A 136,611-nucleotide genomic window follows, 5' to 3' on the forward strand; every position below is an offset into this window, starting at 1 on the left:
TCATCATTTTATTGTGTATTTTACACTTCAATTGGAAGTTTGATGGTGTAGTAGAGTTTCGTCATACTTTAAAATATTTTTTTAGCAAATTTGCCCCACTTTTTAAGGGGAAAAAATATCAAAAAAGACTAAAAGAAATAGATCAAAATATTTGGCAAGAGAACCATACGATTTAAGTGAAAATGAGTGAAAGTGAAGTAGTCAAAATATGGAAGAAGTCGATATCCCTGTAGACTCCCACCTTAGGAAAACCCGGGTTTGTAATCATTTACACGTCAACTATATATTGACTCTCAACTGTATCAATGTTTGATTAACAAAATTGTGAACAATGATTTCTACTCAATTTCCCTAAATTAGTTTATGCACAATTTTTTTTTTCTTTTTGGTTATTCACTGTTGCATTTTTTTTAATTAATTTATTTGAGTATTTCTTGCCCTGTATTTATTTGAATTATATTCATAAAATATATGTAACAACAAATTACAAAAAAGAAATATAAAAAAATTTCTAATTGAAGTTAGATTCAGATTCAGATTTACATAAATAACACTGATTTTCTTAGAAATACCTTACGAAAAAGTGATGACGTATATATAATATACTAGTCCTTTGAACTTTGAATTTAATTTTAAATTTTTTTCTAGTCCTTGAATTTGAATTTGAATTTTTTATTTTTTCAAATAAAATGTTAGAATCTTGTCCTTGGCAATAATTTTAAAAAAGTTTATAATTAATTAAGTTTAACCGTTTATAACTATCAATTTAATTAAATATTAAACTAAGAAGCATAATGAGATTTTACTAAGGAAATATTACTCTTCTTGCTTTCACATCTGAAAAACTCTACCAAATAATGGGTTTGAATTGTTCCTATAAAGCCGTAGTAATATTATATGAAAAAGACGTTTGGCAATTTTTTTAAAGTTAGAAATTAGAAAAAGGAAATAGGAAGAAAAAACAAAGAAAAATTAGTGATATATGTGTTTTTGGAGCCTTTTTTTTTTTGTTTTTTGTTTTTTGTTTTCTTCAAGTCAACCATGGAAAATCAAATAAAAAAAATGTTACTAAACTAATTTAGAAGTACTTCACCCAATTTGAGAGAAAATGTCCAAAGATTAGACTATAACAGGCAAAACAATTCTGGCCATTAAAAAATGTATATTACCAACCCAATTTCTTCCAAAATAAGTAGAATTATTTTTCAAATATTATATATAATTTTTCAAACATTTTGATTTAGAGATAATGATAAAACAATAATGCGTAATTTACCTGAAGCAGCTGTGTTAATTTTTATCTGCTGCGTTAGGAGCTGTCTCTTTCTCTTTCGATTCTTCGCTCAATCCCAATCCCCTGTTTCAAATTTAACCCATTCATATTCAAAGCCAACAAAACTAATGATCTTAATTTTTCTGATTTTGTAATGTAATATAATCTAAAAAACGATGTTTGGGTGGATCATTTTGAGGCAGAGATAACTAATATTACTAAATTCATTTAGTTCTATTAGAATGTAATTAGATTAGAAAGAGAAAGAGAAAGAAAAAGAGGTGTTACGCGGAAATCTTGTCGTAAGCCCAGTTGGACCAGGAGGAAGCCTTGTCCTTAGCATCGGTGTATACTTCAGAAGCCTTAGATTTGACAGCTTCGGCTTTTTCATCAAGCTTTGCATCTTCCGCCATTTGCTTCACATTGTCCTTCATATCTTGTACTGCTTCTTCAAACCCACTGCATTTATCCGCCACCAACACCAGCCATACCACCGCCACCGCCACCAACAACGTCATTGTTTTCCTCCCCATTATTTCTAATTTTCTTCCTTCTTTTTTCTCCGATCCAACTAAAATACAAACTATATATAAAAATTAAAAAAGAAATGGGAATGGAGATTGGGGCAGTGAAATTATGAGTTTATAAGTTTAGGTATTTGAATGTGGGGTTGGGAGGTTTTTGGGAGAGAAGCCGGCGAGGGGAGACGGTTACGTGGCTTGTTTTGTATCAGACGTGGCGGTTATTTACCTCAGTCGTATCTTCGAGGGTTGCGTTGAATAGGACACGTATCCACTTTTCTCCAAGTTTGGTAATTTTAGTTCTTGGTAGTCCGATTTCCACCAAATCAGGTTTACCCATTCCTCATTCAGTCTTTTCTTTTTGCAAATTTATATGCATTACGGTTATTTAGGAGATTAGCAATTACAAAACTCATTGAATATGTGTTTGACAATAACCCATATATTTGTTATAAAGGAAAAAAGAAAACCACATTCTATTATCCAAATCGAGTAAATTTTGGATATATATATATCCATCTACACCCTACAAAAGTGATTATATAGAAATTTAAAAAGAAAACCATACGATATATGCATTACGAATGCGGCCAAGAATTCATCCCCTAAAATTTAAACACTTGGATCACGTTGCCTAGTAATTACAAGTCCCTTCATCTTCAAGGACATCCAACTAAAATTTGGATGACAATGATATATAGGGATTATTTTAAAAAGTAATAAATTTTATAAAATATTTATAACCTACACCAAATTATATCACTTATAATTATTGATATATTATAATAATATAATCTAAAATTTTGCAATATTTAAATTTGTTTTATTATTTTTTAAAATATCTCTAATTTAAAATTATTATAATTAATTATTAAAATTAATTATTTTTACAAGAAACATTTTTAAAAATAAAATATTTAAAAAACTATAGCAAACTTTTGAATTATATCATTAATAGTCTTTTATCATGGTAGCATATCAATCACTATCAGTGACAGAATTTGTCATATGTTATAAATATTTTATAAAATCTATTTTTTTTTTAAAAAATCACCTTTTTTACCGTCACACAAAATATAATTTTTAATAAACATTCACATAATTGAAAGTGACGATTTAATTAAAGTGGATGTTATAAGTGAAGATTTTGAAATTTAAGAATAAAAACAAAAACTCAAACTTCAAACACAAAATTATAGCATATTGAAATTTACAACTAAAAACACTAAAAACTTGATTAAGTTTTTGGAGCATATTCGTATTAATTAAATTAAAATTTTTAATTAATATGAATATTTTATTAATAAATTAATTTAATCAAGTTTTTGTTTTTATTCTTACATTTCAAAATCTTCACTTACAACATCCACTTTAGTTAAATTGTAACTGAATGTTTATTAAAAAATATATTTTTTGTGATGGTAAAAATAATTGATCGAACATTTTCGAAAATAGTAAAATAAATTAAAATATTTACAAACTATAAATTTTTTTGAATTTTATCACGATATCATATCGGTGACTATTCGTGATAGAATTTGCTATAATTGTAAATATTTTTGTAAAATCTACTATTTTTTTAAAAATAATCATAATTAATTTTAATAATTTACTTTTAAATTAGAAATAATTTTAAAATTATAAAATAAATTAAAATATTACAAGCTATAGCAAAATTTTAGATTCTATCATTATAGCATATGAATTAATGAGTTTGAGTTATAGAATTTGTTATAGATTATAAATATTTTTTGTAAAATTTGTTATTTTTTGAAAATTCTCATTATATTTAGTTAATGGAAGTTTAATTATAAAAGGTATCTAATAAAATAAGTGTTGAAAGATGTCAAAAAAAGTTATTGAATTTATAAAGAAGAAACAAGTAAAGAAGTTGGTTGAATATATAAGGATAACCCTTTTTTGTTTTGTGGGAATGGGTAGAAGAAAGTTCTTGTAAAAATGATTTTGGCAAACCGTGTTTACACATAGAAATCACTATTAATAAGTCAACATTCTAGTCAACAAAACTTTAGAATAAACAAACTTTTGTCCCACAAATTTAACTTAGAGATTAAAATAATAAAGCAACGTTTTTCTTAATTATATATATATAAGACTAAGCAAAAACAATGATTTTAATTAGTAAAGTATACCACCCTTTAGAGGTTCATTTCTATCTTGCACTATTTTAAATGGCATTGCCATTATTAATACATAGTACCCAATATATAGTAGTTAGGTGCAATGCATGACTCAGCTTCTTTTTAATAAAGATATTAATAAGCCACATGTTATTAGGATTCTGTTGTTTCAAGTTGATATGATTAGTCTCACATGTCATTCTTTTTAATTATTAACAACCATACTATTTAACCACATACTATAAGGTTGTGATTTATTTCAAGTTGGCATTGATAAGTGTCACAATGCATAGATTATATTAAATGATTTATTTGCTAAATTTAAATTGTTTTCAAATATCTCACCAAACTCATTGTTTTCTATATGGAAATATAATACAACATTTGTTGTAAAATCTAAACTATTATTTGACACCGTAATTGAAAATTCTAGTGGAGTGAGTGAACAGATAGAGAAGAAATAAATTTGTTCAATTTTTCTTTTTTATTTTCAACACCAAAATATTGAAGGTTTTAGCGATGAATTTATTTATACAATATTGACATATTTAGTCTAGATATTCACAGCCTACATATGTTACTCAAATTTCAATAACCTTCCATTGAATTACATGTTGTAATTTCTTGATATCCTTTTTCTTTCTACCAATTTCACTTTTTAAAAACCTAATGATATAAGCAGTTACACAAATATGATAAAATGACCAATAGAAAAGTATTTTATATATTACCTTTAATTTGTTTATAAAAATGGTTATACAATCAATTAAGTCTTATCCCTAACCATGTTATCTAATGGAGTTGCTTCTTAATTTCATCAATGGTAGTGCTGAGATCATGAATGATGATACATCTCTCCAAACTATTAAAAATATAGAAACCCAAATCCAAATCCATCGTCTCGATTGTTTGACTTTGAAGTCTATACCTTCACTGCATATCTTCATGAGCTAATAATTGAACTATTTGTCTTCCATTCATAGAAAGACTATTAAGCACATTCACACACAAAACCCCTTCCCCACATTCACCTTCATAAACCCAAACCAAATATAATCTCTCCACAATTACTCACTCAAATTCAAATCCAAATCCATGGCTTCAAATCTCAAGAAACTTTCATGCCTCCCTTTCTTCTTCCTCATCTTCTTCTTCTTCGTTACCATTTCCTCTGCGGAGCTTTGCAATCCAAATGACAAAAAAGTCCTTCTAAAAATCAAAAAAGCCTTCAACAATCCCTACATTCTCACCTCTTGGGACCCGCAAACAGACTGCTGCCATTGGTACTGTGTCAAATGCAATCGAACTACCCATCGAATCATCTCTCTCACCATCTTCGCCGACGACCGTCTCACCGGCCAAATCCCACCCGAAGTCGGCGACCTTCCATTCCTACAAACCCTTATGCTCCACAAGCTCCCAAATCTCACCGGCCCCATCCAACCCACCATAGCCAAACTACGTAACCTCGTATTCCTCGACCTCAGCTGGAACGGTCTCTCCGGCGAAATCCCAGATTCCTTGAGCACTCTAAAAAATCTCTTCATTCTTACTCTCTCATTCAACAAACTCACCGGAGAAATCCCTAGTTCCCTCTCTGAACTCCCTAACTTGGGCGGTCTCCGGTTGGATCGGAATCAATTAACAGGACAAATCCCTGAATCCTTCGGCTATTTCAGCGGAGAACAAGCCCCGGATTTGATTCTTTCACACAATCAACTTTCTGGCAAAATCCCTTCTTCTTTGTCGAGATTGAATTCCACTTCCATCGATTTGTCCCGTAACAAACTTGAAGGCGATGCGTCCATGTTCTTCGGCGCCAACAAGATGATCCAGATTCTTGATTTGTCGAGGAATTTGTTGGAGTTTAATTTGTCGGAGGTAGTGTTTCCTCAGAGTTTGACTTCGTTGGATCTTAATCATAATAAGGTGTATGGGGGTTTGCCGCCGGTGATGACGGAACTGAAATTGCAATATTTGAACGTTAGTTATAATCGACTTTGTGGTCCGATCCCGGTGGGTGGGGATATGCAGAGTTTTGATTTGTATTCTTATTTCCATAATAAGTGTTTGTGTGGAGCACCGCTTGGTGATTGCAAATGATGATGGAGATTTTGGATAATTACAAGGACTTTTCTGCAATTTCCTAATTTTATGATCTTTGCCTATTTGACTTCTATTTTGTTTCTTTTTGTTTGATCAAATATTGAATTTGAGTGTTGTTAAAAAATATGAGTAATGTTGTTTGACTACTAAAAATTCTTAACTTTATTATATTTTAGTTTAAAGTCATGAATTCGTCATCTCTTCTTAAAAACGATGTATAAAACTATTAAAAATTGAAACAGATAAAATTAGGAGAGAATGTGGTAGGTCAAAAAACTGAAACGATCGATGAAAACCAACCAATGAAGCTTAAATTGTGAAGTTGGTCTATCGGTAGGTAGGAGGAACTGACATAGTCGATTTCGATTTTATTATAAGAAAAACCAACTTGTGGTCGGAAGAGCAAGACTGGACCGATCAAATTCTTTTTTTTTCTTTCCTTTTTTTTAATGTTCATTCAAATATATATAAAAGTAATTTTTTATTTTTATGTCAAGGTGAATTTGCATTTAATCTTATTAATTTTTATTTACTTTTTTCTAAAAAATTAAATTTATTAGTGTTGTTAAATTTATTCGATATGTTTAAAAAATCTGATCGACTAGGTATTATTTATTTATTTATTACCAAAATTTAATGAAAATAATTTTATTTTGATAGTATATCTATGGTCTAATTTTTATATTTTTATTAATAAAAAAAAAAGTGGGAGAGAAAAAGAAAGAGAGTATAAATGAAAGGAAAGTAAAAGAAAATGTAAGCATTAACTTACTTTATGGCACATATAATCAAAAAGCTTTTCTTTTTTTAATCAAATTAAACATATTCTTTTTCTTTTTCTTTTTTTTTCTATTTTACATTTTCTTTTTTTTCTCACACTCACCTTAGTTTCGTGTTAATTGACATATTTATGATCTCGATTCTCTCCTTATTGGGTATTTAGCTAACAATTGTAACATACATGTGTCAGTTGAACTAAACACAATAATTAATTTAATTTTGATAAAATCACTTATTTCAATCTAATTATATTTATAACACTTAACTTTTAAAAAAGTAATATTGTATTATTTATGAATAAACAATAATAGTTTTAAAAAATAGTCGAGAGTTAAAGAATATTAATGATGAACATTGTGTTTTTCGAGTCCATTAACGAGGGTTCGAATTTTGTGCTTCATGGGAAATAAATTTTTCTTTTGGATATTAGATATTATTTTTCGGCCTTGTCCATTCTCTTATCATAAATCCAAAATAATAATAAAAAATTCTTGACCCATATCATTTTTCTTGATGGATCTTACCCATTATCTTTTTTTGGTATTTGTTCATCAAGAAACCCTAAACCCATCAAGAAGTCCAAAACAAATATATTAATTTTTTTCGATGAAGACCATTGCAAATCAAGAAAATTCATCATTTGACAGCCCTCGTTCATCAAGAAAATCTAATTAGCTTAATAAACATTGTATCATTTTTCTTGATGGTCCTTTGCCATTACCATCAATAAATCAAAATTTGTGTGCATCAAGAAAAACCAAATTTATAGTAGTGAGGCTTGGTCCTAACCAATGAAAAACACCCCATTTGGCTTTTGCATCGGCTTCGGTAGTTTCCCTTAACCAACTACTGCCTATGAGTCGCCAGCTTGTTCTTTACCAGGCACGCAAGCACGTAGTCAGAGTTCTAGTCTCCTCCCACTGCTGGAAAGCTTACAGATTTTCAACTTCTATTTCACTACTTGATGGGCGTTCTTTTCACCCTTCCCTTGTGAAATCTACTTCACTCTTGGCACCTAGGAGTATTTAGCCTCAGAAGGTGTTCTCATCCATGGTTTTAGAGGTGAAATTGGATTGGGTTGGGAGACATTCTCAACCCAATCCATATTTTCGGGTAATTTGAGTTAACAACTTAAACAACCTGAATTTAGTTTCTAACCCAACCCAACCTAACAAAACCAGTAAAACATGGGTTGAGTTGTCCGGCTGTATAGTTTTTTTTTTTTTTTTTTCATTTCTAGTTTCCAATGGTTATAAAAGTTCAAAATTGTTACGTTTAAATTTCAAACATACATAATTCAAAATTTCATACAATAAATTCAAAGTTTATAACCATTTTATTATTTTATTAAATAATATATGTTTTATATTAATTCGGGTTGAGTTGGGTTGAACCGAATTTTTCAACCCTCCAACGTGAGACCCAACCCAATTCGAAAAAATAAAATTTTTTTAACCCAATCCAACCCAACTTTTATAATATGAGTTGGATAGTCCGAGTTATTCAGATTCAACCCATATTCTTACACCACTACATGGTTTATATATACTATAAATATAAATATTTGTAAGAAGATTTTGAGGTTTTTGAAGCAATAAGTAGAATTGTAAATTTCAAGAAGTGAAGTATGGCAAGTGGTAAACTCATGACCCTAGTGTTATGAGTAAAAAAATACTTCAAATTGACACATTTTAGTAACGTGGCTCACTAACTTCTTAAGCCAAACAAGAAGTAAAGTTCCTCCTCCTCTCCTTGAACAATCTTCCAATCTTAGTCAAACCTCCTCCTCGCAAAACAAGAAATACAAATTTCTTTAACATTTAAATGTTATAGAGTCAAACTGTCTAATAAAATTGGTCGAGATATTCAAAACTTAACTTAAAATCTAATTATAAAACAGACTCTAAAAATTACAATGTATTTGTATCAATTTTAAAAGAAATGTAAAACTTTGCTCGTGAATGTGGGATAAAACCTCCCAAGGAAAAAGTGCATGTTAAGTACTCTTAAGCTAACCTCCAACCTGAAAGGGAAGGATATCAAATATCAAATATCAACTAATTGTTATAAAGTTGGTCTCATCCAACAACCTTTTCTAACTTTTTAAATAATGAATAGTTTGTTTTGAAATAGATAAAAAAATATATGAAAATTTTGGTAATTAGAAAAGAAAAAAAAAGATAAAGAAGAGATTAATCAATTAATCTACAATGTGACAAATATTTTTAAATAATTTATATGAAGTGTGGGAGGGGGAAACTTTGGTGGCCTTATTCTAATTCCTAATTTCGTCCAATTGAATGGGTTTTGTGGAGACTAGAGGGGATCCATGAGAATTTTTTTGTTTCGTATACTTTTTAATAAGACGAAAGTATAGTGGGATATACTTTTTTATTGTGTATTTATTTATTTTAATTTCCTTTTTCTATTGCATTTATTTTGTTTTAATTAGTAGGGTATGGTATACTTTTAATTAGATGGAATAATTATATTTACTTTTAGTAATTTGACTATATTATTCGGTCACGCATGGAGCCGCCTAAAGTTTTTTGTAATGTCACATCAAAATTTAAGAGCAATAATCTCCTGTATCATGACCCGCCACAGCCTTTTCCGTGATATTAATTTGGAGCCGTTGATTTTGATGAACTCGATTGAGGGTTATCCACAGCGAATATCAATTCTTCCAGATGAACCAACCCATGACGATTTATGGAAGACCCAGCAAGAAATGGAAACCGGGTTGACGATTTCCCTTAGTAAGAATTTTCTAATACTTGAGCTGAGCCTCATCTTTTTGAATAGTAGCTCAATTTGAACTTTCTTCTGAAATTAACTGCAATCATTTGGCTCTTTCATTTCTCTCTGTTCTTTTTATGATGGTTTGTCCATTTTCATGGCGGTTTCCTGATATTTAAAGACCGCTGTGTGTCAAATTAATGGTCTCCTGTTCATATTTTTAATTATGGGGTTTGCTTTTTAATTTGGTTTCCCACGTAATTATCTTTATTTGTACCGAAAAATCCCTTTTTCGCTTTTGCTCCGTGGTGTCAAAGTGCGCACTCACCTTACTGCGAAACTCCCTTGGTGGCGCGTTACTCCTACTTCAAGGGTTTTTTAATGCTCTGCTTTAAAAGGGTTGAAGAAGAAGATATATTGGGTCTACTAGTTTGCTTGTGTGCAATTTTTTTATGAAACATTTGCGAAATCTGGTTTGGAATTGAGGGAGAGATAATTTGGGGTCATGGAAGTTCTTCCAATTTGGGTCTTTTTCACCCCCTTTTTCTCTTGAAGCTGGAAGGAAGCAAAAAAGCTTGGAATTTGTTTGATATTGAGTGATTTTGAAGAAATTCTTGGGTTCTGAGGACTGATTTTGCTCCTTTTTGGAAGATATTTGGTTTCTGTTAATTTTCCATAAGTTCTTCTGGTGGAGTTTTGAAGATTTTTCTCTAGTTGCCTTCTCAGTTAAATCTTCAAGTGATTTTTCCATTTGGGTTCTGATTTCTGTATCTCAGAGTAAACTTCTCTCTCTCTCTCTCTTAAAAAATCTGTACATGTTGAAGTTAGTTCATTATTTGTTTGCCATCTTTTCTTGAAACTTGTCATGTACCACTGAGGACTTGAACCACAACTTTTGTTTTTGCTAATTTTGTTGTTTTGTGTCGTTATTTAAGTCGATGATGATGGTTAATTACATGGTCTAAAATAGCCTCCTTAAGCTGGGTAGTTTGTGTGTTTCCTGTCTTGAGTTGAATGTTTCAAAGTTCTTCCTTCTGTGGCCCTGGCTGAAAATTATGCATTGATTCAGTAAATTGAAGCAAATAAAAATATTCAAGAAGTTTCTGATAAACTATTTGTTTAACAGTTTTCTAAGCCAAGTCAGATTGGCCATCTTTAGAAATTCTATGTTTGAATCTATGTCATCAATTGGTTGGTAACGCTTATTACTAACTAAGATTTTAATTTTTCTCAGAGTTGGTGACTCTTGTGAATGGGAACTGATACTACTGAAAATGTGGAGGCAGTTTCAAATGCCCATTCCTTCAAGGTATATCGATATCTATTATGTCCTTTCCTTCTAGAACATGTGGCTTGTGTATACAAATGTAATGAAGTAGAAAATTTTAGATTTTGGATTATTTTCTACAAGTTATGTTTCTTATATTATAAATGAATATTACTTTTTGAAAGTTTTAGAATTGGGATCATATATCAAATTGTCTCAGTGTCATCCATGTTAATTTAGGTTCATTGTAGAATGTGCACTGAGTTAATGAAATTGGTTGACCGGGTCTCGGAGATATTACCAGAAATTGAAGCAGCTCGGCCTGGAAGTCCGGAAGGAAGACAGGCATTATGCAATTTAAACGAAGGAAAGATGAAAGCTGAGCTACTTCTTCAGTATTGTCGAGACTCTAGTAAACTTTATCTGGTGAGCATATCTGCTTTATAAAAATGGTCTACGTTTTTAGTTTCACAACGATTGGATGGTTTCTATTAAATGACCAAAACTAGTAATTTTTCAAGTTAGAATTTACTTAAATTTAAATCAAAATTCTAGATGTAGTTTTGGTGCAGTGCATACATATACTTTTTTCAATTTCCTTTGGTGGTCCTAATACCTTTGATGGTTGATTCTGGTCTTTAAAGTTTTATGCACTTTTCCTTTTTTCCTTTTACATGTGAAACCTCAATTTTAGCTCTCCAACTTGAATAAAATTCCAAGATTAACTCCTTTGTTGAAAACGTCATTTCTAACTTTTATTTAAATTTAGATTATACAAGCGTTCACTTCCCTGACTCAGGTTTCAGGAATACTTATTTGTTGTCAATCTAGCTTTATGAAACATTCTCCTGAAGGATCTAAGGGATTATTGCCAAAAGTGGTGTCACCTTGATAGAACCGTAGGGCATACCATGCACTAAAATAATACTTGTTGAAGTTTGTGTTCATTTTTTTTTTATCACCGAAGATATGCAAACCCTTCGTTCAGTTCATGATGCTTGTATATTTCTTTCAGGCATTGACAGGAGATAGGATTGTCTCTAGATGTCACAGAGTGAGGACTTTGTTGGAGCATAATTTGCGTAAAATTAAATACATGGTTTCCGTGGCGTTGGCTCGAAAGGTTTCACTTTCGCCATTTTTTTCTTCTTTTTTTTTAAATATCCCCTATTTTGATATCTCGGTGCAAGAATGTGCTCGTTGATGTTGTCAACTTGTATCATTAACCATATTTATCCATAATCCATGCATATTCGTGCGTTTAGTAGTAGGATGACAATGAAATCATTGTTTGCAGATCTCTCAAATAGCAGATGATCTTAGGGTTGCCAAATTTATCCTCGACTCATCTGAAGAAGAGGCTTGGAAGGATATGCGACAATTGCTGAAGCTTGGTGCTTTGCCTCCAGATGAACTGGAAAAATCTGAAATCAAGGCTCTTAAAACTGCTGCTTTGAGGCTTAATATTTTGTCATCCAAGGAATTGCTGTATGAGAGACGATCAATCAGGAAATTATTAGATGATGTTGGTCGTGACGATCCCCCGAAAAAGAAGATTTTGACATACCTCCTATATCTTTTGAAGAAGCATGGGGAGTTGATACTGCAAGAAATCAGAGAAACCCAAGCCGATAGGTCTAGTAGTAATGAATATGGGGAAATTAAAGCTAATGCGCGACACAGAAATTATGCTTCTCAAGCTGATATAATACTCAATCGGGCCATCCCCCCTGAGGAATTTAAGTGCCCCATATCAATGAGATTGATGTATGATCCTGTTGTGATTGCATCTGGAGTGACATATGAGAAGGTGTGGATAGAAAAGTGGTTTCTGGAGGGTCATGATACATGCCCGCAAACCAAAATGAAATTAGCCGATTGTTCAGTGACTCCTAATGTTGATTTGAAGAATTTAATTAATAAATGGTGCATAAAGTTTGGAGTCACTATTCCCGACCCAAGTGTGGAACCAGAGTGCCCTGAGGTTTGGGAGAATTCCATTGCTAGCTTTGGAAGTTCAATGAACGATATACATTTACCCATCGACTTCAGCAATATATCACTTGGAGGTCTTGATAATAGTTACTACCCAGATTTATTGAGGCTCAATGGTGGCAATGAATTGGCTATCAAGTCTGGGCAGAGTAAAGAGGATGATCAGCAAAGGTTTCAATCTGGTTCAAATGCTGAGGAAATAGACTTGGAGTTTCCATCTACCATGAGTGAGCTTTCATGGGAATCAAAATGCAAGGTTATGAAAGATATGAAAGTTTCCATGAACAAAAATGGAGTTGGTCTGACCTTATCTGAAACTGTCTTGGATCAACTTGCCTTATTTTTGAAGGATGCATGTAATCAGCGGGATTCTGAAGCTCAGAAAAATGGATGTGAGCTATTTCTTTCACTTGTGAGAAGAAGCAGGTAAATTTTTTGCAATATTTCGGCATCTTGATATTTGCTTTTAGATCCTCTTTGAATCTTACATCTTTTACAGAGTAGTGCTTGATCGGTTTGACCTTATTGCAGATCCAATAGACTGAGTGTTCCTGAGAAGGTTTTGAAATCGTTGGCTAGTTTACTGAATTCAGAAGTGACTTATGAAGTTCTTGCCATTTTAGAAGCAATATCTGGCCACCGTAAATGCAGCTCTAGTTTTGTCACATCGGGTGCCCTTACTTCATTGGCTAAGTACCTCGACTCAGAGATTGAAGACTTGCAAGAATTTGCCATTAAAACTTTATACAATTTGTCCATGAACAGCGACATCTGCTCTGACATTGTATCATTGGGGTGCATCCCGAAACTAGTTCCTTTGCTAAATTACGGGAATTTCTCAGGCAAATGTATATTTATACTGAAAAATTTGTGCCACACGGAAGAGGCAAGAATTTCTATTGTGGGAACTAATGGCTGCATTAGCTCCATTGCACAACGTCTGGGGATGGGCAGTCTTGAAGACCAGGAGCATGCAGTTACTATCCTTCTTTCCTTATGCTCTCAACGAGTTGAATATTGTGAGTTAGTAATGGAGGAAGGTGTGATCCCTCCTCTTTGCACTATCTCTATGAAGGGAAGTGAGAAAGGAAAAGCAGGTGCCACCGAATTACTCCGACTTCTACGAGATGTACAGGATAATGAGCCTCAAGATTCTTGTGTTTCTGAACCGTCATCCTCTTACGAGCCCCCGTGCAATTCTGAGCAAAGAACGCCAAGCAAAAAGTCGGGATTTCTTGGAATCTTCTCAAAGCGCACTCCCCGGAAAAAGTAGTAACCGTTGTCTCATCTTAAGTAGTGTCTATAATCAATCAAGTATGTAAATATGCTATCTTTAGAGAAGACTTCAGATATTGGTTTCAAGGTTGGTCTTAGCTTATTCATTTGGCAGTGTATTGGAATTTACTGATAAAGTCCCATGGATTTGGACTAAGAGTGTTGTATTGTATATAACTTTATATAACAAACTTGGACACCGGGAAGAAGTATGTTGGGTTTTGAGGGGTCTGTCAAAACTTCGTAAATTACTAATATGCATTGTACTTCGGAGATTTGTGGCCCGGATAATGAAAACCAACTGTCTTATTACATATTCATATTGTATTGAACGATGAACAATTACTCCTTACGATTTTGGATCTTCACTTGTTTTATTGTTCAATGTTATGTGACCTTAAGAGAAGGTTGATTTTCTGTTATCTTCAAAATTGTACATTGGCACAATTAGAGTTTGGTCATTCAGAAAAAAAATATTTGAGTTTGATGGTAGGATAATTCCATGGCTTAGTTAAGGTCACCTGGTAACCCTCCCTTGTGAATACATGATTTTGGCCCCTTTCTTAATATAGATATTTTGAGAAAACAACCCCTTTTCATCCTTGAATTTTTAAGAATTTTTACTAGTTTTTAGTGTTTCAAATTGGCTAATTTTAGTCTTGAATTTTTAAGAATAGGTTTAGAATATCTCTCCATTCACACAAAGTAAATTAAAATAAGAAAATTGGTTTGGTGTATAAGGATGCCTAACCTATTTGAGTCTCTACAAAAAAGAAAAAAAAGTTTAGATATATGTTAAATAAAGAATTAAATTTTTTTAATCTATTAGGGTTTAATCCAAAATAGAACGTCAAATTATCCGCTAGAATTATATTTTAATCCACGGATGTATGAGATATAATGTTGAATATTTATTCGAATCAAATTTCAATATCTTTTTTTCTTTAATTTTAGTTCTCGTACTTGCTCTATTTCACTTTTAATCAAATCAAATTTAGTTTCTTGCCAATCATTGCACATTAATGGAATCCTTGGTATGTTATTGTAATATAGAGGTAAAATATAGGGTAAAAAGTGTGATTGTCCTAAAAAAACGAAATGTAGAGAAATGATCTGGAGAAGAAGACAAAGAGAAGAAATTCTAAAGAAAATGTTTATAAAACCTTTTTTTTACATGTTAAAATCTTGTATTTTGCAACACAAGCTTAGCTTAACTGTGATTTTCTAGTTGAATTAGAGATGTTTATTTAACCTGCGGGACTAGAGCCCTGCAAGGACTCTTTCCGAATGAGGTGAGGAATCCTCGAAATACAAAGGAAACATAAGAGAGGGAGTGAGAATTATTTTTTCTCCGTTAATATTTCGGGCTCGAGGATGAGAAATACATTCCCGACCTCAACCCGTCCAAAAGAAAAAAAAATACTTTTATATATATATAAAGTAGAGATTATTTCTTGGTGGAGAACCCTATTCCCATAGAATAACTAAGAAATCTCGCACCAATTTTTTAGGGATGGGGAATGGGATAGGGGGCGGTGAGCTCTGTTCTTGCTCGGTGAACATCTTTAGGTTCAATTCCTTAGCTTTAGTCGTACTTAATAATATATTTATATATAAAAAAAACCTTATTTTTACAAAATAACCAAATACATCAATTTTTTATTTTTTAAAAAATATATATTTGATTAATATTATTACTAAAAGAAAATGAATAGAGTGAGGGTCATCTCATAAAAGTTGTAATTTAATTGGTATGTTTCAACCCAAAACGCAAGAAAACCTCGCGTTTAGGGTTTTTTCATCCTTTTTTTTTCTTTTTTGAAAAAGAGCAATATGAACCTTAGTTTTTCCACGCGCGAGCCATTTCTCCTGCTCATCTTCTCCTTCGATCTTCTTCTTTATTCTTCGCCACTTCGCCGCCCTCCTCTCCCTTTCCTTCACCTTCACTCTTCTTCTCTCCCGCCGGTAAGTGTTCTCTCTCTTTCTCTCTCCATCTCACTCTCCGTTTCGTTTTACAGCTACTCTTTCTTTCTCTCTTCGTTTAGTTTCACTGTTTCCTCCTACTGAATTTTTTATGCAGTTTCCCCCATTACTTTGTTCTTAAGATATTGCATCTGACTTATATGTTATTTTCTAAGATATTGCATCTCTTCTCTCGCTGTGAATTTTTCTTGAATAGTTTAACCTAGACTTTGGTCTCTCTGGAGCATGATGTTCTTTAGAGTTTAGGGTAACCTTAGGAACATACTGTTTATGAAATTATGCTGGTGCGGTTTTATTTACTGTCATTCTTTCTATGTGCTTATGGTCGTATGTTTGTCATGTAATTGCAGCCTCACTCCAAGGACATTGCCCAGGATCTACTTCCACTTACAACATGAGGTATTGTGTTTTTCGGTATTTGTATACTTTGTTTGTTCGCACATCTTGGTCTTTTTTGTTCTTTTACTAAATTCTTTACATACTAATGGGTTTCGTGTCCTCTTTTTTGTCTTCAATTGCAGCCGACCGATGGAGGAAGATGTAAGTTCCTTCAGTCTGTTATGCTTTCAATTTTAGTACTTTCATCCAATATATGTTGCCTTTGCCTAATTGGTCTAGCCTCTATATTAGCACAAGTGTTAAAGAATCATGACTTGCTCTCGAGTCATTACCAACGCTTTTCATTGTATAATCTCTGCGGCTTCTTTTTCTTTTCGTCTACACAACTCTTTTAAGTTGGAAGAAAATGTTGTCCTTCGTATCGAAAAATCATGATATTTTTTTCCACAACTGTTCGACTAGTCCACATGAAGCAACTATTAGACTCTTTCAATTGAAGTTATTAATTTTTGGGTAAGGTTTTGTCATGTTTTTTTAATTAGTCTATTTATTTTTTAAACCTTTAGTTAAAAAGGTCGGCTTCATGTCAAATTTAAATATAACCAAATTCTACTGGTTGAATGATATTTTTATATATTGAGAGTTGATGCTCATAAACCATTTGACAAGTTCAACTGGCCTTTGTGTTTGGACCAGGAAGGCCAGATATTTTTTATGTCTTCAAAAAGAAATTTTCTTATTTTCTATCATTCACCTGGCTACCGTGAATGATGTTTCTTGAACCTCTAGTAGAGCAATACCAGTTCTATGTTGGGAATTCGTTGGTAGTTGGTCTTTTAAAAGGGTTTAATTATTAGCATTGTAATTTCTTTCTCAATAAAAATCTATTTGTTTCTGTTAAATGTGAAATTTTTGCTATCTTTCAGGTGCTATGATTAGCAAGAAATGATATGATTTCTTGAGACTAGTTTTGTACCTTTTTAAGTGAAACTGATGATCTTTTGATTCAGTTCTGTTTTCTCTTTCAACTTTGTTTCTATAGTTGGTTAATGTATTTTTTTCCCTATCCATTTGATGGTTGTTTACCAACTTCTTACACTTTTGCATTCTACTTATGAAAAAATGTTTAGTTTTTAATTAAAAAAAAATGAACTGTGACTTTTCCATGAAACTCATTTCAATAAGTAAATTACCATAAAGGTTTCATTTTTTCTTTCTTTCTAGTGTTAGCTTAATGTTCTCTCTCTAGAGTTTTTTTTTTTCTTGGTTTAATCTCTCGAGTCACCCTTCCTTAGTTTGTTCCTGTCATACTGCAAAATCCTTGGACTTGTGTTCTATTTTTTTTTTTGACTTCCAACTCTACTGAAGTGTTTCTACAAACACAATTACGAATTACTTGCTTTGAACTCTCTGCAGACTAGCAAGAATGAGGAAGAGGAGTTCAATACTGGTCCACTTTCCGTGCTCATGATGAGTGTTAAAAATAACACTCAGGTATGCATTTGTTTGTGTGTTTAACAGTTCCACTTGTAAATCAAGGCATAACTGTTCAAGTGAAAATGATGTTTATATGTTTTGGACCTTCTTGACAGGTTCTCATAAATTGCCGCAATAATAAGAAGCTTTTGGGACGTGTAAGGGCCTTTGACCGGCATTGTAATATGGTTCTGGAAAACGTTAGAGAGATGTGGACTGAGGTTTGTCTTATTGATGTGTGCTTACTATTTACTCTTTTTCTTGCTTAGACTCAAGTCATGGATCTTATGTTGTATTACTATGACCAGGTACCTAAAACTGGGAAGGGCAAGAAAAAGGCTCAGCCTGTTAACAAGGACAGATTTATCAGCAAGATGTTCCTGAGAGGAGACTCGGTCATTATTGTTCTTAGGAATCCCAAGTAAGAAGAGTTGATCATCTCATCATATGTTCGGTTTGGATTCTCAAGTCAACTCCATTTGTCTACCAATCTTTTTTGCTTGTCATCAAACTTTCATTTGATAGCCTGACGGTCTGCTAAGCTTGGGGCTATCTATATCAGTTTGTAGTTCGTTTTGATTTTTCATTCCCGCAAACCATTTACCAAATATTGTAACTCTAGAAAGTGTATTTGTTTAGGTATGGGAGATTATTAGTAGAAATGCCATATGTTTTTAACGTGTGTATTGAATAGAGTTTATCTTTGCAACTGTTGAGACGTTATCTGTTTTGATCACAAGTGGATATTATCATTCGTAATTACGAGGATCTTTTGGGCATGGTAGATGATGTGCTGTTTCTCTAGTCTTGTTCCTTGTTGCATATGTTCATGTGATACCAAGGAATCAAATTTTCATCGGGATGTCAGTGTTTGTTTGTTGTGTTCATAAATCTTAGGGTTCAGCAATCATCAGTTGCTTTTGCATTTGTGCACACTCAATTACTCTTCAACTTATGGTAATCGACATATGTTAGCTGTATTTCCTTCTTTTAGGACCTTTTCATATTTTTTTTATACGAGAAATTTCTCGTCTTCCCGTAGATTAGAAGGAAGGATATTTTCATGGTGAATTCACATCAACAACTCTTTGCAATGACTTGTGTAGAAGTGTCTAACAGTTGGTTTTTACTAATGGTGATGGTCTGGTTAGTTATATGTACAAATTTCACCTCACAAGTTAATAGTGAGTGTGAGCTTTAGTCTAAAAGTTTGTGTTGTTTCATTGACGTATGAGTATGGTTAACCCCTCTTTTGTGAAACCTTTAGATCAAATAGAGGATTTCCATAAAAGGATGTGAGAGTTGGGATATCACTACAAATTTGAAATGTTAGGTTTGTTAGATTTTCTTTGCTTTGTTAAATTTAATGGTGTTTAGGAAATGCTGTTAGATCTGGCACTATGTCTTTAAAAGTTAGATGAAATTCTAGATATTCGATGCTTGAGATAGAGAAAAGAATTTTGAGTTCAAATTATTGTAAGACCACAACTTTATTAGTTTGAGTTTCTTTTAATACAATCCCAAAATTGAAGTATAAATTAATATTTTTCATAAAATGAAATATGTACTGTTTATTTTTATTATTGTTTGGTTACACGAATTTATTCGAATCTTCTAAATATTTAATTTGTATAAGACTATTTTATTCCGGGGCTTATTGATTTCACATGTTGGTGTTAACTAATTTAATTCCATCAACTTTAGTATTTGTATATAAGACTATTTTCTTTCTCTCACTTCAACTAAACAAGCTTTCATCCAAACATAAAAACTTTTAATTCCAATATATTGACTTTATACTTCAACATCTTAAACTCATTTGTTGTTAAAATGTCTTAAATTAAATTTATTATTATCTCGTATTCATATGTAACTATTTATAAATATTTATGATTGTGATTCCAAGATTGAGAGAAGTGCATTTCCAAGATTGAGAGAAGTGCATTATGTAAACTATCTATTTTATTCACTCGAATAAAATTATGAATGTACCTAACACATCGTTAGTAATCATACGTACATATCTTTTATTTGTCAATTTTGTAACTTTCCTCGTTCAAATGTTTTACTTGTCAATTTTGTAACTTTTCCTCATTCAAATGTGAGTGAATAAAATTAACTCATCAGAAGCTTGAATTTTTCACCACCAAAGGTTCAACCACCTTTAACAACTCCACAATGACTAGAATTCGAACCCACACGACTTTGACTACTGATTCGAGGCAGAAGACAAGGACAAAGGGGGAATCCACCATACAATAGTGTTAAACCATTTCCAATCAGAATGTCTCATCGTACGAGGAAGTAAACACGAAGAAATCTACATAGATAATACAACGCGGATTGACATTTATAATAATGTATGCGCATTAGAGCCAAGGAGATGATACAAAATATAAGTCAAGAGCCAAGGAGATAATACAAAATACAAGTCAAACCTCAGGATTAATAACTCTCAGTGACAATATCAATCGCATAGCCGCCTTCTCAGCTGTCAATAATGCTGCTTGTGCAGTTCTTCCCAACAATTTCAAGCATTTTCGAACCTTCTGATGATGACCGCTATTCATGAAAGGATGTCATTCGCAGGCTGGCTTCGTGTCGAAGCTGCTCAAGCAGATTGCAAAGGCTTGGAATGCAGAAAGGGGGTAATGATAATCCATGGTGAAAATGTCTTTTCCGATTTTTCCAAACTGGAGAATTACCTTCTCTTGCTCTTCTACTGAAACATTGTGAGATTGATCAACAGCTGCAACAAGTTGAAAGTTCTTAACGGATGCAACAGTCACTCGTCCTCTGAAATTTAGGCACCAGCACTGCAGCTGCTCGTGCCATCTCGGTGCCTTGTTTTTAAGTACCAAGGATTCATCCGAGGCCCGAACTGCTGGTTCAGATTGGATCTTTGAGCCAAAGTCCTTGGTTGTTGAATCCTTTCTCATAGAATCGGACATGGAAGAAAGGTGGTCATCAAGAGAGTATGTGAATGATGTAGGTGTTGGGGCAGTGCCTCCCTCCTGAATTGAAGAGACTGGAATCGTTTGCATGATGCACTGCATTCTCCGAGGACCTCTAGTACGAAGAACATTAAGTTCATATGATATTGTACCTACGCTGTAGTTACATGCAGGAACCCTAGGAGAGACTTGCTTAGAGCGAAATCTGCGGCTTGACCGGCTATTTTGTCGAGCTGCAGGGTCACAAGGAGGCTGGCTGTCATAAATCGAGAACTTCGTACCCAGGAAATTAGACCTGACAAATGTTTGTAAAGTAAGTTAGCATGAGAAAAATACAAAGACAAAAAAAATGAAAGTCTATTAACACTCACCTTAATTTACCAACATAGGTACTACTAGCTCGAGAAAAGTCATCAGCTGCTAAGGATATGATGAAGTCAGTACCAGCTGCTCTCCTGACCCTCTTAGCTGCTAACAACAATTTATCCTTTTCATCCTCCGCTGTCAATTCAATTTGTGTCATGAGTCAAAAGAAAATATTCATATTCCATAACTTTCCAAAAGTATATTTGCGTCAAGGCATGAATAAGTGGTCTATCAAGTCAGACTTTTGTTCTAGAAACTAATGACTATAAAGTACGAAGGGACATGGTCAAAAAAATGTCATCCAAAAGAATCCAATCTAATTGAGCATTTTCATCCATCAATAGCTGTTCATCTTAAAAGAGGAAATTCCCAAGTGAAATAAAGAAAAAAGAAATGCTAGTTAGGCTCAATAACAGACAAAAACAGTAGAATTGTTAATGGCAAAAAATGGATTCCCAGAAGCATGACGATAGCAAATTGCCATCTTTACATATAACCTTGGTTATTTAAAAACTGCTGGATAAGTTATTCCGTTCTTTTTTCCTTCAAATTCATCAACGACAATATATTGAACTGTGAACAGAAATGACTTACAAGGAACCAAACCAAAGTAAAGGAGGTAGGTTGAAGTTGCTCTATCTCTTCTGATGAAGCACTGAAATGGAGACTCCCGAGGGCCAGGCTTTAATTGTAAACAGAAAATCAAAACATGAATATGAATATGAACATGAAAATGAAAGGATTTCACCAAAAAGAGGGGGGGAGAAGGATAAACCACAATACCTGCTTTAATGAGATTGGAAATGTGAGCCTTCCACATTGCTCAGGAGTTCTGATAATCTCCTTTGTAATGGTTCTCCAAGACCTACAAACTGAAGCACAAAAAACAACTACAGCTCGTGCAGGCCACGAGGTTTCACTCTCTTCCACTCTTCGGATGATGTCTAAAAGTAATTCGGGGGGAAGATTTGCCCATCGACCTTGCTGAATTAACTCCAATGGAGAAGGTTCTTGATCCGGTGCAATGTGTGACATCGTCCGGTTTCGCCAATGCCTACTCCCTTCTTCTCCTCGCTTAGAAATGCTCCCAATTCCATCTTTCATCTCTCGCAGCTCTCTAACAAAGCTTTTAAGCGACATCTTTCTCCAGCATAAGCAAGCACGCTTTCTGTCAAAATCAAGCCTCCCACCGACCACCCTAATTAAATCAAACATACAAAGGGAGAAAGTTGAACGACAAAGGAAACTAAAGTGGAAAAAGAAACTTAAAAATGTATGTTCTCACGAACAAAGATTACAGCTATTAAATTAAACTAGTGCAGCCATTCATACCACTTAATTAAAGAACTTAACTTTCAACACGAACGCTAGCTCCAATTGAAAGGGTTTTATGATTCCATAGATATGATACAGCTATTTCATCATAAATTTACTCAGAGCACACGATAAAAACAAGGGCAGATTACAATTTCCTCTTTACAACCTCAAAAGTAAAACTTGCTTTACTCATATTTTCGAGGCTAGGTCAAAATTTCCCATCAGGGATCCGGGGAGAACCGTATGGATTCAGTGATCTCACACACAGATTCTCATTGATTCCATAAATAAAAACCTCACAATTACTCAAATGCCGCTAAAAACCTCGAAGAAGAAACCAACCTGTTCAAAGATCAGGCAGATCGAGAACAGAAAACAGCTGAAACCCAGAACTTCCTGTCCACAATGCGTTCTTAAAAGAGATGGAGGAGGTGGTTGGGAAGAAGAAATCCCTCCAGATCAGAAGAAGAACATGGATCGAGACGGAGAAACAGGGGGAGACATGAAATCTTAAACCAAGTATCACCAATTGGACTACATGGAAACCCCAGATCCCGTGGTGGTCGCCGTTGGAAAACCGTGAAGAATCAGCATGGTGAAGTGAAAAAAAATGGAGCGGAGAAGAGGAAGAAGAAGAGGGTGAGGGAGGAACAGCGAAGCAAAGGAGTGCTTGGCCACCACCAGAGGCTGAGAGCTTCAATCACAAGACATGGCCCAGCCTTCTCGACCTTAAACGGATCCAGCCAATTTCTTCTTCAATTCTTTCTTCTTTTTTTTTTCTTCTCATTTTTATTTCTTAATTTCTATTTCTATCTTTATCGGACTTTTCAATATCCATTACTATATTATATCATTGTTATTTATTATTATTTGTTGTTGCATTTTTCTCTTTGATTATAGTTATAGCTCTAAGAATCAAAATATTTATTTTAAATTACAAAAACTCAAAAAAATACAAAATACAAAATACAAAATACAGTAAACATTTAAATTTTGTACATGAATAGAATTTTATCCGTATTATCCGTATTTGTTCCAACTTTTGATAATACGTCAGTTTAATTTTGAAAAATATCTAATACATCTTCTTAACTTTACATTTTATAGTTCAATAAATTCCTAAATTTTTGAACATGCATGCATGATAATCGAACAACTTTGTAAAATTTACTAACTTCTTAAACATTTCTTCTATGTCTATCACATTAATTATCAATTGATTAAGTGGATGTTTTGTCATATTTGAAAACTTAAAAATTTATTACAAACCTAATAAAAACTAAATTTCTATTTTTATTTTAGTTTTAAAAAATTAAATCTATAAATACTCAAATCAATATCACTTTATAATCTACTTTTCCACAATAAATACTAAAACTTAAATAGTTAGAGAGGTGTAAAATTGGAATGAAGTAAGATGGGTTGTAATATTAATTTAAAGGTAGAATTTTGGTTTAGATGATGAGAAAATGGGTGTAATTATTAGTGAATGGCAAGGAAGAAGCGAATCTAGTGGGTGCCTCTGCCTCATCGCTCAGAGTTCACAAAAAAGGCAGACTTTAATGGCACGTGTGAGTGTGCGAATCAACACGTAGTTTATTTATTTATTTAACTATTTAACTATAATCCATAATTTAATATACACAGCTGGCATCCATTCTATCCACATCGGCGAGATTTGAACGTCAAATCAGAACCGTTGAATTATTGTTCGACTATTTTTTTTAACGTGGAGATTGCACTCCACAGCTCCCATCTGATCCCATCACTCATCACTCACCACTCACCTATATCACACCATAAATTAAAGCCCAAAATTAAAATTTAATTCTATATGTTTCCATTCCTCTCTCGTCGTCGTTCACCCCACCATGTACTAGGTTCTGTAGTATCTGCAGGATGATGCTTCGCTGCCGGACATCACCTTCCTCTGGTGGCGCCTATCTGGAAGTGGGTTTTTACCTTTTTCAACTTAAAGAGCATCGCGACGGGGAGGGGTTGGATGATTCTCAATTTCTCCGTGATGAAAATTGTCCTGAATGTCGACTGCGGGTTTGGCCAATTTCACGGCTGATGTTTAATTTATACCCAAAACCTTGACTTTGGAATTGGGTGGGATTAGGGGACTTGCAGAAGATGGGGAAAGCGACATCAATGACGACGGAGAGGAGATTAGCCATTTCCACGGATTGGAAAATGGAAAGTGATGATTCTGAAATTTATGGAGACAATCAGAAGTTATTGGTGGCGTTGATTTTGTAGGAGAGATTCACCGGTGAGGAGACAAACAAGAAAAGAGAAAAAAATCCACCCAATAAGTAAAATTATTTTTAAAAAATCATGTGCTGACTCTGTTCAGATGTGTAGATATTGATTTAATAGTCTTAAATCTATTACCGATAAAAGTTTATCAGATTTTGACACCAATTTTAATTACCCTTAAACGTGTTATAACAAAAATTTACTCAATAATCCTTTTGTTGGTTAATTAACTATTGAATTAACTAAACAACCCATTAGAAATGTTTTTGATACATTCAAGATGAAAACGTTCATTTTAAAATTTCAGTGAACAAAACAAACTATAAGTTCAAACTTTGAAGGTTAAAAATGTATTTTATCCTTCTTTTACACTTTTTATTTAATTTAGAATACGACATCCAAGTTATATTCAAGTTTTGTCTATAGAATCATTGGATCAATTCAATCCAACAAATGATAAAGATAGTTGTAAATATAGCAATTATATTCAAAATAATTATGTACATAACAACGTTTTAAGAAATTTACAAATATAACAAAATCTGTCAGTCTATCAATGATATAAATCCATCACCGATAAACATTGATCTATCGGAGTGGTTTATCATCGAAGTCTATCACGGATGGATTTGGATATATTTGTAATTTTTAAAAATATTATTATTCTTAAAACTGTCACCAACTATAATGATCAAAAATAGAATATTTGAACTCAATTCAACTCAAATAAATTGGTAGGTCAAAGTCATCCCAAACCACACATTGGGTTGGGTTGATGGAGGACTACTCTAAAAGTAACAATGAATAATTTTAATGACGTTATAGTATACATTTTGACAAATAATAAAAAAAAAAAGAAGTTTTTTTTTGCCTCCATTTTTATCAAGAAAAGAAAAAGTATTTTTAGTTGGGATTAATTAATGGTGAAAATCAAAGGGGGCAGTGGTTACCAAGAAGGTTAAGGAAAGAAAGTGAATTAAGCAATGTAAGCATGAATTCAGGAGGAAAGGGCAAAAGAAGCTTTAAAGTAAACTCTCTCTCGCTCTAACTAATTTCCACCCTTTTTCAACCCTTAACTTTGGGTCCAAACATTAAACACTGGGGCCTACCTTAACAATCCCTATCAATTATTATTAATCAATTTTTTAATTAGTTTTTTTTCACAATATATATTATATATAAAAGAAAGTACCCTTTTACTCAAATTCTCCTCCATTGTAATGTAATAATACTATGAATAAGTAATTTGATAAGATTGTCAATGTCAATACTATTTTATTTAGCTATAGTTTTATTTACCAATATGCACATATCTTAAATGTTTCAGAGATATGAGTTCGGTACACTTATTTTTCTTTCACCCTTTTAGTTCTTATCTTTCAAGAAAGAAAAATGGCCCCTCATTTTCACTAAATGTATAACTACGCATTATCTTGTTCTCAAATAAGATAACTGGCTACACATTTTTTAAATAAAAGACAAATGTTGAACATGTTTTTATTTGTTCTTCACGTCCATATAAGCAATCATAACAATAATTCCATTGACATCTCAAAAAACTAGGTATAGGAAAGAATAATCATAAGATAATGATCCTTTTCAATTTATGTAAGAAAATGAGAATGATGAATAGACAATGTTCGTAATCCAATTATGTTTTTCCGAAAAAAAATAACAGAAAAACGTTATCAGATAGGTCCTAAACAACTTTTTTGTGCAACAATGTAACTTTGTAATATATGAATTGAACATAAGTTCAAGTGAACAGCAAGTCTAACTTTCTCTTTCATTTGGAAATCTCAACCTCCAAGTTAGTCAAAAGCAAGGCAAGTAGTCTCTATCAGTATTTTGCTTGCAAGCTTTGGCTATGGAGACCCTTCCACAATTCCTACCAACTTCTTATTAAAAGACCTTCAAAATCAGCGCAGCTTTTTGAATGGTATAAATATTTGGCATTGTTCACATTTGAAATCATTCGTTATCATTCATATTTACATTACCTCAAAAATTATCATTGCCAAAAGAAAATGGCCAGCTTGGTTTGGTTCGTTCATCGTCTGACATTTCTCTTTGTTGCTAGTTGTATAGGATTAATCTCATTTTCTGTAGAAGCTGCAATAAAGAGATATCAGTTTGATGTGAGTTATAAGTTATTTCAATAGCTGTAGAAATAACATATAGACAAGGATATAGAATCTTGAGCGATCAATTTTATTTAACTTTCCTTTCTTATGAGATTTGTTTCTCAGGTTCAAGTGCAGAATATAAGTAGATTGTGTCATGCAAAGCCAATTGTCACTGTAAACGGGAAGTTCCCAGGGCCGACAATATACGTACAGGAAGGAGATCGAGTTCTTGTCAATGTTACGAACCATGCTCAATATAACATGTCAATTCATTGGTAATAATGAGACATGGACCTTAATGACACGAGTGAAAATTGACCCCTCCTCCCCCTCCAAAAAAAAGGTTCTTATCTCAGTCACCTTCTGTATTTTATGCAGGCATGGATTGAAGCAGTATCGAAATGGCTGGGCAGATGGACCTGCTTACATTACGCAATGTCCTATTCAGAGAGGAAACAGCTATACCTATGATTTCAATGTCACAGGACAAAGAGGCACATTATGGTGGCATGCACACATTCTTTGGCTAAGGGCAACAGTTTATGGAGCAATTGTCATATTGCCCAAGCAAGGAACCCCTTATCCATTCCCTCAGCCAAACGGAGAATTTGAAATTCTTCTAGGTTAGTTGAGAAAATTTACTAGAAATTATCTTGTTTGGATCATTGTGTGGAAATGAAAATTATGATGGAATTGATACCTCTGGTGCAGGAGAATGGTGGAATAATGATGTCGAGGCAGTTGTCAACCAAGGATCGCGCATGGGACTGCCACCAAATATGTCTGATGCTCACACAATCAATGGCAAGCCAGGGCCACTCTTCCCTTGTTCAGAAAAACGTAAGAAATACTAATTGGAGAAAGGTTTTGGGTCTTCAAACACCAGGTTCAGTGAACAGAGCACTGATAATGATTTGGTTGTCCTTTGCGATTCATTTTCAGATACTTTTGCCATGGAGGTTGAAGCTGGAAAGACATATCTCTTGAGAATAATAAATGCTGCCCTCAACGACGAGCTTTTCTTTGCCATTGCTGGTCACAGCATGACAGTCGTAGAGGTTGATGCAGTTTACACGAAACCATTCACTACACAAGCTATACTAATTGCACCAGGACAGACCACAAATGTCTTGTTGCAAGCCAACCAAGCACCTAATAGATATTTCATGGCTTCCAGGTCGTTCATGGATGTTCCAATTCCTGTGGACAACAAAACAGCCACCGGTATTCTCCAATACAGAGGAATCCCAAACACAGTCCTCCCAACCCTTCCCCAATTACCAGCCTCAAATGACACGTCATTTGCTTTGAGCTACAACAAGAAGCTGAAAAGCTTAAACTCACCTCAATATCCTGCTAACGTTCCACTCAAAGTTGACCGAAAGCTTTTCTACACGATTGGTTTGGGCCAAAACGAGTGCCCCACGTGTCTAAATGGAACCCAACTCGTTGCTTCATTAAACAACATCTCTTTTGTGATGCCTCAAATTGGTCTTCTTCAATCTCATTACTTCAATATCGGTGGAGTATTTAGAACTGATTTCCCAGACAGACCTCCAACTCCATTCAACTATACTGGAGCACCACTGACCGCTAATCTGAGAACTGCAGTGGGCACGAGGCTTAGCAAGATTGCATTCAATTCTACGGTCGAGCTGGTATTACAGGACACCAATCTTCTTACTGTTGAGTCCCATCCATTCCATCTCCATGGCTACAACTTTTTCGTTGTTGGAACGGGGATCGGGAACTTCGATCCAGCCAAAGATCCTGCAAAGTACAACTTGGTTGATCCTGTCGAGAGAAATACAGTTGGAGTTCCAACTGGAGGATGGACTGCCATCCGATTTAGAGCTGATAACCCAGGTGGATATTGATATTATTGACTTTAAAAAAGGAACAAAATTGAAATATGACTTGTGGAAACTATATATATATAAATACCTCATATCATTTTCATAATGAACTTACAGGAGTCTGGTTCATGCATTGTCATCTTGAAGTCCACACAGGATGGGGTCTAAAAACAGCATTTGTGGTTGAAGACGGACCTGGAAAAGATCAAAGCATTCTTCCACCCCCAAAGGATCTTCCACCATGCTAACCTTTGTACCCAGCAAAACGGAAACAAAAAGAGAGAAGAAAAAGGGGTGTAGAAAACACAGTGTTCTTTTGATTCCTACTCAAGTTGAAGGAAATTTCTTTGCGACTTAAAATTATAATAAGATGCCAAAAATATTCTATATTGTTATCATTCTTTGCCTCTTCGTTCATAATCTAAAGCAATGTTGTGTTTGAGAAACAGGAAACCAAATCGCAAGAAGCCTGGTCTGAGGCTTACTTTTGAAGAAATGTTATGTTGCATAGCCAAGTTGGGGTGAACTAACATTTACTTCAACTATTAAGATGTAGTTGCGGTGAACTAGAGTCTACTCAATAAAAAAGAAAAAGAAAAAGAGGCAATTTCTTTTGTTTAGAAAGGGAAACGAGCCTCTCCATTAAGATGGTGAATAAACAATAACACAAAAAGACCAATTAATTTATAGGAACCAACAGAACACCTTTTTCTTTTGTTCCTGGGTGGAAGAAGGATTCATTGTAAATACATCCAAGGAAGCAATCCAAAGCAAACAAGACTAGATTTCAACCACATCAGTCAACAACCAATACTAGATTGTGATCAAAGCCTGACACAGCTTGCACAACATTACAATTCTCGAGGCTATCCAGAAAAACTGGCTCAGACTCATCACTGGAACTTCCTAACCCAAGTCTACCATCCCTTCCACATCCCCAAACCCACACTTCTCCCTTAGAGCCAAGAGCAATTGAATGTGCACGACCTCCTGACAATGATATAGGTGTTTCCCCTGCTAATCCTTCAATCGCCAATGGGATATTGTTTGGTCCTACTCTTCCAAGTTGAGACGTCTGATTCCATCCCCATGAGATGACACTCGTCGCATCTCTTATGTCTTTGTTTGAAGTATCTTGGCATAATGCCAGAGAATGACCAAGTCCTGCGGCTATAGATTTTACATGGAAACTTGAATCAACTGGTAGCAACCCCAAATCTTGTGTAACTCTTCCCAATTGCCCATAAATGTTGCTTCCACAGCTTAGGAGGGTACCATCGCCTGAGAATTTGATATTGGCATTAAACAAAATAGACAAATGTTTGGGTACTAATATGAAAGTGATTAGCTCCATTGTTACTTACGACAGAGAACCAAGGAATGATCAAGTCCACATGCAATGTCTACCACTTCAACGGCAGTTTCATCTTCCACCAAATGAGGTTCCCATATAATTGGCATATTTTTCTCTTCTTCCATCGATTCCAAAACCAACCTTTCAGCAAGCTCAATGTTGGGTTGTTCTTGGCCAGTTGTAGATCTATATGAACTTGAATCCAAAGGAGACATCTTCATCGTTCTTCCAACATTTCCCAATCTGCCATCAGCATAATAACCCCACCCGAACAGTTTCCCATCCTCACTAAATGCAAGTGCATGTCCCCAACCAAAAGAGACCTGCCAAGAATATCAAGTTATTTTATGTTAAAGATTCCAAAAGGTTTAAATGGCAGTACAAGAGCTTGTGCTTTTTTTTTTCCTTTTGCTATATTTTTGGAATGTCAAATGTGGATGAGAAAACAAGCCAGCCAACCTTAACTATCTTTTCACCTTCAAGTGCTTGAACTCTAGAGGGTATAACAGCCTCTGTGACATCTTCTCCAAGACCAAGCTGTCCACGCTTAGATTTTCCCCAAATCCACAAACTTCCATCATCCCCAAGAGCAGCAGAGACAACACCTGAGGCAAATGCTGAACAAATGTTCACTTGGTCCAGCCCTATCACTCTCTTTGGTACATTCCAAGAATCTCTGTCGAAAATGATATAACCAAAACATCAGCACAGCTTCAAATTCTAAAATGGATAATGGAAGGTTAACATCAAACTATGAGAAATGATATGGTTCCATCAATATATCAGCAAATTTACGATAACTATTTTTACGAACTGAACTAATCATAGCCTAATTTTTATGACATTCTAGTCAACATATGAGCTAGTAACTTTTAGTCGAACACTAGGATGAAGTAAGCATTTCTTGATCTATACCTTCGAATATCATATAGAGAGCTTTTTAACATTGAGTAAAAGAAATCAACTTAAAATAGCGATCACATTTCTTAAAAAGTATAAGAAAACCAGCATAGATTGTGCAAGAACTCTAATCGCGCTTGAGAGAGGGAGAAATAAAGCTACCTAGGGGAAGCAAAGCCCCGGCCCAGCTGCGCTTCATGATCTCTGCCCCAAGCCCAGAGACAGCCCTGCGAATCAAGGGCGAGAGAGTGATAGTGCCCGGCGGCTACAGTTGTAACGTGGGAAGGAAGCCCTGGGACGGTGGTGGGCTCGTAAGCGGAGCCACCAATGCCAGTGAGCGAAGTAGGCAAGCCGATTGCGCCATGGCTACCATCTCCAAAACTCATAACCGCCCTGCTGGATATACATCTTCTTCCGAAGTGGATGATTGAGATTCCCCTTCGCTGTTCCCTCGCCAGAATTCGAATTCCAGCAATCATCTCTCTCCATAATCCAATTTTGTTCATTAAAATTATAATAACCCACAAATCTACAATTTGGCTTCCATAACCGATTCTAAAAAAGACATTGAGTTTAAGCAACGATAATTATTGGTATGTACCCTATATACAAACTTTTTAACTTCACCAATATATTAACTTCATATTTGATAGCTTAACTTTACAGGAGTCGGATGTTAGCTGAGTGCTGGTGCTATCAGCTTTAGTTGTTGTGTGCATTCCGCCAATGATATGACACATTGTTTGGCTTGTGCACACTGAAGATGTGATTAGGGTTACTTGTAGTATTTCGAATTCTCTGTTCATGCTCTTAATGGGAAGGTTTGGGATGGTTGTTTGTTTGATTTATGCAATATTTTAAAAAAATAACTTAACAGTAACGCTTTGTAAGCGAGACTAAACTTACATTTAACCCTCCACCTTTTCATAAATTGAAAATCTAAATCATTACAAGTTGTTAGTTAACATAAGTTAATTTTAATCAAGGTTGAATTACATTTTATGTTATAAAGTTAAATACATAATCTTGTAAAACCATCTAATCTTTCAATTCAAATTGAGTTTATTCAACGTCACCTCGTTGATTTTTTCTTTTAATCAAATAAACAAAAACCTAAAAGTAGATGCACTCAACTCATAGCTTAAACAATACCATGAAATATGGAGAGAAAAAGAGTGGTATATGTTTTGTGGTAGCAGTAATTATGATAATGTAGACCATATGGCAAGAAATAGTGAATAGGAGTGATAAAAATGAATGTACAAATTTGCAAACTTTATTTTCCCAAAAGTCTCTCCACCCGTTAAGATACTGAAACGGACGGTGGAGATGGAATGATTAGAAGTACTCCACTTTTGGGGAAATATCTACTAAATAAATAATATAAATATCTTTCATTTCCAGTTCCATTGTTGAGAGCTCGCGAACTATCTGCTCCACCAATCCAAGTGAAACAAAAACCGAGGGCGGCGTCACCGATCCTCTTCACCGGCTGCCAAAATAGATTCCGATCGCAAGCGCAAGAAATCGGCTCATTCGATCTCCTCTACGGATCGAACTGCGAAGGAAAAGCGTAGTACCAGCAAGAAAAACAAGATGTCCTCTTCGGCGGCCACCGCTCAGGTTAGAGCATCGCATATACTCATAAAGCACCAAGGTTCGCGACGTCCTGCTTCCTGGAAAGATCCGGAAGGCAGAATTATCAAGAATACCACTCGTGAGAGCGCCGTCTCTCAGCTTACTGTCATTCGAAACGACATCATTTCCGGCAAGGCTAAGTTTGAGGATATTGCTACTCGCATCTCTGACTGCAGCTCTGCCAAGCGTGGCGGCGATCTAGGTTAGCTCATTAACCTCTTCTTTTTTTTTTTTTGCTCTTTTTTTTTTCTGATCGTTGCGTACTCGTTACTTTTTATTCTCCATTTCTTGTCTGATTGGTGTAATTTTCAGTCCGGAATTAGGTTGCTTTCACTTTATCATGCATTGAGCCTTGAGCCCTGGACTTAACTGTGAGAAATATTAGGCTCACGTTTGATGAAGTACGATTTTTCTACTTTGGGTTGCTCGCAATTGCTTTTGTTCTTCTCATGGAAACAAACGTTTGAATTCGTAGCCAAATTCCAAAAACAAAAATGAAAACCCGCTTTATTTGGCTTGGATTTTGAGATCGTTTATAAAAAGTAAAATTGAACACAAAAAAAACTTTTTGGGGAAGTTGTGTTTAAGTTTAATTTTCAAAACCCAATAATTTAAAGCACAAATGATTATCGAAGGGCCGTAGTTTTAGGGTTTTGGTTTGTTGAAGATTTAAGATTCAGGGGTTGAACTTTATTGGGGATATGTGTCTATATTTATGTATTTGCTTCATTCAAGTGTGGGATTCATCTCGTTTTGGTTGGACAGAATACCCTTGAGTATGATTATATCCTGCCACTCTCTTATTTGCTTTGTTTGTGTTGAATTGTTATTTCTATGAGTGAGGAACCGTATTATATCTCAGTTTCTAAGTTGAATTTTTTACTTACTTTATGAAAAACCAACTATCATCCTGCATTGACGCTCGAAGAATTACCACATGATTGTGATAGATCTGGTTATCTTCTTACTTTTAGAACCTGGAAGTAGGTTGATACACTGTGATGAATATTGTGTGGACCATTTTACTTGAAAACCAATGAAAGGATGACTTAATCAGTGGTTGATTTTAGTTAAATGGGTTTTGTTTACGTGCTGTCAGTTGGTTAAACTAACGTTCAATAGGAGAATCTATCTTCAGCTTTTCTCATATATTTAGCAACAAGCAAGAACATCAGCACTTTGAAATTCTCTATTTGGAATTCTATGAGATCTATGAACTTAAATGAAAGCTTTGAAAAAAGCTTACTCTCATACGACTTCATTTTCAAAACACGCCAAAAATGCAATTCCTTTTTGTTAAAATTGGATTTTCTTCTTCTTCTTATACTTTACCTTACAAGTAAGAGAGAATTAAAGAGAAAAATTTAGAGTCTTGTTAATATGTTTTGCCTCCGCTCAGTTTTTCTCTCCACCCTTGCTTGTCTGCTAGAAATTTGTAGTTATGTACTCAGCCCTACAAGCCCAGTTGATAAACTCCCGAAGTGTAATTATGTTTGGCGTTCAATAGCAGGTCTTTCGACAATTTCTTGGATCAGAAGGATATGTCGTGATGTGTTATTCATTAATAGCTGATACTTTATCCTAGCAATTGTGTTTGTATGGGTTAGGTTAACATACACAATATAGAACGTATCTAAATGACCAACACAAAAATGTTATTACAGGTCCTTTCGGGCGTGGCCAGATGCAGAAGCCTTTTGAAGAAGCAACATATGCCCTCAAGGTTGGAGAGATAAGCGACATTATTGATACTGACAGTGGAGTTCACATCATCAAGCGCACTGCTTAAACTTCTCTCATGAATCTCATGGCTTTACTTATGAAGCATTTAACCTATTGGGCCTTTGGCCAAATCAAAGTTGTTCAAGTAAGATTTGTTTCTTCTGCTTCACGCCACACGAATTTCGTACTATAATACTCTTGATAATTCATGTTGTGATTTGGTTATAGCTACTTTGTTTCAGTGACTCTGAAGTTCGATGCTTTTTTATGCCATTGAATTTTTGCCTTTGTAAACGCAACAACATTAACATTAAAGCTGGTTGTGGATTTTAAATTTATCGTGCCTATAACTACTCTATATTTGTTTTTTTAGTTTGACGCGGGATGAAAATACGATGTTCTCAAAACATCTGATCTCGTAGTCAAAAGTTTAAAGTTGCATTGTATTCGTTTGGCTTGTTGTTCTGGAAAGTGGAAAGGATAGGAAATGAACTTTTTGGTAACATTTTTTTTCTTCTCTTCCTGAAAAATGAAAAATAGAAATTTACCTGAATTCTTTTGGTAACGGTTTATAAATTAGATGACATTGCAATTCATGTGACTTAGGAACTCTTGAGATAAAGTTAGAAATTTTGATGGAATATTTATTGAGTTTAATTAATAAACAAAAGTCAATTTACCTATTTTCTTATAAAGTGTAAATACTTTTTTCTTTTGTAAGAACTATGGTGGAATGTGAGATTTGATTTTTGCAATTATTTTGAATTTTTAAGAATACTTAATTCTCTCTTTATTAACATTATTTTCAATTCTTGTTCATTTACTTTGGTTGATATTCATTTAACCAAAGATAAGTTTAAATCAATATTCGTGTTTTTAGGAGATTTGATTTATTTTCTTTTATATTGTTTGATATACAAGACGGTGGATTGTTCGATGACATGTTCATGTACTTGTTGAATATATTTAGTTTTATTTCTAAAAGAATTCAAATCTATATCAAACTTGTTGTGTTGTATATTTTAAATATTCCTTTTCTTTTCCTTTAAATCTTTTTGTTGATTCTTGCTTTTTTTCAGGAACTATTTTGGAATTTTTGAAAAAAGCTGTGTTGGTCATGGTTTTCAAAATAAACTCTTTTAGAAAGTTAATGATAAGGGGAACCATTTCTTGCAATAAATATTTTTTTTATAATAAATGTTATTTTAAATAAAAAAACTTTGAAAAGTATCTACAAATATGATAAGATATCGTCGAACTTAGTTCAACTGGCACCGATTCAAATTTCCACTTCAACATTTATTACAATGCCTTTGCAAAAAAAATTGGTAAGATATCATAACTTATCATAGACTATTACAATTGATTAAGATAGACTATTATTTGTATCTTTATGGTATAAGATAAATCTAGTAGTTTGTCTATATCTATCGTCTATATCTTTCGTCGTTTTTTTGTAGATACAACGGTTATTGAGCTGATCTTTTCTTCTTGCATAATAATTACTATTTATTATTTGATCTTTTCTTCTTGCATAATAATTACTATTTATTATTTAGTCAATTTCAATCCAATTTAACTTTTAGTGATTTAAGTTTGAGAGAGACTAAATGTAAGATTGATTTAAAGTATAAATACTTAGAATTAAATTTGAAAGTCTCATTAAATTCTTTTGAAACAAGTAGTCACGGTTTGAATCCAAAATTAATGGTAAGATATTTTGACTTTTCTCTTAAATTTAAGAGTATTGTTAGAACTTTTAAAATGAGATTTTTAAAAAGGAATTTCATACTTCATAGATATTTTTCATTATTAGGCTAAGTTAAATTTATATAATTTTAAAAAGAAAAATTATTTTAGATAATAATGCTTTAAAAATATATAAATACAGTAAAATATCATAGTTCATATATGATAGATTGCAATCGTTTACTTGTTATGATTATTTATGTTAGGATGGATACAATATTACTTTTTATGATTATCTATGTTATGATGGATACAAATAATATTATATCGCAAACCTATGGAATGTGATATTCTACTATTTTGTTCATTTTACTACATTTGAAACTAAATTTTACATTTTCTTTTTAACTCAAATTAGTTTGTCGGTTTCATTTGGACATCTTGCTTACATGCTTAAATCTTCCTCTTACTTATATTGTAAGTCATGTGTATTGGATCTTGCATCAACTTTTACTAAAATCAAAATTCTATGGAACCAAACACAAATAAATGTATAAGTTTTGCAATTGACTATTGACCATGCAATCTAAGACTTCTATCACAAATACATTAAACACTACAAAGGGGTTTAAGCACCATCACAATAATTAATATGTTAAAACTCCATTTTGATCCTTATACTTTAAAATTTATTCTATTTTAGTCGTAGACCTTAAATTTAATCCCTTGAAATGAACTTTTATTGAAACTGATTATATACTCGCAGACATTTTTATGCAAGGAATCACCATATGTGAATTTGTATTTATACAATATATGAAATGTAAAAAAAAAAAACATAATAAAGATTTATTGAGAGTCTAGGGACTAAATTTACGATTTATTGAGAGTCTAGAGACTAAAATTAGACGTTTGAAAGTACAGACACTAAAGTTGAACAAACTCTAAAGTATAAAAACCAAAATGATATTTTAACTTATCTAATACTATTTTCCTCGCATGAATACATATTTAGATAGAAACAACATATGAACCAAAAACACAAGAACTAAAAGTCATAATCAACATTTGCCAAACAAATCTACAACAAAACTTTCACACGATCAAATTGATCAAATTTGAGTTAGACTTTTTGGTTTCTTTCATCTTAAAGCAGCAAGAAGAAAGCCCTTAACTAAACCCACATGTAAACATGAAATGCATTTACAAGTAAACCAAAATGAAAGCATAATTATGAAAAACTCAATAGTAATTGCATCAATATTGAAGTCTATGGAAATAGAGTGTTGACCATAAGGATGATTAAAATAAAAATGGGAAGAATATAATATACCCTTCATAGATGTGAGGTGGCACGTTTTGATTGGGTAACCCAGGTGTTGTATAGAAAGAAGTTGGGTGTCCACTCGCTCACACTGGATTCAAACCCCTTCTCCTTTACGCGGCTACTATAATTAGAGCTTTCACCCTTCTCTTTCTTCTTCACATTTCTCTCTTTCTCTTCTCATTTCTTCCAGATCCGATTCATCCATCAATGGCTTCCATCGCCGACGGTACCAGATCTACCTCCGATACCAATGGCAAGGCCGCTGAACCGGCGGAGAAGCGACGGACGGCCTTAATTACTGGCATTACTGGTCAGGATGGTTCCTACCTTACTGAGTTCCTTCTCGATAAGGGCTATGAAGTCCATGGATTGATTCGGAGATCTTCCAACTTCAATACTCAACGAATCAACCACATCTATATCGATCCTCACAATGCTAATAAGGCACGAATGAAGCTTCACTATGCTGACCTTACTGACGCCTCCTCTCTCCGTCGATGGCTTGATATTATTCTTCCTGATGAGGTTTATAACCTCGCAGCTCAATCTCATGTTGCTGTTTCTTTCGAAATTCCGGATTATACTGCTGATGTTGTTGCCACTGGTGCTCTACGTTTGCTTGAGGCTGTTCGATCTCATATCGCTGCTACTGGTCGTAGCCACATTCGATATTACCAAGCGGGATCGTCTGAAATGTTTGGGTCTACGCCGCCTCCTCAGTCGGAGACGACTCCATTTCATCCTCGATCTCCTTATGCTGCAGCGAAATGCGCTGCGCATTGGTATACTGTTAATTACCGTGAGGCCTACGGGATTTTCGCTTGTAATGGGATACTATTCAACCATGAATCGCCTCGCAGGGGAGAGAATTTCGTGACGAGGAAGATCACACGAGCTGTAGGTCGGATCAAGATTGGACTGCAGAGCAAGCTGTTCTTGGGGAATCTGCAGGCGTCGAGGGATTGGGGTTTTGCAGGGGATTATGTGGAAGCGATGTGGATGATGCTGCAGCAAGATCAACCTGATGATTACGTGGTTGCGACGGAGGAATCTCATACGGTGAAGGAGTTTTTGGAGGTGGCATTTGGGTATGTTGGATTGAATTGGAAAGATCATGTAGTGATCGACAAGAGATACTTCCGGCCGGCGGAGGTTGATAATCTGAAGGGTGATGCAAGCAAGGTGAAAAGGGTATTGGGATGGAAACCAAAAGTTGGATTTGAGAAGCTGGTGAAGATGATGGTGGATGAAGACGTTGAAATAGCCAAGCGAGAGAAGGTATTGGTTGACGCTGGCTATATGGATGCACAGCAACAGCCTTGATTGCTTCAGATCAGATAGAACCAACCAACCAACAACCACTGTACGCTGCAAATTCCCCGATCCTAATGTTCTTCAAATGCAACCTTATTGAGTAGAGTAATATAGTTTTGATTTGCAGAATTCATTGTCCCTGCTTTTCTTTGTGTTATTTAATCTTATATAATGTTCTTTCACAATCAGTTGTTGCATCTGTTCTCAACTCAACATGTGTTCACAAAAATGTTATTAATAAATACACTACACTACTTCTTCTTTTTTCCCATCTCTGTTCTTCTCATGAATCCAAAATTCGTGATTGCATTATTTTTAAATGGAGTTTCTGACAAATCAACCTTTAAAAACACTTAAAAATTCAGGCTATAGCTTAGGTGAAAGCACCGACAGTGCCATCTTACAATCAATGTGATTTATCGAAATGTCACATGGTGTGTTCAGGCTCTAGAAGATGGATCTTAACAAGCAAAACGAGAAGGTGACATCGGTGGGGAACTTCCAGGGGATGAAAGGGCTAGAGAGGAGAAGTTCGTAATGTGGCTGTTGCCTCTGCCCTGGGCAGCTGGTTGGTTGGTCTGCCGGTGGCGATTTTAGTGGGAGCCAACTCCTTTCAAAGGGCTTCTACGGTCAGCGGTCCAGATTTTGATTTTGGAACACTGCTTTATGACATTTTCCTGACAGCTTGATGTTGCTGTAAACAGCAAATTTGACAATGGATGAATGCTGGAAAAAGAAACCAACGAATCAAGAATTGGCATTTTTATATTTACCATCTTTTGCAATGGAGTGCTTTTGTTTCCTAAATTACAAAACGATTTCTAATAATGAATCAATTTAATTTGGGTTCTGGGGGATGTGGATCTGTATTCAAAGCTACTTGTTCAGAAGATGAGTTGCAGGATGACCCTGTGTCGGCCGTTGCAAGAACAAATGGCTTGATAGATGACCGAAGAGACTCCGGACCCTCTGAGGCAATTCTTCTGCATAATGCATCGCAATTACTAATAACCTCTGTCAATCTTCCCTTGAGCTCACCGATTTCCACTTCCAGTGAGTGAACTACATCACACACATCCAAAGGCAGACAATAGTACATTTTCTTTGTAGAACACTAACATTTGGCGAACCAATCTTTTCCTAAAATAGAATGAAAAAGAGAAAGAACTGTATTGGTACCTTCTGATAGATGTTGGGAAGCTGACTTAACTGCAGAAACAGAAAAATTTAAGCGTTGAAGAAGTTTAACAGCCAAGGCATCTGTGACTTCGATCTTGTTCTCAATATCTTCCTACAACATTTATCACCAAATTAAGTTCCATTGCACAACAATCCTTACAATTCTTCAACTGGAAGAACCATAATAAGGCAGCAGAGTGGTAAATAGCTGTCAATAATAATATGGTTTTCTGTTCAGCTAAAGCACTAAAATGTCTATACAAAATTCTAATTTGAGATTCCGGTAGTTTAGATATGGCAGAGTTTGTTCTTTAAAAACAAAATTAAATGGTAGACGACAAATTCATCAAGGAATGTGAAAATGAAAGTACAAGATGTGACAGAAAAGAACCCCATAAAGGTTCCCTTCAGTGAAATAAATACCTGCAACCATCCAATGGACCTTAACTAATGTAATCCCCTCAACAATTTACCATGAAAATTCTTCGAAAATTCAGATAGAAATGTAGAATTAACTTTCCTTGAGAAATAATGAGCAAAATGAATGAACACGCAAAAATCAAGTCCACAAAAGAAGGGGGTCCAACTATACAAAATAGAACATATAAAATAGCTACAAAAGGTAAGTTGGTGACAAACAAGAGACAGGCTTTTTGTTTAGGAAAAAGAACTTTTCATTGATGAAAAGAGGCCAATGCTCCAAAATACAAGCTACAAATAAAAATACTTGAAGCAATACAACATCAACAAAACAATACAAATTGAAATCAAGTAGAAAATATAAAAGCTTCCCAATTCAGACAAATATCTTGAATGGAGAAATTCAAGAAAACTTAGAAAATACATGAAAAACAAGAAATATGTTGAATTCCAGCCCCTTAGGAAACCTTTGGGACCTTTCAATTCCTCCATAAAAAAACGCACACCCTGGCCTAACCCTGAAAGTACATAGAATTCCACCAGACCTCTACTTTTGCTATTTCTAAAGGGTGATCCAACCAGATATTTTCAAAATGGAATAGGCAAGGACCCAATTTACGGTTGCCAGGACTTAAAAAAAGGATAATGATTGAACCCATCCTAGAGAACCTGACCAAATCCACCTCTTGAACATAATCAACCCAACTCTCAGAAGCTATAAATCTCAATATGAGTAGCTAGGAGCTCCTCTAAATGCAGAGCAAGTGAAAGTACAATTCCTTGAAGGAAAGTCAGCAAGGGCAAATCCTCAATTAGAGCACTAAACTGTCTCATGCTTCTGGCAGCGCAGCCTCCTCTAAGGCTCTCAGAATTCAGATAGCCATTTGACTAGCTTGAAATCTTCACCAATACACCAGTGATCCATACACAAACCGTAAAGATCTGCCAATTCTTTTCATGACTCTTGTTTACTCTTTGGAGTAGAAGGAACATATATTCTGATTAACCAACCCTTGAAGCCATCTTTATACGACAACTAAATGGAAATTGTGAAGGATTCGAGCACCAAATCAAAAACCCTGATGTTTTTCTGACTCCACATAATTTGAAATCGTCCTATAGCACCCACACAGCCTAAGAAATTGTTAAATGACACATGCTCTCAAAAGGGAATGACAAAGAAGAGCGAGAAAGAGAAGGTACATGAGAGAAAACTACAGAGAGAGAGAAGTACATGAGAGAAAATAACAAACTTCTAAATAAAAAAACTGAAGGCCTTCCAATCTAAAAAGGACTTGCTATACTCAAGAGAAGCGGGAAAGATCATTGGAGACTTCTGCAAGAAGCTTGCTCTGAATCCTTCAATAGGGACTTGATAATCTTCCTGCCACTCATCTTTAACTTGGTTTCTTAGAGAATCACTATGCCCCAACTGACTCTTGTTGACAGCTTTAATAAGAGCTCTTTTGGGGGGAGCACCAAGCCCTTGATGTTCCAAGGTATCACTTTCATAAGGAAACATCGTGGCCCATGTCTACCTCAATACTGATTCATGGGAGGCAGAAATTACATGGTTATTCTCTGATAGCATATCTTCTCCTTGAAAAGGTCTACTTATAGTTCATAACAATACAATGTTTCATCATTCAAACCATGTCTACCTCAATACCTCTTCTTCAATTTCCTCTTCCAAGGGCTTTATGTGAGTAAAACTATCCCTAGATTCCTCTTTACTGCCACACTGCCTTTTGTCGAGATGGGTCTAATACATAATTTCCATTTCTTCAAGGACCTAATGAACTTTAATGTGGAGATTTTTCGTCATTTGCTTATGTCTTCATTTTTAGCATCAGTTTCCTCCATGCTTTCAAAAATATATGGCCCACTAATTATCGATCTTCTCTGAAACGCTACTGGAATCCTGTCAAAGGGTCAGCGTTGTCTTCTATGGGGTCATTTCTTCTAAAATATCTTCCCCCTTTCTACTGCTTAGGCTAGCCAAAAACACATCAGAAGTTGCTTCAACCTCAACTTATTTCCCTTTTCATGAAAACAGACGGTTTTTTTGGTGGCAGAGCATGCTATGTGCTATTTGTGGGGTCTTTAGAGTGAAAAGAATAATTAAATTTTCAGACGGATTGAGCATTCTGCGAGTGTTAAATATGGCAAACATTGCCCATTTCAAACTATATCAGGAGGACAGAATACTCTACTCATTTAAGGAAGCTTTCGCCTCTAGATGAAGTCGTAAAGTGAAGAAAAGCATTTAATTGCAATATTATCATCTTTACTACAAGATTCAGCAGAAGACTATTTGGATTCATAATAGGATTCCTAATATAAAAGACATCCTGGAATCATTATTGGTGGGACACCCCCTTTCTGGCAGCAAGAAAACTATTTGGATGGCTATTTTACGAGCTTTCTTTTGGTCCTTATGGAGCGAGCGTATAGGCGGCTCTTTAGGGGCTCTTTTTCCTCTTTCATTTCCTTTTTCGACACTGTTTTGACTATGGCTTTTTACTGATGCCAATGCAGGCACCCTTTGAAGAAATATAGTCTCTCCTTTTTAGTTTCTAATTGGCGCAATTTTTGTACTCACCTTTAGGTGCTGGGGCTTCCCCTATTTCATTTATCAATGAAATGTTTCTTATCTAAAAAAAACTACAAGATTCAGCAGTAGTTCTGAAATTTGGTTTATTTGTACTATAGTGGTGAGGCAATTAAACAAGAACAGCTGGAATAAAGTACAATTCTGTGACCATGAGCCACAAGATCCTGAATCTAGGCATATAATGAGTTTCAAAGTAATGACTTATTGAAGGAAATGATACATATAGAAATAAAAGGGAATGAAGATACCTTAACTCACAACCATTTGCATTCATCATACAAAAATCATTATATTTCATAACAGAACAAACCTGATTTTTGTTGATCTCTTGGACCTTTCCGTCCTGCCACTTACGGTATATTGAGAAAAGCTCCAAAAGCACTTGGGGATTCACAGTAACTACATTGCATTGAAAAAGAAAAAAGAACGGTCAAGCATCATTGTTCAAAAAAAATATTCCCATGCCATAACATGACACATAAATGATAAAATAGGATAGCAATAACTATTTTATAGGAACGCTAACACTAACTAGCTAAAAAATAGTCACAATGATCTCCATGTTCAAGCCACGAAAGAAACCAAAATTAGAAAAATGGTCTCCTCATTTACCTAAACTAGAACATTAACAATTGATTGAAGGCTCATAATTGAATGAAATATTCTACATAATGAAGTTTTTCTTCAACTTGGATTAAGACTAGTTTATATATGCACACATAAATATAAACTACAACACTTTCATTAAGAAAGAATGAAAGAATCCAAACGTATGCAAAAAGAAAAGTCTGGATAGGGAACTCTCCTAAAGGTATGGGTTTAATTTTACAAAATAGAATCTATAGAATAATTAGAACAAATAGAACATAAGGATTAAGGATGCATAATTCATAACGTACAAACAGTAAAAAATTCCAGAAGGGGGTGAAGCACTCTTTTATTTTTCAAATTAATTTACCAATCCCAATATAGAAAATGAACAAATGTGTCAACTGCTTTTAGCTTATATATTCATCTACAGCTACGAGCTACCTAAAGAACCCAAAAGGTAAACTAAACAAACAATAAGTTCAACCCTAAGAATCCTACCAGCATTTGAAGAAGAGGGCGGTTTTCTTACTAAGATATCTGTCAGGCTACCTTCCGTAGGGGGTGACTGCAATATCGGTGTTGTCTACAAAAAAAAAAAACAATCCAAAGAAAATTCCAAATTCAGATCCAACTCCCACAAACTCAAAGAAATTAATTGTAATAATCAGGAAGTCTCAAACGAAAAGGGAAATTGAAGAGAGATAATAACTGAACTTACGATTTGAAGGGATTTGAGCGTCTCTAAGATGGGATCAACAGCTTCTGATCGCTCCGACACGGTGGAGATTACATCAGCTGCCCTCTTCAGGCGTAACAAAAGATGTTGAGAAAAGAAATAAGTGAGAAATGCAAAGAGTTAATAAAGAAACTAAGCAGTACCGCTGAGTGAGAGCGTGAGAGTGCGGATTCTGAAGCCCCCATGTCTGTAAACTTAAGTTTCCGATCAGTGAAACCTCCGACGTAACCAAGGGGATGGAAAAACCCAGCGGATCGAAGGCCCCCAACTAAGTCCGAAAATCGGTTTCGGCTCAAGCTCGAAACCGGGTCAGTTTTTCAATTATTTATTTTGGATAATTATGATGGTAAGGTAACAATTTTTTTTTATCATATTTGTAAACATGCCCCCACAAATAAATAATTTGCAAATTTGATACTTTTAGTCCATTGTTGTTTATACCTAAGTATGAAATAGGGAACAGTAGCAAGTTAGTGGTTGCGTCAATTTCTAGATCTACGGAAATAAGAAGTTAATAAGATATAAAATTGATAATCTTTTTATTAGCAACACCCGCAAACTTTTTAGATTAAAAAAATAATTTACAATTCTTTACCTTACCAAACTCTTTGAGTCAAACACACTTTAATAATATAATTGATTATTTTAATATTTTATTACTTTTGGACTTCTTTAATTTACAAATGGTTTTCATTGATAGACTATTTCAATTATATCTCACGTCACCTAATTGATAATAGATCTTGTACTTGGTAAGGAGTTTATTGTCATCACATCTCATATTTATTAGGCTTAGTAAGCTAAGTTTGCGCCATATGACAATTTCGACATTATATATATATAACTTATCAAACAACTCATTCTTTATTGTTAATGAACAATCTATGTATATTATTGGTTGATCATTATTGTGTGACTTTTTTTATTATTGTATATTGTTTTTATGTTCTCCATAATCTTTTTTTATCACTAATAGAGAGCATTCTATCTTTCTATTAGATATCTATTGACTGTGTAAATGTGTACACACATTTGCTATTAGACATTTATGGTTATTGCTATCAATTTTATCTGTTCTTACATTGAGTTGTCATTAATTTACTGATTTTCATATTTTGATATAAATTGTATTTTAGAACAAATGAGCATGAAACAACCACTAAAAGAAATTAACGGAAGGGTCAAATATTATTGATATACCTTTTTTATATATATATTTCTTTGTATTGATCTAGTTTATCATCAATATAAGTAATAACAAATAAGCATATTAATTATTAACAATTGCTATAAAAAAAAAGGTTGAATTTTTACTGAAGGGGATTGAAAAAAATACTCCAGGCCAAGAAGATTTGTTACTAACTAATATGTAATGTTTAGTATTAATAAATAATACTATTGAGTATCAATTAAATAATATGATTGCTTGATTACAAATAACATGATTTACTCCTGCTAAAAAAAAGAGAGATTTAGTGTCTTTATTTTCTTCATCTTGTTGTATTCTAGTGTTTTGTTTCCATGTCAGAAGAGAAAAGAGAAAATAAGATTGTACAAACTTCAAATTCTCAACAAACAGACGTCTTTGGTACTATTCTAAAATCCATGAAGATTCTAAGTTTCAGACATGATCATTTGAAAAGTATAAAGAAAATATGAGATTTATAGTGTGAATGAATACAAGTGATGCAGTAAAATTTGTGAAAGATCTTCAGAGTGTTGGCTGAAGTTGTTGTAGAGTTGCTAGCCAATCCATCAAAGCAGAATTGACAAGCTCAGGAACTTCATCATGTGGGCAATGCCCTGCTTTCAAATTTACAAGAGTTGTGTTGGGATAAAATTCTTTGATTCTGTTGGCCTTAGCAGGACCAACCCATGGATCCAAATCACCCCACAACAACAACAGTGGACACCGCAGCTCACTCAATACACTGTTTAGAGTATATTTGCTTTGATTGAACATGAATCTTGTCATCAATCTGCACCAAAATCAACAAACTTCAAGTTCCAGGGAATTAAAAGCAATATCTAAGGCCCGTGTTTTAGACTACCACTAATTTCAAGAGCTTTAATTGATAGATAAAGAGTACGCAAATCTTTAACATATATTCCGAGTACTTACATTGATATAATGAAATGGGTCAAAGGATTAAACATGATGTCAATACAAACTAATATCCTGAATAGAATAATGTGAGAGAACACCAAGATGAAGCAAGAAGACGAGTTGCGTCCTGAATAGATACGTCATGAAAAAACTCTTTGATAAGTAAAAATACGTACCTGTAGTAAACTTCTCTAGCATTTGGATCAGCTGCTGGAATCGATATAGACTCTACCAGATAATCATCCACATTTTCAGAATTTATGTATACCTGTAAGAGCAACCATGATGAATCGAAGACTTTCGAGTGTGCATTAACATATACCAGGAAGCCAACCTTAAATGCTTATGAAAAGTATATCATCATTTGAGACAAACAATTAAAAAAATTTGGTATAATGTTAGTTTTCATCTTTACGAATTACAAGTTATTTTCTAGGAATACCAAACGTGATCTCCAAAAGTCTAGAAATGCCTTTTAATATAGAGCGTAGCCACCCACTTACACTCTTCAAAACAGAAACAATTCTAGCTGGTTGCTTGGTTTGCCAGAAAAGAACTCCAAGAAAGATTCGCTGAAAAAAATCCTTCAGCGGCTTCGAAATGAACTTCTGGAAGCTGGTTTCTTCTGGCTCTTCTGTCAACTTATTTACATCTCCAAACTGCCCAGCGGAGTTTAGTAATACAACTCCACGAACCTGCTCCGGCAACCCTGCTGCAGAAACCAAGGCAGTAAACCCTCCAAGGCTGCCAAAGAACCATGAACCAGAGTCACTTCAGTTGCATCATCCAGAATTAGTTTCATTAAAAGCATCGTCACATTCCAGGCACAACTATAAACAACCAACATGGACAAAGCTTTTACCTTTTGTTTTGCCATTGCAACCGTAGATCAAAAGTCTAAAAAACCCATAATGAACAAAGGAAGCTAATTTTAGCCATGGTTATAGAATAGGGCTAAAATACTGAAATATGAGGAAACAATATTGTTATAGAATAGGCTAAAACTCGTGAAATGAGGCTGATTAGTTAGACCAAGAAAAATCGAGTTGAGATCTAAGTTGAAGTAGGGAGTGCCTGCAACTTAGACATATATACTTTTTACCCGAAAAAAATAGGTACCATACTTTGAAACATGCATGTTTTTAGACATTGAAAAGACAACTATACAAAAATCGTAGGCATATAAATTATACTTTTTTAGTTTGCTTTTATGAATGACCTATTTTTTAGACCAAAATGATGTTATTTGTGATGAAATTGTGTATTTGAAAGTGGCATTTTCTACAACAAACATAAACTACTAAGCCACCGAAAAAAAAACTTCCTCAAAGTGGTTTGGAAAAGGAAGTAGAAAGCTATTTTACAGCTAAATTTTTTACTCAAGAAACAGAGCTTAGTTTGATAAAAGAAAGAAATGTGAATGTGAACAGGCAAAAATCAAATCATACTTCACTAACAAATGACAACCAAAACGCTAAATAGTTATACATAAGCATCAAATTGTGATGATAATAATTTAGAGTACACATCATTTTATAAAGCAAAGTTCAAACAAGAACATTTAAAGCATCTCATAATCCATTTAAACTTATGTTTAGTCCATATCATTACCTGTTCCCAACTAAAACTGCAGGCTGTTTCACTACTTCCTTCGTAAAATCGACAACTTGATCCCTCCAGACCATGGCATCGTACTCAATAAGTGCTTTATCACTCCACCCAAATCCCAGCAAGTCTAAGGCATAGACCTTGTACTTCTTAGCCAGCTCTGGTATGTTATACCTTCATTTAGGGGGAAAAACATAAAATATCATGGAATCACTCAATTGATAAAGAAAACAAAGATACAGTCGGTTGCCACAAGACACAGATGTTCAAGTTCATTGATTTAATCCACTTTTTTAACACAGTGATTACACATGAACTCAAATAATTATTGTAATCAACAGTTCCAATACCTAGATTATTGATTTTAAATAGAAGAAGGAACAGAAAGATACAGAATTTGAACTGAAGATCTAATACCAAAAACTTGAACTTAATATTTTTCCAACTCATTCATTAAAAAAAAAAATGATTTAGAAGTAAAAGCAAACCCAAAAAAGGCAACTAAATCAGACCTCCAATGAAATACAGAAGCACCAAAACCATGTATAAGAACTATCGGAGGACCTTCTCCTTGTACAACATAATGTATCTTGTGACCCCGCCATGTCCAGAAGTTATAACCTTCTGGTTTGAATGGTAATCTTTCCATCCCTACAAAAAGAATAATTCAGAAACTTAGCCAAGCTGCATTTAATAAGCCAACATCAAGGAGGCCAGTTTCGAATAATCTACAAGCAAGACCCACTAAACCAAATACATATATATATAAATTCCGACCTTGAGCAGGCTGTATAACCGCAGAGGAGCCCATAACCGAAACTCCAGAAGCCACAATTCCCCTAAAAGCAAAACTTCTCCTATTCATTACACATTTGCTTCCTCCCAAGTAGAAAGCCCAACACAATCAATTCAGTATTCAATGTTCGCAAATAGAAACACAGAGAAAAGGGAGCAAAAAAAGAGTAAGCAACGAATCTTACTATACTGAAATGCTCTCCTCAAAGGAACAAAAACCCAGTTAGCAGTAGGGTTATAGAGCTCTGTCTTAACTTTAAGGGACGGCGAAATGCCATTGGACGAGGAAATCATCGAGAAGGGAAAAGATTATACTACAATATTCCAGATAGTGGAGAACTTAGACGTTAAGTAAACTGTAAAATTGATGTAATGGGAATGAAAAAGAAAAATCGAATATCCTGGGAAGTGAGGTTCTCCAATTGAGAGGTTAAAACCTGTAATATCTGTGGCTGGTGTGGATTTGGGCGTTGTGGCGAAGTTTTAGCCAGTGCTTGGTCAGATTTATACCTTTTCAGACTTCTGGTGGAGAAGGAGAAGATGACAAACTTTTGTTTTTTTTCTTCTTGAAAGGGACCCCCCAAGAAAATGGAGATCTTCCTGCAAGTACTGAGTGCTTCTGAAGCCAGTTCCCTGCCCCTTCCATGTAGCGGAAAATTCGAGGGAAATTATAGTGAAGACGATACAGAGTGAGTTGCCGCGGCTAACTTTTTTCTTTTCGTCTGTTTCTTCAGCCATGGCCCTGTGGTTTAGAGGATTTTACGTACTCCGGTAAAATAAATAATAATTATAGTTCAAACAACAACAATAATAATAATGCTTCTTACAACGTTTGGAATAGATAAAAATATTCATAACAATTCTCCAATTTTAAATTATCATAATAAGAAAAAAGGATGGAAAATTGACTAAAATAGACCTATTTGGGAGGAATGGATGACTTTTACAATTGAGTTCGAAAAAAACTTTGAGTTTTAGTATAAATTGACGGTAGAAAATCAATTTCCCCCTTGATGAGAAGGGTGTGAAATTAAAAATTGGCGTTCTAGGTCAAGGGAAGAAAATTTTCATTAAGGGCAAAGTTAACTTTTTGTTATCAATTTCTTCTTACAAAACTTTTTTCAAATTCAATTCTAAAATTCATTTACTCCTCCAAAATTGGCAATTTTCCAAGAATGAGTTAACATTTTTTTAAAAAATGGTTATCATCTTTTAAACAAACTAAAATAACCTCTAATAAAAATTTGTGTGGTTTTTTAAATGAAAATAGAAAGAAGTTAAATAATTTTCTATATGAAAATTTATGATTGAAAAATATTAGGGAAGCCTAGTACTAATACACTAAAAAAAGACCTAATAGACTAATATCAATATTAAGAAATTAAAACTTAGTTAAAGAAAGTATAAAGACATATCTAAAACTTTTTTTAAACTAAATTTATCTACATTTAGATTAATGTGACATTAAATTGTTTTATATTTCTATTGAAGTTTTTAAATCTTGCATTTAATATCCTAATATTTATAAAACCTAAAACCATGAAAACTAGACCTAACCAAGGAATTTTTTTTTAATATTTTTAAATATAACAAAAAGAATTGGAACTATTTACCAACAATACCAAAATCTATCAAATTCTTCTACTTAATTTTTTTTTTTTTTGCTATGTATAACAATTTCTCTATATTTAAACTCCTATAGCATCATTTCAAGCATGCAATTATATTTATCTAACTTAAACAACCGGCAAGACAAATGCAAGCTTCTCAATTCTATTAGATACAAATTTAGAGCATGTCTAAATTAATGTAATCTTCATTCATCAGAAGAAGGCTTTCACAAAAGCACCTTATATTATGATATAGTTTGTACTGTTCACTTGGATGTAGCCAATGAAATTTTGAGAAGCACAGAATCCTACAAAAGGGATCCCATTATTCAAGGCTTTCAAGAACTTGAATCAGATTAAAATAGGTGATAATGAAAGGATTCAAATATCAGAGTAGCCTTTGTTCATGTTTCAAGTAATTCTAAGTTCCTGCGTCGCTGTCCAAGATTGATCAGGCTCTAGCTGGACCTTCCTTATCTGTAGGGCTCCCAAGAAAAGAGAGAGAGAGTGGATCAAAAACTTTGTAAGAAGGTTTTAAATGAATGCAACCAGGAAGTAAAGAAACAGTGAGATGGAAGACTTGAGAAAGCTCACTAATGATTTACAAGAACTTGATCTTGAGCATTAGTTTGTCAAGAATTTGATTTATATCCATGATTGTGGGTGTTTGGATCAACTTACACACACATGGTCTAATCTCAGTAACATTTGGGCATAAAAAAAACTATAGGAAATTAATTTCTGGTAGGTGATAATCATAGACATTGTCTAATCTCAGTAACATTTGGGTATCAAGAAAACTATAGAAAATTAATTTTTGGTAGGTGATAATCATAGATTGAATTGAGGACCTCTTAGTTAATTATTGAGTTCTGAAAAATCTGTACAATTCTTATATTATCGTTGTAATAAAATTTAGAAGGTAAATCTGATGAGTAACTAACAAAAAGTAAAGATGTTCATGCTTCACCGAAGCTAAGATGAGTAAGGATTTATTAGGCATAGACTTTAACTTTGCGTCCAATAGATTCTTGAGTTTTAAGTCTCTAAATTTCAGTTTTAAACCTCTAACCTCTCAGAAGTATTTATTGACAATACCCAATAAGCCTCTAAACTTTGAATGTGGTATTATTATTATTATTTTTTTTATTTTTTTTTGGGGGGGAGGGGGGGAGGTCCTAGTCATATTTTTAAAAAAATTTAAAAATTGTCTAACATATAAATTTTGATTTTAGTTCGTTCAAAAAATAAATAGTTTTTAGTTGGTCCATAAATTTTAAATAATGTTCGGTCAAAAGACCTATTAGACAGTTAAAAATTTAGGGAAGTTTAAAGAACGATTTGACGTTTTTCAAGATTTATGAACTTGTTGGACAAAATAGAAAGTTTAAAATAGCTTCAAAATTCAACCAGATACACACAAACATGAAAGTTTATGAACCAGTGAACTTGTAATTTAACCACTAAGATTTAATTAGATGGAATTAAAATTTTAGAATAAAAATTGACTTACCATCTTTGTTTGTTTTGTTTTTCTTTTTTTTCCTTTTTGCCTTTGTCTAGCTAAACTTCATGTCTTAATGTGGGCATGTTTATAACCAATAGGATAAGTAAAACCAGGTTACATATGAGGAGCTTTTTTTTCCCAAAATGTGAAGGTACCTTAGCATTCTCAACACAAACGAAATCCCTATAGCATGCTTCCATCTGCAAATGCGGGTTCCATAACACTGCATCGGACCAACTACATTGAAAATGGGACAATAAAACCATAAGTTAAATACAAACAAAGAAAAACGATAGTTTGAAGCCAAATGCATACCAAACAGAGCATCAAATCGATCCGACTCACTTTGTATTGCTGATAAGTATGTTGTCACCCAATCCATTATCCAGATTCAATTCTCCAGGTGCATCAAGATAAACACAATCAACAAATCCAGGAAAACTGACCACGTCCCTGCCCGTTAAAATTTTGGTAAGAGAATTGTTAGAAACCTTTTGTATTTTATAATGCCAAGTTTCCAAATCAGATTTGCTGCATTTTGACCAAAGAAATATGAGAAAATGATTCCATGAGTCACATATTCTAAAAAGGGAACATGAGGGAATTGGATGAGTGAGAGGGAAAGAGTCTAGTATTGTTAGGAATAACTACTTCTAGAATTACTCAAAGGAGTAACGTGTGGAGAAGTCTACTTCGTTAATATTTTAAAGCACACCAGAGATGGAATCTGATTTCTCTATAAAATACAAGTTTGGCCAATTTTCAATTATAGCCAAATGAATTAAAAATATTTACAAATATAGCAAAATATCACTAATAGATGTTGAAACCAAAACACTTGTATTAAGGAAAACGCTCTACTGGAAAAACTGACCAGCATTAGAAATCTTTGAGGAACACATTTATTTTCAACCTTTTAGGTGTTTTCTTGTTGTAAAAGGGTCTGATGCAGATGTAGATTGCTGCATTGGCTTGGGGAATAGAGTTACATCTTTATTTTATAGCTTAAGTTTTTGTGCAATTTGGAATGATGGTTATATTCATTCACCTTTGAGACATGGGTGTCTTGTGTGTTGTATTTCACATAATCATTGCTAGAATATTATCATCTATCAGTGATAGATGTTGATACACTACTAAAATACTTATCATCTATCACTCATAGATGTTGATACACTACTAGGATACTTATCATCTATCACTCATAGATGTTGACAAACACTTATAGATGTCTACCAGTGCCTAAGACTATGAAATTTGTTATATTTGTAGATATTTTCAGAAGTTAAGTCATTTAAGACAATTTTCCAACGAGTTCTGTTTTGGTTTAGCCTTATAGGAATGACTATGCCCTTCTCTTCTACTGTTTTCTTCCGAGTAACGGTAGTCTCTGCTCCAGCTCTTCACAACAAGTTCATGTGTCTTGAAACTACAGAGTTACCCTTGGGGGCCCAAGGGCCGATTCTCACTTGCCCCACATTCAATTTGAAATTTTCCTTTCACAGTAGAGGGTATTCCACAGCACAACTTTTTATTCCTTTTAGTTTTTCCAACAATCAGGAAGCAAATACAGGAAGAAGAAGAATTTCACCATGGCTGCACTAATTATAGAAGTATTGTCTGATCTCTCCAAACAACTTGATCCTCTTGATGGAAATAATTATGAACACTGGTCCTAGAAGATTCTCACCTTCTTCAGGAATGGAGGTAGATGAAGCGTAGACAACCTCCAGTTGTTTGAAGAAGATGCGAAGCTTTTGGTACTTGAGTTTTACAATTGGTTACATCAAGAGGGTTGAGTTTGGAAAATTCATGGAATACTTTTGAAATCAGGACAGTCAAGGTGAATATAAACAAAATTTTGCTTTCAAATTGTTGGAAAAACTAAAAAGAAATAAACAGCAGAAGAGAATTGCACACGTGGCTAGGAAAAGGAACATATACTATAGTTATATAGAAGAAAACAGCAGGAGAGAAGGTATTTCTATATGAAGTGCACATTGTGGAATCTTGCTAATAAACGACCAAGGGATACCTAGTTCAAATTCAACGCAGTATCTAATGTATAGGAAACATAAATCACTACAAACCTTTCTTCCACACCCTCCAATGGATTGGTGGGATCTGGATCTTTGTTCAATGTTTTACAACCCTTCAATCCCCCAACTTTTACTCCACTTATAGAAGCCTGCATCCCAACAGAAATATAGCTGTTCATTTATGCAAGCTCATGGGTATTAATGATCAGATTTATAATGATAATATTTTCTTTTCTTATTAATTTCAAATAATTAATTAAACTCTTTGCCATTTCTCCTCTTCTTTTCTCTCTGACTCTTTTCCTTGTTAAATCAATGTCCACATCAATCTTTATTATGCAGCATGCACTTTCCAGTTGATATTGAGTGGGTAAAGATCAGGGATCACCAACAAAATTCTGGTATGGTTTCCTGACCCGAGATATTGTGGGCACTAATTAGCGTTCAATTGAACCAGAAAGAAAGATCACTCGTTAAACCACTAAAATGAGCTATTGTGTGCTTACATTAAAATATGTATGCAATGCCGTAGTAAATGAAAATGGCTTCTTGTCAGTATTCTTAATTATTAGCTCAGTGGAAAGGCTCCTTTCGCTCAAAATAATCTGCAAAGAATTGAAAACAACTATTAACAGATCTTCTGACCATAAGGAAGCTGAAATAGATTTGTACTCGAGAGGTTATGAGAACAAAAAGTAAAACCCAAGCAGAGATAAGAAACCTATTAATTTCTGAGAGGCACATTCAAAGATATTAAGTGTTTACTGTTTACAAGTTCTGAATTCATCTATGGTATTGGTAGAGCGAGTAACAACAAACCTTGTATAGAGCATGAAAACTGAAATCCCACATGGAACGACTATATGAATCATCCTTTAGTTCAAGAGTTACACCTGGGTTGCCTTCAACACTTTCAGAATCAAAGACGGACCAATCCACGTTTCTTGCAAATCCATGCTGTCAAAGCCATAGTCATAAGCATGACCAAGTCAGCATTCTCTAGATGAATATGATACAGCAGAAAACAAAATGGAAGAAGTAAAAGGAAAATTCACATTTCATAACAGTTGACATCCATGGTGTGCGTGGTCAACTAAAATGCTGGAAAAATGACCATTCTAACATGATTTTGAAAAACCAAGCATTTATGAGCTGGATAAAAGATAACTGACAAATTTTTACACTGGTAACTGTAGTTGTCAATAACTTCCAAGGATTGATGCAATATGCCCAGAAAAGACTAAAGAACACAGCTTGTAGTAATGAAAACATACAAAGAGCGATACCTGTTGAATAGGGCCAGGTCCAAATTGTGGGAAACAATGTGGAATGCCTCCACTAGCACAAGAAGAGCGCTGTCAGTACTTTGACAAAAACGTCTTTTTCAGGTAATCTCGGCCTTTTTCTATTAATAGAACAGTCATCTCGATTTTTTTTTTTATAAAAAAAGTGCTATAGCAGCCGCAGATTCAAACGCTCGTCAATCTTTTGATTCAATCACAAGGGACTAGTAATTATTCCTCCATTCCCCCATTTTTTTCTCACCATTAGTATAGTGTACAGAGCGGACATGATTTTATTTTCTTGGAATTGGAAAATTCAAGATGAAGGGATGGATTCAACTATTGGGCATAAAACTTGGAACACATCGATGATTCATCTATTGTTCCTGGAATTGAAGAAGGTGCTACAGATAAATTTAGAAAATGAGGAAAACGCGAAATGAAAATCAGGCAGGAAGAAACCAACCTGATTGGTTTCTTCTTGTTAAAAACAGCATCCGGGCGAACAAACAGGAGATCCTTCCCATTAGCGAGTCTCCAAGATGTAATGCATCCTCCATACAAATATACATCAGCCTCACTGAAATCGAAACAAAATCATATACATTTCACACCTTCATTCCGAATAATCACAATTCACAATGCAATATGAAGTTGAACTTCCAACATGACAAGCAATTAGAAAAATAAAAATCCAATCTGAAATTAAAGCGGAAATCCAAAACCTCACCTGCCACTCGGAGAAGTGAGCACAACCTTGGGTAAACTTCCTTCGCCTTCAGTAAAACTCACCCCCAAAGTAGCAAAATCTCCTCTCAGACTTGCAACAGCAACACCCCGGTATCTTTGACTATAACACTCGAAGTTTAGTAAGAAAGTCAAATGAACTTCCTCAGCAATATAGCAAATAACAAAAGAGTTGAAAAGGGAACTCACCGATTTGCTGGACGAACGCATGGAGAATATTGGGCGGGGAGGGCGATTTTCATGCAAGATATGGACATTGTTATCTAAATCGAATAAGATTGAAATTGGTTGATTGAATTTCTCGGAAGCAGAGTTGAAATTCACCTCAAACCCATCTTGGTTTACAATGCTGCGGTGATTTGTTTTGTGCTGGAAGAAATACGGATATTCTCGTTTTGTTCGCAACTCCGCAAAATTTTTCTTTTCGTTTGGCCGTTTGTTGATGTTAGATAAAATTACCAAAAAGGACTTCACGCACATGAAATGATATTTCCGCTAGCCTACTCTTTCATGCTTCTCAAATATCGATCTACCTTCTCTCACGGTCTCGCTGTGCATTGCAAATTGAATATTGAGTATAGAGAGAAGAAGCAGACGTCCCAAAGTACTCGCACGTGTGCACTCCTTGTGGTCATGTCGAAGTTCATCGCACCATATAAAAAGAACATCCACAGCTAAGAAAAGAAAAGTAAAATTACTTGATGATAAGACTGATAAAAACGTCCCAAAAAGATTATACAAGATTCATTCTCTAATCTATTTTGTTGCTATGGAATTTTCACTTGCATCACTTGGTTACTTAATTTGTATGGATTGTTGATTTTTTTTTACACGCCTATAAAAGTTTAATACTTTGATTGATTATATTTGTTCGTTTTTAATAACTATGCACAATTCAATTTTGGATGTTTAAGAAATGTGGTATATATTTTGTTAGATGTCTATCTTAGTTAGCAATATTGTTTTTGAATACTTATAATGTTTTTTAATCCATATATACAGAAATATATCCATTAAATAGATTTACATTTTGTGTTTTTTTCTATCATTTTGAGATGTTCACATCCACAACCAATATGAAATGTAAACCAATAACATATTTTTTGTTATATGTAATTTTTATAACACATTGAGTAAATGCAATATTTTCCTTTGTCTTATTGAGGGAAACAAAGAAAAGAAAAGAGAGAGGGTTTAGCACAACTGTGCATAAGATCAATAAATTTATGGTTCGCAACTTGCTCGAAGTTTTAAACAACATAGATACATTTAATGTTAGAAAATAAAAAACAATACCCGACAATGTTAATGAAGCATGTTTGGATTGCATTTTGAAAAAAAAAATGTATAAAAACTTTTTTTTATATAAACGGTTTAAAAATGATTTAAAATACACTTTAAAATATGTTTTAAGTGATTGTCAAACACTATATTTTTATCTTGCAATGTAACTTAATTCTAAATTAAATACTTGAGAATATATTTCAAACGTTTCTTAAAAACATCAATTTGATCACTAAGATGACCTTTAAAGCATGAAATAAAATGAACAAAATAGAACATTAAAAACTATACTAATCTCTACATGCTCATTGTTTGTAATTGCATTGAAGCATATCCGTTACATCTTACTTTATCGCACCTAATATTGTCACACCTTCAGATTTTTCTAGAGATAACAGGGTTGTTACATTTGGCCTAGAAACCCCAACCACAACGTTGGATTCTCTTTATCCTTGGAACCTCGTGGTTTTGAAGAAGGGTGGATATTATAGGAAATATAATAATTTTAAAAGTTGGAAGTGATTTTAAATATGTTTTTTTTATTTACAAGAATAATAACCAATTAGACTGTTCCTGGTAGGATTTCATTTAATTTAAAAGTAAATTATTAATTAAATTTATTAAAACCTAATTTTCAATCCACACATTTTGAAATATTGCATAATAAATCAAAATCTTATATAAAAAAAATTATGTATATAATGACGTTTTAAAATTTAAATTCAAACAACGATAAAACATTGATATACTTCTATTTGTGTACTCAATAATTTATAAAAAGTTTCTTATATTTCGAAAACATTTTTGATAGTTTGTGATTGACTATAATTTATCTTTTAATTATAATATTATATATTAGTAACATTAAAAAACATTAGTATTGTTTTTGTAATTAATTTAAAATTAATTTATAAATAATATAAAAAAATGATGATATTGTCAAAATGAATTAACTCAACTTAATCTACTTGTTTTTTAGGGAAATGAGATATTAGATTCAATTTTCCACCCTCAAATTCTACTTAATAGACATTTAAAAAGCAAATTTTTAATTTTCATTGTTCTATGTTTAACCTCTTGAGAAATGGGTTAATTTCACATTTGGAGGAAAAAGGGATGATTTGAAAAAAGTGATGTTTTTCTAAAAAAAATTGATATATTAATTTTAATTATTATCATTATTATTTTAATTATAAAATAATTATTATTCTTAATATTCTTAATACTTTTATTATTGTTATTCTTCTTCTTAATAATATTACTAAATTACTACTACTAATAATACTATTACTACTGCTATTATTATTACTACTATTATTTTTTTTTTATTGCTTTATCCATGTATCTACCTCTATATATATACTTTTGTAACAAAATTTTAAACATGTAAAATGGTACAATGTCGTAAGATATGTTCTAAGCTTACACTATTAAAAGTTTAAAATAACAAAATCTATACAAAAACAATTTTATTGTAAATTACTTACATAAAATTAAAAAAAAAATGATTTACTTTTTATTCTGCAATCACACACGTACACACAATTGGTTTATTATTGATTTATACCCTATCCTTAAATTTATCATTCCATCTCCTATTACCTTTATTTCTAACACCAAATAATTTCTAATTTTCATGAATTTAAAATTACTAGATATTTTTTTTGTTACAATATAGAATATTCGAAAATTGAATCCATACAATATAAAAAATTACAAAATTCAATTTGAAACTATACAGAGTTAAAAGTTATAAAGTTAAAAAAAAACATCAAAATATAAAAAAGATAGTTAATTTTATTAAAAATAAAATAAATTAAACAAAAGTTATCAATTACATTCCTATTTAAATATATTGTTCCACTAATATTTTTATAATTACATAATAATTAAAAAATAGAATAATAATAACAACAACAATAAAAAAACTAATAATAGTAATATTATTAAGAATAATAATAATTATTATAATTAAAAAAAAATAATAGATTAAATGGAATGGGACCACTACATTTCTTTTAGGTTGACCCGTGAGAGAGAGAAAATTAAAGAAAAATAAAAAATAACGTAGAATACGTCTTTGCAAAGAGACGCATTCTAATAAAACAAAAAATTCGCTTATTTTACCTAAATATTTTAAGAACACCCTTTTTATTGATTTTTTTTTAAAAACACCCCCTTTTTCAAATAACACAGCAAAAAGTGTTCTTTCTTTTTCTGTTCTCCTTTTCGCCGCAAACTGAATACTCCTCGTCAGTCCACTCTCACACTCTCCAAAACAATATGTGGCGGCGGAGTTTCAGAAGCGCCACCACCGCCGGTTCTACGTCCGTCTTGAAGAATCAGAAATGGGATGCATTGGTAATTGGCGGTGGCCATAATGGTCTCACTGCTGCCGCGTATCTGGCTCGTGGAGGTCTCTCCGTCGCAGTACTCGAGCGACGCCATGTACTCGGCGGAGCTGCCGTGACCGAAGAGATCATTCCCGGTTTTAAATTCTCCCGCTGCAGCTACCTGCAGAGTCTTCTTCGCCCGTCTGTCATCAAGTCGGTTTAACTGTTTCATAATCTAACTCGTTTGTTCGATTTTTGTTAATCGTTCAAGTCACTGGGTTTACTTATCGATCATTTTTTATATCACCTGTAATGGAAGTCAGGGAATTAGAGCTAGCGAGGCACGGATTAAAGCTTTTAAAGAGGAACCCATCATCGTTTACGCCTTGTTTGGACGGGCGATATCTTTTGTTAGGTCCTAATAAGGACCTTAATTATTCAGAAATTTCTAAGTTCTCCAAACGAGACGCTGACGCTTATACCAGGTCTTTATCCTTCCAGTTTGCCTGTTTATATTTTTTATCTGCTAATGCCAAATCAGGTAGTTCTGTTGTTGAACTTATGCTTAAGTAAGAGTTAAATCTTAGCAAAGCATGCATAGGCTTATGAACTTTGAATGGCTACATAGAACGCCAGACAAGATGACTGGACTGTCGACAGTGTCTATTGACTTACTTTGTTAAGTCTTCAATATGTTTAAAGTTGTTTATCGTACTTTGTTCATTCTTAGGCTCATTGGACTATATTTAGTAGATTAAACACTCTTGAATTTTTGGTGCATGCAGATATGAAGCTCAATTAGAAAGGTTCTGTAAATTCATGGATATTCTTCTAGACTCACCTACACCAGAAACCATGCATGGTGTGTCATCTTTGAAATATCGCCTGGAGGATAAGTTAGAAAAATCAGCTTTTTGGGCAAAATGCCTTCGGAGCGCTCTTTCCTTGGGTCAAAAGGATTTGGTGTAAGTTATTTATATGTGTTTATCCAATCTGGGTTTATTGTAAAATGTTGAAACTTTTGTCAACTTCTTACTGATCTTTCACTTTAGAGTGACCACATTATTATCAGTGTTGCTGTTTTGAAGAATGGGTTCGTGGAAATATTTTGTTTAAATTTCAATTCACGAGCTGGGTCAACATTCTTTTCGATACGACCCATTTTTAAGTATGTTGTTATTGATTTTGGCAGAGACTTCATGGACCTTTTGTTTTCTCCGGCTTCGAAGGTTTTAAACAATTGGTTTGAGGTTGTGATCTAATTTTAGTTTCCTTCTTATATAAAAATGATATACATTTTAAATATTTTAATAAATGTCTCAACTCATTATCCATCCCATATTATTTAGGGAGACGTTCTAAAAGCTACACTAGCAACAGATGCAATCATTGGGTCCGTGGTAAGGATTCTTATATGTCAACAATCTACACACACACACACAAAGAGATATTAGCATTTTGATTTCACAAGATAATTAGAATATAATTAAAATCTGTCAAAATTGTGAAATCTCACACCATACTATCTCGATACTCGTTCTTCCAACTTCATGAAATTGTTCTCTTTTCTTGGTTCTCTCATAGCTTCCTGTGACTAGAACTATGCTTCTATATAGCTTTTACTTGCTGAACTCAAGACTCTCTCTGAAACATCCATGAAATTTCTAATCTTTACTTTAAAAAGGAAAACTCCAGTCCATGAAGTTTGAAAATTGGTTCTCTGCGGTTTAGTGCCAAGGACTATGACTTAAACCTTAGTCACCTTTTTGGGATACGAAAGATTATGTCAGCTTTCTTGCTACCAAATATCTTGGAGTTTAATAGTTGTACTAGAGTAGTGGAAATTCTCTAATTGGCCTAACTAAGATTATTCCAAAATGAAAGAAACTATTGTATTAAACTACCTTGGGTTGGTCTGGTGGTCAACAAGGGATGATGTCAGACACCAAAGATAGTAAGCATCATGAATTATATCCTTAGCAGCCACTTACTTGGCATACCAACAACTCTATTTGCTGTCTGGCTACCAAGTAGTATGGAGTTTGATAGTTCTATTAGTTTAGTCACGATACTTGGGTTTATATAACCAACAAGTTTTCTTGACAATCAAATGTAGTAGGGTTAGGTAGTTGAGGTGTCAATCAATGAAATTGGTTTTTTTCGAAAGAAAAAAATGTTGAGGTGTATGCAAGTTAGACTATTCACTCGCATATATAGAAAAAAAAAGGAAAAAAGAAAAAGAGAACAAAGTTACTACTTTGAGGTACTCTGCCAAATTTATTATTGACAACATAGAATCAGTCATTCAATAAGTTGGCATTATAGAGTTCAAAATTTTTAACGTTTGTTCACTTTTAACATAGAATACCACTGTTCAATCATAATAGTTCTCATTCTTTAGTCCTGTAGAACTCAAGTTTTTTAACATTAGTACACTGTATCTCTGCAATCTGTTCTCATTTTCACACGTTTCAATTTTTCTTTGTTGAGAGGCATCATATGAAGAATCGGTTTATGCTTTTGTTAGTTTTTTGTTATTATCATTATTTTGTGATTCTATACTTGGACCACAAGGATGTGCTTAATATTGTCAATTATACATAATCAGAACACTAAGAATGATAACTATCATACCAACTTGACTTTGTAGGCAAGTGTTCACACACCAGGTAGTGGATATGTGCTACTTCATCACGTGATGGGTGAAACAGATGGTGATCGTGGCATCTGGTCGTACGTATTTTTGTTGTTGGTTTGACATGTAAATTGTAAAGCATTGATCAGAAACTGTAAAGTACCTGTCATTCCTTTTCTTTTATGGGAGATTTAAAAGGATCGATTTTTTAATACAAGATAAGTTTCTTATATATATAAATAACAAAAACATCGAAGGATAGACTAAATACATCCCAAGTCAAACAACTAGAAGAGTTATTAGCAAACATCATTGAGCCCTGAATTTAGCTATATCGAACCAGTGGATGGTATAGAATAGGAAGCCCTGTTTTCTCTTTTATGTTTGAGACATGTTTTTATTTCCCATTGTTGGGTTCCCATATAGATGTAGTATTTTCCATTAAGCCATTGGTAAATGTTCCTTGTTTTATTTTTCTCAGTATTCACAAAAAGAAAATATAATTTTGAACATTGCTTACAAAGGATTTAGTTTAATTAGAAGTTTCTCCCAGGTACGTAGAAGGTGGCATGGGCTCTGTATCAATGGCTATTGCTAATGCAGCTAGGGATGCAGGCGCTCATATTATCACTAATGCCGAGGTACAATTTGCTTCTTTGTTTCTATTTTGAGATAAGATTATAAAATAAAGTTCATTGAATAAGATTTTAAAAAACAAAAAAAAAAATACGAAAGGAACCTGAACATAAATTAACTGATTAAGGCACTGGTAACCCCTCCCTAAAGCTTGTAGAATCATTATTCAAATCTCCACTTTCATACTTAACCAATAAAAAATGTATACAAAAGGGGTTCAAGATAACTACATAATTTTATTTTTTTACCACAACAAAACTTCTCATTAATGATTGACACGCTACATTTGTCTTTCGAAGACCCCAAAAAAATGATTAGAGAACTTACCAATTACAGTTTACAACAACATCATTTCTAGAAAAATTACAAAAGGCTATTGAGTTGGCAAGTGAATAAGCTCTTTGAAATTCAATTGGATAAAAAAAAAAAACCATGAAGTTGACGTTTAAATTTTTAATTATGGTCTTCTTGGTGTTTTTCTGGTCTATGTAGAGATAGAGTTCGTTTGGATTTTTAGGAAAAAAAAGTTTTTTTTAACAATACATATTATAAAAAACTTTTTTTTTTGTAAAATAAATTTAAAATTTAAAATCTTAAATGTTTGGGTTGACCTTTTTACAAGTGTTTATATGTAAAATTGTGTTTGGTTTGTCTTATGCTAACGATGTTTATTCTTGGATCAAATTACCATAAAAGACTATTAAATATTATGAACTAATTTCATAAAGTAATATACACATTTTGTATCTTTTGTTCAGAAATATATTTTAAAATTAATCGCACGTTACTTATTAGTTTTTTAATTACTTGAAACAAAACATTAATTTCATTTTTTTTGTATTAATTTTTTTTAAACAATTCAATTTTAGAAGCACAAATATCTTAAAATGTAAATACATAGCTGTAAAAAAATAATTGATTTCTAACAACTAAATATAAATAAGATAAATAATTTTTTCGAGACAATATAATATCAACTAGACAAAAAGATGTGTAATTTAATCATGTTCTTCATTCATCTCCATTTCACGAACTGAATGATCATGTTTTTCATGAACGTTCTCATGATTTCTTTCACGGATGTTAATGCAAAATAGATTTGGCTGAGAGAAACTTTTGCAAATCTTTATATTTAAATGTATATGAATACACATTGAAAAATATTCAAAGTATTTAAAAAAACAAAAAAAACGACCGAGTGAAAAGTAGATAAATAGTAAAAAAGAATAGAAAAAATAGAAAAAGAAAAATAAATATTTAAAAGAGATTTCTCATTAATCACCAGATAAATTTGGTTACCTGTGTTTTCTCTAAAATAATTTATTTCATAATCTCATTTTTCTAAAAATGATCGTGAAACACCTCAATTTATTTTAAAATTTTAAGACTTATGTTGTCGCTATGGTTTTGTTCGTTGTCATTGTGGTTTCGTTCGTTGAAGCATTTTTTGGAAGTATATGCGGGACTTTGTTTCGGTGGCTTGAAGTTTAACACCGTTGGGCTTTTTTTGACTTCAAGTTCCTTGTTCTTCGATTTCTCTTGGCTCATGCTTCATTTTGGTCCCTTTTGCTCAGAGATCAACGTTCTTGCCCTTATTTTTGGTGTTTTGTTTGGCTTATTATTTTTGGTTTTTCTTGAGGATGTTTTATCTTTATTTGATTTTTTTTTGTTTCCTTTGTGGAGTTTGGTTTCTTTGAGTATTAGTCTTTTTGCATTATTTCGACGATTTTGTTTTTTGTTTCTTGTTTCAGAGGTTTTTTTACGTAGTTTCTGTTCCACATTTTTTCGCATCTTTTCTCAATACCAACTTAAATTTACATCTATCCTCCTCCATTCCAGCTTGCATTAGGCCATCCTCCCTCCAAATTGTTGATTTTTGCTTCCATCTTACCTACCATTCTCCTAAACACTGCATTGATACTAGAATAGATAGGCCTCAGCCACTGATTTATTTTTCAATAGAATACAAATCAAAGAGACATTAAAGAGGTCCCCACCTATCCCACTTCTCACAGGAGAGCCCAGGAGAATACTCGCGCAAAAAGATACTTCTTAAATCACCAATTCAAAACAAAAGCTAGCGTGCTTGAGGGTAAATTTAATTATATATTGCCGACACTCTAACTCATTTGTAGCTTGAAATATTGGCTAACTAGTGAAAATCAATTTTAATTGGAGAGGAAACAACAATGTTGGGGCGTAAATACATGACTTCTTTAGATCATCTACTTTGATACCAATCTTAAATCACCAATTCAACCCAAAAGCTTAAGCTAGTGGTTGAAGACAAATTTTCTTATATATTGCTAACACCTTTCTTTACAATCACATATTCTATGTATTTCCCTATCACTGTGGGTTTTCACCTCACCGACAAAATACTGTAGACCCCACTCAATATTATGCAAACTTTATTCTCATAGAGTTTTGAAGGCGTCATGATTTTTTAATTTCAACATTCGTCCTGTTGATGATGTTCAAATTATAGGAAGTTCTGATTATTTACAAGGGAAAAACAAAAGATCTCCTTAGGATGTTCTTTTGTAGACTTTATTATGGATACTTTTCGTCATTTCTTAATTTAAAAAAGAAAAAGAAAAAACAAAACAAAGGAGCACCTGGGTTGCCTCTTTGAATAAATATCTTTTGCAGTTGTTAGGTAAAAAATTGCTTATGTTAGTGCATGTAATTCATATTAATGCGTGAACTTGCATGTTGGCACTCATCCATTTTTGTTTTCTTTGTTAGGTGTCAGAATGCATGATTGAGGACTCTGGTAGAGTAAAAGGGGTCAGTATTTACATCCTGCTGACTTTGAAGTATTGATCTTAAAGTGATCAGTGATGACACTGGAATTATATAGGTGAGGCTAGTCGATGGGACATGTGTGCAAGCGTCAACTGTTCTGTCAAATGCGACGCCCTACAAAACGTTTATGGTAAACAATGCAAATTTTATAATGAGTTTTATTTAGTACTTTTAAAGGGTGCAATCACATTTGCTGATAGCACTTAATTTTATAAATTGTAAAAGTTTCTTGAATTTCATCACATATATGAATATCAGTTGCATTTTGTATTTTTTATGCGCACAGGAATTACTGCCTCATGATATACTTCCTGATGAGTTTCTTCGAGCTATTAAGCATATTGATTACCGATCTGTAAGATTTCTTTCTTTCTTTTCGTTTAATATTTTATTTTATTTTATTTTATACATGTACATATACATCTATATATATTTGGATGACATAATTTTATTGATAAGTGAAATTACAAAGGAGGGGAAAAGAGAGATCCCCAATCCAGAGGAGTTGCAATAAACTTTTCCAATTGGACAAAAGAGAGGAAATAAAGAGAAGATCTTCAAAAAAACTGTCTATTAGTAGTCTCATTTGATTTGAAGGTTAATGATACCAAAGAAAGGTACGAACAAGACCCTTCCACAAATGATCCTTCTTCATTTTGAAGGGGTGGCCCTGTAGGAGAAATTAGGAAATCACTTCTCAAATCATTCCAAAATGAAGAAACTGGCAGGGGATTAAAAGGTGAGCTTGTATCTCCTGGTTGCACTTGCAAAGAATGCATTGATTTGGAGACAAGGTCATGAAGGGAAGTCTTCGTTGGAGGTGCCCGTTGTTGTTGGTGTTGATAGCACAGTGGGCAAGTTCCCATAAGAAAAATTTACTTCTAAGGGAAGAGATCCTGCCAAATTGGCTTGATAAAATAAGTGTAGGGCAGTCAACAGAAGAAGAGTCCATGCTGTTAAGTGAGGTTTTAACGGAGAAAACCTCAACTTTATCATGTGTTCAGATCCAACAGTCATTCTCCAATAGGCGAGTTGTGGAAAAGCCCATTCTAGGGTCTCGTCATCTTTTAAATATCTTCTAAATTGAAGGTCGCAGAAGGCCAAATAAGAGTGCAGCACAATTGACAGAATCTTGTATTCTCCTCTTTAAGGAGAAGAGCCGCTGAAAAGTAGCAAATAGAGGGATGTCTCCCACCCAGTTATCAAGCCAAAAATCAGTGCAAACTTTAGAAACGACAAAGTTGTGTATTAAGGTGATCGACCGAAAGTTGTCGAGGCCTTCAACCAAACCAAATAATATTTCTGTTCTCACACCAATTGTGTTGTATTACTGTAGTAACAGGTCAAACCACAAAGGGCCAGTCGATTTTGTTAAAAGAACCACTTGTTGCAAGAGTGGGAGATTTGTTGAATGGGAACTAGTTGAAATGAAATCAAAGGAAATGCAAGAACACAAATCTAAAGATGATGGTGATGATAGTTATCAATGAAACAAACATCTAGCCCGGGATTTATTTTGATTTACTTTTAATTAACATTCAATCATCTATTCATCATCCATATTATATTTTTAGAAAACTATAAACAATTTCTTATCCAACCACACCTAGAGAAGCTAGTGTGGCGTCCTACAGTTTGTATCAATTTTTATGTCTAGATTAAGCATCCTAAACATACAAATTGATAACCATTAAGCTTTGAGGTAAAACTAAATCGATCAAACAAGTAGGAATTGCCTATTGAATGTTCGATCGAATTCAATCCTAAGCTAATTAGACAAATTTCATTATGTTGGAAAAACCTAATAGCTTTTGTTATCATGCAATCTTTGCCTAAAAATTACGGATTAGGATTGGACCTATAACAATGGTTTAAACATAAATGGTTAATTGTTAGTATTTCCAAATACATTCAATCTAAAAAAAGCAAAAGCAAGGAATGAATTCTATTGTTCAAAGGGTTCTCAAAATACAAATATTCAAAATCAAAAGATAGATCTAAAATTCTGACAGAACACTAAGTAGATGTGTTCTTATTATATTGATATTACTTCAAGATTACAGAAAAGGAATTGATAAAGAATCAATTCGGAATTCAAACTACAGCAAACAAGAACAGAAAACAACCTTTTCCTCTCTGCTTATCCTATCTCTCAAGGATGAGTACAGAAGTCTCTTCCAATAAAATGAACTCCCCTCTCCTCTCCGAATTCCCTCCCATTTAACCACTTCTTTCTTCTAACTAACTGTAGTCTCCACCATTGTGCTCCTCCCTCCTAATGCTCACACTCTCTATCGCACGTGTATTTTCCTTCTTCCTCCAACTATATTGCAATACAATTGGAGGTCTTAACAAATTCCTGAGCTAGATATAAGTATTGAGCCTCGATACATCTTCAAAAACATGTAAATAATTCAAAGCAAGAGGATCAAAGATCTCTCTAGAATGTTTAAAATTAAGTGTTGGAATGAATGTTCCCGAGGGCTGGCAGCTAAGGCAATTTAACGTTAAAACATAGCGGCACTGTGGTGCCCAAGGCTTCGCACGCGTACACGGGTCTGTCAATGTTCAGAGCACAGCAACGCTTGGCCTTGTGCTTGAAAAGAGGCCATTTTGCCTTTTCAGCATCGTGGAGTGTTGAGCCTCAATCTTGCCAATCCTCAATTTCTTGCTCTGTTGATGTTCTAAATCTCCGGTTAGGCTCGATTAGTCCTAAAATGGATGTTAAGGCCAAGAGTGACCTGAATTAAGCTCAATACCTTCAAATTCACGAAATAGAGACGCAAAATACTAAAACGATTCCGATTTAAGGAGAATAAGATAGTGTATTTTCAGCGCTATGATAAGGCTTGGTAATTGATGATTGATTTCCATGGACTTCTAGAGGAGTGTAGAGAGAAGCTGCCCCGGTGTTTATTGAGGGGTTTGGCACCAAATTTTGCCTCCAGAGTGCAACTTTTTTCTTTTTGGTATCTCCAAAACATTCTGTAAGGAGCTTGGTTCATGTCACGAATGACATGTATACCTACTTCCCAGACCACCTTTATCAATAGGATGCTAGACAGTATCCCATTTGACAAGATGCTTCTGATACCCGTTTACCTGATTTCCCCAAAGGAACTTACGGAAAAGGCTTTCAAAGATGAGGTGGAGATGTAAAGCAAGTATCCATTAACAACTGTAGCAAGTTGCACTTTGAGTCACTCGATTATCATGATGATTGTAACACTTTTTAAGTTTAGGTTTATTTATTTAAACTACCACAACCTCTATGATGGGGGTTCTTGCATTTCCCCCTAAATATAATTACTATTTGTGAACTTTTTATTTCTTCTAAAAAACAAATTGATTCAATCTTACTTGACAAAGTTTTTGTCATTCAATGAGACAGGCAACTACCAAAATTAATTTAGCAGTTGAGAAAGTACCCCAGTTTCCTTGTTGCAATCTTAGTCCATCTGAATCAAGACATCAGCTTGTAGGGACCATTCATATCGGTGCAGAAAGGTACGTAAGAGTATACCATCATCTTGTTATCAGCATCTCTTTTAAATCTGAGGAAGTGGTGGAAATTGATATTCTTATATTTTATGCTCAAATAACCGCAAATTATACAGGACAAAACACCAAATTAATATTTGAACTGAAAGAATTATGTTCTTGGACAGCAAGGGTCAGCAAAATATCATACTGAAAGAAACTGTATCACGTTATTTTGTTTCTATTTATCCTTGCCATTGACACTGAGTTGGACTAAAAAAATGAGAAAATTGGTTGCTGTCGAAAATATGAGCATTTCTTAAAAGGTACATGTGCTAATGTTGGTTATCCCGGTGTCGTGTCTTCTCACTTGGTCACTTTCTTTGATAATGAACAATTTAGCATGCAACTTCACCATCCATGATAGGATGCTTTCTTTCAATGTCATGCAAGGTAGCTTGTAGTTCCTTTGAACTTCAGTTGTTAAACCTTGTGCTTCTGATTTAGTATGGAGGAGATTGACTCGGCCTGTCAAGATGCTGTGAATGGCATACCGTCTAGAAGACCTATTATTGAAATGACAATCCCCTCTATACTAGACCAGACAATATCTCCTCCAGGTTTACAACATACTATATTCTCTTTGTTTTTTTTAAAGAATATTCTATCTACTTGTGACATTGAGACACACACACACACGCACACGCATATTTGTGTTTGTGTCTGTTGCCTTCTTCCAAATATTTTCGGCATCTTCTTATTCTCTTGACTTTAATTGCCTGCCCAACCAAGTATTGAAGAAGGAAAAAATATTTAATTATGTTTTTCTGGATAAAAAAGTATCCAATTCAATATTTAATTGGGAAAGGAGGATGTGGAATTTATGATAAGAATGCATAAAAAACAAGCAAATAACACTAATGCTAAAAAATTTTGGTTTTAGTATATTTGATTGACTTTTACCTCGACAAAAGGAAAGTATAACTAGTTTCATAAAGCAAGATAGAGCCTTACTATGCGGGGGATGTAGCAATGCTTGATAGGATACTGGCCTTCCATGTATAAGATCGTCAATTTGGATCTGTTCTTACTGAACTGGTGAAGTTTTTTGTCTTGTAGGCAAACATGTGATCAATTTATTTATTCAGTATACTCCATACAAACCCTCTGATGGTTCCTGGGAAGATCCTGTTTATAGGGTGAGTTCAGTTCCAGAATGAATAGGAAGTTTATTTTGGGCACTATAATGGTAGATATGTGTGTTGATATTTTGTAGAATTCCCATGTTTTAATGCCCCTTCTTATTTTTCTTCTTCTTCCCTTTCATCTCTATTCCAATTGCTAGTTCAACACATCATAATTCATATGTAAGCCATTTGATAACTCCCTGGAAATTTTGCTTTAGAGTAATACTCGGTTGTGAATAATGGATTATGATTTCAGGTTTAATTGATTTTAGTCTTTACTTGAAGAATGCCGAATGTTGCTGGAAATTGAACTGTTTGATTTCATTAATTTGGGTACATTTTATTAATCCAGCTTTTGAACACATTGAGTCCTCTCTTTACAGGAATCGTTTGCTCAAAGATGTTTTTCCTTGATTGATGAATATGCTCCTGGGTTTAGCTCATCAATTATTGGCTATGACATGTTAACTCCCCCTGATCTTGAAAGAGAAATCGGTCTGACAGGTAAAAAATCTTCTGCAGGAATGTAGACAAGTCTAGAGTCGTCTTGTACACAACTCAGTGGAGAATGTGTTTGTTATGTCTTCTAAATTTCTTATGGATGAGAACTAGAAGTAATTTTTTAATTGCTGTTTGGTTAAAATTTTACAAAGCGGACAAAGTGCTTTTTAAGTCCGACTAAGAGTGTGTTTGGACTGACTTTCTAAGTAAATATTTTTTAAAATACTTAGAAAATAAAGACTTAAAAAGTCAATGGAAACATAAATTTCACTTATAAAAGCTTGCACGGACTTACATAGTTCATAACTCAGAGATCACAACAAAATTTGCTTTTGCAGGAGGGAATATCTTCCATGGTGCCATGGGGTTGGATTCGCTCTTCCTTTTACGGCCAGTTAAAGGATGGTATGTCAGTGAGTCCTATATGAATATGATAATTGTGAACTGATTTTTCGCTTCAGGAAGAGAAAGGTTGATATTTTTCTAATCAATCCGTTAATAAATTAGTGATTTGAATATTCAGGTCAAATTATAGAAGTCCAGTGAAAGGGCTGTATTTGTGTGGAAGTGGTTCCCATCCTGGAGGTGGTGTGATGGGGGCACCTGGTCGTAATGCTGCAAATTTGGTTCTTCAAGATTTGAACAGACAACTTAGCTGAGCTCAATTGCAGAGCAAAGCCTTCATTTGCCCAAAAATCCAAGCTCTTTTCTTGTACCTCATCACTTATGTTTGTTGATCCATTTTAAGAATGCAGTGTAGGATGACTTTTTGACTTTTGAAACAGGCAATAAAAGAAAATTGTTTTGTTAATTAATTCCTAAGGTTTTTTTGTTGGATATGTTTAGGAGTGTTTATAGAATTAGTGATTTTAACAAGATTTTTTTTTTTAAATTTTCATTACCGTCAATTGAAAGTTTGGTTATACACTTAAAAAAATGATTTTCTACAACCAAAACTATAGATAATTAAATGTGATAAATCACGTGAATATTTGGTTTCATATTTGTACTAAAGAATTTTATAATAACGTCTGTTTTCAAAGATGGGTAAGTTTCTTCAAGTTTTAAAAAGAATATAGTTTGAGATTGAACAATTAGAGACAGAGAACCTTTTTTTAGGAGTCCGAAAACTCAAAAATTCATTAATCGAGGCATTACATTGAAGACACAATAAAGTGATATATGAGTTTTCTTATATATAAAAAAAGTTAGTTTTCTCTAACAAAGAATTAGGAGTGTGATAGCCAAAATTTGGATAGTTTGAAATGGAACAAGATTGTTTTAAAAAAGTTTAGCAAAAAAAGAAAAGAAAAACCATAATAATTCAATTGCAACTTTGAATCTTAAATTACCCACCAATATTTTTGAAATTCTTATTCATGTAACACTTTCAATTTGTTGTTTTTCTTTATAAATTTTTTGGAACAAATTGTAAAAATAATATTGATTAAATTTTGAATTTGAAAGTGAACCTTCAAACATGTATAGCGTTAAAAATAGAATTATAACTTTGTGGTAATTAGAGAAATTGAATTTCAAAAGATAAAAATTAACCTTCAATTATATCAATTTGAGAGTAATTTTTATTAAAAGTATAGTGATAATTAAGACTTCATATTTGCAAATTTGTTAATTGGGTTGTGATTTTAGTGAAAGAAGGGTTTAGTTGTTGAGTAGCGCTTTAGGTCAGCGTCTTCCCTATCCTTTAGCGCACAGCATTTGAGATCGACCAACCTCAACACTCTGCTGCTTTTCGGACCATCCTCCACTTTCACTTTCACCTTCACCTTCACCCATGAGGTTCTTCTTCCAATCTTCTTTCTTTTGAGCTTCTTTTCATTTCTTGTGGTTTCTTTATGTTGATTTTGGATTCTGAACTTATCTATTGAATTTCTTCTCAAATTCAATTCTTCTTCCATACATTTCTCACAATTTTGCTATTTTCTACTGTAAAAATCAGTTAAACTTCAGTTTGGCATTCCCTTTGATTTAGTGTAATGTGTTTAAGCTCTCTCTACTTCATTCTCTGGCTCATGAGTTCTACCCTGATAGAGGATTTTTTTTTTCTTTTTTTCTTTTTTTATAGAAAAATTTGATTGCAGGTTGACAATTATATTGAGATGGGTTCCTAAGGAAGAATAATAACGATTAGATTCTACTTTCCTGTCCAATTCAAATAAACAGAACGTCTGACCCTTTATTTTATTTTATTTCTCAGTAACTGTATTGTTTTGTTGGCCGAATTGAATCTTTCCGAGTAACCAAGTGAATGGGGTGGGTTTTTTAACTTTTGATATAAGAAGCTTTAAGACACACTTGTTTCTCCATGGCTAAATAATGGAAAATAACCTAAATAGCAGACCATTTTCTCTTCAACTTGTTGGCTGTTGTCTAAACTTTGCTAAGCTTAACTTATGGCTGGTGGTTGAATTCTTGTAGATTGATGTTTTTTTGTTTTATTTTGCTCACTTTTACGGTTTCTTTTGTTAATCTTATTTAAGGTATATCTAATTCATCGGTTTTAACAAAATTACAGCTGCTGATTCTGTGGCTTGGAGAATACAAACATACTAGTAGTGATACTGTGTAGCACTAAGGACAGAGATTTCATATAATGATTTTGTCTGGATTGAGTGGCAAACCCTCAAAATGTTGTCTTCTGAGACCTAGTGCGAGGATTCCACGTGAGCTGGTTTCATCTTTTTCCAATGGGAACTTTAGAGAAAATATTGATTTGCAATATCTTAAAAGGTTCTGCTCACTAATACACGTTAGTGTTTTGATGTGGTCTTTGGAAGTCATCATTCATTACATTGTTGTTCAATGCAGAAGTTGCTGGACGGGTCCTGCCCTTAGATGTAAAACTCTCCAGATTCGACACACTACTAAGTGTGCATTTGATGCTTCTCCCGAAGATTTTGCAAATGAGTCTACCGGTAAAGTTCTTATTCCATCTTTGAAATGGTATAGATAGTAAGCTTGGAAGGGAAAAATCATCAGTTGTAGCCTTTCTGACGTGCCAAAACAAACATTCCTTATGCTAACGTGTCAATAATAGAGTAAATGTTTTAGTCTTCTTCCTTCACGCTATCTGTTTATATGGGATCAAATTGAACCTGACATTGTTTAGTGCAAACAGTGTAACACATTACTGGATTGGATGGTTGTAATCTTAGTTGGATTAGCCCTTATTTATTTAAGACATATTCTCCCATGCCTATTTGGTCCCTAAATTTTCAAAAGATACATTTAAGTTCTTTCCCAACTTTGTGAAGTAGGCCTAAATAATTTGTGATTGTTTTTCATTTGGCGTGATAGCTTGGGGAGGTAGAGGGAAAATGGGAGAAGAAAATATGAAGGAAAACTCTCCTCTCAATAAATGAAATTAGAAAGAAGAAAAATCTTTTTTGGCCGCATAAGCAACAGGAATTCCTAAATTAGAGGGAATGTGTGTGAGAGAGAGAGAGAGGTAACTCAAGGAAACTAAGAAAATATTTTATTTACTCTATCATATTAGCAGATTTTTTTATTGTCAAATAGGAGATGTCCAAATTCAAACAATTAACAAAGGTACAACTTAGTTTGATTTAACAACTTATGGATCAAAATAGAAGTAAAAGGAAAAATTCATTGTGAAAAATTAATAGTTTATATCTATAACTATTGGTCTGCCTTCTTTCTCTATAAACTATTGATTATTAGGACCTAAAACATGGTTTATCAATTGTAAAATGAGTAACACCATACCGGGATTCATAAAAACAACTACACAATATCGTGACAAATTACTAACAAGTCTAGCAAATCTAATCATTCGTATATTAATGATGATAATATTTACTGTAGTTGTATTAAACAAGGTTCACATTGCATTTTCAAATTACTTTATTTCATCTCTGAGCTTCCTTCTTGACTTTCTCTGCTAGTGCAGCTGTATTCCCTCGAATTAATGTAAGGGATCCATACAAACGGCTTGGTATAAGTAAGGAAGCATCTGAAGATGAAATTCAAGCTGCCAGAAACTTCCTTATCCATAGATACGCAGGGCACAAAGAAAGTGTTGATGCCATTGAATCAGCTCATGATAAAATTATTATGCAAAAGTTTTATGACAGAAGGAACCCTAAAATTGACATCAAGAAAAAGGTGAGGGAAGTCAATCAGTCTCGGGTTGTGCAGGCGATAAGGAGCAGGTTCCAAACACCGTCTACAAAGTTCATAATCAAGTCATCAATTGCATTCTTAGTTCTTGGAGTTCTCACCATTCTCTTTCCAACCGAGGAAGGTCCAACCCTTCAGGTTGCTATATCACTTATAGCTACTTTCTATTTCATACATGATCGATTGAAGAGCAAACTCCGAGCATTCCTTTATGGGTATGTCTAGAATTTCATCTCGTTTCCCTTTTTGAACTTCATGATAGAACATAAAATATTAATGTACATAAATATTAACCGAGTACATGATAGAACATGATAACTTCAAGTTATATTAATGTACACAATAGCTTCATTTCTTTTTCAAAAAAATGATAGAACATAAATATTAACCGGGTATGAACCATCTTTTTTGGTTGAGTGGCTGACTGATTACTCTTCTTTTCTCCTACATACTTGGGGGCCATTTGAGCCTCCAACTTCAATTGGGTGAAGTGGGCTATGTGACTCACTGTTTGGACTTCCAATTATAGTGGCTAGTGATCCGACTAGTATGACCCTCAGTTAACTACACTATTACTATTTCCCATCTTCTATCCTCGCTAACTCAATTTAAAACAGTGCACCTGAAACAAATACTATATAAAATAGATTCGAATAGTCTCCACTCTAAAGACAAACTGTTATAAATTTATAACTAACTCATGTCCCAAACTGATATATGATATGATTGTTGGGTTTGATTTATTTGAGTTCTCCAATGGTACAGGGCTGGAGCTTTTATCTTCTCATGGCTTGTGGGAACCTTTTTGATGGTATCTGTGATTCCCCCAGTAATCAAAGGACTGAGAGGCTTTGAAGTAACTACTTCATTAATAACCTATATCTTACTATGGGTTTCATCTACATATTTAAAGTAGCAACGCAAAGTTTTTCTTCTATTGTGAGATTCCAATTTTGCTGCGGCTGAGCTTGTGATTCAGTGTTCTGCTTCCTTGCCCCTTGGGTCGGTTAATGGAGAAGATAGTTGAAATTGAAAGGGTTCTTTGTTTTAGAATTGACGAGAATTGAAAAGGATGTAAACTATTACAGTTTGGAAACTATAGGTTAGCTGTTTGTTATTATCTTTACTTCATCTTTTGTGACAATGATAATCCTTCTTGTGCAGTATTTTGAAAACGCAAAGCGTATTGAGCTGCAATAACCTTCTTTTTTTTGTTTTGGGAGTTCGGTTCGACATTATGAACTTAAGCAAGGTGAAGTGTCATGAAGTCTAAAAGTAACTTATAAATCATTGTTATAATTCTTGCAATTTGGCTCTCCTAATATTTGGTCTCGATTGAGGCAGGTTATTAAATCAATTAAATTATATTTAGGTATTGAACACTAGATTGAAATAACAAAGTCCTAAACACAAAATTAAAGAAATTGTTATAAAATTATCAAATCTATGACTTAGTAAACTCTACTGGTGTAGCTTTCCACTTCGACATCTGCTCTGTAAATCATGGGAGTAAGAAAAAAAGCCATTAAGACTGTAGATTCATTTAGAAACACTCCAACTCAACCAAACACCCCATGACATTTGATTTTAGATCTCCACTTTTATGTATAGATATATTCTAATATCAATGGAGCATTGAAATACATATGTTAATCTGAAAATTTTCCAAAACTACTCTCTTTGAGATCATTTCTTTGACAAAACTAATCAACTTTCTATTTTTTTTTTCAAATTACCGTTTGATTTTTTAAAAAACAAGACTAGTAATACCAAAACAAAATTTTAAAATGGAGTCTTGGACTCCCACTCGCTCCTAGTTCTTCTCATATTCATGTTTCATAATACTTAAATTAAGTTGCAAATTTAATTTTAGAATGTCATAATTTAGTCGCTATAGTTATTAAAATTTTAAATTCCTATAATTTGATAAATTATTTATAAATATTTCAAAATTATCAAACTATAGAAACTATTTATAATCATATTAGAAAGTTTAAATTTCAACGTCTAAAACCATCCAAACCAAATTCTAATTTTATTCGGACATAAAAACCAAATTTTATAATTTAATAGATTTTTGCAAGGCAATAAAATAAATCTATTTGAAGATGATGCAACCATCTCAAATCACCAAAAATAACCAAGCTGACAAGATGTACCAAAAAAAAAAAAACCTCAAAATCAAGCGCAACCTCCTCCATATTACATACAAACAATATGAAACTACAATGAGTTTGGCTAATGGTCGGTTAGGGTTAAACGGTAAATGGTATAGAAAGAATCAATTCAAGTTATAGTAACTAGTAGTCACCCACCTACGATTTAATACCCTACAAATTTCTTTGACAATTAGTATAATCAAGCAACTACCAATCTACCCCTCTAAAATCAAAAGCATTCATAAATAATCTTAGTTCTATAAAACAATATAAAACATTTGCAAATTTTCAATCACATATGACAGATATGAGCTTTAATTTACAAAATATAACGAGTAACTTATAAATTTTCTAATCATAGAACAACACATTACAAATGTCAAATGACCAAATGACAAATGTGATGGTCAACTTATGAATGTATATAAATCTATTCATATTATTTAAAATCCTGTAAAATTACATTGCCTACATAAGTTATGCTCCTTGGTCACATCAAGAGCGCGGAGTAGGATTCATATGTCCTGAGCAATTAAACATCTGTTTCGAGGATAATGCACACGGATAGTGATTAGAGTGTGTAATTTAAGGTGTGTTCGAAGTGACTTTTTGTGTTAAAACCTTTTTACCACTTATGAACAGTTGAAAAATTATTCTAAATAAGTCAAAGTAGTTAAAGAGTTAAGCATGAGGGCTTGACTTTGATCTTCAAATATAATTCCTACCAGTGGTGGATTGACATTCTGACAGCCAAAGATCCATTTTTTCCACCAACTGCTGCCTAACTTTGTGAACTGCATCGGGAGAACTACAGTTTTGAGCATTACCTAAAGAGAGACAGCGGGCAAAAGGTAAGATTTAGACCATTAAATGAAGCTTCAAATGGTAATGAACGAGTAGATTGTTGTACTTTTTATACTTTCCTCTCTTATAAAATATATAAAAATAACAAATATATTGTTTAAATATTGTTTTGCTTCTTATTCATTTTGGACTTTGGAGGTCTATGTGAGATTAAGATTGGCTCCCATGAATCTCAATGCTCGATCAAAATCAATTTAATAATTTGTATGCGGAAGACAGGGTAAATCAGTAGACCTTTACATACCTTCAATGTTAAGATGAGATTGAGGGCATCCTCGCAAATCAGTTCCATGGCCACAATTGTGACATGTCATGAGGAATGATGGCACTGAGTTTGAGCAGAGAAAAAAATAAAACAAGACAGAAAAGAAAAAGGGATTGTAAATAACATTATGAATGAATCTCCTAAATAAATTCAATAACAGCACGGCTTTCAATTACAGTAAACATTACTTTACGTAAAATTTGTTTGACATAATTTAACAAAATCGATGAAAACCCTTGATGCAACAAAAACTCTTTCCAGGCAAACCCACAGCCCACAGCCCACAGCCAATTAAGAGATTAGCCTGGCCTAAGATCACTTCAAGGCTGGGAAGTTTGCATACGCTAGAGAAATGAATATTAAGAATCAGCAAAATAATTCAATACTCACTCTCTGGAGATGATATTTGCTTCGATGCATGGCGCCAAGGATCTTGTGAACCATTTGTAAAAACTATTTTTGAACCTGCAAAAGCAATTTTTGTTTTCATAAGAGGTGTAAAGTATGACTAGAAACAATGTGATTTCCCCTGATAATGGCTAAACGTGAATTTGGTAACTGAAAGGCTTGGCATATCCACCTTAAAAATATTTTTAGTGTCAAACTGGCCAAAGAGAGCTTTGAATTTCATTAGTAAAAATAAGCAGAAATTATAGAGATGGCGGTTAAAGTGACAGACTTCTCAAACTAAAAGCATGGAACCATGTATAATGAACTAAAGTGAAGTAATGGTAGTGGAAAAGACGACAAAGTATGCACCTGCAATTCCTGTGCCTCCATAATAAATATTTGTGGTGTCTACATCCGGATAGACACCCTCTCCAAAAACGTTCTTACAAAGATCCAGATGATATCTGTCATTAGGCAAGCTATTATGAAATCGCAGCAAAAGGAATATTGGAATGCGATAAAAAAGAAAAAGAAGGAAAAAACACTGATCAAAAGAATGGAATCCGTGAAGTGGAGACTGGAAGAATACTTTGCATCCACTTTAGATGAACGCATGCTATCATTTGCTGGTGCAACCTGGAAATATGCAACTTCAGTACAAACTTGAAACCACCACAACCGGTCCGCACTATCTTCACCTGGAGTGGTGTTCTTTAAATATTTCTGATTGTAAGTCTGAACACTAGAGCCAAAACTTCCAATGTAATAATCTTTAACATATTTGGCATAGGCATCCTGCAGGAGAAAGTAAGCGGCATTCAAAGATTGAGACATCTAATAAAGCTGATAATATAACCTGTATGCATACACTAACTTGCATCTTATGAACAAAGAAGAAACCTGTAGACTGTCCTTAAAAACGGGTGCTTTTAAAGATATCAACAATATAGAAAGGAGGTCAGCAATAATTTGTTTTGCATAGGTTGAATTTTATATTTATTGACAGATAGTTTCTTTGACATCTTTGCCCAATTTTTTTGTCAAACCATCAGACCACATTTCTTAATAATACAGACAACCCAAATTTGGTGCCTATGCTTGGGAACAAAGTTTGATATGAATGTTTGGGAAAGAAGCAGGTATATCAAGGATTAAACTGAAGAAACTATCACTAACTTTCATGCAAAAAATTTCCGTGTTGGAGAAGAAATGAAGGGAACAAATTTTTTTTTTACTTCACCATCATGGCAATCCAATGCTCAAGTAGGAGAGGAATGAACACAACTTCTGAGGGAAATGTAAGAGGATAAATTTTGTAGGATGGCTCAAAATTATTTCTTGCCCTCTTTTTTAGGCTTATTACATATTGGGCATCTAAGCGCTGTACTTCAATAACTCTAAAACTTTTCATCCAGTTCCTCCTGCCCATCCTATTTTTCTAAGATGTATAGATTTCCCCCATTTTTATGGTGAAACAAAAAAAGATTACAAACAAATAAAGGTAAGAACTTAGAAGAAAGACATGAATACCACTAAGTCATTTCCCGCATTCTTTGCTTGAACAAGAGGAGAGCATAATGTATCTGGATTCCCATATTGAAACTGCAGGATTTTTAACAAATAAAGATAACCAACATTGAAAATTTCAAAAAAAACCTACAGGAAGAAAGGTCAATAGGTCATCCAAGACTGAAATTACCGCTATGACAGCCGCATCTGCCAGAAGATAAAAGAAATCTCCATCTATTTCCAGCTGTAAACACAGGCTAGATATCAACAGACAGCAGCCAAATAAAGAGAATAGCAATTACACTGTCCTAACATAGATGATTAAATGGAAAGTCAACCTCTCCCGCACCAAACAATGCCTTCACTTCTTTTTTGTTTGTTTCAAATCTTTGTTCAATAAGTCGATTGGTTTCTTGTAAAACAGCCTTGCACTCTGGCCCAGCAGACTCACCAATCTACATAAAAAAAAAGACTACTCAGGATATCGTCCAAAGGAGAACATTAAAATAAAGTTTGAGAGACTAGATTTTATTCTAGTACAGAATCTAAAGGAGACTGAATCAAATAGCAGAATGAAAGTAATCAATAACATTATATTTAAATAACCTGTTGGTCAAATTCAGTAAAGTTATAGACAGCAAGTACAACAGCAGAACTTGCAAGACTTCCGCATGTTAAATGAGGGAACTTAAGTCGAAACCATGCACTAAGAGCTCCAGGATATGAGACACCAAAAAAGAACCATGGGTTTTCACCCTTCTTGTTCAACTTCAAATTTAATGAATCCTGCAAGTAGATCATCAACAGACGGACATAAACACACATACAATTTGAGGGAAAAAACAAGTCAAGCCTATTCTTAATAGCAGAATGATAAGTAAATCATTGAACATAAATGTGGGCTTAAAACACTAGACTAGTAGAGCCGTAGTGATGTGTGAAAATCCAATACCACATTTTCTTTCCTTTTCCAAAATAAAATAAAAATATCACTTTAGATTATGAGCCATTTGACAAGTGAAAACAAATGAGTTATTTCGATCCGCTTTACCTTCTAAATTGGACAATAATTACCTGATAGTACTGACGGAAAACAGCCAAATCAAACAAAGCTTGCTTGGACGAAAGATATCTCAAGTTATTTGTCGTCAATGACTTGAAAGGGGAACTCTTCCCATAGTAGCGATGCTCAAGAGAAACAATAGCTGCTCCAAATTTCTTTGCCAAAACCTGCATAACATTAATGAGAATGAGAAAGGAGATGACCTCTTCAAATACATAAAGAAACTTGAGAAGATGACAGATTTCTCTCATTCAGTCAGTCACTCTCTCACATTCTTCTCTACCTACAAGCAATTATCGTATTAAGATGAACGACACCCTCCTTTCTCTAACATATTTCCTACAAGCATTCACCACATGTTAATTTTGAACAAAACTTGCATACAAGCACTACTAAAATCTACCTGTACAACACACATCTTTGTTCTTTCTTAGATACATTTTACAAACATCCACCGTTTAGTCATAACTGTGAAGAAAACAAGCAAGCAAGAACTCCAAAAATATATATCAACAACACCCTCCTTTCTCGATTACATTTCTACAAACATTCACCACTTTGTATTTTTTAGCAGGACGTGATTAGAAAAGCATTTTTCTTTCCTCACGTTGTAAATAAACCGGCCATATAACCAAAGAATATCTTTAAATGATTGAAGAAATTGTTGAACGTACACCAAGGTAATCATTGCTTATCCCATTGCACGGGCCTTCACCACAAATTTTTAAGAATATCGGACCATCTGGAATCCGAAAGTAGTCAAGGAACTCATAATAGCGCTGCTGAAACTTGTCATGATTCTGCATATATTAGCACCCAACAGTGAGCATAATTGCATTACCTTGAACTAATAAGAATCACATTTACATATACAAGAAACTCTAAAATAAATTGAAGACAAACTGTTGCGTTTGTACAGTAAATGTGAACTCAATACCGTTGAACTCATTTATGACATTACTTGGTGGTAGGGTAAGAAAGAAACAAATCAAAATTAATTTCCATCCCAATAAATTATCACACATATTCTTCAAACCGACCAAAAAAATACAAAGATTAAAAAATATGTTCCTACTTCCTTATAGGTCAAAACTAGCGCAAGTGACTCATTTCCGCTAAAGCAAATATTAAATTCCTGAAACTCAATGGGTCAAAAGATATTTCAAACAAACGCGAAAAAAACGAAGAACAAAGAGTCAAGATAAGTGGAAGCAATTCAGTGAACAACTATCCTAGAATAAAATTCAGCATCCTCATTAACTGTGATTAAACCAATCGAAATCCAATTAAGAGGTAAGAAAGAGTTCAATCTTTACATAAGGGGAGAAGTGATCGAGAGTCTGGTTAAACCAAAGCTCCGTCCGGTTTAAGAACGAGCTGGTTGAAGACAACCGATGAAGTACAGTGCGAGGAGTAACATGAGCGGATATGAACGCGGGAGAAGAAAACGCCAGCGCCATCATCACCAACCATAAACGAGCAGTCGTCAGAAGCTTCCCCATTATTCTTGATGGAAATCTGGAATCGAGGCCAAATCGAAGAGAGTCAACAAATTGTGAGCTTAACCCCGAGAAATGCGTATATATTCATTCATCTTCTTTTTCTCCCGGAAGAACTGATTTTATTCATTTTCGATAACTAATTTTTTTCCTATTACAAATATGATCCTTAAATTAGAAAACCGTAAAAAGTAAAATACTTAGACAAAAATATTTATCAACCATTCATTTACCATAAATCACAATAAATTACTATCTCTCATATATAGACACTAAATTAAATAAACTCTCATATTTTGATATATTTTATAAATATTTCAAATTATTTTACTATAAAATAACTTTTTTTTATTTAAAACGTTAAAATGGAAGATTAAATATGCATGTTTTTAAATTTGATAACTATTCCTTATTTCATATAATTCTGAATTAGGAGCTCCCTCATAAAATTATAAAGGTTTTGTCATCTAGTGCATCATTAAATTGTCATTCTTGTTTAGATTAGATTGTAATTGAAATATTGAATTATCATTTAATAACGTATTTAATGTCTTAATGTAGTTTGATTATTATATCTTATTCTAAAATTAAAGTTAAAAATTCAAATTTTCATTGAACTAGGGATAACGATGATAATATACTTTACTCACTGTATTAAGATATTTAAACACGATATTAGATATTTATGGATCAATCCAAACATATGTATAAAATTTTGATATTTTTGAATGGATTGGAGGCTTAACTCTAAAAATCTATTTGAAATGAATATAACCTTGTACGAAATTATAAACATATTTTAGAATTGAAGTAACTCTCTCACTTAACTCTATAATTAAATTAAAAAAATATTTTTGACCTAAAAGTTCTAACAAACAAATCATTTGAGTTTTAGTTTTTTATTTTTATTTTTAAATTTTTAACAATATAAGAATTGTTATTGGAGAAAATGAAACTATTTAGTAAAAAAAACTGAAAAATATATGTATAAAATTTTGATCGATCAATTTTTGTTTTTTTAAAACAAAATTTGGGTATTACTTATTCTAATTGTTCTAATTTTTTAAAACATCGAAACACGTAGTTTGGGAACATGTTTCCTCCGATTTAAATCTTATTTTGGTCTCTAAATTTGTATTTTATTTTATTTTGGCTTTTAAATTTTAAAAAACGTCTATTTTAGTTTCTGAATTTAAAAAAAAATGCATTTTTTTATATATACCGTTAAAATTTCATCAACTCCATGGAGAAATGGAGAAATGATGATTGTGACTTCTATATTTGAATGACATTGCAAAATAAATAATTAGCGACTCTTAATAATTTAGAGTTTTAACTTGTAATTAAAGACTAGATAGTAAATTGATATTTATAACATAACTCAAAAAGTGATTGTTTTCAAGATTTTGACCGTCGTCGTTTTGGCTTATTATTATTCTACTTTACTTTTTCATCTCATTTGCTAGATGCAGTTCATCTACACATTCGAAATGTGCTTTTTTTTTTTATTATTCCTTCCAACTATTTCTTTATTTTGGGAGTTTTGTGTTACATTGAGAGAATATTTATATCCAATTTCGTACAAATTTTTATTATACGAAAACCTAATTAGACAAGTGGTTAAACGCTTTGGTAAAACATGTAAGTCTCCTAAGTCAAGCATTAAATGTAACTTGCAAGTATTGTATTAACTAATTAAATAATCTCTTTGAGTACCTTTAGAAACAAAATAATTGTTTTTGAGTAACTTCAAAGCCACATTGTGGTGAAGCTCCAAGTTGGTAGTGTCTATCACACCAACCATATACAAATTGAAAAGGCAATATAATATCTTCTCATGGAAAAATTTAGTATTAAAATTTAGAACAAATTAAAAAAAAAAAAAAAAACCCGTCTCTAGACCATGGTGGTAGTTGAAATTATAATATTAATTAATTTGATGAGCATGTCGGTTTTTTCATCAATATTTCCACGTTTTCATGAGTCGATATCGATATGAGGGATGAATCAATATTTTCATTATAATATAGAAAAATCTACAAACACAAAAAATAAACATCGAAATGTCACCAATATAAACATAATATAAGAAACGTTTGTTTATTTAAAAATAATAAATGTTTATTTACTATTTTAAACTTGTGTTTTGATTGTTTTATTTTTATAATTTTACGAGAAATATCATTCAAAATCAATATTTTCATTGAAGTTTTTGTAAAATTAAGATTTTGATATTTATCAACATCGATATCTTAAACCTTGTTGTACTTACACTCACAAACTTTCAATTATGAAAATCACCATCGCTATTAATGTTATAGAACTCTCAAACATCTTATAATAGTTATAGAAATTAAACTTCCAAATTATAAAAATTGAGCCTTCAAACTTGTACGGATCAAAATTTGAGGATACAATTCCAACCATCATCACAAATTTAGCTTTAAATAGCTGAAAATACACTAATGAGATTTAAATTTGGACATTTTTAATATTTGAAAAGTAATTTAAATGAAATCTTATCAATTAATTGAATTGAATAATTACTTAACTCTATGTATGATATGTCATATGATGTTATTTTCTTTGACTGCCCCATATATATAATTAATCATACAAATAAAGCAACATCATAATTTAGCTTATTTAATTATATTTTTGCTAATACCATTAATAATGAAACAGTGATTAATACTTAAACATCACATTTGAAATATAGTCCAAAGTGTAGTTTTCATGAAATAGGACAAAAGTCGATAATAAAATTGGTATAATATAAGATGGATAACTATAGAAATTCTTTTTTTTTTCAAATGTCCATTTGCTTTAATTATTAATAAAATCATCCTAAAAGAGAACAAGATTTTAAAAATTACTTTTAAAATTTATATTCTATTTTAATTCCTAAACTTCATCCATATCCATAAACTTTTGATTTTCTGGTTAACATATCCATAAAACTTTTGATTGGTCACTTTTGGTGATTCAATTTTCAAATCTTGCATTATAATATCTAAATTTCACCTAAAAATTACTTCAAACCTTACCTTCCCTTTTTCTATTAACCATTTTAAAAGGGAAAAAAAAAATGAATACACACACATATATAATAGAGAGAGGAATGGGAGAAAAAAATTTAATCTTTCATGAAGATTTGTTCAATTATAAATTCGAGTTCTTTTATTATCTGAAGAAATTTTAAATTATTCTTATCTATATAACCACATAAATTGTTTTAATAATTTAATAAAATTATTGTAAATAGTCCATTCTAATTACAAATAAAAAGATTAAATTATATTAAAGTGGGAAACTAAATTTGCAATCCAATGAACAATTTCCTTGAAGGCTTTATTTCACTTAAACAATTTTTTACAAAAGGCCATAAAATGACTGTTGGAGATTTACTCAAGTGCAGAGTGATTAAATCTTGGATAAATGTTTTGAAATTAATAATTAAATATATTGTAACAGTTTCAAAGAATTTAATACAAATATAACCAAAAAAAAACTAAATTATTTACAAATATAGCACAATTTTAATTTTAGACTTATAAATATTGAGAATAGTTTGATTCTTTTCTTTTTTGATTGTGCTGCACCTACAAATACATTAACGTATTTGCAACCATACCTTTTAAAAATGATTTTGGAAGGAAAAAGGAAGAAAGGAAACAAATAATGGGAAGCTTCCTCTATCCATTAAAGCTCTCAACAGAACTAACGAAGTAAAATGAAAGCAGCCGCTTTTTTGTTTTTTTGTTCTTCTTTTTTTTCGTTTTTTCGTTTTTGTTTTTGTTCCAACCAAATACAAAAGAAGGGGTATCCTACACCAACTTGCCCTCCCAACAACTGCTGGCTGGGTCTGTGTCTCTAAACTTTGTAATATTACAGCACCTGCAATTTCACTAAAAAAGCACTGCTTTTATCTTATCTTCTTTGCTTTCAAATCTATCCAACCACTTCTCTACAGATTACTAAACAAGCTCGACACCGCCCCCCCGCCCCCCACCGAAACATACAATGTAGGTTTCCACTACGACCAACCTTAACAACTTCTGCTTTGAATCAGAAGCAAGGGGAAGATTGATGAATGCAATGGTGTCGATGTGTGATCGAAATCCATGCTTTGTTTGTTCATGATCATAGATCCTGAAAAGGAAACCGAGTTCATTAATTACTACACGTGTATACATGTCTTGGAAATTTATGTAATATCTTTGGACTAAACATATCTTTGCTAATATGGATACCAGCAAGCATGATGATAAGTTTTGGTTTTTGTTGGTTATAATATCTGTGCGGCAACTATACTAGCAACATTAATACATATAAACACAGTAGTTGATCGGTTATGATATACTTTATAGCAAAGGAGGACAAGGACATGGTATGGATCCATTCATTTGATATTAGTTGTCAGAGTAAATCAATCAGTTGGTTTAAGGTTGGTTTGGAATAATTTTCTTGAGTGTTTAAAAACTCTTTTAAAATAACACTACTTTAACCTCTCTTTTTCAAGGCCCTTGAAAAGTTGTTCCAAAGAGGTTGTTTCATCTGATATACAAGTTGTCACTCAATAGTAATGAGGAGTTGACGATTAAATTAGGAAATTGGAACCATTTTGGAAATTTCGAATGAATACAATGTCACAGTGCATATAAGCAGTTGAACACTATTGAAGGAAGAGATGAGTAAAAGCATTTGAACCTGATTATTAGCAGCCTGGCCATGGACCCTATGAGGCTTCATATTCAAATCGATCATTTTCGTATCAGTCTCAGCATGACCATCATCGTTGGCCTCTCGAACAGGTGATAGTCGGTGATGATTTTGCTGGTTGTCTTCTACTGTCACTTTATGCGGAGGTGGCTGGTTATGTACTTTACCAATCTCATTAGGAACCTTGGAATGTGGAGATGGATCATCAAGATTTATAGGTTTGTCTCCTGGAAACTGGAAAAGAATAAGAACTTCAAAATTCCAATCCAAAAATATATGGAAAATACGCGAGGTCATATCGCAATCTATCAACCAACCTCAACCCTCTGCCGTAGCAAAAGGTATCTCTTATGTGTCCTTTTCCCTCCAACATGAACGATCATGTCACATTGCAAACAAAGGGAACTTCCATCTATCTCACAGTAAAAGAAAGCTACATACAATTTCAAAGGCGAAAAATAAAATTTATCTAAGTTAACCACACCATCCCAAATCACAATATATAACAGAGCTAACAATTGCAAAAACAAAAGGAAAGACCTCCATACCAGGTGCATTCTCACATATATCACAACGGGGAACATCACTGGGATTTGCAAGGCCAACTCTTACATGTCGACTTGCGAGTTTATTGCACATATGAACCTATCATCCAAGTTTCCAAAAAATTTGTGAAGGTGTCAGCTTCAAATTCAGTTCTTTTACTTGAAACAGACATGAAAATGTCGAGGACGATAGTAAAGTTTTTCCAAACACACAAGGACTCAGCAAACAGGAAAGAATAAGATGGCATAAAAATGAATGAGAATTATAATGCAACCACTCAAATATCAATCTACTATTCTTCATAAGGTAATCAATAAACCATCAGCTACGTGAGTGGAGGTCCGAACATCGAAACAAAGTGTCAAGGAACAATCAAATTATCATCCATGCTGACAATCCTCGTGTTAAAAATCCAACACAACAGCTAGTAAGAACTTGTTTTACATAAACTCGATAAGTGCTGGGGTTATGCTTCAAAGTCACTTGGTGTGACAGTCAACATGAGCAATTTTGAGCTGTAAACATCGATTGGGCAATGCAGATATAGAGCATATTTCTTGCCAAATTGACCAGAACAGAAGTCTTCCTTCCAAAGTTTTCTTTCCTAGCAGCCAAATGTAGTGAAAATTTGCAGCAAATTGCAAGGAGTAAGAGACCCCTTAAGTATAAGATCCACCAGCATTACGACTATCTAATGCAGGCAGGCATACATCTAATAACCCATATTTATAAAAAGCCAATAATCCATGATTCAATTATCATCCACCAGATTCTCATCGCAGGTGAAGTGGTCACAATCAAGATTAAACAAAATCAGCCAACATAAGAAACATGGGAAGAAATCTAAGAGAGAAACAATGAAAGGAAGAAGAAGAAGAAGAAGAAGAAGAAGAAGAAGAAGAAGGGGAAGAAGAAGAAGACGAAAGTCAAGAGAATAATACCTTCTCGTCACAAGAGCGGCAAAGGGCGGCTTCATCAGCAGCACAAAAGACAATAGCAGCAGCCTTTTCACAAGCGTCACAAAGTGTTCTCATAATTGAAGCTCCCCACTCTCATTTCCTCCCCCCAAACAAAATCAACCGCACAAAATCATCATCATCATCATCAACAACAACAAAACCCAAAAAAGAATTTGCCCCAAATAATAAACCAAACCCCCCTCGACGAAAACAACGACAAGTTCCTAAGGTTTCCTAGACCAATTTAAAGCTCCATTAGAGATGGGTTTTGACGTTTGACAACGAAAACGATGATGGGTAAGAGAGAGAATGGAATTGAAAGAAATATAAAATAAGAAACAGAGAAAATTAAGAAATGGGGTTGGATTAGCGGGACCTGAGAGGGTAAAAGGAGATTCGAGAAGACAATTGGGTTAACAAAAACAATAATAAATGTGAAGAACAGCACATGGTAGCCAATGAAGAAGAGGGTGGAAAAGGGTATGGATTTTTTTTTTTTTTTTTTTTGTTGTCAAATTAGCACTCAATGAAGGGAGCGAAGTCGATAACCACAAGTTTTGTAAGAGAGAAAGGGGGGAGAGTGGGGGAGTGGACAAACGAATGGCCCTCTCCGATTATTCTCACCCACCAGTTACATATCAGACGCGGGTCCCAAATTTTTCTTTGATTATATTTCACAAACAAGGTCTGTGATTCAAGATGGGATACAAATGGATGGTTGAGATGGGGTTTGGTAAATTGTTCATCTTTCCCTTCTTTTTTGCCTTTCGCCAATATCCTCCTCTTTTCTGCACGTGGCGCCATCTTCGTCATCTTCAACATTTCTTATTTTGTGGTTGAAACTAATCCCACTCTCTTATCTCTCTGTCCAATCCAATTTCAAGTTCCGTGCTTTGATCTCTCTCTCTCTCTCTCTCTTGTTTTTTGATTTCCTTTTTCTTTTACTTCCATTGGATAATTGTTTCCATAGATTTTCATTGTATTCGACAACTTTTGTTTTTGCTTTTCCCTTTTTAAAGTAAAGTTGTTTGTTGAAAGATTAGGTTTTGGTAGACTATTTGGTGATAATGTTGTTTATGGTTTTTGTTGGCACTTGAGAGTACAAGCAAAATCCAAATCCGAAAAATATCTTTGTTCATTATGAGATCTTTCGATTGACGATAAGTGAAACAACAAAAGTCGAGAGTTTATGCTAAAAGTAGACATTACCATTAGAGAGAGGATAAAGTTTGGAATCTTTTTTGACTGTAAAAGTGGATTTTGATACATTGGATTAGAAAACTTTTATATTGAATTAATATTAGCTCCGGTAGCTAACTCGATTGTAAAACTTTTATTTAGTCCTCTCTAAACTCATATTCAAGTCTCATTCTTTACCTTTTTTCGCAAGAAAAAAATACAAATTTTCAGTTAGATTGGTTTGATATTTGTTTGTCTACTTTTTTAGGTCAACGATGCTTAGAGGACGCTAACATCTAACTTTTTAGTCGATGATATAGTATCTTTTCTAGTTGTCACTTGATGTATGGTTAAGTTGACAACTTTGTTGTTGTGAGACTATCATTTAAATACCTATATATAAAGTTTCTTGTTATGGAAAGAGTGTTACATTACACTTACCATAATCGAAAAACTTTCACATATTTTATCAACTTCATTCGTTTATGTCTAAATAATAGACAATTTGAAATACACGTCTTAGTTGTTCACAATCGTATTCAATTACTATAAAGAGAAAAATTTACAACACATCTAATGATCAATTTACAACTGGAGAATCAATATCAAATGTAAATAATATTTATGTTTGTATAGTGTTTATAGAAATTACAAATACAATCATTTGAACTTGAGTGTTTAATTTAATTGGGTGATAGAATTTAATTTTGTTTACAATAAATATTTGATAATATATATATATATATATTTTTGTTAAACATTTAGTTTATTTATCATTCTTCGGTTTATGAATGGGCTTTTAAGATATCAGCAGTCCAATGGAAGTTTGGGCTTTAAGAAAGGGACTGACTGTTTTGGTAATGGCCTTTGCTAAGATTAGCTAAAAGAACAAATTTGAGTTATATGTATACACTTTTGAAAAAGGGTGAATATCAGAAAAAGGATAAAAAAAATGATAAATTTGACAAAATATTTATAAAATATATTAAAAAATTTTAGATATGGATAGAAACTGATAGATTTTTATCGGTATCTATCAATGTCTATAATAGAAGCATATGAGTTTCTATTATTGATAGAATCCAAAAATATTTTATAGCTTGTAAATATTTTAATTTATTTTGCTATTTTGAAAAATTCATTTAAAGATAACAAGTTTACCCTTTTAACATTTCGAGTTATATTCGTTTAAATTATTAATAATTATATCAATTTGAACTATAAGCTTGAAAGAAGAAACACTAATTTTTATACCTTCAACATTTTCAACATGTTTTAATGGAAAAAAAGCTCACTCTGAATCTACTGTATCAATTAAACTTTTAAATTTTTATAAACGAATTAATTTCAAAACAGAAACTTGAAAAAGCCTATATACGTTTGAGAATTATGGTGTATTTGGATTAATTTTTTAAGTATTTAAATTTGGAAAGAAAAAAAGTGGTGTTCCCTAACTTTGCAAGATGCATTTTTAAAAGATGAGATTGAAAATTAATCAATTTTAAAGAAAACAATCAAAACCAAAATTTGATAAAACTACGTTATATAAACACTAATAAAAGTATCTAACCAAGCATGTAATTGTTTAAATTTTAAACTCACTTTAAAGAAAATGTTTAAAAGATAATGTATTCTTGAAAAACATTTTTTTCTATAGATAATTCAAACGCACTCTTAATACGTAAATGATTTTCAAATGTAATAATAATAAAAGAATCCAAATTAACCGACGTCATATTTAACGTGAATTCATCACAAATGTAGGAATATGATTACAATTATATTTTACAAATACAATCATTTGTATGTCATTTATATATAAATTTTATTGTGTATCATCGATAAAATGTCTACCATTCATATACACACTTTTTACATCTATCCGTAATATATAACAATTATAAACAATAACTGTATAAAACTGTCTAAAGAAACAAATTAACTACCATGGATTGAAAGAAAATAATTCAAATATCACTTACATACTATTTGATATTAAATTTATATAGTTGGTTGACAATAAACCAATTAAGCAATAATATGATAAACACAATCAACAAAGAACATGCAATCCATTGTAGATTAAGAAAACAACAAAATATCATAATGACTAATGAGTGTGAACAAATGATTAGAGTTAATTAAATAACAGTCTTTAATGAATGATTGTGATGAATCAATGAAGATTTAAAAAAGAATCATTCAATAATAGGCTTGATAGCAAATGATCCATAGACTTTAATAATACATTCAATCGTCAATAAATACCATACTGTTTTATAAACGTGTTATTTTCAAATATAACAGATTGAACAAAAATATTTACAAAACATATCATAATCAATCTAAGAAAAATCGTGATAGATTAACATAGACTATTATTTATGTCTATCATAATTTATAATAAATAACCTGGGACATTTTGTTGTACTTATAAACGGATTAGTTGCAAATATAACGATTATATTCAAAATAATAACATTTATAGCAACATTTTTTTAAATTGTAAAAATAGCAAAAACTGTAAAAGTATATTAATGATATAAGTCTATGATTAACTTTGTTGTATTTGCGGTTATTTTAAATTGATGTCGTATACATAATTATTATAAATATATTTTTAGAAAAATCATTTAAAATAATTTCAGCTTATAAATGGTAGAAGAGTAATTAGCTAAAAATTAAATAGATAAATAGGGTTGTAAAAAGTTATAAGCAAAGCAACTACTAGATTTGGAAATACATAATTTTGTTACTATATGGTTTCTAATTAATTAGATATAGTTTTGTCACATATGCAAAGTGGAAGCATTTTGTTGTGGGGTTTCTCTTAACAATTTTTGTTTATTTTATACATAAAACTTATTTAAACTAAATTTGTCTTTTTAAGTAAATATATATATATATATCAAACTATAAGAACTTTTGAAATTCACTTTATTTAATCATTATGCCTTTGGAGAAGAACATTCATAGTTTTGATTTTACTCAAAATCAAACACTTTCTTCATCCCTTGTTTTCCTTTCTTTTCTTTTCTTTCTCTCTTTTTAATTATTGTTTTGAAAATTTAAAATAAAGTTGGTGACGGATAAATTGAAACATTTTCAAATATAACCTTAGATAATATTAATATGGATAGAGATTAATAAACTTGTATCGATATTTATAAAGATATTATATATTTGTATATATTATTGATAAAATCTAAAATTTTATTATATTTTATAAATAGGTTTACAAGTTCGTGGTTTCGTTTGCAATTTCGATATCTTTTCATCTTTTTTAGAAACAAAGTGGAAAATCTTATTAAACACTTTAATTATACAATTCTACAATTTAAAGGTTTTGTTTAGAAGGAAGCAAATTAGGAAAAAGTGAGTGTTTGTAACTTACTAAGATGATTTAATTTTTAATGGAAAATATCAAATTTTGGAGATTGCTTCCTAAAAGTAAATGATTAATCATGAACAGAGTGAGAATGATTTTGATACAGTTAAACATCACTTTCTTGTTTATGTTAAAAATCTTTAAATACAAATTTTATATCATCAAACAATAATAATACTTTTCATAATCCTTGACCAAAAAAATTAACAGATAAAAAGTTATTACAAATGAAAAAACCCATCAATGAAATTTTAAATCTACAATTTTAATTTTCTAGAATCTAAACTAAATTTATACCTATTAGATCAACCAATTAATTAAATATTTTGAATGTTGTTAAGTTATATTACTAAGAGGTTTTTAAATTGCATCCAAAAGCAACTTTTAGAAGAATAAACGAATGAGATGAAACATGATAGCATAATATTTGCCAATTTAAACATTAATTCAACTCAATAAGAATCTTTGATAGAAAATCTAAGTGTTTGTTAAGAAATTCAATTTAGGCAAAAACAAACACAGATACCAAAAAAAAATTATTATAAGATCTAAAAACAAAATGAAACTTTATATATATATAAAAAAAATTGAAATTAGAGATGATATATGGAAAGATGCTTAAGTTACTAAAAAGAAAGCTTGTGCTTGAAGTTGCAACATGTTATAGATCTAAGAGAATTCCCTACCCAATTATAAAATAATAACAAAAAATATATTTTGTATTTTTTAAAAAAATAAATCAAAGATTTTTCACAACTTTTTTTAAAAAAATGACCTTAAAAAAACAAGAATATGGCTCCAAGAAGTTGTTGAACCAAATAGAAGAATCTTTGTTTAAATTTTGGAGCTCAAATAATTAAATTGAGAAAACTCACAACAATACAAAAGGCTAAAATACATTATAGGCCATATATTTTATTTTAAGCACTTGCAAATAAATATAATTTAGATTCAACGTTTTAGAGTTTAATGTTAGACTACAATAAATAATTTCGGAACGTTAATTGTAGATTAGAGTTTGAAATTTGGTTATATTTGTAAAATATTATAATTTTATAAATGTTTTTGGTAAATGTTTAAATATAATTATTGAAAATATTTATTTAAAAAATGGTTTTGAGTGTATTTTGACAATATGTAAAGGAATATTTGTTTGTAATAGAAAGAAGAAGAAGAAGAAGAAGAAGAGAAAGAAAGTGGAATTTGAAGTTTTTATATATAATGTTGATATATTGTCGGCAATGATTGAAAAGATGAAATGAATGAAAATAAATGTGGAGGGGAGGATGGCGATGGTGGGGGGTGGGGGTGGGGCACATATGTGCACAGCTCATAGCGGCGTGGACACATGCATGAGGTGCCCCCTCTCCCTTTTTTTCTTTCCTTTTCTTCTCACTTTACCCCGTTTTCTATTTTGTTTTTTCAAAAAGTTCAACCGTACACATTAAGAAACTATTCTTTTTTTATCAGTTCAACATAAAATAAGAAATATTCTAAACCATCATAGTTGAAAATTATTTGAATTTTAGGTTCTATGCTTGTTTATCGAGATGAAAAAGATAATCTGTCTACTTGTTGATAAAATCTAAAATCTGTAAGAAAAAAAAAAAAGTAAATTGATGGTGATGTTGCAACTATAGAGTGATTCAAGAAGGGTAGTCATTAATCTAAACTTTCTTTGTAATAATAGCATTTGGAGTGAGAAGCAAAAATCATGAGATGCCATATTACTGGTACAGGTGAATGTGAAATTATGAAAAAAATATCATTATTACCAGTTGTTAAGAGCTCACTTTTGACTATTATTTATGCATACTTTAATTGACGATTAGAGTGATAAGTGGAATAGTGAATAATGAAATTGAATTATAAAGTCTTTCTGAATCCACAATATAATTCACTGTGACAAAGAGTGAAGTTCATAACTTTACATATTTCAACATTTTCTTCACAAACTTTTTAATGTTGGTGGATTACACGACTAAAATACAACAATTATATTTTTTTGTTAATTTTTACATCGTGGGTCTCTAGAGTTTACAACTTTTCAAACTCCACTACTCATGTTGTTTAAATTTTGAACTTTGGTATTTGCTGCAGAGAGCTATTTTTTTAACATTATTGTGAGGTCGTGGATCAAACTTATAGCCTTAAATCAATTTTATACTTGCAGCAAGCTGATTAAACTATGTATATTTGAACTATTATTATATACTCTTAATTATTATCCATAAAATTGCTACTCATTATAATTGTCCATAAAAATGTAACAGACTATTTAGATAACTTAATAGTCTATAAAATATTACGATATTATTGAGAGGGTTGTCTAGGCAAAAACTAAGGTCTATGGTGAACTTAAACTCAAGTGGTATTGAGAGGTAACATGGAAAAACATGCATTTCAACAAAAAAAAAAAAAAAGAGTTAAAACCTCGAATTTCGAGTCGAACCTTCAACTGAGTCAAGCTTGCGATCTTAGTCTGATCTGCAACCTTGAGATTTGCAATCATCCTAACATCATCAACATAGCCATGCTAGAGAACATTATAAATAGTCTAATTTGACAACTACTAAATGGTTAAAGAAATCTGCAAATGATAAAACATACCCGACTCAAGTGCATAACCAAATTACAGACTCCCTATACTAATGTAGTAATTCTCATGCAAGTTAATTCAGAGAATAAGACGAAACTGAACAGATAAGTGCACAAAAACCATGTAAGTTTTTCGCATGATCTATCAACTAACACAAAATTAAAAGCTCCTGCATTCAACCCTGGCCTCTCTTCTGCTTTCTTTACCTAGTACATGAAGTTAAACATACTATTTGACTAAGAGATTAAAGAATTAACAATGAAATGACATGCAAAAGATTGTAGGACCAAACACAAGATTCAACACATATTTTCTTCTTTATTATATGTACAAAACAATTATAAGAAATAGCAAAGGAAGGGGTTGGGAATTGTTGAGTGTTTCTGGCAATGCACGTGGCTTTGTTGCTTCAACCTACTTCTTTTTTCCCTTTTTTCTAGTCAAAGTTGTGCCCACTCCTCTCTATTATAAACCCTACAATTGCTTACTTTTCCCCCTTTGCTTCCCTATATGGAGGAAAATCTCTTTTAAGGCCCCCTCCCCTCCCTTTTCTCCCTCTCCTTACTTTATTATTATTACTATTATTTTTGAATAAACATGTCAAATAAACCAACCACAAATAATTTCAAATCATTTAAAATGTTGAAACCAATAATGGAATTACGTCCTTTCCATTATGGTTTTTCGTAATTGTCTGTGAGTAAGGTGTTTCTTCGAGTTAAAATTAAACAGTGAAGTTGTTGTTTAGTCGTCGTTCGTACGTGATAAGAGGACTTAATAAATTTGAAATTTTCTTTTAGTCGTGGGTCATACTTCGGAAGTTCGGTTATTAAGTTTTCTATAGCTTTAATTAGTGGATATTTAATATAGTTTAATAGGTTTTAAAATTTGTAAAGGCAGTGAAGAAGATCATGAATTCGTAGTATTCAAGTGATCTTTTGAGAGCTTTGGAAAAGACATAAAGTCAATAATCTATGGCCCAACAAGATGCATTATCACTAAAAAAAAAGGCAGCTTAAACAATTGAAATGCCTATTAGATTAACTCAACTTTGTTTGAAATGTTTTCAAACAACAACTTCAGAAGAAAAAGAAAGTGTTGATGGAGAATTTAAACTTAGATCTTCTAAAGAATATAGAGAAAAAAAAGTGTATATAGTTCGTTAGATTGTTGACTATTGTGAGGAAAACTTTACTTTAGTATTTTGAATAATATAGACTCCTTTGATTATCCTTTGAAGTTTTGTTTTTTCATTTTTAAAATTTGTGGATTTTAAATGAAAATTTTCTATATTTATAAACAATCTAATAGTTCTCTTGATTTTTAAGAAATATATTTCAATTTTCATGTATAATTTCCAAAAAAAACAAAAAAAAATCATTTGGAAACTTCTTGCATTTCAAAATTGAACTTGGATTCTGAAATATAACAAAACAAATAGAAATGTACATGTAGAGTTAGTGAGAAAACTAAAAAAATATCAATCAATGATTTTAACTAAGATTAATATGAATTTACTCCTAATCCCAATGCTTCACTTATTATACACAAAATTAACTTATAATTTATATAAAAAGAAAACTAAAGCACACATTTACTCCTTTCATGTGTTAAAAAAATTATTTTAGTTTATTTAAATAATAAAAACATTCAAATATTTACAAAATATAATTAAATTTTAGATTTATGTTTATGTGAAGTCTATAGAATATTATACATACAAAATGGTAAAGATATTTTATTTTAGTTGGGTTTTAATTTTGTCACTCTATGTCCAATTTTGTTGTTCAAAGGTGTGAGAGTGAATTTTCATCATTGCACCATATAGAAACCAAACCAAATTCAAATTCACCAACATGTAATTTTTGAACTTTGGTATATTCAAAGTGTATTTTAACTTTAAAAAAAGTAGAATTTTTTTACTAGAGTATCACATCTATTTAAATGATAGTTTATTACAGGTAGAATATTACAAACTTATTTAAAATTTAGAATTAAATCTCTCAAAATTACACAATTTTTATCATTCATTTTGAATTTTGGACATAGAATTGAATTGTTGTTATCAACTTTTAGGAATGTTTGAAAAAAGAAAGCAAAAGTATAGTTTAAAGAAGGGGGGGTTGAAGGGTGAGGTGGTAAATTTACGTCAGAAAAAGGAAAACAAGGAAGATCAACCGAAGAAACCCCCTTTGGCGCCGAGAAAAGGTTTCGTATTAACACCTAACCACGGAAGTCGACGCCATAACCATTCCTTCTTCTCTTCTCCACCTCACAAAACACAAAAGATCCCCCACTGTAATATCTCTAGATCCACCACAAACCTTCATGCCTCATTTAACAATGGAAGAACATAGATACACCTTCCTCTTACTCTCTCTCAAACTTCATTTTCAGTGTACCTCTTCCACTTCTACCATACTCAATTGATTCTCATCTTCCTTCTCTAGATTTCACCTTCTTTCAGTTCAGTTTCACTCGAATTTACGCTTCTTCTTCTCCTTCTTCTTCTTTTTTTTTTTTTTGAACTGATTTTACTTTTCTCTACTTGTTCATTGATTCTTCTTGTTTCGCCTAATTTTCTGTTTTTGGATTTGTAACAGAGGATCAATTCGGTGTGGATTGGAGGGTTACTAGACACGACTGGCTGACTCACTTCGAGGTATCTGTCTCTACGCTGAAATGGTCAAGTTTGACTTCACGGTTTTCGATTCGTTTTTCATTTTCAATGGCGTTACTCTAGGTATTCGGCATTGCATGATCTTGTTTCGTTCTCGTGATCCACATTCGGTTTAGTGGGAATTTTGAGGAAGATTTTGTTTCTTTACCTATATGCTGGTAAGTGGTAACGTTGTTTCTGTTTTCGTGGAGAATTTGTTGCGTTTTCCTTTTCTTTTTAGTTTTTGAATTCTGTTGGAGTTGGGATAAATTTGGGATGGACTGTGGACTTTTCAGAAGAGAAGAAACTAATTTCTAATATTATTTATAAATCAAAGTCGGAACTGTCTCTTCTGCCTGGGATTTTTGGCGAGGTCACAAACATTCTTTGAAGTTGATTTTTAGAATATTCGAAGCTGAGATTAAAGCTCGTTTATGATTATTGTAAGTTTTAGAAAATGATTTAAAATGAATGGGGGAGACTTGAAGTCTTTGACAGTCTGTTAACATGGACCATTATCAGAAAACTCCAAATTGTTTATATAATAGAATGAATTGATGGCCGGTTGTTTGTGATCCTTTGAGTATGCACATGTTCTGTCGTTTTTTGCTAATAGTTAATAAGACAAAGAATCTAGGTTCATGCTTCTGACGAAAACGCTGAAAAAAATGTATGCGAATTTACACTCACCGTCTGACCCATGATTAGTTTGTTGGTGCAGATCGTTGAGGAGGCAAGGCAGTGAGGCAGTGAGGTTCTGTCGGTCCTACTGCTGTGTCTGGTCATAACATCACTTGATACATTGTAGTATCTAAATTGTTATCCATCGATCGGCAGAAAGTACTATGGGTAGCTGAAGGAAGAGGCGACGAGGAGTGCTGTCTCTTTGCACGAAGAGATCCCTTCGTGAATGGTCTCAATTTCTTAGTTATTGAAGGTTTACGGCTTTGTAGCCGAGAGGAGGTGGCGAGAAATGGGAGCTGTCGGTGCGGAAGAAATAATGGAAGAGACATCTGGGCGTGAAGAGAGAATTTTGGTATCAGTTCGTGTGCGCCCTTTGAACGAGAAGGAGATTTCAAGGAATGACGTTTCGGAATGGGAATGCATCAACGACAACACTGTTATATGCAGGAATGCGCTTTCGGTGGCTGAACGCTCGTATCCGTCTGCATATACATTTGGTGAGTCGATGCCACTTGTAAGGACACATCAAATTTAATCTACTTTTTCTTTTACTTCTCTGTTCTGGGTTTTAGTTTTTCGAATTGAGGATTTCCGGGAATAGGGGAGTTCCTAAATTTTCTCCAACTTTTTGCTGCAGTTACGGCACTGCTTTCACTGTAATCCTGAATATTTAATCATATCTGTTCTTTTTCTCTCTGGCCCCCCTTTTCTTATATGAACGGCTATAGACAGGGTATTCGGTTGCGATTGCTCGACAAGGAAGGTCTATGAGGAAGGCGCCAAGGAAGTTGCCCTGTCTGTTGTCAGTGGAGTTAACTGTATGGACGAACCAGAACCACTTTTTTCCCTCTTTGCATTTGTTTATTTAACATGAACCTCATATTTATTTTCTTTCCCACTGTATTTTTGTTTGTACAGCAACTATTTTTGCCTATGGGCAAACAAGCAGCGGGAAAACGTACACCATGAGTGGAATTACGGAGTACACTATCGAAGATATATATGACTACATAAAGAAGGTAAGCACAAATGATGCTAATAAATGGTTCAGCATAATATTTCTGGTCTAATTTTATTTTTCTTTTATTTGTCAAGCATACGGAGAGGGAGTTTTTTTTGAAGTTCTCTGCCATAGAGATATATAATGAATCTGTGAGGGACCTCCTTAGCGTAGACAGTTCTCCTCTTAGACTCCTGGATGATCCAGAGGTGACTAACCATGTCTGACTTTCCCTCACTCTCTTTCGGAGTGCGTTCATTTCATGATCTTTGATTTTCAAGTTATTTTGATAGAGGGGAACCACAGTTGAGAAACTAACGGAAGAAACTCTGAGGGACTGGAATCATTTTAGACAGCTTTTATCTCTTTGCGAAGGTAGTGGCAGTTTCAAATCTTCTCGCCTTTTCAGGAACAAGTTTTGTTCAGATATTCCATGAATATGATGTTATTGGTTTATTTTTGTAGCTCAAAGGCAGATAGGGGAGACGTCTTTGAATGAAGCAAGCTCCAGATCTCATCAGATTCTTAGATTGGTATAGATATTGGTCTCTTTGTTGTCAATTTTTATATTCACTTAAGTAATACTGTTGGTTATGCCTTCCTTTCAGACAATTGAGAGCTCGGCTCGTGAATTTTTAGGCAAGGACAAATCGAGTTCTCTCACTGCTACTGTGGTATAGACAGAATTTTCTTCTTTTGTTACATTGAGAGGCAAAGGTCTGGTTAATTGGTGAAAAAATCAACAAAATGGAATCATTCTTGGATGCAGAATTTTGTCGATCTGGCGGGAAGTGAGCGCGCATCGCAGTCGTTATCAGCTGGTGCACGTCTGAAAGAAGGTTGTCACATAAATCGTAGTTTGCTTACTCTTGGGACTGTTATTCGTAAGCTCAGGTACTTTGTGAAATTTGCCTATTCCACTTCCGTGTTATCAGTTATGCATATAATTTTCTTTTTTCACCACTGTGGTTTGATGTGGATGTGATAACTGAATTGTTTCTAATTTTCTCTCAATTGGTCTGCCCAATTGTTAGTTTTATATGAGTCAAGAAATTAGAACTGTTTAATCCCTGGATTTTATAGGAGGCAGCAACTTGTCATTTATTTCTTTAGTTTTCAGAGTATAAACTGAAGCTTTCATCCTTATATCAAAGATGATTGATTTTCCGTTGCCGCTTCCAATTTTTTGGTCAAATAATTGAAAGGTTCTTGATGTCCTCATTGGTATAGAAAAGAAGCACACGAGTGCCTCTATTGCCATACACAACACAATTGCCTCCATCTTAGACCATTTGGATATGTCATTCACCTGGAAGATTCAATCCACTTGTAAGTTCTCCCATACAATTCCCATTGAAATGAGGTTACTCCAGCTTCTTCTTGTACTTTGGAGTCTCCTCCTCACTGGATTCTTGGACTCCTCGTTCAACCTTTTTTCCTCTCTCCTTCAAACTTTCTCTAGGTTCTGATATGTTCTGATCTGTTATTTCTCATGTCTTCACCTACTATTCAAATATTTTTTAACATTATGGCGATATCACTTTCCATTGCCACAATCTTCTACACCACTTCATTTCCAACTTAGCTTCTACAGTTTCCAGTTTCCCTTCTGTTATCGATCTTCTCTTTGGTCTGCCCACTATAGCGCTCGTAATCCAGTAGAAATGATGACTGATAAATAGAGAAGTATGCACCACAGCAAGAAATTTCTAGACTCAACAGTCAAGAGGTTTGGGAACCCTCCTCGGTATAGACGTTATTTCTTAGATTCCCCTTTATGGGTGAAAACCTGTTGGCACAGAGAATTCTTCTTATTCCCAAGTCAGAGGAAGGCTAACTGAGTTATAACAATATAGAACTCCTTTTAAGTATTTCTTCAAAGCAGAAAGCCAAAATTTGGATGTTTTAGAAGCACAAGAAAATAGGACATGTAGTAAGTCGGGGGAGCAAATAGTATTTAAACAGTCTTTCTTTTAGCTCCTTCTACGTTCTTCTTATATTTTGGTTCTTGCTGACATATAGAACTCCTTGTTGGATGCAGCAAGGGAAGAAATGGACACATTCCTTTCAGGGATTCGAAGTTGACTCGTATATTGCAATCTTCCTTGGGAGGCAATGCCAGAACTGCCATCATCTGTACCATGAGCCCTGCTCAAATCCATGTTGAGCAATCAAGAAACACACTGTTTTTTGCAAGTTGTGCTAAAGAAGTTGTTACTAATGCTCAGGTAAATGTAGTCGTGTCTGATAAGGCACTGGTAAAACAATTGCAAAGAGAATTGGCGAGATTGGAAAGTGAGTTAAAAAGCACTGTGCAAACTTCTGGAACACCTGATTTCGCATTAATTAGAGAAAAAGATCTTCAGATTGAAAAGGTAATTTTTTTTCCATTTCCATCTCTTGCATGATTTGACACTGAATAACTTGATATTATGTAATTTCTCATAATCGGTTCAATATAGCAGATATTGATAGTTTAAAATCACATGCTAGTTCACAATCATCACCCAAATTACATCAGCCCTATGGTTTAAGTAACATAGATAGGGCTCCCTTCAAAAAAGTATATACGTAAAAACTGACTTGGTACCATAGCTCTCTCATGTTGCTGCATCTTCAATACGTGGTTGCTGCTATCTCTTCAGGGACAGGCTTTTGCACGATAAGAAAAACTTACTCCACAAAATCATATTGAAACAAAAATGAATTTATGTTTTATGGTTAGAGTTGTCCAACTCTTTCCTCAGCCATAATAAGATACTGCAATTATGTGGTTAGGCTTGACTTGTTTCCCCCTTTTATTGGTTGCTATGTGCTGCCGTAGAATGCTTCTCTTAACTTTACTTCGTTGGAGGGCATTAAGAGTGATACTTGATGTAAATTGTTTCTTTGCTTTTCCTTATGTGTCTCATCATGCAGCTTAAAAAGGACTTAAGAGAGCTTACCTTGGAACGGGACTATGCACAATCTCAGGTTAAGGATCTGCTTAAAATGGTTGAAGATGATAAACCTCTAATATCATCGGCGGTATGACATTTTACATTTTGAATAAACCCTCCTGACATGCAGTAATAAAACGAAGCTTATTTTCTTAATGTTTAGTTATTTGCATCCTGTTCCAGACAGATTTGGATGATCAGTATTCAAGATTACGGGTGCGGTCATCATGGGATTTTGAGAATCGCCCATCTCAGACAACCGTAATGACAGAATCTCGAATCATCGGTGATGATTCTGGATCTTTTGACGCTTCTCAGTATTTAGGTGGACATAACATTAGTTTCGATGATAATTTTATGCATCTCGTCGAAGTTGAAAAGGATTTCCTGCAAGGCCAATCCCCTCAACGAGTATCATCGGTGGTTTCCTCTTTGGTTGATACTCAACAAAATCTTGTCGAAGTTGAAGAACTGTCTTATGAGAACTCTGAGGACATCTGTAAGGAAGTTAGATGTATTGAGATGGAAGAATCAAGTATGAATAGATACTTAGTTTCTACCATGTCAGATTCCAGCCCAGAAAGTTATGTTAATTCTGGCCCAGAAAGATACGTTAATTCTACCACTCCGTTACCTGTAGCAAACACAACCACCTCGAAAGTAGTTGATAATGGACAAAGTAAAGAATGTAAATTAGAATCATCCCCTGCAGAAGAAGATAGTAAGTCTAACAACTTCAGTCCTTTCTATGTAATCCTATCCCCGGAGAAACCTTCTCCATGGAATATGGACAAAGATATCTGTAACACTGGACGATTAAACCTAACTAGGAGTAGAAGTTGTAAAGCTACTATTATGAGAACCTTATCTTCGGAGAATATCAAGGAATTCCTGAGCACACCACCAATTTGGCTTGGAAAAGACTTCGTAGGGAGACCTGAGAGCTTCCAATTAAATCTTCATACATTGAAATATGATGTTGAGTCTGAGAGGTCGTCACTAACTCGTTCTCAAACTTCCCAGAAGAGTGCTTCCAAAGATGCGCATATTGAACAGAATTTTGATGTGTTCGAAGATGACAAAAGTGATGTGACAACTTCAGCAACAGAACTAGAACATGACCGGCTATCCAATTTTGAGAGAGAAAATCAACTTCTTGATGCAACAAAGCAGATATCCAATCTTAACAGTGAAAATCATCTTCTTGATGCAGCCGTGAGTACTCCTTTCTTCTGTGCTTCCATTTTAGTAATATAATATATGGATGCTAAATGTTTACTCTATGAGAGAGATACAAGTCACGGGTGCTAGTCGAACATGGACACGCTAGATAAGCTACAATAATGTCCATGCTGCTCAGGGACTGGGCCACTGTACAACTAAAAGCCATTGACTGCTTGCACTAACATTAAAATATGGACGATATCAGTTTACTTACTTCCATGCTTTCTATAGGAATGATTTTTCTTTAACATGTTTGTCTCGTATTCTAGGTGCTTGAGGCTAAGTCAAATTCCATTGAATCTGGGAAGAATGTGGAAGATGTTGGCGTGGATCCAATCCATAATAACAACATGATAAGTCCTTCAAAATGGCCTTCGGAGTTTAGAAGACTTCAAAAAGACATCATTGAACTGTGGCATATTTGTAACGTCTCATTGGTGCATAGGACCTACTTTTTCCTTCTATTTCAAGGTGGCGATCCAGCTGATTCCATTTACATGGAGGTTGAGTTGAGAAGACTATCCTTTCTTAGAGACACATTTTGTCGAGGAAATCCTACTGTCAGAAACGGTGAAACACTGACACAAGCATTGAGGTAAGCTAAATACACTTACAATCCATGAGATATATATATGATAATTGCATTGAGTTGCACTTTGAAGAATAATGATGAAACCTATAGCAATATTTTTAAAGATTTGCAAATATAGCAAAATCTATCGGTGATAAACTTTATCACCAATAGATTCTCATTCATAGACTTTAACTCATACGAATATGGGTCTAACTTTAAGAGTTAGATCTAAAGTTTGTTGTATTTGCAAATTCTCTGCATTATGCTATAGTTTTGGTAATATGTTGGACATGATTGTTGAATAAAATGAGATCCCTCCATTGATCAGTTTGAAATCGCTTCACCGGGAGAGACAAATGTTGTGCAAACAAATGGAGAAGAAACTGTCAAAGAAACAAAGAGAGAGCCTATTTGTAGAATGGGGCATTGGATTGAATTCTAACAATAGAAGATTGCAATTGGCTCATCTTGTGTGGAACGATGCAAAAGATATGGATCACATAAGAAAGAGCGCAGCCATTGTTGCAAAACTTGTTAACTACGTAGAACCAGATCAAGCCTCCAAAGAGATGTTTGGTCTTAATTTCACACCACGCCACGATGCTCCAGGAATCGCCTCCTTGGAGACAAAACATGAAGGTTGTCTCGTAATGTAATACTAATAAGTTTCTAGCTAATTGTTGTACAGATTGTATTGAATTGTAATTTAATTATTCTATTCTTAATTGGATATTTCTATCCCATTCTTACTCCACCTATGTATCTTACTATTGATTTGATTAATTGTAAGGATTATGTGAGCTTGTGAAGTTGCTAAACGAATATGCCATTGATGTGGACTTTCTAATTCAATGTAAAGATCTCATACTAGTATTATATATATCTTCTTAATAAAAATTTGTTGTTTTATTATTATTATTTTTTGTATGGAGATTTGAATTGAGTGCTTGCTTACGTATAGATATCTATGTTGATTAAATTTTGCTTCCTACTCATTTTGACAATTTATAGTTGACCAATAATGTATATAAATATGATAAGTTTACTTGGACTTAGGTGGAATTATGAAAAGAGGCTATAAAGTGAAAGAAGTATAACTACAAAGTCATTTTCATGACGTGTTAACCGTTAGGGGGTGTTTGGGGAGCTGAGATGTAATTAGAATTTTTAGGAATTAGAGAATGTTAGAATGCGTGTCAAATTTTTATGATTGTAAAGTTGAAAACAATGGAAAATATGGTCTAATTAAAAATGGTCGAAATGGAAATGAGTTTAGTATTAAAATACTCAATCTAAACATGATTTTTTCTATATTGTATTCTAGTTTCATTCCGGATGTCTAAACATCCTTGTTTCAAAGATTTGCATTTGAACTGTACTTGTTTTTTTGTTTATGAGGGTTGACAATAAATTAATTTTGATTTCTAGAACAAATCTTCAAATATAGGAAATAACCCACTTAACTAAACGGTACAAATCAATATATAATAAATCTTCAAATTTTAATTCTTTTTCGTTACGAACTTAAGGTTTTTTCTGTCTTTTCAATAATAATTCATAGGAATACACAAAAAAACGGTATATCTTTTCTATAAGGAAAAGAAACATCCACATATCTCTACAATATGATATTGTCTACTTTGGAGATCCATCTTATGACTTTACTTTTGGTTTCATCTCAAAACCCTCGTACCAATAGAGATAATTATCCTCACTGACCACTTTCTCCTTATACATCTACAATCACTTCTTTCCATAACCAATACGAGATTTTGTTCGCATTTTGACACTTTTTAAAATATTTTTTTTGAAAATAAGATGAGTTAAAAGGAAAATAGGGCAAAGTTTAATTTTTGGCTCTAGAAACTATCATATTCAACGTCCCAATTCCCAATTAGTATGATTTGATTGGGTTTGTCCCACTCGTAAGTTTTGAATTCCCAACTAATTTTTGGTCTGAGGTTGGTTTTGCTCATTTATAATAAGTTGATTCATTCTCATTGACTCATTGTCGAGTGTGTTTAAAGAAATTTCAAATATATTTTTGTACTGTAATGCTAACCAATATGAACTTTACTTTGACATACATTTTTTTTATATGTTTTGTTCAAATCCTTACCTTATATCTACTCTAATAAATTTTATTCTACTTTGTTAGAGCGTAAAATAGCAATGATAAACATAAGAAAAGTAATGTTAGCACTTATTTAAATCTAAAATATCTCGTCAATGTTAGTTCATCGGGACTATAATTGACATAGTAACTCTATTCATAATCTTAATTGGTCAAAAGAAAACCACAAAATAAAGATACATTTTCTAATAATGGTTTTAAATCCTTCCAAATATTTCCTTTTTCGAAACTAAAATTTTGAAAATTCGAACATGGAATAGGTCTATTCTTATCCACTTGAAAAATATTAAGATATATTTTTAAAACTTAAAGACTAAATATAACGTGAGACTAAAAATGTAATTTTTCAAAAATTATTTTATTTAAAAGTTCATTTTCCTTTGTTACACACCAAAATAGATATTGTAATGTAACTTAGCCAATATTTATTTTTGTAGGTTTAGTTTTCAAGAACCGAAATCATATGTCTATGAAACGAGGATCCAATCATACCATTTTTACGTCTTAAGTTTTCTCTCCAGTTGGCCATCCGAAAAGAATCATATCATGTGATTCTTCTTTTCTTTTCTTCTCTTCTCCTTTTACCTTAATTCTAAAAATCTTTTTGACCTAAAAAATAGGTTAAAAAATGAGAGTAATTAATAACGAGAGCAAGAAACAAAGAAAAATATTTCATTTTCAAGGAGTTTTAGGATATATATATACATGGCTTTCTAACTATTAATTGTAACTTTGAAGGGCTTAATTTAAACACTTCTACAAATTGAATTGTTCTATTATTTTGTTGCCCAATTTGGCCAATTGATATATGTTTTGCAGGCAAGGGATTGTTTTTATTCGGCTTAAGGTTTCTAGATTTTATCATTACTTTTTGAAAATATATAATTACAATATCTTATTTCTAAATAAATTTAAATTTGATGAAGTCTTTGTACAGTTGTATCATCAATGTGATATTCAATTTCTACTTACAAAGGTTTGACATTTTCATTGTTTTTGCATATCTACATGAACACGATTACTTCAATAGTCATATAAATATATTACTCATTCAAAAACATATATATATATACAATCAACATTGTCATTTTATGATAAACACAACTGAATATTTACATGTTAAAATATTTAGATGGTTTATTATATATTTTAAAAAAACTAAGTTAATTTAATTATTTAAGTAATTTTTATTAGAATTATTAGAAAGAATAGTTTATTTAAAAGAAAAGGAAGGAAAATGGTTTAATTTGAAAATGGGGTGCGTGGTGGGCCATCTTTCCTTCTTCGGAGTTCTCTTTGTTTTCTTCAAGTAATTCCCTCTGCCCTAAAACCTTCTTTTCTTTTCATCTTCTACATTTTTTCTGTATCCTTCATTCTTATACTTTGAACAATTTTCAACCTCATTTTCACCATTGTTTTGCCTTCTCTCTAGATTCTGGTTGTTGTGCAGCCATGGCTATGCAGCAGCAACACCTTGATAAGATGCAACTCCGCCAGAACTACCGTAATCTCTGGCACACTGATCTAATGCGTACCATTCAGGCTGACACTTCATGTACCTTCCATTTCTCTCTCTCTCTCTCTTTGCTTTTGCATGTTTCTCTTGATCATCGCCTGAAAGTTTCTAATTTCTGATGTGGGTTCATGTTTTATTGCAGATTGCTGCTTTGCGTTGTGGTGGTGAGTTCGATGGATTTTTTTTCTTTTTTCTTTTTTCTTTTTTTTTCTGCGTGTGTGTGTGTTATTTTCTTAATTCTGCTTGGAATTTACTTGTGGATCTGCTTTCTTTGCTTAGTTCATTTATCTGTGTTTGTTTGAGCTATTTGCTTGCTATTTTGATCGATGGTTTTGGCTTGTCCAATGCTTCTTCATATTCTGATTGTTGGATTGTTTCTTGCATTGGCACTTTCGAGATCTTGATTTCTCTAGTCAGATGTCGACGCGTTGACTTGTTTTCTTTTTGCGTTGACTTGGTCGTAGTTGTGAAAATTTATTCTGTTTCTGATAATTGAGTAATAACTTAAGCTTGTTTTGCGTCGGTTGATGGAGTTTCGTAAAATGAAATGAGATTGCCATGTTTTGTATGACTGACGACATACCCCGATGATTTGTCTCTGTTTCTAGCTCCTGAGTATAGTCTGTACGCAGATGCCTAAATAGGGATTAGATTCAATAGACTAACCAAAAACTACGTGTCATTAGTTAGTTATGCAGTTTAGAAGGGCCAATAGGCAATAGTCCAAATCAACATCTTTTGAGCAAATTGAATTTAATGATTTCAATCAAAGATTAGTCCCATTAGGAATAGATGAATCCTTGATAGGAAATATAATGGTTTTTATTCTTCTTTGTAAATAGTTAAGGTGTTGATGGTGCTATAGGGTGTTATCCATTTTCTTTGTTTCTCTCCCCACATTTCATCTTGATTAGGAGGCTTTCCCAAGGTAGCAATGATCAATCAAGGTTGCTTTGTGTTGTGTAGTTTGGTTGGTTTGGGGAGTTAGTGTTGGGTTTTTGGCTGGAAACTTTAAGGTGGTTCATTGGTCTTCTGAAAATCTTTAACTGGACCTATTATTAGCAGGAAGCATTATGTACCAAATCACCTTCTTGATTAACGATGATGTTTATTGTTTCCCATGTGGACTTTTTCTTTTTCTCATTGGAAGACTAAAAGATCATATAGCTTAGAGAGGAAAGCATGGTTGGGTCAACCCTAGTTTGAAGTAGCAAAAACTATTTTTTTTGCTCTGAAAAGGAATTTTCTTCAGTTTAGAAAATAGCAAAAGGTTTTAGTCTCAGCCTTCGGGAGGATACTCGGTTGGGCTATCCCCTTTTGGACTTGCTCTTCCCTTCCGTTACACTATGACCATATTAGATTCTAATCTCTATGGGCAAGTCAGGGTGTGCTGAATTTCGGTAAATCTTTATTGGAATTCTTTCTGGTGGAGGGGTTGGGACTGGGAGCTAAAGGAATGGGCTTCTTTTATTTTAAAAACTAGAGTTAGCTTTTTCTGAGCAAGAGGAAGGAAGACTACAGTCGACAGTTTGGGGTGTTCTGTAATGTGCCGGATTTGTGAATGAACCTTGATAATGATATAAATGTTTTAGAAAATTCCTCGAGAGACTTAATTGAAGAGGAAACTTGAGGAAAACATAAATGCTCCTTTGGATTTGAGGCTACAAAACTCTTGAAAAATTTTCAGGGGTGTTTGGGCCAATGAGTTAGGAAGTATGGAGTTGTGAACTCCACTACTTGTTTAGCCCAAGGATTTTGTGGGTTCCGCTACTAAAAACATCAATTTTATGTCTTATTAAGTTCTTACGTAAGCCCCATGAGTTCAAAAGTCCCTAAGCTTCACAACTCCACTTCTTGCCCCAAACACCCTCTTATGAAGTGTATGGCCTTGCTATCTTAAGTCCTTTTACGAGTGACTTTTGGAGGTACTTCGGATCATCTTTCATTTCAACTTATTTATTTTAAATGTTAAACATATCTAATACATATACCATTTGCTGAATAGACAATTCCAGGTTAGTTTATAAAAAGGTTTGTGCCTATTTTTATTTTCTTTTACATTATGTAATCCCTCATTTCATTATTTGTATCAGTGAGAAATCACAAACTTTCTATTTTCTTCCTTGACTTATCATCAATAGATTGTTGTAGCTACTTTTTAAAAACCAAAAACTGGTTTCATGTAGTCACTTAATTATTTATTATTATTATTTTTTTGCAGTGGGCCTTGTGTATCATATTTGCTTCGTAAAAGAGCTTTATACAATGACATGTCAAGGTAATTTATTTTGTCTTTTGACTTCCTAAGAAATTGAAATTGTTTTGATTTTGCAAGTCATTTTTGTGTTTTGTTTTTCCACAGATATGTGTGCTGTGCAGGCTATATGCCATGTAGTGGCAGGTGTGGAGAAAGTAAATGCCCTGAATTTTGTCTGTGCACAGAGGTAAAAAATGTTTCAGTTGTAATAGTTATTTATGTAATTCCTTCTTTTGATTCTTTGAATGTTTTTCTGCCATAAATCTTACGATTTTCCAGTTATGTTTGTTACCCACAAGAAGTTGAAAACAAAACCGAGTACTCCATTTGTATTTGATTTGGTCTTGTGTGTAGGTGTGGCTAAACTGGTTGTAATTATTGACTCAAATTGTATCCAAAAATAAAATTTACTATGCTCCAGAAGCAGAGAGAATATGATTAATAATAAAATTTCATTTCTGTACGTCAAGTGCAAGTGCGTTCATTGATCTTGGGTTCAGTATTTTTTGTACAGAGACTGGTGAATGCATTTCTTTTTGAATAGCATATTTATGTTTTACTCATATGTTACATGTTTTCATATTTATTCCTGCTTTCAGCACTGCTGCAGTTAACTTAATGCATTTTCATTTGATCTTCAAGGTTTTCCTCTGCTTTGGGAATTCAGTGGCCTCAACTCGATTTCTGTTGCAAGATGAATTCAACATACAGACAACACAATGCGATAATTGCATTATCGTATGTACTATAAGCTCCGTCTCTCACTTTCTGTCTATAATTCCCTGTTCCCTTTATTCATGTGTTCTTAAATCATTCAGGGTTTTATGTTCTGTCTACAACAAATAGCTTGCATATTTTCCATCGTTGCTTTGATAGTAGGAAGTGAAGAAATTCAAGAGGCTTCACAGCTGCTCTCTTGCTTGGCTGATATGGTTTATTGCTCGTAAGCTCGCACTTCCAAATCCGCTTATTATTCTCTTCCATTGTAACCAAGTTACTAACAACTCTTCTTTCAACAGGGTTTGCGCATGTATGCAGGTAAGGAGTGAAAAGATGCTTCAGGTATCAAAATTTAAACGATAAATGGTTAACTAATTGAGATGATTTGCAGACTCAACATAAAATTGAGATGGATAAGAGAGATGGGGTGTTCGGAACACAAGCAATGGCAGTGCCTCCTGCTCAATATATGTCACGGATCGATCAGCCAATTCCTCCCTCGGTTGGATATCCACCACAACCTGCATACGGACAGCCCTATGCACCTCAGTCTCAAGGCTATCCAGCTCCGGGTTATCCACAACCAGGTTATCCACAACCAGGTTATCCCCCTACTGGATATAGGTAATATCTGCACTCTTCCGCAGATTCCGCCATCATTCATTGTGTTTTTGTCCATGGTTTTATGATTTTCATCCAAGTTTGCTGCTCGCTCTCACTTGTATGTGTTGATTTGTATAATGAATTAATACTACAGAGTATATGGTGTGAAGTTGGTTAAAGAATGATTTGGATGTGCTAAATTTCTCGACTTCAGAACCTTTTTGTTTTAGCTGTGGGTGAAAATGGAAGTATTTCTCATTTGTTATTGTTTTCATGGTCAATGGAGACAAGCACATGCTTGGTTGAAAATAATAGTTTTCTTATTCATTAATTGCCTCACAATTCAGATCTACCATTTAAGAGATATTATTAATATTTTAACCAATAGCTTCGGGTTGGCTATATAATCTTACTCATTAGAGGGAATGCTATTTTTTGGTTTATCATAGTAGCTAAGTAGGTTTCTTTTTCTCTACATGGATTTGTTCACATTTATTTTGATGATATAATATTATTGCCATGCCACCCACTTTTCATCAACCTGCAATTCTGATGTTATTCTTATAGGGAAGATGCAATAATTGTGCAAACAATAAAGTAATGCATAATTATTGAACCCTGTCAACATGTAATTTTAGCAAATGCATGAATTCCAATTATATCGTTGAAACAATTATGGCGGATTTGAAATTGCTCGTTAAATGCTCAATATATGGTAACTTGTATTTCGTATCCCAATACCAATTCAAAATGATCTGTTAGGTGCTTAATAATACTAAGTTGTAATTTGTACTAGAATACCTTGTAACTTGGATGTGGTTGTAAACGAGGGGGTTGGTGTTGTACGATGAACTACATGCATTTTCAATTATTCAAAATATAACAAAATTCATATTCTATCGATGTTAAACATTCAATGATAAATTTGAGACTTTGCTATGTTCGTAAATCTTTTCAACAAAGAAAATGAATGATACATAGGTCAAACTTATTACGATAAATAAAACTTTATTGTAATTACACAAACATGTTACGAACAATAATTGAATCATATTAGATAATTAATAATACTCACTTAATACACCTAACACCCATTATATCTAATATCTTACAAACAAGTTCATGTTAACATAAAAATACATATATCAAAGCCCCTATATGTATATTCTCTATTAAATAATTGATATGCCAAACCCACATGTAATATATTAATACAACTATATGAAAGTCACTATATCTATCACCTATTAAATAATCACTTAAGGAAAAAACAAAAGAAATAGATATCATGAGAAAACCCTAAAGAAACTAAAGTGAAATAAACTTATTCAACTTTAGAAAAATTTATTTACTGTTAAATCTCCAACAAGCCACCACTTTTGGAAGAAACACTTGGAGTAGCATTGGCAGTGGCCGTCGACAAACTCCATTGATCGGAAAACGCCATTGACGACGAGAAGCTACTGCTCGTGCTTGTGCTTCCACATTTCGCCACAGTTCTGACACTTTCAATCAATTCTTGAGTATGTCCTTCTTCTTCCAAAATCTCCACCAGTCTCTTTGGACTAATCACCAATTTCACTTTCCAAACCCCACCATTCTTCTCACTATACCGTGAAAACACCTCCGTTTGTGACCTCCTCAAAACCCCCTGATAATCAAACGACATTCTATACGGCGCCATCGCCGCCATCGCCGCCGCCGCTTCCGGCACACTATTCGACCGTACGTGCCCTTCACGCGCCCTTATAATCCCCATCTCCACCCCATCTTCTCCTCCTCTATTTCTTCCCCTGTTTCTCGGAAGCAAGTAGTATGATTTTCCGGGAAGCAGCTCCTCATTGTGAGGAAGTGGGTTCCAAAAAAGATCATGACTCTTGAATATTCCGTAACCGGGAAACTCATCGGCGATACAACCAACAGTAATCGGAGAACCCAACTCCATAATCCCACCATTAGATGTAATTACTTTGATTTTCCCCTGAATCTCCCCTGCCCCTCCGGCGAATAAGCAGTTACCCATTGTGATAATAAAAACAGAGCTTTTCTTTTTTCTTCAAGTGGGTAATGTGAATGGTGTCGGTGAGGGAAGAATGGAGTGTTTTTACTTTTTGAAAATGAATGGCGGTGGATTTTATGGAGGTAGATTTAGGGTTGGAAAGAAAAAGAAGAAAGAAGGTGAAAAGAAAAAGGGAAGGAAGAATATATATAAGAAGGTGGGGATAATGGGGATAGGAGAGGAGAGGAGACCAAAGTAGAGAAGTGAGTAATGGTGTCTGTCTGCTCTAAAAATAAAAATTATGTTATTAGTGGTGATGGCTGGATTTGTCCAACTGCTGTTTCTTCTTCTTCTTCGTCTTCTTCGTTCTTCATGTTCATACGCGTTTACTCATTACTTATTTATTTCCATTATCCAACTGTTTTTCAATCTATATTTTTCTTTCCCCACCCTACCCTTCTTTTACCTTCTTTATTTCCTTTCCTTTTTAAATATTTACAAAATATATTCTATTCATACACAACCAATTTTTCAAATAATTTTATATCTACACGTTCATACACCTCTATCAACGATACATCCCTTCTATGCTTACATTGGTAAAAAAAAAATTGTTAAAATATTAAATTTTAGAGGTAGTTGCACAACTCAAACGAGTTCGCAAATATAACAAAATTTATATTCAACTATTTCTCCAAAATTTATAGTTTGAAAGATAAAATTGCTAGTATTTTTTTTTAATTGTCTAATCTTAAAACCTATGCTCTCAATGAGTTTCATTTTTAGTCAATTAAAAATTCTTTTTTATCGAAATTGGTTGAATAAGAACAATAATTTTAGTATGAAATGCTAGAACTATGTTTCATAATTTAGAGAGAAAATAGTTATAGGTATTAATTTCATACACTAAATTTAATATTTTTCCAAGAAAAATACTTGAATGTGGTCTAAGGCTACACTTACATTTGTAGAACTCACCAATTGCTCAACTCGTATGTGAATGTGATAAGAAATTTTAATATATATTAGTTGTACCTAAGTTATTTAAAATAGAGGAATTAAAAAGAAACATTTAAAAAGTACAAAGACAAAAATAATATTTCAACCACGTATTTGTTTTAATATTTGTATTGCAAAGATTTTTTTTTTCTTTTTTAAAAAAGAGAGAAATTACATCAAATCACAGAACATTTATAAAAAATAGTTATGACATCTACTTTTGCATATTGCAAATATAGCAAAATTAGTGATATCAAACGATAATCATAAGGTTATCGGAGGGCTATCAGATGGTAATTTTAGGTTTATCGACTTTTTAATTTGTTACTTTTGCAATTTAAAAAATACACTGACATGAGCTCTATTATCATAAATTATTTTTTTTGCTATTTTTGCAAGAACTCAAAAAAGATTGGGAAATTGCAATTATGACCATTTCATGAATAATAATTAAGAATATAACAACATTTTAAAAAAAATTGCAAATATAACAAAACTATCGTTGATAGACTTTGTATGGTTTATGAGTGACAGACCAATATCTACAACATGGTCTATCGGTGATGGACTTACATCATTGATAGAATTTGACAAATTTTGCTATATTTACAAATTTTTTAAAATGTTGTTATATACTTAATTATTTAAAATCTAATTACTAAATTTGCAACTATTTCAAAAAGATTTTTTTTAAAAAAAAAAAACAAAATTTCATCGGGCTATTTATCCACATCAAACAAGGTTTTTTTAAAAAAAACCTAAAATTCAGTCAATTCTCATACATTTTAGGATAACGTGTTGCAACAAAAAGTTGTTTGTGGTTAAGCTTATAAATATGAATGTACTTTAGATACAATACATTGATTCCTTATGTGTTACTCGTGATGCTTAGTGATTAAACTACCCTCCAAGAATAGAGAACCAGGAATGAATCGAAGTGGTTAGTGACTCTTTAATAAATGTTTTGTTCGTTTAACCTCAAACGGGATGGATTAAACTTGTAACTTAACCATATAAGATGAGATTGATATAAATAGAGTTATTGTCGATTAAAGCAAAAGGAATGAATGAGTGAAAGATTTTAGAAGATTCTTTAGTGCAAGTTTGTCTTCCTAGAAAAGGAACTCAATGGACCCGCCATGTAAACAAAAAAATAAAAATGGTTGCAATTAAAGCAAATTGACCAACTTTAGTGACTTTGGTTATGCTTCAAAGTTGCTCCTATTCCATCTTTTCAACTCCATGAAAGAAAAAGTTGTAAATAACAAACCACACTTTTCCAACAACAATGAGTTTTTATGTGAAAATAGTTTTTCTTACTAACCCACTTCCGTTTATTTTACTCAACTATCCTACCGATTTACAATCATGATATTAAATTTTCGTTCATATGTTAGATTTGACGATTTGGTTCGACATTGACATGAGAGGTGAATCGATATTTTTATTAATAATCTATGAAACATAGAAAAGAAGCAATAAAACTTTTCCAAGTGTGAATATAATATTTAAGAACATTTTGTTTTCCAATTTGAATAATTTCTCTAATTTTGTTTTTGTTATATTTTTTATTTGTAGAACGAGGACTTTGATATTTACGTTAACAACATCGTAAACCTTGTTCACAGCCATTACTATCTACTTAGATTTACTCTGAGAATGATGATTTATTATTACTTTAACGATCATCATATATCACTACAATGATATTTTGCAAAAGACTAGCCTTCTTACCTAACTCTCACTCACTAGAGGAAGAACTCCTTTCTATTTTGCTTTTGCCAAATTACAATGTAAGGTGTTTAATAACAAATACTCTTTATTTTTAAAATAATCACACCACTTTACAATTTTTTAAGAAAAAATCACTTTGATCATAATTCATTAAAAAAGAAAAAAAATGTGAACTCATACCAAACTTGTGATCAAATTGCTTTTAAATAAAAGTAACCAAACACACAAGTTCATAATTAAACTACTTTTGTAAAATAAATAAATAATATTTGAAGAACAGATATTTTGTTAAGAAAGGTTGAAATTGAGAAGTATGGCAAACTCATCCTTCTTAACATTTCAAGCTATAACGTTTAAAAAAAAATAGATCTTTTTTATTTAACTATTTAAAATAAACTTTGAATGTATTCCAAAAACTATTTTGATTGGTTGCTAAACACGAACACGAACTCAGATGGGATATTACAGTGATGTTTTTGGTGGGTGGGACCCACCAACTCCTAGAAAAACTGATATCCACATTTATGCCATTATCATCTTCTCTCAGGGATGATGCACAAAGTTAAAAGCCTACACATTCTGGTTGCTGCTTAAACACATTTCATTTCTACGCCCCGATAAACTCGAGTTTTGTTCCCGTCCACCTAGGTGGTATTGACATTCTATTCTCTTTCTATCCGGGAAAAACACGAATGAAAAGTATAAACAAAAAACTAATGCAAATAAGCAGATGTTATTATGTATAGGCAATGAGACCAGGGAAAAAATAAAAACTTGAGCCTGCCAGCATCAGTTCACAATCTCCTCCCAATCTTGGCGAACTGTCTCCCAATCCCAAATATGACTGCCTTCGTTAATAGTCCACGGTCAATAGTGCAAGCTAGAGCAATCGCTCCACCAACCACAAGCAGTTTGGGAATGTTCTTCCCAACTGGTTTTTCAGATGACTTTGAACTACTTTGATCCTCCAATGAATCATTATGAGAGCTGTTTTCTAGAGATCTCAAGTAGTCTACATTAACCTTAGTGTTGATCTGAGCCATGAAGGCGCAATGTGGTATGTCAGAACTCGATGCTCTCTCTTTTTGGTATGCTCGTAGCCCGGGATCAATCTTTTTGACAGTTCCCCACATTCCCTGCCGTACTCCGAGTTTAGCGATTTCCCATGGAATGCCCATATCTTCATAGTGAAACAGTATAACCTCGCATGCTGTTAGCTGTCCATCCCCCTTTTTTGATTCAACTGCTCAGATATCCAATCAGAGAGGGGAAAAGGAACTCATTCTTAAGTCACATCTAGGAATGAGGAACTAATTTTCAAGTAGAAAAGAGAAATGGAATAGAATAGAGAAAAGGCTTCTGTAAAATTTACGAGGCGTTCACATTTTCTTCAGCTTTGAAAACGACTACTTTGTAACACCACAATAGGACATCATGTGGTAATGTAACACTATAAGTGAAATAATAATGAAGAATATAGTTACCTGCACGAATGCACCAGCTCGAATAGTACAAATCAACCCGTCTTGGTTTGTTGCGTCTTGGTACCGAGGAACAAGGTACACTCTAAACAAACATAAAAATATCACTGATTTATTGCCAGAAAATTAATTAGGAAAACAAATAGGAGAACAACAGACATTAGAGTACTTCTACAAAGAAAATCCAGAGACCTGTTCATGAGGGCTAGCATGTATTCAATAGGAATCACACCAAGTTAAAAGGAACAATGACTAACTAAAATTTCTCAGCATCACATAAACCCATAAACTAATGAACTCGGATTGAATGAAACCTGATTATAATATCAACACAAACACACCCTTTTTGGCTAAACACAAAGATTGTAATTCCATTAATCACAGAGATAACGATTCTATTCGAAAACTCTTCAGACTACTTGGGGTGGAGGGCACACGGAAGAGCTAATGTAAGAACCAAACATAGCACGACCAAGACAATACGAGGTTAATCACAAAAAGATAGTAAAATTCAAAGAGGAAATAAATAGAAGAATAATAAGGGGAAAAAAACCATGGGAATAAGCACAAGGTATCATGCCAGGGGGAGGTATGATTACTAGTTATACCTTAGTGACACAGTAATAAGACCGTCCTGCTTCCCAAATTCGTCGCCCAATTATATACTCTCTGTCACTACAGAAGAAAGGAAACTGAAGCAGCAAAGAAAAGGAAAAGCCCCATAAAACAGTGTCACCACCAAAATAAAAAGGGTAATAAAGAATTCATAACACAAATAGTAAAAAAAAAAACAACTGCCTCACCTTGCGCACCCAATGAACTACCATAGTTCCTGTTGTTGGGCACTCTGCCAAAGTTGTAGCAGATATAAGCATGTCGTCCCATTTTGACCGAAAATCATCATCCCAAAAGAAATCCCTGACAATCTCCGGTGTTGCATTTTCATATACTGTTCTACTTCTATATTGTGGAGGTCCAGTCTAGTTAAGGCCACAAACCAGAGTGAAATAGTATAATAAGTTACAAAGTGTTACAGGGCGCAAATGGGACAAAAAATAGGACTTGGACAAAATCAAGGCTGATAAAACAATGTAATACAGCCAGACTGCAGCTTCCATTTGGAACCAAATGAATTCAATATGGAAACCATTTTACAAGGATATCATACCTCAATCATTCATAAATGAACGTTAACTGATTGAGTGAAATATATTTACTATAATTCAATTAGTAAACTAAGAAATGCATGTGAATTATGAACAATATTTTACTTCATAACTTATATATCTCCTAAATAAAATCATAGCAAAGGAGGCTACCTCAGGATCTCTTCTCCATGCCTGATAACTCATATTTGAAGTAGAACGATCCATCATTTTAATCCACGCAGGTCCTCCATCTTTTTCTTCAACTAGTTTACATAAATACTCCAAATCATCTTCATTCACAACTCTCAAATTTTCTCCTTCAAGTTCTGTCGAACTGGTGCACAACAGAATCAGATGTTAGAAATGATTATTAACAAAGCATAACCAAATTCTCAACTTCAACCCATCCAGTCCAAATAACTAAACTTAACCAGCTACAATTAACTCTGTTTTCAAGAAATGGATAATAATCAAAACCCACTGTATTATTGCTTAACTAAACAACCTGGAGTCAGAATCAGAACTTGACGGCATGGAAGAAGTTTCCTTCTCATCTTTTCCATCAAAGGAGCTAAGTATACAGCTGGGCATCTGAAAGTTCAAGGAATTGAAGCTCGGAAATGAACCCAACAACGAAAAAGAAGTCGACGACGACTTAGAATCATCCGAAACTGAAGAATCCATCATTTCTCTTCCCAAATTAGCCCATTTCGGTTTCCAAGTCCACCCCACCAAAACTCCAACAATAACCGCAATCCAAAGAGGAGCAATTAAGATCATAAGCTCGCCAAACACATCAACAATTCTGGGTCTCCCCAAAATCTCCGCCAAAATGGAAAGCAAGGCCATTAGAATCAATCAAAAAAGAAAAAAAGAAAAACCCTCAAATTTAATCAAACAGATAGGCGTCGAAGCACATAGATTCAAGGGTTTCAAGAGAGAGAGAGAGAGAGAGAGAAAAAAAGCGGGTTCTACTCCAAATCGATTCCAATGATTACAAGAAGGTGCAAAGAAGTATAAAATAATGGAAGAATTTGAAGATGAACAAATAGATTTAGATATAGTTTGTGAGAGTATAAAGAAGAGATGAAGAAAAAGACAAGAAGTTGAGAATTGGGTGTGGATAAGGATTCGGAGATAGCGGTAGAGAAGGATACCCTTAAGATTGCCGTAGGCCCAAACAATTTTTCATTCATTTTCTTTTTTCTTCATTTTTTCCCAATTTCATATGGTTGCTAAATTAACATTACATTTTGAGGCTATTCTCTCTTCACTTCTAGTATCCACCAAAACTTGTTGCAAGCTGACAATCTGCCCCTATCAATCAACGTACTTCTAAATTTAATGAATTAAATATCTCTTCCCGAGCTAGTTGTGATTCACACAAAGTTGTTGTATTTGATTCAAAACATTTTCATCATCTCTTACAACTTCTCTTCTTTCTTCTACCCTTTTTGTCCTCTTCATAGTTCATTAAAGTCGATGAACGACTAAAGGCATATGTTTGATGAAACGATGATCATGAAACCTTTTCTATAAAGAATGTTCAAGTATAATAAGTTGATATTGGATCGCCAAAATAAGCTTAACTCAGTGATAATTTTAGTATGTCATTATAAGGTTCAATTATTTATCACTTTTACAATTGTTGTACTAAAAACCTCCTTTTGTACTAACATGTTCGAGGCAACTATTTTGAAACAACTCGTTCCAAATTTTAGACATTATATTTGTATGGATGAATATGAGACTATTGAAAGTAAAATTTAAACATCCTCTTCCGTTTAACTCATATGTTTGAGGCTACCATTCATATCCCACTTGTTCCAAGTTTTTTCTTAATTCGAAACAGAACTATGACTTCAATCTTAAAATGAGTTTTCTATTTCATTCATTTGTGGTGAATACAATTCGAAAACCCTCTTATCACATTAATACAATCTTAAAAAATTATCATCATTGAGTTTGGCATCATATATGGTCTCAAGAGTAATCGTATTAGGCTTTGGCAATATGCATATATATGATTGTACGACTCTTTTTAGCAATTCTATGTTGGAAAAGTTCCATGCAGTTTGCTTTTGGTTTCCTCTAAAACGATCTCACATCATTGGAGATAATTGACTTTCTTTTATGATTTTTTTTTATTGTAATTCCATTCAATAAAATTTTAATAATTTAAGCAACCGTTAAACTAAAAGAAGGTCGAACAAAAACAAAAACAACATTCAAGATTACTTGGAAGCATGGACAAGGAAAGACAATTTTTTTTTCAAACCATGTCAAGTGCTACTATTTTCATGCAAAGGGCCAACAAGTGCACAAATAGGAATTCAAATAACATGCAACGTTTTAATCACTATCCCTTTTGTTTTAACCACAAATGTCCTTCTCCACTAGTTAACCTAAATTATTATAATCAACAAAACACTAACATAATCTTAAATGTTATTGAAATTTGAGTTCACTCCCATCTTCATAAAAATTGATTTCATCATCAGTAAAACATAGTTATCTCACGAACTTTACCTTGTGACTATAGAAATTAAATTCTTTTGTGCAAATGACATTAACCATATTTGCTCACACTTTCTAGTAAACAACTATTTGAATAACCTCTTTATTTGAATAATCCAGAAGGTCCCAATATAGGTTGATCAACTTTTTGAAATGAGTTAGGACATACTCTCTTTCCCAAATTTCAAATTATCTCGTTTCTTCTTTCACTTTTACCTTTTATCTAGTTTGATTAAAAATACAACTTTATGTCACAAAAATATAAAGGAAAATTGTAATTGATGGCCATTTGAGGAATAGTAATTAAAGATATAGCAACATTTTAAATAAAAAATTGCAAATATAGCAAAACTATCGTTGATAGACTTGTATCACTGATAGACTCGTATGATCTATCTGTGATAGACCAATTTTTACAACATGATCCGTTTGATAGAATTTGACAAATTTTATTATATTTGTAATTTTTAAAAAATATTGTTATATACTCAATTATTTTAAATTTAATGGCTAAATTTGCAACTATCCCAAATATAAAGGGTACCATACATTTACCCATACTAGGTTGATGGAGTGTTCACAACATTATGGAAACTAAATTAAATATATTAAAAAATGGTAAAATTAAAAAAGGAAAAAGTAAAAAAAAACCTACACATATCCTTATGCGACTTGTAATATTGATATTATCATCAATATTCTAAATATAAGTTTTGGTTCATGAAATAGAAAGCAAATGAGTGAATTTGGAGTGTAATAAAAGTTTAAAATTGCATAAACTATGATTAAAATTAAATTTAAGCATATGACAAAATTGAAACTATAGAGAAAGAATATGAAGAATATTCTGTAGGTTGATCATCGGCTAAAGCTGGAGCTCCAATCCCGGCTTAAATCAAGCCATGACCGGCTATAGCAAGTGAAGCCGGTTTTTCCAAAAGCGTGGCCGTACGGCACATGGCAGGCTGGCAGGTCGCTTCCTTGGCAGTTAGCAAGCATTTAGTGTGTGCATTTCTCCTACCTTCCGCTCTCTCACTTCTCACTCTTTTCCATTTTGCTCATTTCAATGCTCTTCCCCTGTTTCCTTTTTCCCATTCATCACTCTTTTCTCTTTATTTCTTCTGAATTCCCACCTCTTTCTTCCCTTCTCAATCATCTCTGTTTCTCCTTTTCCTCTTCTTCCAACCCCTCCATTCCTCTTTCTTTCAAGGTAATCACAAATCACTATGCATTCATTGCTTTACTCTAATGTCCCTTCTCTGCTTTTTTAATGGGGTTTCTCATGGTTAGTGATCTTAACTCTCCCACTAATTGTGATTTTGTTACTTTCTTTTCTTGGGTTTTATCTTTTATCATTGTTTGTTCTAAGTGTACCCAATTTGGATGTGGTTTTTCTTTTTCAAATGGGTATTTCTTCTTTACCTTATTTGATCCAATTGCAATATTGGGTTTTCTTTTTGTGTTTCATAAGAGATTTTTTCTGCTGTAGAGTTCGTCTTTAGATTACTTTCTTGACTTATTGTTTTAGGAAGATGTTGAGAAAATGCGGGTGGGAGTGTAAGTAATGGTTTTTGAGCTTTTATTGTTTAATTTTGGAATTGGGGATTGGAGACTTTATTCGAATTTGTGCCGAGGTTGTTGAATGATTTTCTTTTTCTTTTACGTTTTTAGGTAATGAATTGAACTCTGGGTTCTGTTTTCTCTCCTCTAAGTTTAGGAATTCATAATCTAATCGACCTTCTAACCCTTTCCATTCTTAGCTTTTTCTTTTTGAGATATTTTATTAATTCTCTTTTATTTCATTCGTGAAGGGAATGTAAGCTGTTGGAAGTTGGCACGCATATTTGCAATTCCATAGAAAATTCCCCTGTTTGGCTTTTGGGTTGTTGGGAACACGTACGGTCTATTTGCTTCAAATTGATTTTTGGCTTTTGGGGATCAATGCTGCGGAAATGATGCCATTGTGTCACTTCTACTCAAGAGCCTATTTATGAGCTCCGATCTTATCCTGTCTTGGTGTGATTCATTTATTATCAGTACAATGTGCCCGTGAAGTAGAGATATATTTACTTCGCTTCTTCAAAGATGATGGCATTTATTGTTTCCTGATCTTGTTTGTGTAGAACACAGGTACCTATCGACTTTAATCCCTCTTCTAAAACAATTGAAAGCACATTTCCCCATTTCCTGATACTGTTCAGCTTTTGTCTTTTACTAGATACAATATACTGCTTGACATTTACTGGAGTTCGACATCTGTGAAGTTAGATTCCACTGAGGCAAGCAAAATTTATAACGTCTTACTGATCAGCGAAAGAGGGCTGTTGGTTATTATAGCTCAAGTTGAGCTTGAATTCTTGCACTATATGGACCACAAGGCTTCAGAGTATTTGGCTGCAATGTTGAAGTCTTTTGTGCTAGTTCCTTGTTTTGGTTAGGGTCGATTTAATTTTTAACTTTCGTCATCACTACCTGAAGGAAAGAAAGGAAAGAAGAAAAATGGTGGAGCCAGAGTTTTGTGCTTCCAATATACAATCTCCTTTCCGTGAGGAGAGTGGGGATGAAGAGCTTTCAGTTCTTCCCAGGCACACTAAGGTTATTGTCACTGGAAATAATAGAACAAAGTCTGTTTTATTGGGATTGCAAGGGGTGGTTAAGAAAGCTGTTGGCCTTGGAGGCTGGCATTGGCTGGTATTTCTCATTTTCATTGTCTTTTCCCTTTGTCGTGTGTTATTTACACTGTGTACTATGAATTTTTCTGTCTCCATTTGTTTGCTTACTTGTTGTGAAAGTTACTTCAAAAGTCATAACAATGGATCAACTATGACTTTAGCAATGCTATTTTCTTTCTTTTTTAGCTTATAGTTTTTAAGCTAGAAGCCTGTGACCGGAAGGAATTCATGCACAACGTAGGCTTTATTTCATAATTATTTCGTTTTTAGTCTTCTGCTTTTTGAAGATTATGCTTGTGTTAATACCTTACAATTTTGAAACTTTAGAAGACTTTTTAAAACAATAACTAAAATTTTCAGATATGTTGTAAATCAATGGCTACTTTCCTTCGAGTGGCATTTTTGTAGTGTTCATGATGACTATCTGTGGACTAGGGCTATTTCATTTTATCTGTGTGAATTTTGATTAAATGCTTAGGAGATGGTTAACCGTTTGCTTGAAATTTCTTAGCACTATGCTAAAAGTCAGATTTTGCTTACAAAGGAGTGTTGTTTTGCTAAGCTCGAATTTTCATTTAGGTTTTGAAAAATGGGGTTGAAGTGAAGCTACAAAGGAATGCATTGAGTGTGCTGGAACATCCCACAGGAAATGAAAATGATGAACATGATTTGGACAACTCAAGTTGTAGCTCTGACATCGGAGAGAAGGACAATGATTTCTGTAAGTCATTGAAATTTTGAAATTTTGAAATTTTGGAAATGATGGGAATGGGCCTCCATGTTCCAAAATCCTTCCATTTCCTTTCTAAAGTAGATTTTATTTTACATTATGGAGAAAAACTTAATAGTGTCACCATTCATGGGCAGCTAGCAGCGTTGTTTTCCACAAACTCAGCAAACCAAAAGTGAGGCAGATTAAGCCATGGGCTCCATCTTCATCAGCAAAGTCAACTAGTCGGGGCAGCTATGGAGAAATTCAATCTATTCACATGCCAAAGTCAGGGACGGTGAGATACTTTGAAACCAACCTTTGATTTGTGTGTGTGCGCACGCACACTTTCTCTTCTTCCTTTTGGTATCATGAGTGTCCCCGGCCAAGATTTGGCTGTGGAAGGTTAGGATTTTAACATCTGATTAGCATCAAGACGTGTTTGAAGGTGATTTTAGAATAGTTTAAATCACTCTTGTAATTCTCAAAATCACTTGTAAAAACAGTTAATTTTTTTTTTTTATATAGAATTAATTATCAAACTAACTTTGACCAATTAAAATTGTATTTTGGAGTGATTTTGGGTATGACAAAAGTAACTTTAACTATTTTAAAATCATCCCAAACATGCATTTAGATTTAGGCATATCCCAAGCCACTGTTCCCTTCCAACTAGTCGCATTAGAAATTCTATAGTCACGGACAAAAGGTTACGTTTTAAATTTTCACACATAATCCTTCAACCCCAAAAAAGAAAACCTTAAATTCTTCAACTTGTTTGTATTGTTTTTATAATTTTAGACAAAAAAAGGGGGGGTCAACTGCTTCATGTCTTCCTTCTTCCATCTACACTGCCCATATCTGATATTACCAACTCTCCTTTTGTTTTCTTACTTCAGTAAGTGTGGTGGGATGTTCAAACTTCTGACCACTACATCGGGAGCATATGCTTTAACTATATACTTAGATTGACTTGAATGGATTGTGATTTTGGGCACATAATGTAGATTTTCTTGAATGTTGGGTGACTAACCAGTGACAAAATTATTTGTTTGAGCATACAGCGGGTCAGACTGGGGAAACTAGGAACAGAGTCTTTGTGGAGATATATCAAGCACTTCAATCTAGTGGGTCTCACTGCAATTCTTTCAACTTTATGCTTCTCTTTTTTCTGCATAATTGGCTATATTGACTCAATACAATGGTTTTTTTTCCTTTCAAATTTGTAACTTCCAGGTGAATAGCATTTCAAATACTTCAAGGGACCAAATCCTTCAAGTTGTACAACGACATTTTGCATTACAGGTTTTTTTCCTCTCTCTCTCTCTTTGTTTTCATTAGAAGTTATGAACTATTTGTTTGTGTTTGTTTTGTATGATACAGACGAGTTTGAACGAGGCATCAGTGATGACTGAATTCATTCGAGCCGTTAAGAAACGAAGAGAGTGAGGGGGGGAGTGACTGATGATATTGAAAATTGATTCACGTAAATGTATGTTTGTATAGCGATTAATGATTATGCATGTTAACTATATAGTCTACAAACTATGTAAAACTTCTAACTCTCTAACATTGAGTTGATAACGTCCTAGACTCATACTATACTTCTTTTTGCTTCTCTTCCAAGCACGGGTGCATTTAGTATGGGTTTAGGAAAATTGGAGCTTCTCTCAACTTTATGTTTTTATATTATATGTATAAAGAAACTAATATAGTATTAATTTTAGTTGGCTAAGTGGTAAATGCATGCTCCCACTTTTCTTGAGTACCAGGTTTAAATAACCTATCTCATGCTTTTAATTTTCAGTTGTTCCTTTCTTCCATCATCCGTGACATTTTTTCATTACTTTTTGGTGTACTGATTACAAGTTTAAGAAATCTAACAAATTCTTATAACTTCCATTTGTTATAAATTGTAAAAGCAACTTTATAAAGAATATTCATGGTTCTATATCTGGACTCATGTAGACAAAGTCTATACTTCAAGTTCCATACTCTTGTTGAATCGGAAAAAGTTCACATACTCATAATAAAAAAATACAAAAGATGACGCGATTAATCGGTTTCACCCACGCATAATTATATATCTAAATGATCATGATACACGATGTTTATCATTCGATAGTATAGGAAATGATACACGATTGTGTAGGTGGTATCAACACTGGTCACTGACACGTGTGTAATTCTTCTTTTGAATGATCATGATATGTGATCATGTATCACTACACGATCGTGTAGTTCATGATAAACGATAATTTTGAAGAAGTCCTAGTAAACGATTGTGTGTAGTTTATGATACATGATCATGTGTACTTCGTGATACACGATCAAGTAGTTAATGATAAATGGTGGTTTTGAAAAGCCCTAGTAAACAATCGTGTAGATCATGCTACACAATCGTGTAGTTCATGATAAACAATGGTTTTGAAAAGCCCTTTGGTAAACAATCACGTAGTTCATCTTTGTCCATAACACATTAAAAAGGAATATTGTACACGAAAAGACTGCATCACCTAATCATTTGAATCTTTGTTTCGTAGTCTATAAATTATTTGTCTTTTGGTCCTCGTTGAATCGTAACAACTTACTAAAATTTTGACTCTCTATTACTTAGTATATGGATAAAACTATGTCGAATCCTTTCTTAAACATAACCTAGAATTGGATCCTCATTTTCTAAATAAACCCAAACACATATCAATTAATGAATGGGGAGTGATATTATAAACTAGGGGTGTTCACGATTCAGTTTGGTTCTATTTCAATCTAAAACCGCACCGAACCGCAAAATGTAAAAAGATCTTATACTAAACCGAATCGAATTGCACATTTGTGTTAAACCAAATCAAAACCGAACTGCATATGCGGTTCAGTTTAAATCCTAGAGAATCTTAGGCCATCAAAGCATTGAATTCGATAAAATTTGCTTTTCTATTTAAATTTTCGAACAATCTCGGACTAGCAAAGCACTTAGTTCTATAAAATTTCCCTTTTTATTTTAGATATCAGTGGATCTCGGGTCAACATATTTAACCGAGTTTTAGAAACAAAATCTTTATGAACATTTCTTTAAATTTATTTAATTTTTATATTTTAAAATGAAGCAGTTCAGTTCGGTTTTAGAATCGATTTTAAAAATTTAAACCGAACCGCTTAAGAAGAGGTTTCAACATAACACAAACGACACCGAACTGCATGCAATCGGTTTGGTTCGATTCAGTTCGATTTTCAAATATTTTATGAACCCCTGTTATAAACTACAAACTCACATTCTTTTTTTACAAATAGGGAAGTTTTGTGTATTATTCAGTGGGAGGATGGAAAGGAAGAAGAAAAAAAATGAGGGTCGTGCAAAATTCAAAAGTGCAAGGGCAAACCTGAAATATATTTTTTAAAAATGGTATGTTTTATTGAATTTTTATTTTGTTATATAGGCCGTAAATGTTTTGAGATTTTGTTACATTTATGTAAATTAACCTAATTTATAATTAGACTTATTACTAGAATATTAGTGCTTATTGTTAACATTAATAGACATTGATAAAAGTCTATCGATGTGTAACATTGATAGTCCTTATGATTTGACAACTTTATAAATAGTCGTACAAAGAGACTATTTTCTATGGTTTTATCAAATCGGAATGAGTAAAGTCTAGTTAGAGATTAAATATCTTTTTAAAATGATAGAGATCAAATTTGTAATTTAAACTAAAAAATTATATAACTATTAGTTTGTATTATAAATAATTTATAATACATTACAAAATAATAAATATTATATTAAAAATATTATAAAACAGTTTTACGAATTTAAAAAAAATGTGCTAGTTTTATAAACTAAAAACTATTTTTGCAAATATGGAAGGTTGATGTGTTTTTCCCTACTTGGTTTTCGTTTTGTTGAGCTGCCCCCCACTTCCACCATTTTTAAACTCATCAAAGTTGCATCCTTCTCCATTTGACCGTCCCAATTTACTCACCCTTTCTCTCTTGATTCCATCTTCCATCTTCAACCTTACAATCTGCGTCTTCATAACATGTTGGAGTCCCAGATTCCCAAAATGAGGTAGACCCTTTTGAGTTTTCTTTGCAAAGGGTTTTATCTATTATTTGCCCTAATCTTGTTGGTTTATTTGTTTCATATGTATCTTTAACGAGAAAAGAAAACAACAATACGAACCCCTGTACTGCGATTTTTTTTTCTTTTTTATTTTAAAGTGAGGGTTTGAGTTCATGGGGAGATGGCCTATTTCATCCAATGATTCCATTCTAGATTGCAACAAAGATGTTGATCCTAATCCCAGTTATGGCTATTGCATTGCCCCGGATTGTTTGGTAGAAGGAAGTTGTGCTAATGTTGATCATGATGATTGCAAAGCCACGATTAGATGCTATTTTGAAAAAGTTCTTTGGGTTTTTCTAAAGGAAACGTGTCGTAGAGGATTTATTAGACCAGTGCCGGCGTTACTAGGTGAAGGGGAATCTTTGGATTTGTTTGAACTGTTCATGGTTGTTAGAGATAAAGGAGGTTATCAAGTGGTTTCAGAAAAGGAACTATGGTCTTCAGTTGTTGTGGAATTAGGTTTGGATCTTGGGCTTTCGGCTTCAGTGAAATTGATTTATTTCAAGTACTTAAGTGACCTTGAGAAATGGCTTATGGTGAGACGTGGAGGCACAAAATTGGAAAATGGGAACTCCGATTGTTATTACTACAGGAAAAACTTTCCATGTTTGGCAGAACTGGAGGCAAAGATTAAGGATATATTATATGGTGTGCTGAGACAAAAGAGCATATATGATGAACGATCTGGATTCAAATCCAACAAACCAAATGGGAACGTTAATGTTGCTGAAACTGCAGCAGAGAAGGAAATAAAATCCCCTAAAATAGAGAAGAAAGAACATGATCTTCACGAGGATGTCACACCAATTCAACAAAATTGTACTGAGACACCTCGGGACAATGGCAAAACCAATCAAATCCATGTTATTGGAGATTGTAGAAGTTCGGATGCTGTTAATGTTGAAACTGAAACAGACTCTCATGGGAGCTCTCGAGAATCTTTATTTCGAATGCTGAAGTGGGTGAGAAAGACTGCAAAGCATCCTGCAAATCCATCAAATGGTACAGTACCGGGGTCATCCAAGTGGAAAGCGTATGCTAGCGAGGATGCATTATGGCTTCAAGTTATCAAGGCAAAGGATGCTCTTTTAAATAGGAAGGATGTTGACAAAACCGCTGAGAAACGTCTGTTAATACAGGTAGATTTCACTCACTTATTCTGCTTGTCAGCCAGCACTCTCTCTCCCTCCCTCTTCTATCTTCCTCTTATTGCTTGACCGTTAGACATATACACATGGATTCTTGCTTTGGACTGCTATTATGTACAAAAACTGACCTCTGCAGGCAATACGATCTTTGGCTTTCTTTTTCAGGATAAATGTCTCCTGATTATAATCAACGCCCTTTTCATTCTTATGTAGAATGGAAAAAGTTACCTCCTGCTATTAAAACCTCAGATCTCTATCATCATAAGCAAGCAGCATACAACTTCTAAGTCACCCTATCTTGTGTCCTACGCGATAACACGATGGACACAGTGAGGCAAACATAAATCTTTGTCATTGACGATGGGTCTACTAGCATAGTTTTTTTTTTTTTTTTTTATCACGGATACTTCAATGACAATAGTGCAAGGTTGTTCCTGGTTTATGGGTTCTGATGTTCTGTTTCGCTTCACCTCTTAACTCACTATTAGGAGTTCACATCTCTCAGTTTTCAAGCAAGTGTGCCTGTAAAGAAAGAGTTCTCTCCACCGCCAAAAGAATCTGTATATATTTATTATATTTCTTTTGGGGGGTCTTAGTGTTTTCCAAATGGAAGTTGTTATTCATAAGTTATAAAGTCGAGTGTCAAGTTGTGCATGTTGCCTATGCTTTCGGTGGGGGGAGCTCCAAGGCTGCTCATAGGTTTTCATACTTATAGGAAGGATGAGTTCTTCAAAGAATAAGTTTAGTGTAAATGTATCTGGAATTCTAGGACTAGGAAATTGAAAGTAGATTTTACATAGATTCGCAGAGATCAGAAAGATTGAAAGGGCGAGAGTTTAATCTAAGAATTCTGATGATTGAATATGACTTAAGTGATAGTTGGAGGAGCTGCGTATTAGTGAGAGCTCTTACTTGGAGAAAAATTCCAAAGTCTAGGGGTTTAGGAGGGCGAGGTTAATACTAATAGCACCTAGGAGGAATAGCAACCTAATGATTGTGAATAAGGCTGCTTTCACTAAGGAGGAGGATATGTAAAGTGGGATTATTGGTATATTTATAATAACAAGGGCTGTCTCAATCTTCTGATTTCTTTTTCATGGACCAAGATTTTTGTTGTGGGGGGGAGGGGATACTCTTATATGTATAGCAACTACATTTACCTTCTGCCTGTAGGATCCTAGGATTAATGGCTGTGATTGTGATTAGTAGGATGGGGATCTTTCTCACAGCCTCTGATATTTGTCTTCCTTCATGCAACTTTGTTTCCAGATATCAAGGGTTGTTAGACAGAGGACTTAGCTCTCCTTTTCCTTCTTTTTCCTGCTGATGCTCTTGATCATCTATAGAAAGGGTTGAGAGGACTTGTCTATTATTTTTAGATGAGTGGAGGCTTGATTTCAAACTCATCTGCCATACATTTGATTGTCCATGTTCTTATAGGAAGAGATTCACCAAGTGAAGAAAGCCTTTCTGGGAGGAGGAGTCTTGCCCTTACCCAATTGATGTTTTCTTAATGCCCTTTTTTCACACACACACACACACATTTAGAGCCTCTCTTGCTTCTCATTGTGGAGGACAAATTGTGTTATGAGGAATCTATTGTAGTAATGGATGAAGATTGTTTTGATTCTCACCTGGTTTGTTGGATTTGGGTGGTGTGCCTTTTTGCTTTAGTTGTTTTAGGTATCAGAAACTTGGATGCTAAGAACATTGTTTTGCTGGATAAGTGGGTTTTAGAGATTCTAAACGGAGGTTGCTTTGCGTTTGGTGTAAAATTGTTACGGGCAAGAGCGGTCTTTAGGTTAATGGCTGATCCTTCATTCTTGTTAGGTAGTACACACCATAGTCCTTGAAAGTTCATTTTCTTGGGCTTTTGTTCTCGTTGTCCATGGACAATGGAGAGTATGTCCTTTAGGAGTAGAGGTGATCTAGTAGGTAGGAACCCTCAATTTATTGGAACAAATCATTTTAGTGATATAATAAAATATATGTACATATAGGGACAAAAGGAGAGAAAAGCCTCAACCCACCACTGAGGAGGTCACAAGAAAGTTCCATCCTTAGGCAAACTAAAAAATGTTGAATAAAAATCAATGTAGTGAAGTTTCCACACGTGTACACATGTATGATACTAGGTAGAAATATCATTGTTTTGCATCGGGCTTTTCATGTATCTTTTGTTTTTCTTTTGAAAATTTGGGGAACATTGTGAGCTTGTTTTTACATATATATGACAGAAATGTTCTAACGCTTGGGCACGACAAATAAACTTGGAGAAATATGTTCAACTTGTTTGTTAGACTAGTTCTTTTTTGCAGCCATGTCTCTATTAATTTGGTTTTCGTACATTCTTTGTTTGTTATGACATATATAAGTTTATGAACCATGTTCATACAATTTTAATTATATCTCTAAATCTTTTTATCCATATTACTTCGTTCCAAAATTGCCAAGGTGGCTGTTGTAGTGTTGTATTTATGTTGAGTGTAGGTGGTATATATGCTTGCTCCTTAGGATGGCAAGCATAACTTTTAGTTACGAAGAAAGAAGCTTATCTATCAATGGTTTCTTTGTTTAAACAGAATTAAATGAACTACTAAGTTTGAGGAAAAAAGATTTTGGTTTAAACTTGCAGAAGAAAGTAAGGATGCATCCATGCATTTATGAGGATAATATTGATGATAACCATCACCTCTCTACAGAAAGGATCTGTTGCAGCAGAAGATCTAATGCTTTGTCCAAATCTGAATCGGTCGCATGTAATAATTCATGTCCACCCGTCCAAAGTAATCAGATTGGCAGTCTAACAACAGAAATTGGGAAGGGACTCAAGAATCAAGCACTCTTGAATGGTGATTTAGCATCTGAAATGGAAGACAATCAGGCAAATGAAGATTCTGTCGAGAAGCCTGTTCCTGTAGGTGCTTCATTTCAAGCAGTATTACCTGAATGGACTGGTAATATTTCCGATAGCGACTCTAAATGGTTAGGGACACGGTCGTGGCCTTCTCAACACGAAAATAACAAGTCTGTAAGCGATAGAAATCCCATCAGCAGAGGGAGACTGGATCCTTGTAGTTGCCAATTTCCAGGTTCGGTTGAATGTTATAGATTTCATATTGCAGAAGCAAGGATGAGATTAAAGCTCGAACTTGGTTTGACATTCTATGATTGGAGATTTCATCAAATGGGGGAGGAAATATCTCTGCAGTGGACTGCTGAAGAGGAAAATAGATTTAAAGAGTTGGCAATATCCAGTTTTAATAATCAAAATCAGTGCTTTTGGAACCATTCCTTGAAGTGGTTCCCAATGAAATCAAGGAAAAACTTGATAAGCTACTACTTCAACGTGTTTCTTTTACGGCAGAGAAGCTATCAGAATCGTGTTACTCCAAATGACATTGATAGCGATGGTGAAGATGTAGAGTTTGGTTGCATCAGTGGTGATTTTGGGGCTAAGGCAATGGAAGTTTTAGGCTCAAAATTTGTAGAATGTTCTGAAAATAAACAGTTCATAGGTATTTGAAGGCAACCGGCAGTTTGAAGGAAAGGAGAAAAGAGAAGAATAAGTGTTAAACTCGAACCAATGCCTGCATGAGCGTAATTTTTCTCAACATTCTGCTGTAGAATGTGAAGTCATCCAAAAAAGAGGGGAAATAAACCCAATTTTGAAGAGATGTTTTTAGCTACACAAACACCATTTTTGTTTTGGGGGGGGGGGGGGGGGGGGGATCTGTATTTTATCCGCTGATGAGAAGAAATATGATAACCAGAGAGAGTGATCGGTAGACTTGTTTGTTTTGAATTTGTGTATGTGTTGGGAACTCAATCTCTTTGTTTTGCATTTGGAGACTGTTGTAATCATTTTGAAGAGGTTCCAGGGGAATTTTACCGATGATTAAAAGGTCGAGGTCGACTTGAGCACGAGAAAGACTCAACAGATTGTCTTCAACCAAAAAAGTTTATGTTTTGAAACTCAGACACACACATGTACTAAAAATAAAGCTAACATAAAACTAATTATTGATTATTAACGAACAAAAATTTATTTTTACTCTTTTCCTCCCTTCCCTCTCTTTTCCCTTTTCTCTGTTCTTTCTTCTACTCCCATTGTGGCCACTTCTTGCTGCCTTCAAGTTTCTTCTTTTTCCCCCTTCCTCTTCTTTCTCCCTTTCCCACGCCACCTTCTCCCCCTTCTTTTGCTCTCTCGTTGTCCATCCACCTATTTGATCCATTATTTGATCCATGTGACCTACGATGCTGCAAACCCTAATAAACCTCGATATTCTTTGACCATACAAGAGGTTGATGTCAAAAAAATTGGTGTTAAGTGCAAGTGGACGTAGCAAGTTATAATATAGTAAAATGGTCTAGAGACCAAGTATCATCTTCTGAGATTAAATGCTTGGATTAAATTTAACTATTCTTTTCTGAGATTAAATGCTTGGATTAAATTTAACTATTCTAGAATCATGTTGATTTTCTCTATGGGATGAAAACTGAAGGACTGATTTGATTTTTAACTTCATTTAAGTCCTGTCAATATTTATATGAATGAAATGTTGTGTTAATGTTATATACTTAATTCTAGAAACTATGATTTGGATTATTATTTTTCCATAGCATTTTGTGCTATTGCTAACATAGTTGATTACTAGTCACTAGAATCACATTATGAAAAACTACAATCAACCTTCTTTATTAACCTAACTATATACATGATAGATTAGTATGTATCAAATTAAAAGCACAGTTTTTTCTAATTGAACATTTAGTTTAGCACGAATTGAGGATGAACCAATGTAATAGGGAAAAGATTTTCTAAAATGGATATTTTCCCAAAACAAGCACGACGATGTGGTGCCATCTTGATTTCTACACCCCACTGTCCTTCATATATTGCAGTATTGTGATGCCCTTTTTGCATAAGGTCCTACCGCCACGAGCGATGCTGCTGCTCCATCCTCCAAATCAACGCTTCAGTTTTTTTTCCTCCCAATGTTAGGCTTGGTTTTTGACCTTTTCTGCTATTCTTTTTACCTCTTCTTTAACTTTGATTCTCAAATAATGTGCATAAATGGAGAAGCAATACACGAGCCAACTGTATCATGTCGATATACTATTTTTTTTGACATACGTCAACATCACATTTACTATAATTGTATGGTAAGAATTTTAATGTGATTTATTTTCTAATTTTATAGCATGCACATTATTTAATTACATTATTTGCAACCATTCTAAATAATTTTGCTCAAGATGTACACAATTATTTGATGGAACACAATTTACAAGATTCGTATCTGTAATATATTATTCAACAGACAAAACGACTCAATGTTGTAGACATAAATCGAAGACATATTTGACGTAGACGACACTAGGGTGAGGATGTTGTAGGAGGAGATTAAGATCATGGTTAGTTCGTAATTATAACTTTTAATCTGTATGAACTTTAATTTTAAATGTTAAATTATACAAATTTACATTTTTATTTGCATCAAAATCATGGTCACGTTACAAACTTTTTTTAAAAAAAAAAACGTTGAAAGCTTAAACAAAAAAGTCGTTTAGAGATGTACAATTTTTTTCTTCCAAATTTGTTCAAGTAAAATAACTTAAAATGTACAACTAAATGTGTTGCA

General features: G+C 33.3%; 22 protein-coding genes and 1 long non-coding RNA gene across 34 annotated transcripts; 12 read left to right on the forward strand and 11 right to left on the reverse strand.

The window, feature by feature from the left end:
* Positions 1-1,056: 1,056 nt before the first annotated feature.
* On the reverse strand, positions 1,057-1,923 carry LOC101206305 (late embryogenesis abundant protein D-29). The gene is made up of 2 exons (XM_004146457.3): positions 1,562-1,923; positions 1,057-1,357 (listed from the first exon to the last, which is right to left on the reverse strand). The coding sequence occupies exons 1-2, from the start codon at positions 1,804-1,806 to the stop codon at positions 1,291-1,293; spliced, it is 312 nt and encodes a 103-aa protein (XP_004146505.1). The 5' UTR covers positions 1,807-1,923; the 3' UTR covers positions 1,057-1,290.
* A 3,107-nt stretch (positions 1,924-5,030) lies between these two features.
* On the forward strand, positions 5,031-6,038 carry PGIP2 (polygalacturonase inhibitor-like). The gene has a single exon (NM_001280686.1). It carries the CDS (start codon positions 5,031-5,033, stop codon positions 6,036-6,038), a length of 1,008 nt encoding a protein of 335 aa, NP_001267615.1.
* Positions 6,039-9,468: 3,430 nt separating this feature from the next.
* On the forward strand, positions 9,469-14,449 carry LOC101205359 (U-box domain-containing protein 5). 5 transcript variants are annotated; one of them, XM_011654859.2, is made up of 6 exons: positions 9,469-9,580; positions 10,795-10,869; positions 11,068-11,253; positions 11,843-11,950; positions 12,125-13,248; positions 13,354-14,449. In XM_011654859.2, the coding sequence occupies exons 2-6, from the start codon at positions 10,813-10,815 to the stop codon at positions 14,093-14,095; spliced, it is 2,217 nt and encodes a 738-aa protein (XP_011653161.1). In that variant the 5' UTR covers positions 9,469-9,580; positions 10,795-10,812; the 3' UTR covers positions 14,096-14,449. The 5 variants fall into 5 exon arrangements, with proteins under 5 accessions (XP_011653161.1, XP_011653162.1, XP_004146501.2 ...); XM_011654860.2 differs by having other exon boundaries at positions 11,079-11,253; XM_004146453.3 differs by lacking the exon at positions 9,469-9,580 and adding an exon at positions 9,629-10,337 and having other exon boundaries at positions 11,079-11,253.
* Positions 14,450-15,902: 1,453 nt separating this feature from the next.
* On the forward strand, positions 15,903-18,679 carry LOC101206064 (small nuclear ribonucleoprotein Sm D2). The gene is made up of 6 exons (XM_004146456.3): positions 15,903-16,062; positions 16,431-16,479; positions 16,602-16,620; positions 17,836-17,913; positions 18,012-18,116; positions 18,204-18,679. Exons 2-6 carry the CDS (start codon positions 16,475-16,477, stop codon positions 18,318-18,320), a joined length of 324 nt encoding a protein of 107 aa, XP_004146504.1. The 5' UTR covers positions 15,903-16,062; positions 16,431-16,474; the 3' UTR covers positions 18,321-18,679.
* Positions 18,680-20,127: 1,448 nt separating this feature from the next.
* Positions 20,128-23,344, reverse strand: LOC101205595 (tubby-like F-box protein 5). The gene is made up of 5 exons (XM_004146454.3): positions 22,875-23,344; positions 21,999-22,413; positions 21,810-21,897; positions 21,221-21,350; positions 20,128-21,144 (listed from the first exon to the last, which is right to left on the reverse strand). The coding sequence occupies exons 2-5, from the start codon at positions 22,353-22,355 to the stop codon at positions 20,475-20,477; spliced, it is 1,245 nt and encodes a 414-aa protein (XP_004146502.1). The 5' UTR covers positions 22,356-22,413; positions 22,875-23,344; the 3' UTR covers positions 20,128-20,474.
* A 3,053-nt stretch (positions 23,345-26,397) lies between these two features.
* LOC116403340 lies at positions 26,398-27,754 on the reverse strand. Its single transcript, XR_004216040.1, has 2 exons — positions 27,621-27,754; positions 26,398-26,906 (listed from the first exon to the last, which is right to left on the reverse strand). It is a non-coding gene; the product is annotated as an uncharacterized LOC116403340 (long non-coding RNA).
* On the forward strand, positions 26,789-29,174 carry LOC101218482 (laccase-11). The gene is made up of 6 exons (XM_004146508.3): positions 26,789-26,932; positions 27,044-27,195; positions 27,299-27,543; positions 27,632-27,760; positions 27,863-28,786; positions 28,894-29,174. Exons 1-6 carry the CDS (start codon positions 26,822-26,824, stop codon positions 29,022-29,024), a joined length of 1,692 nt encoding a protein of 563 aa, XP_004146556.1. The 5' UTR covers positions 26,789-26,821; the 3' UTR covers positions 29,025-29,174.
* Positions 29,175-29,392: 218 nt separating this feature from the next.
* Positions 29,393-31,782, reverse strand: LOC101206543 (probable E3 ubiquitin-protein ligase HERC4). The gene is made up of 4 exons (XM_004146458.3): positions 31,193-31,782; positions 30,590-30,806; positions 30,141-30,453; positions 29,393-30,057 (listed from the first exon to the last, which is right to left on the reverse strand). The coding sequence occupies exons 1-4, from the start codon at positions 31,534-31,536 to the stop codon at positions 29,573-29,575; spliced, it is 1,359 nt and encodes a 452-aa protein (XP_004146506.1). The 5' UTR covers positions 31,537-31,782; the 3' UTR covers positions 29,393-29,572.
* Positions 31,783-32,419: 637 nt separating this feature from the next.
* On the forward strand, positions 32,420-34,737 carry LOC101206789 (peptidyl-prolyl cis-trans isomerase Pin1). Its single transcript, XM_004146459.3, has 2 exons — positions 32,420-32,870; positions 34,333-34,737. Exons 1-2 carry the CDS (start codon positions 32,627-32,629, stop codon positions 34,455-34,457), a joined length of 369 nt encoding a protein of 122 aa, XP_004146507.1. The 5' UTR covers positions 32,420-32,626; the 3' UTR covers positions 34,458-34,737.
* A 2,773-nt stretch (positions 34,738-37,510) lies between these two features.
* On the forward strand, positions 37,511-39,490 carry LOC101208005 (GDP-mannose 4,6 dehydratase 1). Its single transcript, XM_011654862.2, has 2 exons — positions 37,511-38,769; positions 39,165-39,490. Exon 1 carries the CDS (start codon positions 37,614-37,616, stop codon positions 38,727-38,729), a length of 1,116 nt encoding a protein of 371 aa, XP_011653164.1. The 5' UTR covers positions 37,511-37,613; the 3' UTR covers positions 38,730-38,769; positions 39,165-39,490.
* LOC101208248 lies at positions 39,456-44,572 on the reverse strand. The gene is made up of 6 exons (XM_004146465.3): positions 44,404-44,572; positions 44,243-44,326; positions 44,023-44,107; positions 43,244-43,332; positions 39,900-40,011; positions 39,456-39,782 (listed from the first exon to the last, which is right to left on the reverse strand). Exons 1-6 carry the CDS (start codon positions 44,443-44,445, stop codon positions 39,553-39,555), a joined length of 642 nt encoding a protein of 213 aa, XP_004146513.1. The 5' UTR covers positions 44,446-44,572; the 3' UTR covers positions 39,456-39,552.
* Positions 44,573-45,716: 1,144 nt separating this feature from the next.
* On the reverse strand, positions 45,717-49,514 carry LOC101207761 (pheophytinase, chloroplastic). Its single transcript, XM_004146463.3, has 8 exons — positions 49,208-49,514; positions 48,956-49,084; positions 48,753-48,854; positions 48,488-48,626; positions 47,979-48,149; positions 46,871-47,111; positions 46,544-46,635; positions 45,717-46,239 (listed from the first exon to the last, which is right to left on the reverse strand). Exons 2-8 carry the CDS (start codon positions 49,062-49,064, stop codon positions 45,972-45,974), a joined length of 1,122 nt encoding a protein of 373 aa, XP_004146511.1. The 5' UTR covers positions 49,065-49,084; positions 49,208-49,514; the 3' UTR covers positions 45,717-45,971.
* A 1,051-nt stretch (positions 49,515-50,565) lies between these two features.
* On the reverse strand, positions 50,566-56,469 carry LOC101207518 (putative glucose-6-phosphate 1-epimerase). Its single transcript, XM_004146462.3, has 10 exons — positions 56,146-56,469; positions 55,940-56,059; positions 55,676-55,789; positions 55,213-55,264; positions 54,746-54,883; positions 54,433-54,531; positions 53,978-54,075; positions 52,233-52,340; positions 52,043-52,124; positions 50,566-50,857 (listed from the first exon to the last, which is right to left on the reverse strand). The coding sequence occupies exons 1-10, from the start codon at positions 56,211-56,213 to the stop codon at positions 50,792-50,794; spliced, it is 945 nt and encodes a 314-aa protein (XP_004146510.1). The 5' UTR covers positions 56,214-56,469; the 3' UTR covers positions 50,566-50,791.
* A 2,949-nt stretch (positions 56,470-59,418) lies between these two features.
* LOC101207025 (pyridine nucleotide-disulfide oxidoreductase domain-containing protein 2) lies at positions 59,419-71,637 on the forward strand. The gene is made up of 16 exons (XM_004146460.3): positions 59,419-59,786; positions 59,897-60,058; positions 60,359-60,538; positions 60,766-60,823; positions 60,923-60,973; positions 62,224-62,306; positions 62,762-62,849; positions 65,593-65,634; positions 65,708-65,782; positions 65,939-66,007; positions 69,044-69,159; positions 69,640-69,752; positions 70,252-70,331; positions 70,703-70,823; positions 71,159-71,225; positions 71,344-71,637. Exons 1-16 carry the CDS (start codon positions 59,524-59,526, stop codon positions 71,477-71,479), a joined length of 1,704 nt encoding a protein of 567 aa, XP_004146508.1. The 5' UTR covers positions 59,419-59,523; the 3' UTR covers positions 71,480-71,637.
* Positions 71,638-72,416: 779 nt separating this feature from the next.
* Positions 72,417-76,232, forward strand: LOC101208655 (protein CHAPERONE-LIKE PROTEIN OF POR1, chloroplastic). Of its 2 annotated transcripts, none has more exons than XM_004146467.3 (5): positions 72,417-72,620; positions 73,357-73,571; positions 73,650-73,756; positions 74,752-75,196; positions 75,747-76,232. In XM_004146467.3, the coding sequence occupies exons 2-5, from the start codon at positions 73,435-73,437 to the stop codon at positions 75,895-75,897; spliced, it is 840 nt and encodes a 279-aa protein (XP_004146515.1). In that variant the 5' UTR covers positions 72,417-72,620; positions 73,357-73,434; the 3' UTR covers positions 75,898-76,232. The 2 variants fall into 2 exon arrangements, with proteins under 2 accessions (XP_004146515.1, XP_011653167.1); XM_011654865.2 differs by having other exon boundaries at positions 73,653-73,756.
* Positions 76,233-77,424: 1,192 nt separating this feature from the next.
* LOC101207265 (probable serine protease EDA2) lies at positions 77,425-82,857 on the reverse strand. 2 transcript variants are annotated; one of them, XM_011654866.2, is made up of 13 exons: positions 82,548-82,857; positions 81,906-82,031; positions 81,243-81,398; positions 80,775-80,954; positions 80,507-80,623; positions 80,359-80,412; positions 80,190-80,261; positions 79,249-79,454; positions 79,029-79,123; positions 78,660-78,734; positions 78,249-78,332; positions 77,866-77,967; positions 77,425-77,680 (listed from the first exon to the last, which is right to left on the reverse strand). In XM_011654866.2, the coding sequence occupies exons 1-13, from the start codon at positions 82,731-82,733 to the stop codon at positions 77,673-77,675; spliced, it is 1,461 nt and encodes a 486-aa protein (XP_011653168.1). In that variant the 5' UTR covers positions 82,734-82,857; the 3' UTR covers positions 77,425-77,672. The 2 variants fall into 2 exon arrangements, with proteins under 2 accessions (XP_011653168.1, XP_004146509.1); XM_004146461.3 differs by having other exon boundaries at positions 77,426-77,967.
* Positions 82,858-86,403: 3,546 nt separating this feature from the next.
* Positions 86,404-89,576, reverse strand: LOC101208899 (B-box zinc finger protein 18). The gene is made up of 5 exons (XM_004146468.3): positions 88,940-89,576; positions 88,001-88,097; positions 87,770-87,885; positions 87,441-87,686; positions 86,404-86,882 (listed from the first exon to the last, which is right to left on the reverse strand). The coding sequence occupies exons 1-5, from the start codon at positions 89,030-89,032 to the stop codon at positions 86,874-86,876; spliced, it is 561 nt and encodes a 186-aa protein (XP_004146516.1). The 5' UTR covers positions 89,033-89,576; the 3' UTR covers positions 86,404-86,873.
* An 8,761-nt stretch (positions 89,577-98,337) lies between these two features.
* LOC101218717 (kinesin-like protein KIN-7F) lies at positions 98,338-106,118 on the forward strand. 5 transcript variants are annotated; one of them, XM_031884268.1, is made up of 16 exons: positions 98,338-98,589; positions 98,727-98,785; positions 98,867-98,961; positions 99,491-99,963; positions 100,195-100,284; positions 100,385-100,485; positions 100,562-100,675; positions 100,760-100,841; positions 100,932-100,999; positions 101,075-101,140; positions 101,236-101,360; positions 102,508-102,841; positions 103,386-103,493; positions 103,589-104,620; positions 104,899-105,224; positions 105,532-106,118. In XM_031884268.1, the coding sequence occupies exons 4-16, from the start codon at positions 99,756-99,758 to the stop codon at positions 105,857-105,859; spliced, it is 2,982 nt and encodes a 993-aa protein (XP_031740128.1). In that variant the 5' UTR covers positions 98,338-98,589; positions 98,727-98,785; positions 98,867-98,961; positions 99,491-99,755; the 3' UTR covers positions 105,860-106,118. The 5 variants fall into 5 exon arrangements, with proteins under 5 accessions (XP_031740128.1, XP_011653170.1, XP_011653174.1 ...); XM_011654868.2 differs by having other exon boundaries at positions 99,504-99,963; XM_011654872.2 differs by having other exon boundaries at positions 98,338-98,521; positions 99,504-99,963.
* A 2,523-nt stretch (positions 106,119-108,641) lies between these two features.
* Positions 108,642-112,764, forward strand: LOC101209140. The gene is made up of 8 exons (XM_011654873.2): positions 108,642-108,892; positions 108,996-109,017; positions 111,075-111,131; positions 111,216-111,297; positions 111,753-111,848; positions 111,929-112,053; positions 112,130-112,148; positions 112,222-112,764. The coding sequence occupies exons 1-8, from the start codon at positions 108,790-108,792 to the stop codon at positions 112,456-112,458; spliced, it is 741 nt and encodes a 246-aa protein (XP_011653175.1). The 5' UTR covers positions 108,642-108,789; the 3' UTR covers positions 112,459-112,764.
* Positions 112,765-113,463: 699 nt separating this feature from the next.
* On the reverse strand, positions 113,464-114,863 carry LOC101218947. The gene has a single exon (XM_004146510.3). It carries the CDS (start codon positions 114,454-114,456, stop codon positions 113,788-113,790), a length of 669 nt encoding a protein of 222 aa, XP_004146558.1. The 5' UTR covers positions 114,457-114,863; the 3' UTR covers positions 113,464-113,787.
* Positions 114,864-117,570: 2,707 nt separating this feature from the next.
* Positions 117,571-120,877, reverse strand: LOC101209389. Its single transcript, XM_004146470.3, has 6 exons — positions 120,300-120,877; positions 119,966-120,128; positions 119,450-119,626; positions 119,255-119,338; positions 118,650-118,731; positions 117,571-118,408 (listed from the first exon to the last, which is right to left on the reverse strand). Exons 1-6 carry the CDS (start codon positions 120,641-120,643, stop codon positions 117,960-117,962), a joined length of 1,299 nt encoding a protein of 432 aa, XP_004146518.1. The 5' UTR covers positions 120,644-120,877; the 3' UTR covers positions 117,571-117,959.
* Positions 120,878-123,331: 2,454 nt separating this feature from the next.
* LOC101209634 (hypothetical protein) lies at positions 123,332-127,460 on the forward strand. 2 transcript variants are annotated; one of them, XM_004146471.3, is made up of 8 exons: positions 123,332-123,521; positions 124,123-124,441; positions 124,530-125,002; positions 125,563-125,704; positions 125,851-125,990; positions 126,757-126,819; positions 126,929-126,997; positions 127,076-127,460. In XM_004146471.3, the coding sequence occupies exons 3-8, from the start codon at positions 124,811-124,813 to the stop codon at positions 127,139-127,141; spliced, it is 672 nt and encodes a 223-aa protein (XP_004146519.1). In that variant the 5' UTR covers positions 123,332-123,521; positions 124,123-124,441; positions 124,530-124,810; the 3' UTR covers positions 127,142-127,460. The 2 variants fall into 2 exon arrangements, with proteins under 2 accessions (XP_004146519.1, XP_011653177.1); XM_011654875.2 differs by having other exon boundaries at positions 123,341-123,596.
* A 2,110-nt stretch (positions 127,461-129,570) lies between these two features.
* Positions 129,571-135,004, forward strand: LOC101219426 (AT-rich interactive domain-containing protein 2). Its single transcript, XM_004146512.3, has 2 exons — positions 129,571-130,957; positions 133,602-135,004. Exons 1-2 carry the CDS (start codon positions 129,929-129,931, stop codon positions 134,490-134,492), a joined length of 1,920 nt encoding a protein of 639 aa, XP_004146560.2. The 5' UTR covers positions 129,571-129,928; the 3' UTR covers positions 134,493-135,004.
* Positions 135,005-136,611: the final 1,607 nt, after the last annotated feature.

Source organism: Cucumis sativus, chromosome 4 (assembly GCF_000004075.3).
Source record: "Cucumis sativus cultivar 9930 chromosome 4, Cucumber_9930_V3, whole genome shotgun sequence".
NCBI classification, from domain to species: Eukaryota; Viridiplantae; Streptophyta; class Magnoliopsida; order Cucurbitales; family Cucurbitaceae; genus Cucumis; species Cucumis sativus.

What these genes read in the sequence shown, in the direction of transcription:
- LOC101206305 (XM_004146457.3), bottom strand. Translation starts at nt 1,806, where the DNA reads ATGGGGAGGAAAACAATGACGTTGTTGGTGGCGGTGGCGGTGGTATGG. An exon ending in GCTTACGACAAGATTTCCGC is followed by an intron (nt 1,358 to 1,561) that starts GTAACACCTCTT and finishes AATTTGAAACAG; the next exon opens with GGGATTGGGATTGAGCGAAG.
- PGIP2 (NM_001280686.1), top strand. Translation starts at nt 5,031, where the DNA reads ATGGCTTCAAATCTCAAGAAACTTTCATGCCTCCCTTTCTTCTTCCTC.
- LOC101205359 (XM_011654859.2), top strand. Translation starts at nt 10,813, where the DNA reads ATGGGAACTGATACTACTGAAAATGTGGAGGCAGTTTCAAATGCCCAT. An exon ending in ACTCTAGTAAACTTTATCTG is followed by an intron (nt 11,254 to 11,842) that starts GTGAGCATATCT and finishes TATTTCTTTCAG; the next exon opens with GCATTGACAGGAGATAGGAT. An exon ending in TCACTTGTGAGAAGAAGCAG is followed by an intron (nt 13,249 to 13,353) that starts GTAAATTTTTTG and finishes ACCTTATTGCAG; the next exon opens with ATCCAATAGACTGAGTGTTC.
- LOC101206064 (XM_004146456.3), top strand. An exon ending in GTGTTAAAAATAACACTCAG is followed by an intron (nt 17,914 to 18,011) that starts GTATGCATTTGT and finishes CCTTCTTGACAG; the next exon opens with GTTCTCATAAATTGCCGCAA. An exon ending in TTAGAGAGATGTGGACTGAG is followed by an intron (nt 18,117 to 18,203) that starts GTTTGTCTTATT and finishes TACTATGACCAG; the next exon opens with GTACCTAAAACTGGGAAGGG.
- LOC101205595 (XM_004146454.3), bottom strand. Translation starts at nt 22,355, where the DNA reads ATGTCGCTTAAAAGCTTTGTTAGAGAGCTGCGAGAGATGAAAGATGGA. An exon ending in TTCCAATCTCATTAAAGCAG is followed by an intron (nt 21,898 to 21,998) that starts GTATTGTGGTTT and finishes TTACAATTAAAG; the next exon opens with CCTGGCCCTCGGGAGTCTCC. An exon ending in TTACTTTGGTTTGGTTCCTT is followed by an intron (nt 21,351 to 21,809) that starts GTAAGTCATTTC and finishes TTGAATTGACAG; the next exon opens with CGGAGGATGAAAAGGATAAA.
- LOC101218482 (XM_004146508.3), top strand. Translation starts at nt 26,822, where the DNA reads ATGGCCAGCTTGGTTTGGTTCGTTCATCGTCTGACATTTCTCTTTGTT. An exon ending in TATAACATGTCAATTCATTG is followed by an intron (nt 27,196 to 27,298) that starts GTAATAATGAGA and finishes TATTTTATGCAG; the next exon opens with GCATGGATTGAAGCAGTATC. An exon ending in AGAATTTGAAATTCTTCTAG is followed by an intron (nt 27,544 to 27,631) that starts GTTAGTTGAGAA and finishes CCTCTGGTGCAG; the next exon opens with GAGAATGGTGGAATAATGAT.
- LOC101206543 (XM_004146458.3), bottom strand. Translation starts at nt 31,536, where the DNA reads ATGAACAAAATTGGATTATGGAGAGAGATGATTGCTGGAATTCGAATT. An exon ending in CGGGGCTTTGCTTCCCCTAG is followed by an intron (nt 30,807 to 31,192) that starts GTAGCTTTATTT and finishes CATTTTCGACAG; the next exon opens with AGATTCTTGGAATGTACCAA. An exon ending in AAGGTGAAAAGATAGTTAAG is followed by an intron (nt 30,454 to 30,589) that starts GTTGGCTGGCTT and finishes TATTCTTGGCAG; the next exon opens with GTCTCTTTTGGTTGGGGACA.
- LOC101206789 (XM_004146459.3), top strand. Translation starts at nt 32,627, where the DNA reads ATGTCCTCTTCGGCGGCCACCGCTCAGGTTAGAGCATCGCATATACTC. An exon ending in CAAGCGTGGCGGCGATCTAG is followed by an intron (nt 32,871 to 34,332) that starts GTTAGCTCATTA and finishes ATGTTATTACAG; the next exon opens with GTCCTTTCGGGCGTGGCCAG.
- LOC101208005 (XM_011654862.2), top strand. Translation starts at nt 37,614, where the DNA reads ATGGCTTCCATCGCCGACGGTACCAGATCTACCTCCGATACCAATGGC.
- LOC101208248 (XM_004146465.3), bottom strand. Translation starts at nt 44,445, where the DNA reads ATGGGGGCTTCAGAATCCGCACTCTCACGCTCTCACTCAGCG. An exon ending in CGCTCAAATCCCTTCAAATC is followed by an intron (nt 44,108 to 44,242) that starts GTAAGTTCAGTT and finishes TTTTTTTTGTAG; the next exon opens with ACAACACCGATATTGCAGTC. An exon ending in TTCCCAACATCTATCAGAAG is followed by an intron (nt 39,783 to 39,899) that starts GTACCAATACAG and finishes TGTGTGATGTAG; the next exon opens with TTCACTCACTGGAAGTGGAA.
- LOC101207761 (XM_004146463.3), bottom strand. Translation starts at nt 49,064, where the DNA reads ATGATTTCCTCGTCCAATGGCATTTCGCCGTCCCTTAAAGTTAAGACA. An exon ending in GGTTATACAGCCTGCTCAAG is followed by an intron (nt 48,627 to 48,752) that starts GTCGGAATTTAT and finishes TTCTTTTTGTAG; the next exon opens with GGATGGAAAGATTACCATTC. An exon ending in GCTAGAGAAGTTTACTACAG is followed by an intron (nt 46,240 to 46,543) that starts GTACGTATTTTT and finishes ATTTTGGTGCAG; the next exon opens with ATTGATGACAAGATTCATGT.
- LOC101207518 (XM_004146462.3), bottom strand. Translation starts at nt 56,213, where the DNA reads ATGTCCATATCTTGCATGAAAATCGCCCTCCCCGCCCAATATTCTCCA. An exon ending in CATTGCATACATATTTTAAT is followed by an intron (nt 54,076 to 54,432) that starts GTAAGCACACAA and finishes GTTGGGATGCAG; the next exon opens with GCTTCTATAAGTGGAGTAAA. An exon ending in TTTGTGTTGAGAATGCTAAG is followed by an intron (nt 50,858 to 52,042) that starts GTACCTTCACAT and finishes GGAGCCCTACAG; the next exon opens with ATAAGGAAGGTCCAGCTAGA.
- LOC101207025 (XM_004146460.3), top strand. Translation starts at nt 59,524, where the DNA reads ATGTGGCGGCGGAGTTTCAGAAGCGCCACCACCGCCGGTTCTACGTCC. An exon ending in TTTTAAACAATTGGTTTGAG is followed by an intron (nt 60,824 to 60,922) that starts GTTGTGATCTAA and finishes CATATTATTTAG; the next exon opens with GGAGACGTTCTAAAAGCTAC. An exon ending in AGCATATTGATTACCGATCT is followed by an intron (nt 66,008 to 69,043) that starts GTAAGATTTCTT and finishes TCAATGAGACAG; the next exon opens with GCAACTACCAAAATTAATTT.
- LOC101208655 (XM_004146467.3), top strand. Translation starts at nt 73,435, where the DNA reads ATGATTTTGTCTGGATTGAGTGGCAAACCCTCAAAATGTTGTCTTCTG. An exon ending in TTTTGCAAATGAGTCTACCG is followed by an intron (nt 73,757 to 74,751) that starts GTAAAGTTCTTA and finishes CTGCTAGTGCAG; the next exon opens with CTGTATTCCCTCGAATTAAT. An exon ending in CTCCGAGCATTCCTTTATGG is followed by an intron (nt 75,197 to 75,746) that starts GTATGTCTAGAA and finishes CCAATGGTACAG; the next exon opens with GGCTGGAGCTTTTATCTTCT.
- LOC101207265 (XM_004146461.3), bottom strand. Translation starts at nt 82,733, where the DNA reads ATGGGGAAGCTTCTGACGACTGCTCGTTTATGGTTGGTGATGATGGCG. An exon ending in TTTTCCGTCAGTACTATCAG is followed by an intron (nt 80,955 to 81,242) that starts GTAATTATTGTC and finishes ATCTACTTGCAG; the next exon opens with GATTCATTAAATTTGAAGTT. An exon ending in TTACTGAATTTGACCAACAG is followed by an intron (nt 80,624 to 80,774) that starts GTTATTTAAATA and finishes TTTTTTATGTAG; the next exon opens with ATTGGTGAGTCTGCTGGGCC.
- LOC101208899 (XM_004146468.3), bottom strand. Translation starts at nt 89,032, where the DNA reads ATGAGAACACTTTGTGACGCTTGTGAAAAGGCTGCTGCTATTGTCTTT. An exon ending in GCCGCTCTTGTGACGAGAAG is followed by an intron (nt 88,098 to 88,939) that starts GTATTATTCTCT and finishes CTTGGATGATAG; the next exon opens with GTTCATATGTGCAATAAACT. An exon ending in TATATGTGAGAATGCACCTG is followed by an intron (nt 87,886 to 88,000) that starts GTATGGAGGTCT and finishes AATTGTATGTAG; the next exon opens with CTTTCTTTTACTGTGAGATA.
- LOC101218717 (XM_031884268.1), top strand. Translation starts at nt 99,756, where the DNA reads ATGGGAGCTGTCGGTGCGGAAGAAATAATGGAAGAGACATCTGGGCGT. An exon ending in CTCATCAGATTCTTAGATTG is followed by an intron (nt 101,000 to 101,074) that starts GTATAGATATTG and finishes CCTTCCTTTCAG; the next exon opens with ACAATTGAGAGCTCGGCTCG. An exon ending in ACTGTTATTCGTAAGCTCAG is followed by an intron (nt 101,361 to 102,507) that starts GTACTTTGTGAA and finishes TGTTGGATGCAG; the next exon opens with CAAGGGAAGAAATGGACACA.
- LOC101209140 (XM_011654873.2), top strand. Translation starts at nt 108,790, where the DNA reads ATGGCTATGCAGCAGCAACACCTTGATAAGATGCAACTCCGCCAGAAC. An exon ending in TGCTGCTTTGCGTTGTGGTG is followed by an intron (nt 109,018 to 111,074) that starts GTGAGTTCGATG and finishes ATTTTTTTGCAG; the next exon opens with TGGGCCTTGTGTATCATATT. An exon ending in AATTTTGTCTGTGCACAGAG is followed by an intron (nt 111,298 to 111,752) that starts GTAAAAAATGTT and finishes TTGATCTTCAAG; the next exon opens with GTTTTCCTCTGCTTTGGGAA.
- LOC101218947 (XM_004146510.3), bottom strand. Translation starts at nt 114,456, where the DNA reads ATGGGTAACTGCTTATTCGCCGGAGGGGCAGGGGAGATTCAGGGGAAA.
- LOC101209389 (XM_004146470.3), bottom strand. Translation starts at nt 120,643, where the DNA reads ATGGCCTTGCTTTCCATTTTGGCGGAGATTTTGGGGAGACCCAGAATT. An exon ending in AGTTCTGATTCTGACTCCAG is followed by an intron (nt 120,129 to 120,299) that starts GTTGTTTAGTTA and finishes GTTGTGCACCAG; the next exon opens with TTCGACAGAACTTGAAGGAG. An exon ending in TAGTTCATTGGGTGCGCAAG is followed by an intron (nt 119,339 to 119,449) that starts GTGAGGCAGTTG and finishes TTGCTGCTTCAG; the next exon opens with TTTCCTTTCTTCTGTAGTGA.
- LOC101209634 (XM_004146471.3), top strand. Translation starts at nt 124,811, where the DNA reads ATGGTGGAGCCAGAGTTTTGTGCTTCCAATATACAATCTCCTTTCCGT. An exon ending in ATATCAAGCACTTCAATCTA is followed by an intron (nt 126,820 to 126,928) that starts GTGGGTCTCACT and finishes TGTAACTTCCAG; the next exon opens with GTGAATAGCATTTCAAATAC. An exon ending in AACGACATTTTGCATTACAG is followed by an intron (nt 126,998 to 127,075) that starts GTTTTTTTCCTC and finishes TGTATGATACAG; the next exon opens with ACGAGTTTGAACGAGGCATC.
- LOC101219426 (XM_004146512.3), top strand. Translation starts at nt 129,929, where the DNA reads ATGGGGAGATGGCCTATTTCATCCAATGATTCCATTCTAGATTGCAAC. An exon ending in AGAAACGTCTGTTAATACAG is followed by an intron (nt 130,958 to 133,601) that starts GTAGATTTCACT and finishes TTAAACTTGCAG; the next exon opens with AAGAAAGTAAGGATGCATCC.